The sequence below is a fragment of the Castor canadensis genome, chromosome 8 (assembly GCF_047511655.1).
Source record: "Castor canadensis chromosome 8, mCasCan1.hap1v2, whole genome shotgun sequence".
NCBI lineage: Eukaryota > Metazoa > Chordata > Mammalia > Rodentia > Castoridae > Castor > Castor canadensis.
Genome location: NC_133393.1, coordinates 7,774,502 through 7,918,680, shown reverse-complemented (window position 1 = coordinate 7,918,680; position 144,179 = coordinate 7,774,502). Strand labels below are relative to the sequence as shown.

The following is a 144,179-nucleotide window of genomic DNA, read 5'->3' as shown; positions in this document are numbered from 1 at the left end:
GATAGCCTGAAATAAGTTGTCTACATACAATGCAACAAATAAAACAATCACTCCTGATGTTACACAAAAGAATACTTAAAGCAGATGAGATAAATCCAAAAGGAATTCTGAAACCTGTTTTAGTAGCCTACAGGAAGACAAGGAAGAGAGCAAGTAAGAGTAAAGAAGTGAAAGAGAAAAACAGAAAAAGAAAATAAAATGTCAGACAAATCCAAAATTCAACAATGAAACTAAATATAAATAATCTAAATACATCAATTCAATGACAGGGTACATTAAAACAAATCCCAAATACAAACTGTCTACATGATGAAACACATTTCAATCACAGTGGTACAGGTAAGTTGAAAGTAAATAAATTGAAAAGATAAATCATGGAGACATTAAAGAAAACAGGAGTAGTAATGTTAATATCAGATTTTTTTAAAATCTGAAAGGGACAAAGACTGGGGCAAAGACTGAAAGGGACATTACATAATAATAAGAATTTGGTCTACCAAAAAGATATTACAATCCTTAATATATGTACATCAAACAACAAAGTAACAAAATATGTAAGGCAAAAATTGACAAAACTAAAAAGAGAGATTGAAAAATTCCAGTTATTCTTAGAGATGTCAATAGTTCTTTCTCAACAGTTGATAGAACTGAACAAAACATCAAAGAGTTCATTAACACAATACAGCAACATAATCTACTTCGCATTTATAAACTGTTCCTTCTACCAGGATAGAATGCTTATCCTTTTCAAAGGTAGACTACATCCTGGATCATCGAACAAAACCAACAATTTAGAAGAATTGAAACCACACAGTCTTTTCTTTAATGAAGATGGATCAAACTAGAAATCAACAGCAAAAAGATCTCTAAGTCAAAGAAAATCTCCAAACACATGGAACACATTCCTAAATAACCTAAGAGTAAAAGAGGACAACTCAAGGAAATTACTAAGTACATTGGATTAAGTTAAAATGCTGAAGCAGTGCTGAGAGGAAAACTACACCACTAAATGCAAGTATTAAGCAGTCTGAAATCCATCATCCAAGCTCTTATCTTGAGAGCCTGGAAAAAGAAGAGCAACTAACAGCAAGAAGGAAGAAGAAAACTAAAGATAAAGGCAGAATAAAAAAATTTGACATGATAAAAATAATAAAATCAATAAAACAAAAAGATAATCACTGAAAAGATCATTAAAATTTAACACACATCCAGCAAGACTGACAAACTGAGATGAAAATATCTAACATTGTACATTATTACAAACCCTGAACACAACAAAATAATAAAAGGAATTCCACAAAGAAATCTACATACATAAATCTTATATGATATGAGTAATAACTCAAAGACACAAACTACCTCAACTCACTACACAGGAAATAAGTACAATGAATAACTTCAAGGAAATTGAAGTCATGATTTTAAAATTCCAAAAAACAAAATCTCCAGGCCCAGATGGTTTCACTGAAAAGTCTGTCAAGTATTTAGAGAATTTGCATCAATTCTACACAATTTCTTCCCAAAAATAGAAGACAAAATAGTTCTCAATTTATTTTATGTAGTTAGTATTACACTTAAGTCCAAACCAGGATAGTTTCAAAAAAACATCCTTGTTGATTAAAGACACAAAACTTCTTTTTTCCTAACCATTTTTATTAGGTGTATTAGCTGTACAAAGTGGTTTCATTGTGATATTTCCATACATGCCTATAATGTACTTTGATCAAATTCACCCCTTCTATTTCTTTCCTACCCCCACAACCCTTTTTCTTAAACAATTTTAGTTGGTTTTATTATTCCATTTTCATACATGCGTCTGAAGTACTTTGATCTTATTCACTCCCCTTCATGGTCTCCTTTCAATGCCTCCCGACTGATTCCCACCTCCAAACAATTCCTGTTTTTCACTCAGGTCATTCATTTGTTTTTTTGATCTAGATTCTGCGTATGAGACAAAAGATGCAATATTTGTTTTTTTTCAGTATGCTGTATTTCACCTAACACGATGATTTCCAGTTTCATCCATTGTCCTGTGAATGACATAATTATATTTTTTTTTATCTCCATGGTGGATATACACCACATTTTCTTTAACCGTTCATCAGCTGATGGGCACCTAGGCTGCCTCCATCGTTCAGCTATGGTGAACCATGCTGCGATAAACATGCGTGTGCAGGTATCTTTACTGTCTGTTGACTTGCACACCTTAAATATATGCCCAGGAGTGGTATAAAAGGATCACATATGGTAGACAGAACATCTTAACAAAACATTAATAAATAGAATTCACAATATGTATAAAGAATTATACACCATGACCAGGTAGGCTTTATTACAGAGATGAAAAGCTCAATCAATATAATCCATCACATTAAAAGACTAAAGAAGCATCACATGAAAATGTACTGAGTGCAGAAAAAGAAAAGCATTTGATGAAATCAAGCATTTATTTACGACTTTTTAAAACCTAAGAAAAGCAGCTATTGCAGGAAATTTATGCAACTTGATAAAGAACATGTATGTATACACACACACGTGTAAAGCTACACCAAACATTAAACTTAGTGGTAAAATACTAGATATATTCTCCCTAAGACTGGGAACATGGTAAGAATGGCAACTCTTGGGACTCTGTGAACACATTGTTAAAAGTTCTACCTATTGCAATCATTCCAGAAAAGCACAAGATCTACTCACATCTCCGTCATAAGATGTCCAAGTTTCAGCTTTCAACTAAACTTTACAGTGAGAGAGAAGAGAGAGAGAGAGAGAAGGAGGAGGAGGAGGAGGAAGGTAAGGAGATGGGAGAGAGGGAGGAAACAAGAAAAGGAGGGAGGGAGGGAGGGAGGGAGGGTTATTCCTAAGAGACCAAGCAAACAACACAACTAGATATTAAACAGACTATCAAACTGAGATTTAAAATAAAAACTGTTATGAACTGTATGACTATGTTAAAAAATTTCTATTGGAAAAGATGGACACTGTGCAGGAACAAGTGGAGAATTTCAACACAGAATGGTAATTATAAGATGAAATAAAATAATAGAAATGGAATTAAATATTAAATGAAATAATAGAAATGGAATTAAAAAAAAAAAAGCAGAAGCCAGGTGACAGTGCAGGTGCCAGTGTCTTATGCCTAACAACTTGGGAGGCTGAGATTGGGAGGACTGTGTTTTGAAGCCAGCCCACACAAATAGTTTGTGAGACCACCATCTCCAAAATAACCAGACCAAAAAAATAAATCATGGACTGAAGGTTTGGCTCAAGCAGTAGAGCTTCTGCTTAGCAAGCATGAAGCCCTAAGTTCAAACTCCAGCCACACAAAAAAGAAAAGGAGGAGGAGAAAGAAGAGCAATTGGAGGAGGAAGATAAATGAAGACCACCTTGTTGTATAGACAATTAGCAGGTTCAACTCAACCAATAAAAGAACTAATGAAATCTAAGATAGGTTAATAAAATCTGTCCAGCCTTACACACACGCACACACACACTCACACAAAGAACTAGAGAACAGCATCCAAGGCTGGTAGAAAGAAGTTAACATTCTTCCACATATGTAATAATTAGAATTTCAGGACACAGAGAGAATGAGGCTGTAGAAATATTTGAAGAATAATGACTGATACGTTATTACATGCAGATTTGGGTCTTGTAACATCTTTTTTAAAAAACCACTGTCCCCTGACTCACCCATTAAAATTATTTTTTATAAAGAAAGAAGGAGTGGCTGAGGACTTTCCAAAGCAACAAACCACAGGCAAAACCTCAGAAAACAACAAACAACAAACATAATGTCCACACACAGACATACACATTTACCCCAGACACGTCATTTCCAAACTATTTAAAACCAAAGAATAGGAGATAATTTTGAACACAGTCAAAGAAAGATATGCATGTTTTATACAGGGAAACAAAGATAAAAGTAATACGTACATGAATGTAGCTTAGTGGTAGAGCACACACACAGCATATACAAGTCCCCGGGTTCAATCCACTGCACACACACACACAAACACAGAAAATATTCTGAGTTGTTAAAAACCTTCAATAAATTTAAATTTAGAGATATTGAAATCAAAGCATATTATCAAAAACAGAAATACAGCTAAACATCTCTATATGTTTAGAAAGTAAACCACATTTTCACATAAATCACAAATCAAAGAGAATATACAAGATAAGTAAGGCTGTATTTTGAATTAAATAAAATGAAAACATAGAATATAAAATTGTGTAGAATGAGTAGAAGTAATGCTCAGAGAGAAATTTGTAACATGCTTATATTAAAAATAAGGAAGGTCTCAAGTCACCTTTTACTTCTACTTTAATAAACTAGAAAAAAGAAGAGCAAGGTAAGCCCAGAGCAAGTAAAAAAGAATGAAATAACAAAATATAAAGAAATTACAATAGAGAGAAACTAAAGGCTAGATCTTAAAAAGATCTATAAAATAAATAAACTACCTCCCTGGTTATTAAGAACTAAATGGGGAAGATGCAAACTCCCCAAATCAGAGATCCTGGAGACTTTAAATGAACAATAAAGCTGCTTTGGCTTTTAATCCCTGGCATAACAAATCATCACAAATTTAACAACTAAACCAACACTTACTTATGCTTTCTTTGTTCTATAGGTCAGAAATGCATATGGTTTCAGTTAGGTTTTTCCTATCAGAGATTCATAGGCTGAGACCAAGACATTGACTATACTTAGCTCCTAAGTGGGTACTCTGGGGAAAAACCCACTTCCTCCTCATTCAGATTGTTGGCAGAAATCAGTCCCTTGATGTGTGGGACTGAGATTTCCTATTCTGTTCCTGGGGAGTTTCTCTCTGTTCCCCAGTTCACCTACATTTCTTCTCACAGAAGCTTCCTCCATCTTTAAGCCAGCATACTTAATGGAGAAAAACTGAAACCATTCCCTCGAAATCAGGAACCTGACAAGGATGCCCACTATCTCCACTTCTATTCAACATAGTACTGGAATTCCTAGCCAGAGCAATTAGGCAAGAAGAAGGAATAAAAGGAATACAAATAGGTAAAGAAACTGTCAAAATATCCCTATTTGCAGATGACATGATCCTATACCTTAAAGACCCAAAAAACTCTACTCAGAAGCTCCTATACACCATCAATAGCTATAGCAAGGTAGCAGGATATAAACCCAGCATAGAAAAATCATTAGCATTTCTACACACTAACAATGAGCAAACTGAAAAAGAATGTATGAAAACAATTCCATTTACAATAGCCTCAAAAAAAATCAAATACCTAGGTGTAAACCTAACAAAAGATGTGAAAGACCTCTACAAGGAAAACTATACACTTTTGAAGAAAGAGATTGAGGAAGACTATAGAAAGTGGAGCGATCTCCCATGCTCATGGATTGGTAGAATCAACATAGTAAAAATGTCGATACTCCCAAAAGTAATCCACATGTTTAATGCAATTCCCATCAAAATTCCAATGACATTCATTAAAGAGATTGAAAAATCTACTGTGAAATTTATATGGAAACACAAGAGGCCACGAATAGCCAAGGCAATACTCAGTCAAAAGAACAATGCAGGAGGTATCACAATACCTGACTTCAAACTATATTACAAAGCAACAACAATAAAAACAGCATGGTACTGGCACAAAAACAGACATGAAGACCAGTGGAACAGAATAGAGGACCCAGATATGAAGCCACACAACTGTAACCAACTTGTCTTTGACAAAGGAGCTAAAAATATATGATGGAGAAATAGCAGCCTCTTCAACAAAAACTTCTGGGAAAACTGGTTAGCAGTCTGCAAAAAATTGAAACTAGACCCATGTATATCACCCTATACCAAGATTAACTCAAAATGGATCAAGGATCTTAATATCAGACCCCAAACTCTAAAGTTGATACAGGAAAGAGTAGGAAATACTCTGGAGTTAATAGGTATAGGTAAGAACTTTCTCAATGAAACCCCAGCAGCACAGCAACTAAGAGACAGCATAGATAAATGGGACCTCATAAAGCTAAAAAGCTTCTGCTCATCAAAAGAAATGGTCTCTAAACTGAAGAGAACACCCACAGAGTGAGAGAAAATATTTGCCAGCTACACATCAGACAAAGGACTGATAACCAGAATATACAGGGAACTTAAAAAACTAAACTCTCCCAAAACTAATGAACCAGTAAAGAAATGGGCAAGTGAACTAAACAGAACTTTCTCAAAAGAAGAAATTCAAATGGCCAGAAAACACATGAAAAAATGCTTACCCATCTCTAGCAATAAAGGAAATGCAAATTAAAACCACGCTAAGATTCCACCTCACCCCTGTTAGAATAGCCATCATCAGCAACACCACCAACAACAGGTGTTGGCGAGGATGCGGGGAAAAAGGAACCTTCTTACACTGCTGGTGGGAATGTAAACTAGTACAACCACTCTGGAAAAAAATTTGGAGGCTACTTAAAAAGCTAGACATCGATCTACCATTTGATCCAGCAATACCACTCTTGGGGATATACCCAAAAGACTGTGACACAGGTTACTCCAGAGGCACCTGCACATCCATGTTTATTGCAGCACTATTCACAATAGCCAAGTTATGGAAACAGCCAAGATGCCCCAGCACTGACGAATGGATTAAGAAAATGTGGTATCTATACACAATGGAATTTTATGCAGCCATGAAGAAGAACGAAATGTTATCATTCGCTGGTAAATGGATGGAATTGGAGAACATCATTCTGAGTGAGGTTAGCCTGGCCCAAAACACCAAAAATCGTATGTTCTCCTCATATGTGGACATTAGATCAAGGGCAAACACAACAAGGGGATTGGACTTTGAGCACATGATAAAAGCGAGAGCACACAAGGGAGGGGTGAGGATAGGTAAGACACCTAAAAAATTAGCTAGCATTTGTTGCCCTTAACGCAGAGAAACTAAAGCAGATACCTTAAATGCAACTGAGGCCAATAGGAAAAGGGGAACAGGTACTAGAGAAAAGGTGAGATCAAAAAGAATTAACCTAGAAGGTAACACCCACACACAGGAAATCAATGTGAGTCAATGCCCTGTATAGCTATCCTTATCTCAACCAGCAAAAACCCTTGTCCCTTCCTGTTATTGCTTATACTCTGTCTACAACAAAATTAGAAATAAGGGCAAAATAGTTTCTGCTGGGTATTGAGGGGGTGGGGGGGAGAAGGAGGGGTCGGAGTGGGTGGTAAGGGAGGGGGTGGGGGCAGGGGGGAGAAATGAACCAAGCCTTGTATGCACATATGAATAATAAAAGAAAAAAAAAGGAAAAGAAAATGGCATATGAAATATTGTGTATGCAAAGTAGCTTGACTTAGTCATCCCACAATGTAGAGTAAGAACCCTCATTCCATATTCACTTTCTTTTCTTTTTTTTTTTTTTTTTTTTGTGGTACTGGGGTTTGTGAACTCAGGGCCTTCACCTTGAGCCATTCCACCAGCCCTTTTTATTTGAAGGGTTTTTTGAGATAGGGTCTCTCAAACTATTTTCCCAGCCTTGCTTCAAACACTGATCCTCCTGATCTCTGCCTTCTGAGTAGCTAAGATTACAGGCATGAGCCACCAGCACTCCACCAGCTTCACTTTTCATTGTTCCAGTTTCCTGTGATCAACTTTGGTCTGGCATCCAGCCATCTACATTGTCATAATCCAAAATCACTTGGCACAGAAGATCTTCCTTGTTATGTACATCAGAAAGTCAACACAAGCATAGCATTTAGTCACAATGCCTACCTTGTTTGGCTCAGTTGATCATCACATAGGTATTGTATCAACTTACATCATCACAAAAAGAAAGGTGAATGTAGTGCAATAAGATATTTTGAGAGAGAAAGATCACATGTACACTATATTTATTATAGCATAATTTTTATAATTTTTCTATTTTATCATTAGCTATTACACTTAATCTCTGTGACTGATAGATTAAACCTTATGACACTTACATATTTTTAGGAAAAACTGCAATGTATAAATATCCACAGCTTGAGGCATACACTGAGGCCTCCCTTACAAGTCAAGGAGGAACACTACAAACATATATCAACACCCATGTCATACCCCATCAATAAATGCAATTTGCATTTGTCAATCAAAATGAAGGAATAATCAACCATATTTTTATCCATTAGCAGTAAGAATATGGAAACTGGTTTTTAATTGTCTATTCCACTACAATAAAAAAAAGTAAAGTTTTATCCCAGGATCTAATACATAGTAAGCAAATAACAAGTGGTAACTACCCCTGCCATTGTTATGATTGGCATAACTACCCCAATTAAGTTCCAAACTAGTAACTACACATATGTGCAAACTTACAATCCTTTCTATGCAGACAGAACTACTCACCATGTAAGACCAATTTAAAGAGACACTTCTGGTATAAAAGAATTAATTTAAGAATTTATTTCTAACACATGTAAAACAGTAATACCAATTTCCTGAGGTGACTTACTTTGAAACACATCATTGTAACTGCAGCTTAAATGCCACACACAAATGCTGTCTCCTAGAATCAATATTTTAGTTAATATTATCCTTATATCTCAAACATTTTATGATATAAATCTCTTGATGCTCATAAAAACTTTGTTATCTTTAAGAAATGACAGCTGCAATGGTATATTTCGTTAATTTTCTGAGGAACTCAGCACTATGTTCTCAGTCCTATAACCACAGGCCACTGCTAAGAGTGACTATGCAACACATCGGTGCCCCCATCTCAACAACTTAACCGAAGGCATTGTGACAGGAGGGGTCCGGAGGCACGGTTGCCCAGACACTCGCGGAGATGGTCGCTTGGTAACCTGCTCTGCTGTGTGGGTAGCACAAGATAACTTGCACAACAAGGCCTGGCAGAGTTCGTCCTTACTTGAGAGAAGGTATGACGCAGCCCTACGTTTCCAAGAAGGAAAAGAGCTCAAACCCCATTATCTCCCAGGAGCTTACGTTATAATTTCTGCCACCACCACTTGTAAAACATACATCTGAACTTTTGCTACTGAAAGGAACATAGAATTAATTTCCACCGAGCAATTTTAACTTATTAATAGAAGTTTAATAGTTAATTAAATATTCCCTGCAAATTCTCCGGAAGCATATATATGATGCAATAATTCACTTAGCTACTTCTCATATCAGTTATTGGTTGACTCTCTAATGACTCTAACTTATTAAATTTTATTTGTAAAAGCACTGAGATGCCACCAACATGTGAACTTGAATAGCCTTAGATTAATGAGGGATGTAATCAGGATTGAATTCATTGCAATGCTTTTTCCTATTTAAATCTATCTGGTTTTCCTATATTGCAACATTAAAAAGCACCACTAAATATCAGTCCTGTAAAAACTATTTTTTGAAAAAGAGAAATTAAAAAATCTTTTCAAGAGTATTAAATTGGTTACCCCAAACAGACCAGTACCATACTCCAGACAATTCTTTGTAATTTATAATACCAGAATGACTTAAGCAAAGTTAATTAATGAGTTAATTAATTAATAAAAAGTCTATTTTATTTCTTGGAAATTTTTTGCCTTATTGATTCTTTCACCGCTAAACTTTACCCTAACTCAATAAAAATCATACCATGCATTATTTACATATGACTTCTGCCATGTCTACATTTTTTCAGGTTCAGAATGTCCCTGCTTTGGCTCATAAATTTTTGACAGTAGTTTAAAAAGAAACTAAGAGAAGGAACTTGGAAGAAAACAAAAGTACTATTTCTCTGTCTGTCACTTTGGAATCAGATTATTCTAAAATAGTTAGTGATGGAAGCAATGTCAGTGGTATTTCTAAAAGAAGAAATGAATAAATGAAGACTAAGACCACCATTGCCTAAATGGGGAAAAAAGATGAAACTTTTGTTACAATATAGTTTATAATATCTTGTTCACATGGAACTAAGTATAATGGGCATTTCAGAACTAAACTAACTTAACTAAGAAATGGAAAAATTTTTAACTATCCTTGAAGTTATTTGTGAAATATTTATTGAGCTACTTCTATGTGCCAGTCTATACATATGAATTCCACACTTTAAAAATAAAGTCTGTAGACTAATCACATTAGTTTAATATCCTGAAATAGTAGATTTACCTTGCAGAAAATAAATACATAGAAGAAAACCAATAGCATTTGTCTTTTAAAAATTCTAGACATTATATATGCTAATTTAATACCTAGTTTTCCTCAAACTACCTCTCACTTGTCTCTGATTTAGCTCTGTATCTCAGGGGCTCTGACTGAGAAGCAGACTGGGCTTTCAGGCAGTAGTGTCTGTATGACTATGGCAATGGAAAACAGTGCTGAAGAAAACTGAATGGCAAGAGGAAGGGAAAGACATACAAGTAAGTATTTGATGATGACTACTTACATTTAACTAGGAGAAATAAAATAACTGACCTCATGTACGTGCCCTATAAAACTGAGCTTCATTTTAGGCTAAATCCTGTCGACCCACCTAGACATACTGAATTGTATGATTTTCTCCTGTTCTGCCTAACTACTTCTTACTTAACTCCATCATTATACATGCATATGTCTTCTGCCTTAACTAAACTCAAGACCTTAGCCCCTTACTTTCAATTCACAACCCAAACCAGGTCAACCACCTATATGTTCACCAGGTCTAGAAGTGTGTAGGAAGTAATAGTCCTATGATTTGGATAATGGAGATTTCATAGATCACCAGAAAATCTAGAAGCAGGCTGAACATGATGACTCATGGCTATAACCCCAGCTACTTGAGAGGTGGATGTAGGAGTAACAAAGTCTGAGGCTTGCCTGGCAAAAGCACAAGACCTTATTCAAAACTAAATTGCAGAAAAAAAAGAGTGAGGATATGGCTTAAATGTAGAGCACTTGCCTAGGAAGTGTGAGACACTGAGTTCAATCCCCAGTAACACCAAAAACAAAAAATTTAGAAGCAACAATTAAACAGTAAGATCTTAAAGACATGGAAATAAGCAAGTAACAGTTATTGCTTCCTTAAAAATACTTGACTCTGTTATATTCTCATATAACTTTGATAAAAAATAAATACTGAATCCAGGCACCAGTGGCTCACACCTGTAAATCTAGGTGGTTGGGAGGCTGAGATTGGGAGGATCATAGTTCAAAGCCAGTTTGAGCAAATAGTTCTCAAGACCCCCTTCTCCAAAATAACAGATCAAAATAGACTGGAGGTGTGGCTCATGTGGTAGAGTGCCTGCCTTGCAAGTGCAGAGCCCTGAGTTCAAACCCCTGTCCCACCAAAGGAAAAAAAAAATCTGTGCAGTCTGATGAGACAGGCTGGCAAGCTGGAGACCCAGAAAAGTGAGACAGTTCCAGTCCAAAAGCAGTTGCTGGCAGAATTTCCAATTTTTCACTATGAAAGAAAAGGAGATAGAAAATGAGTCAAGTTCTCTATCTGCCCACACAATGAGATAAATTAGACCAAGCACTGGACATTGGACTGTCCACCACTCCCAGCTCTCACAATCACTTCAATTCTTAGCATTCTTTAAACATTCTTCTTTTAGTTTTCACTGTGGACTCATCCGTAGAGCTATTCAAATTTTTCCAGTTTATCATAGCCACTACTATGCATTAAATACACAGCAGAGGAAGTGATGAGAGGAAAATATCCTTCAAATTGAAAAGCAGGAAATATGCATTAAAATAATACTTTGAGATTTGAGTGTAGATTGCATTAATAAAGACAGTAATTCCATGTTACACATATATTATATTTTAAGATCCCTTACATTTACAGGTTTGTCTTTTTTAAGAATTAGTCAGAAGGTATTGCATTTGGTAGAATGTCCATGTGAGAAAACTGAGAAAGATTCCAAATAAGTGTGCTTATTAAACTCAGAAAAGAACTCAGCTCTGGTTACTCCTTGAAGGAGAAGTAAAATAATACAATTTAAAATTTAAAGTCATTTTTGTGAAATATTTTATTTCTTTGATGGATCTACCCATTATTCTAATGATAAAAACTTCAAATTATGATCTTCATTGGGAGTTTAGCATATAGCAGTAATAATGATATAGAATGATAAGATAGAATAGCAGGTGAACATAAAAAAAGCAAGTTCAAAGACCAATGTATTCAGTGGCCAGCAAACAGGGATTTGTAGTAATCTAGCCTAGAGGAAACAAAGGCAGAGAGGAGTTTCTGAGATTTGATGTAATGACATAGATGACCAAAGCTGAACTTTAACAGAAATAAATTATTTGCTTCTTCTCCCCAGTCAAACGCCAAGCCTACAAGTTTAACAGCCATGAGCTTATCAGCAGGCTTCAAAACATAAAAAAGCTTTCAGTGAAACATCAAAGAACACAGATCCTTAAATACTACCATACTCACTGGTCCAAGTAAAGTACAGGATACTTCATGAAGTACTAACTGCTAGTCCGTGTGACATTCAAACTTCAAGTCAGAGAGTTAATACTGTTATAGAAATACATTGAATGAAACTCAGATGTATGAGTGGATACAAACAGATTTCCATTTATTCAGCTACATCCATTTATATTCAAGTTTTCTGTGGTAAACCGACAGAAGAAATGACTATTAGTTGACCAAAATTTTCTGCATTCATTTCCATGGTATAAGAAAATTAGTTGCCCAGCAAGGGAGAATTGTTCTTGAATACTTTGCAGATAAAGGAGCCATGTGACTTTTTTTTTCCATTTTCTGACTAGTACTTGACAATGTAATATTAGCAGAAAGTGTGCATGCTTCTTCCAGATGGCCATTTATCCATTTGTCCATTGAATCATAGACCCCGAAGATACCATGATCACCACTTGAAGTAACTCTCTTTTCTCCACCAATCAGAAATTCCCATATGAGACTGTTACATTTCAAGAAAGTAAGCTTTTACTGGGAAAAGTCACTATAATCTTGAGGTGTGTTTATTATGGAGACTAGTTTATATTCATATATGAACCAGTAGGGCTTTCTAGTACCATCTTGGTTAAAGCAATTATGTTTTCTCAAAGACTATGATGTATCACTAATCCATTTGTGTCCAGAACCATGAAACAGAGCAGTCTTGAAAGAAAAGACCTCTCAGATGTATTAATCTTATAGAAGGATTGAAGTCAGAAGCATGGATGAAGTCCCTTTAATGAAGCACAAAGTGCTAGTGCTCTGAGCAACTCTAGGTTTGCATTAAAACATCAGGATGAGAAGGGGTAAAGCTCCAGCATTAGTCAACACAACGTAAGCTAGGCTGGTGTTAGATATTTGTCTGAAACTTCTCAGACACCGTAACACCTGAACTCCTAAAAATATAAAGACAGAGAATCTGTATTTTGGCTTATGCTGAGTTTCATTGTAGAATGACAATCTGGGACTGGGGCATGGCTCAAGTGATAGACAGTTTGCCTAACAAGTATAAGACCCTGAGCTCAATCCTCAATACCACTACAAAAAAAGAAACAAAACAAAAAAGGAATGACATTCTGTTCATATTTTTATGGTGTTCTACCAACAGTACCTCTAAGCAGACAAAATGAATTGTGGAAGATTGGGTGAGAAGCTATGTAGCCCTCTTTGCAGCTCTTTAGAGGCAGTCATCTAAAACCCACATGAAGGATTTCTCTCCCTGCAAAAAGTGAAGGAGTTTATTTTCTTTACACCTCATGAAAATCTCTTTTACCAAGGCAGCATGATATCTCAGTATCTATCATGCTGTTCAAGGGACCTAAAACACCATGTAACAAATGAAAAAAAAGGTGTGATGTATATGTAGATAGAGATTGAATTAACCATCAGAATAAACAGGGCTGACTGACTCAGTAAAAGAAAAATACAAATGTGGCAAATAATATGAAACTCAGAAGAAAATTACCATTGGACATTGTAGTTATACTATTGGCATAAAATAGTTTTAATGAAGAAACTTGAATTAAGTTTTACTCAAAAGGACTCTTTCTGAATTCTTTGTACTATCTTGATCTCATTCTCAAGTTACTTTTAGAGCAGTGTATAGTACATGGTAGCTATTAAATAAATGTTGGATGAATGAATTCACTAAAAAGTAGACAATGCCTTGTGAACTTCATGTTTGAAGAGAAAGAGTTATGTCTGTCACTAAAGGAAAGAAACAATTCAGTCACTTAGTTTTAGTGAGGAATAGGAGGATTTTAAAAAATGCAGCAGGAAGAATCCACTAGAAAGAGAGGGACTGAAATACAAGCAAGGAAAAAATGAGCATAATAGGAACAGAGGAAGAAAGAGGCTCAAAACCAATGACGGGTTAAAGAAAATGGAGTCCTTACCATATTAGGATGGACTAGTGGCAGATGCCAATGGGTTACAATGCTCCATGTGGGAAAATTAAGATATTTCCGATTTATGAAGGCTATCATAAATAGATAAGTGCGGTGGTCCAGGACCAGAGTCAGAAGCCTACAAAACCTAGAAAAAGGCTTGAAATAGGCATCCTAACAAGAGGGAGAGTGAGTCGCATGGTATTATTGATACTGACTATAAATTTGAGATTGATAATGAGCTTAAGTGAAACCAATTTACCCCTATTGAAGAGTTTTCTTCTTAGACTCTCAGAGTCTTGGTGTAGGCAAAAAAAATTTTCCAGAAATAATAGTGTGGAGATTTTTCAGAAGAATAGGAGAAAAGCAGAAAGAGGATCAGGTGGTTACATGGCATCAACCAGAGGAATTTTGAGATGGAAAACCACTAGAAATAGAAAATCAAACCTGGTAAGTGACAAAAGAAGGTGGCTAAAGGGATAGGGATAAAATAGAATGATCAGTAGTTTATAGGTCACTGAATTGCAGTTATTGAATAAGAACAATTAAACAACAAACAAGAAAGAGAAAAGATTATGGTGAGAGGGATGAAATAATACTTTTGGGTTTTTTTTTTATTCATATGTGTATACAATACTTGGGTCATTTCTCCCCCCTACCCCCACCCCCTCCCTTACCACCCACTCCGACCCCTCCTTCTCCCTCCCACCCCCTCCATACCCGGCAGAAACTATTTTGCCCTTATCTCTAATTTTGTTGAAGAGACAGTATAAGCAAAAATAGGAAGGAACAAGGGTTTTTGCTAGTTGAGATAAGGATAGCTATACAGGGTATTGACTCACATTGATTTCCTGTGCGTGGGTGTTACCTTCTAGGTTAATTCTTTTTGATCTCACCTTTTCTCTAGTACCTGTTCCCCTTTTCCTATTGGCCTCAGTTGCTTTTAAGGTATCTGCTTTAGTTTCTCTGCGTTAAGGGCAACAAATGCTAGCTAGTTTTTCAGGTGTCTTACCTATCCTCACCCCTCCCTTGTGTGCTCTCGCTTTTATCATGTGCTCAAAGTCCAGTCCCTTTGTTGTGTTTGCCCTTGATCTAATGTCCACATATGAGGAGAACATACGATTTTTGGTGTTTTGGGCCAGGCTAACCTCACTCAGAATGATGTTCTCCAATTCCATCCATTTACCAGCGAATGATAACATTTCATTCTTCTTCATGGCTGCATAAAATTCCATTGTGTATAGATACCACATTTTCTTAATCCATTCATCAGTGCTGGGGCATCTTGGCTGTTTCCATAACTTGGCTATTGTGAATAGTGCCGCAGTAAACATGGGTGTGCAGGTGCCTCTGGAGTAACCTGTGTCACAGTCTTTTGGGTATATCCCCAAGAGTGGTATTGCTGGATCAAATGGTAGATCGATGTCTAGCTTTTTAAGTAGCCTCCAAATTTTTTTCCAGAGTGGTTGTACTAGTTTACATTCCCACCAGCAGTGTAAGAGGGTTCCTTTTTCCCCGCATCCTCGCCAACACCTGTTGGTGGTGTTGCTGATGATGGCTATTCTAACAGGGGTGAGGTGGAATCTTAGCGTGGTTTTAATTTGCATTTCCTTTATTGCTAGAGATGGGTAAACATTTTTTCATGTGTTTTTTGGCCATTTGAATTTCTTCTTTTGAGAAAGTTCTGTTTCGTTCACTTGCCCATTTCTTTATTGGTTCATTAATTTTGGGAGAATTTAGTTTTTTAAGACCTATATATTCTGGTTATCAGTCCTTTGTCTGATGTCTAGCTGGCAAATATGTTCTCCCACTCTGTGGGTGATCTCTTCAGTTTAGAGACCATTTCTTTTGTTGAGCAGAAGCTTTTTAGTTTTATGAGGTCCCATTTATCTATGCTATCTCTTAGTTGCTGTGCTGCTGGGGTTTCGTTGAGAAAGTTCTTACCTATACCTATTAACTCCAGAGTATTTCCTACTCTTTCCTGTATCAACTTTAGAGTTTGGGGTCTGATATTAAGATCCTTGATCCATTTTGAGTTAATCTTGGTATAGGGTGATATACATGGGTCTAGTTTCAATTTTTTGCAGACTGCTAACCAGTTTTCCCAGAAGTTTTTGTTGAAGAGGCTGCTTTTTCTCCATCGTATATTTTTAGCACCTTTGTCAAAGACAAGTTGGTTATAGTTGTGTGGCTTCATATCTGGGTCCTCTATTCTGTTCCACTGGTTTTCATGCATGTTTTTGTGCCAGTACCATGATGTTTTTATTGTTGTTGCTTTGTAATATAGTTTGAAGTCAGGTATTGTGATACCTCCAGCATTGCTCTTTTGACTGAGTATTGCCTTGGCTATTCGTGGCTTCCTGTGTTTCCATATAAATTTCACAGTAGATTTTTCAATCTCTTTAATGAATGTCATTGGAATTTTGATGGGAATTGCATTAAACATGTGGATTACTTTTGGGAGTATCGACATTTTTACTATGTTGATTCTACCAATCCATGAGCATGGGAGGTCTCTCCACTTTCTATAGTCTTCTTCAATCTCTTTCTTCAGAAGTGTATAGTTTTCCTTGTAGAGGTCTTTCACATCCTTTGTTAGGTTTACACCTAGGTATTTGATTTCTTTTGAGACTATTGTAAATGGAATTGTTTTCATATATTCTTTTTCAGTTTGCTCATTATTAGTGTATAGAAATGCTAATGATTTTTCTATGTTGGTTTTATATCCTGCTACCTTGCTATAACTATTGATGATGTCTAGGAGCTTCTGAGTAGAGTTTTTTGGGTCTTTAAAGTATAAGATCATGTCGTCTGCAAATAGGGATATTTTGACAGTTTCTTTACCTATTTGTATTCCTTTTATTCCTTCTTCTTGCCTAATTGCTCTGGCTAGGAATTCCAGTACAATGTTGAATAGGAGTGGAGATAGTGGGCATCCTTGTCTGGTTCCTGATTTTAGAGGAAACGGTTTCAGTTTTTCTGAAATAATACTTTTGAAATAGGAGAATCTGTTAATAGGGTCCAAGTTGTGATCTAATGAAGATGTCAAGGTCCTAGAGATGGAGAAGCTGGGGATGTGAGAGGCCATGGTATTGGGTAAAACATCCACATAACACTGAGTTCCCTGAATGATAGCTGCATATTTTATCAGAGTTATCTGAAAGTTATAGAACTTGATTTAAGATTCTGTGGAATAGAGTAAAGAGTATAGTATAGGGAAATACACCTTCAAATTCCAGAATTGCATAAGATGGTCGAGAGGTGATGTCTGAAAGAGACAGCAGGGCTCAATGGACACATTGAGGGCCTATCAAAGAAAATTTCCCTGTTTGGAAGGACAAGAGGATATGGTGCCTCACTATTGAATCAAGAAAAGAGAAGCTCTGGGAATGTAAGGGAGTTGGCTGGGTATAGAGCAATAGATACAGAAGTTACAATAGTCGTATTCAAGGACTGGAAGGGAGACAGAAAGAATAAAGAAGTTCACAAAACTGTGGGAATAATAGAGTGGTAACATAAGAAATTCAGATCTTATACATTTGGGGTTGACTATTAAAAATGAAGATAAGATACTTGGCACAAATTTTGGCAACTCTTTCTGAGGACAGTGTGCACTAGCCCTACTGGTAATCCTGATGAGTTATTACTCCATACAGTTGCTTGCTTTTTCCCTTTTATTTAAACTAACCAGAGCAAGTTGAATAATCATCAGTATTGACATTCCTTTTGTGATTAGATACATATAGAATTTGACATTTTGATGTTACCAAAGAAGGTAAGTAGTTTATATTATTTTTGATTAATTAGTAAATATGACATTTTATCCTCATCAAATTGTGCAAATCAACCTGACTAGAACAGGTCAGTCTCCACATTGTTACTGTAGAATTTTCTTATTTTTTCCACTTTTGATTAAATTAATTTTACCTGTGTTTCTTTACCTGGAACAAAGGCATACATATATACATTTATTGTAAAGGAAAAGGCAAACATGGAAGTGTTAAAAGATCTTAGTAAATAAATTATTTATCATTTGGTTATTTAATTTCACTTAAAATAGAAGAAAATGTATTCTGTGTTTAAAGAGATCTATGAGTGCCTTTGAATGATCTAAAATTTAAAAAGGTAAATGTTAATTGCTTTTTGTTGACTCTGGCTATATTGTGGAAACAGAGAGGACAAAGTGCCTTCATGGAGTCTTTGGCTACACATGAGGATAGCTGCCAGTCAGAGGTATCGAACAGTTCCAGAGGCAGCTCTTCCTCAGTGAGCAAGGCCATCACAAGAAAGCAGCAGAGAATAGCATACTTTCTGAGGAGCTGGGAAAACAAAGGGTAGAGCATTAAACACAACAAACATTCAGAAGGACAGAAACTACAAAAAAGACCAATGAGTCTCTGTAAAAGTGTTGTATTTTAAGGTGAATTCTTCACTTATTTAAAGATCCAATTTACCAAATTATAACATCTGAAAATTACTGTGATCTGATATCAGAACAAGGCATTGATACGTGTGGGCACTGGTGCATTTTTCTGATGCTTCTGCTTTTGTGTATTGTTCTTCAAATGACTTGTTGATAATCCACACTCTCTATCCCCTCAAAGACCTCTAAGTTCTATAGAAATGAAATCTTTGGAGGTGGCATCGAGACACATAAGATATACAAGAGAGAATTTCTAAGGTAGAAGAGCTTAGCACAGGCATCTTTTTCACTTGGTTGAAAAGAAAAAGAGCATCCGTCCTTTTGTGGTCCACCTGGCAGAATTGGATCCTTAACTTCGATCTGACAGCATGTTCACAGCAAGGAAGGGTCTGGTCACTGGAAGGGGCACTTCCTAATTAATGCTGCCATGCCAAGCAACCTCTCAGCTATAGCATTGTAACAGGATGTGGTTTTGGCAATACATTTTCTCAAAACAAAAACGGGAGGAATACGGTGCCTGTCAACTCTCTAGGTGACACACTGAAAAGCAGTAAGTCCTGAGCCTCTGTCTTAGGCACCATCTGACATCCAAAAAAATCAAATCCTTCCATAGCCTGCAGTCAGATTATTTCCACTGTGTCCCCAGCAGAATTCAAAAATTAATCCTTTTTAGTTCTTTACTTGCCAATATTCTCTGAACAAAGTCTCCATGATAGTTTCTTGAATTATTGTAGACACTTCTCAGTTTTTTTCTCAAAGATGTTGTCAAGACTCAAAAGGTCATAGGAGGTCTCCTTAAAGTTGTCCATGTCTTGGAGAAGGGAGTTGGGTTTTTGGGGATTATCAGTGCCAAAATCATGCTAACACAGAAGACACTGAGGGTTATGGTTAAACAAAGAAGAAATTCCAAACAACAGGAGAATGTGTAGTTAATTGTATACAATGGACTGAATATCCAGGTGTTTACTGACCCATTCTTTTTTTCTTTCTCGTATTTCTCCCCTCAGCATACAAACTATTCTCCAATCTACAAACTCTGTTTTTCCAAAAATTAAGAGTCAGTAATGAAATATGTTAAGAAGGTATGGAGTCTGATTTAAAGTCCTGACTCGAGGTTATGTTAACATTGCTCTAATCTGTACCCTTGTTTTCCAGCTGTGACAACTTGCCAAGTATGATCACTGCCCACCAGTTGCCCCCACTAATACCATTTAAATGCTGTTTATTCACCCAGGTCATGAGCTATCATGTGTACAAAATCATTTACATGGCTGTCTGAGACCTAAAAAGTCAATGAGAAAGCTAAGGTAGATAACAAAAAAGAAAACTTGCAAACATTTGGTAAGCTTTGATTGACAAACTAAGTCCAGGAATTTAATAGAACTAAGATTACTATAACTGAGGAAGGTAAAGTAGTAACGCCAATTATGTTTTATTAGTATTGAAAATCATGTTTAAAAGATGATGACCAAACTGCTTTGGCATTTTTTACCACAAGCATATTAATACAAAAGAGAACTTGGCTACATTTAACAGTTATTTAAAATAATGAAAGTGCACCAGCCAAGATGTGAGGAGTCACACAAGCTCTGAAGCAATCCAAAGATAATGGCACACAGCAGAAGACTCACATACACAGTCTTCGATATTCCTGAATTTACTGTAATATGTTAGTGATCATCGATGAGCCCCTCATCCCAGAATATCTAACTGTAGATTGGATATTTTCAATTGATTCAAAGTTTTCATGTTCTATTTTATTTACTGACACACTGTCAGAACACTAAAGTAAAAAATTAGTCTGGTCATGTCACATAATACATTAAAGATAGCTATTACAATAGGAAAGCCTATAAACAGGTGAGAAAGTTAATTTTTATTCAGGTGAAATCCACTGTTGGTGTGGAATGGAGGTCAGGATGAACAGGGAGGGTTGATCACAGACACAGGCTCATGGGGTCTCTGCCATCTTCAACTTGTGACTATTCACATTTGCCTTGGGCATCAACAACCAGCCAATATTTGGAAGGAAGAGGGTGAGTGGAGCATTACATGCTGATGTTGACATTAGGAAGTTGGTGGAATTATAGTTGTTAACTGTCAAATAAATGTTGACAAATAAAACTTCCACCATTTTTGTGTTTAATCATATGTTAGCATTTGTAGGAGGAATACAGTTTAGATTTGTATTCAGTGATTTTTCTATTTAGAAAGGAAGCTGGTGGGTAAGACTTTTAAATAATGAATGATTCCTTCTTCCTTTGTGACCATGTACTTTCTCGTTCTATAAATAAATGTTCCCAGTTTGAAATTTCAGAACCTTCCCTCTCAACAGATGATGCAATGTTTGTACCCTGCCACCAGGTGGTGGTCTCCCCACAAGTGCTTTGAGATTCAAATTAAAACTAGACGGTTTTCCACTTCCCTCACTGGCCTCTAACTTTCTATGCTGCTATGTTTAGTAATCTTAAAACTCACAGCTAGCCTTGCATTCAAGGACCTCTATCATCACTCCCTAGTTTATATAAGAAGGCAAATCTGTAAATCTAGCACGCTCACTGTCTCTCACTTATTTTTACTCTTTACACCTTTGTACATATTCATTTTTTTTAAAAACCAGTATCTAATAAGTAGTGGGACTAAGTAAATTCTTATTTTAAGTTTTTGCTCATTCATTCCCTTTACCTAAATGCCTTAGCGTCATCTCTATCAACCAATGAAAATCCTTCAATTATGACTCAACTTGGATTCCACCTCCTCTATCATTATTCCAGCAGGAAATATCATTCATCCTCCCACACCTAACCAGGTAGCTATATTTATAATACAAAGTAGCTATTTCACACTGCCTCAAATTGTAAAATTGTATCTTCCGAATTGTTCTTGACCAGGGGAATGGCTCAAATGGTTAAACACTTGCCTAGCAAGTGCAACACCCTGAGTTTAAACGCCAGTTCTGCCAAAAAAAAAAAAACAATTTTTTTTGAAAACCCATTTTTCCCCTATTTAAATCTCCACAGACCTTAGCACAGTTTTTGGAAATTCACAGACTATAAATTGAGTGGATGTATTTCAATATGACGTTTTAGAGAAAAATTTTAAAAGAAATTCCTAAGATACAACGCTTACTTATTATTGACCCTTAACTTTTTCACTATTGTTTTATCCAGAATCTAATTTTAAGTCACATTCCCCACAGTGTAGTTTAAACTTTATTGGTGCTTCAAATCTTCAGGTTTGGGGGCTCTGGTTCAACATTCTCTGAGTTATCAATACTTTGTCTTAGGACAGTCTTTGTCTTCTTTTCAGGTTATTCAAAGGGTGGGTTTGCTTTTCTCCCACTTACCTGATGCAATTTAAAGACAATCTTCTTTCCCAATCCCAGCACCTTCTTTGCCCATAAGTACCTTTTCTTATTGTCTAAGCTTGCTTTTAACATCTAACACCAGAACCTTTAAGAAAAACATTACTCTTTTTCTCTCATTTAAAGGAAACTTTACAAGCACTTGCTATGTTCTTTTTTCTTTCATTGGAATTAGTAGTGAGGTGACCTTGAACTATGTGTCCAATAGATCTTCTTTCAGAAACACTCCAGTAATAAATTGAGTCCCAACCTGTCCTAATGCAGAGTTCCCAGAGCAGTTTCCTGAAAGAGTTTATGTTCTTCCTGAAGAAGAGAACATTTTAAAATAAAACTATTTCAAAATGAGGTTTGGGGAGGAAAATTTAAAGCAGTTTCACGACAGTAACATTTATCACTTTTGGCAGTTCTGATATTTATGTATTGAGCTTTCTCAAAGCTAGGTCACCTTTCTCTGCAATGATTTGGCCTGTTTCAAAAAGTGATTCCCTAAAACCCAGCTTCCCACTATTAGAATTAAAATTCCCCAGACTCCTCTGACAGACGTCCTTTATTTCAAAGTACAGCCAAATTTAATTGCCCAGGATCTGACCTCAACAAGATCTTAGCCTTCAGAAGGGTTAACGGTGCCACTTAAGACAGACTGCATAACTGCTCCACGCACCTGCTGAGGTTATAGGCTCATAGGCCTCTATCCCAGACTTGGTTTTTATTAGCACTGCAAATACTCTGTTGGATAAACATTTATTCAATACCTAAAATATGCAGCACAAAGTTTTAAGGGTGCAAAGTTAAATAAGATGTGATTCCTGCCCATGAGAGGGCGTACTGGTAGTTCCTTTACCAGATATTTTGCCTTCATTTCTGTGACTGCTATCCTAATGTCATTTAATTAATTGAATTCCCATACATCTTGCATCCTAGAATGTTCCAGTGTTTGCTATCATTATGATCTATGACCTAAGCATTTTCTTGTAGTCTTAAACCATTGATACCTGGCACCCACCAAACAGGAGTAAAAATGAGTAACAAATATTAGATAATAATATTTGAACTCATGCTAGGGTTTGCAGATTTTCTAGAATAAAAAGGGCTGTGAAGAATCGTCTAAGACAGTGCTTCTTGTACATTTTAATGTGCATAAGGATTACCTGGGGATCTCATTGAAATGCATATTCTGAGTACCAGGTGTGATGGCTCACACCTATAATCCCAGTTACTTTGGTGGCAGAGGTAGGAAGATCATGGTTCAAGGGTAACCTGGATTTTAAAATATTTGTGCAATCCTATAGCAAAGAACAAGCTGGGTATGGTGACAGGCATGATAACACACGGCTGTAATCCTAGCTATGTAAGTGGTATCAGTAGAAAGATCATGGTTGAGATTAGCTTGCCCGAAAAAAAGAGACCCTATCTGAAAAAAATAACTAAAGCAAGAAGGGTGAGAGGCATGAAGCAAGTGGTAGAACACTTGCCTAACAAACACAAGGCCCTGGGTTCAAACCTTAGTACTGCTAAAGCAATCATTAAGTAAGAATTAAAAATGCAGGTTTCAGGTTCAGTTTCTAACAATCTTCTTCTAATATCTGTGCTGCTGGTCCATGCTGTACACTTTAGGGAGCATGGTCCAAAGCTTTCTTCCCACTTCTGAATGAAGGCAAAGCCATGAGACAAGGGCAGGTCCATTTAGTATGGTCCTGTGCTCAGAAAATAATATGATGAATTTAATCATGCAGTATGAAAATTAGTTTATTTCATTTTTTTAAATTAATAGTAGCTTTGAGGCAGATGCTGTATGGCCATAGTCCTCTCTAAGCAATAAAGACATAAAATTACAGGAGATTAAAACAGTATGGAAATTCATTTGAAAGTTAAAATAGAATTACCATATCATTCAGCAACTCTACTACTTCTCAGTACATACTCAGAATAATTGAATGCAGTGACTTGAATAGATATTTATACATTCATGTTCATTCACAATAACCCAGAGTGGAAGCAGACCAAGTGTCTGTTGACAGATGAATGAATGAGAAAATGAGCCATATGTGGACAATGGAATATTAGCCTTAAATAAGAAGGAAAGCCTGCCTCATGCTAAAACGTGGATAAAACATAAGAACATTATGCTGACTGAAGGATATCAGCACAGAACAAATAACGTACCTATGATAGCTGGGTTTTAGGGAATCACTTTGTTATAATTCATTCTTTAAAGAAAAATTGAAAAGATTTATACGATGATATGAACTATATAGGTTCATATAAGGTGTCTTTGGAACCAGATTTGTTTTATGAGGATTCAAGTTCAAACCAGCAGTGGAAGAAATTACAGACCTTTCTGTTGACCAAATCAGGCTGAAAAAATGACTAATATTACTTGTTCCTGATATTATGGGCTGGGCTATATCACCAACCTCTTTGTAGCACCTAAGGACCTTGTTTTAGAGACCGTAAACAAAACTCAACACTAACACTTCTGATAGCATCATAGTAAGAGTTTCCTTGTATACCTGCAATCCTGTGTTTTTCATTCTTGCCAGCATTCACTGGTCTTACATTTCCTGAGATTGGAAACCATGTTTTTCTGAGAAAGATAAAGTAGTTCACCCATGGGATAAGTGTCTTTTAACTCTGAGAAATGTTTTTTAATAAGTAGATTTATTAAGGCAACCAAAACTATGTTAATAGTTTTGTGCAAAGCTTAATCTGCAGACTTTAACTATTTGTACAGTTAAGTAAATATCTTTAAAGATTCAGCCCTGTGATTGAATATGGAAGTGCAGATATTTAATTAGATATGCAAAATACATAACTCATAAGTGATTTCAGCTTTCCAATTTCAGGTTGAAAGATTTGCTAACATTCTTGAGATGATTAAGAAAATGCATCTCAATGCATCACATCTTTTAAGTGTGTGATATATCAGAGTTGAGCAGTTGGGAAGGTTTTAATTGTGGCATCAAATATACGAAGTCCTTAAAGGTGAATGTTGAATATATTGAATTTACAAATGAAATTTTAAATATTTTGGGAAATTAGCTAATGAAAACTGAATGTGGACTGATTATTAAAGGCAATTATTCTGCTCTAAGCTGACTGAACATTGATCAAAAGCCTCCTTAAAAATCATTGCAAAAATTTATTGCACAGGAAAATCTAAACACCAAACAAAAATAAAAATTTAAGTTTAATAGCATAATCCATTTAGTATTAATTTAAAAGACTAAGGAAATATCAAAGTCATTTTATACATAAGAGCTGGTTTAAAACTACCAAAAAATCTCCCATTGACATGCCTAAATCTTCTTACACAGTCAACTTATTTGAAAGGATCAGAGAATTACATTCCAAAAAGTTGTTTGATGATATCGTATTAATTTAAACATTTCATTGTTCAAGGAAAAGTTGGATAGACAAAGAAAGTTGGAAGCCTTGAAGCAAGACATGGACCCCAGTAGGTCTTCCTGATAGTAATTGGGTCTACAGAAATTATCAGTGCTAAGTTGGGTGTCAGCAATCAAGCACGAAAGTTAGAAATGAATTATGTAGTTCATAATTGAGGTATGGGTAAAAGCAGTGTTTTACAGTTTTAGAGTTTGTAGTGTGAAGATTGACAAGAACCCTAAAAGCAGAAAAGAACCTTTGTGAAAGCAAGGGAAATATGGCCTATGTTCAGTTCTATATCCACAGCTCTCAGGCAGGGACTATCTCTTATTTATCACTTGTATTGCCAGTGCCTCTCATGGTTCTAAGCATACAGCAGTTGTTCAAATGTCTATTGAATGAATGAAAGGCAAGATAAAAAGACTTCAAATATAATTGGAGACTGGGGTATCTCTCAGTGGTATATCACTTGCCTATCAGGGTGAGACCTTGGATGTGATCCCCAGCACCTCAAAAAGTAAATTAAAAGAAAATAAACAAAAGGAAGTTGTAGGCAAAAACCAAGGGATAGGAAAAAGTTAACAAAATGTCATATGATAAGGAATCAATATTCTTTCTGCTCATTGATTTGCCTTTCAGTACGATCAGCATTGGTTGAACCTATTAGTTGGAAATAACAGGACGATTAGGTCTGAGGGCAGAAGTTATTTCTAGAAGGCAGATAATATTTCTAAATCACAAGTAAGCTACCATTGAATGCCCCTATGGACCTTTAGCAGGCTAGATTTCTGAAACAGGGAGGGATTACTGTTTCCTTAGACTTCCATATCTCAGAGTATGCTCCATACATCATAAATCCATGCTATAAAATGGTACGAATACCTGGTGAAGACTTCCAAATAGGATTTCCTCTTAAGGAATTCCTGAGCCTAATGTATTTAATTCACTATTGGTTAACTATTCAAAACCCACTAGAAGAAACTATATCCAAGGTGTTTTTTTTAAACAGACATGCACAACTTTTGTCATCTGCCAAAAAAGGCCAGAAAGAAGTATTGTATCAAATAAGTTGAAAAAATTCTAGGCAAAACTAAAATTAAGTTAATGATGATTTCTTTTCATTTCTCTGGACTTCTCAGTATCAATAACAGATTAATATTCACTGTGAATTTAAAAGGGAGATATGCCTCTAAAGTATTGTCAGGTGATTCTAATGTGGACAAAGCAGAAGGGCTGCCAGGAGGGCAGCTCAGCTGGCTACTTGCTTGATAGTTTTTTTGCTTAAGGCAGCCAGGGCACAAGAAAGGATTTAATTAGGGGATCAAATGCTCTATCCCCCAACATCTTAGCTTATTCAGAAGAAAAAGTATTATACAGTCCCATTTTTCAATTCTTTCTCTTGATTGCTGAACTATTCTTAACTATTTGGAGTTCTATTCTTAAAATTCTTACCTATGCCTATATGATTCATTGTATTCCCTATTTTTTTCTGGAATAATTTTAGCAGTTTAGCTCTCATATTGAGGTCTTTGATCCACTTTGAATTGATACTAATGCAAGGTGAGAGACTGGGATCTAGTTTCAATTTTCTGCATGTGGATATCCATTTCTCCCAGCACCATTTGTTTAAGAGGCTATCTTTTCCCCAATACATATTTTGGGTTCCTTTGTTGAAAATCAAATGGCCATACATGTGTGGGTTCATGTCTGGGTGTTCTATTCTGCTCCGTTGGTCTTCATGTCTGTTTTTGTGCCAGCACTCTGTTTTTATTCCCGTGGCTCTGTAGTATAGTTTGATGTCAGGTGTTGTGATAACATCAGCATTGCTCCTTTTGATCAGGATTGTTTTGGTTAGCTGAGGTCTTTTGTGCTTCCATATGAACTTTAGGGTTGATTTTTCAATCTCTGTGATGAATGTCATTGGAATTTTGATGAGGATTACATTGAACATGGAGATTGCATTTGGTAATATAGCCATTTTCACAATATTGATCCTGCCATCTATGAGCATGGGAGGAAAAGCAAACATTATAAGGAATGCTTAGAATAAAGGCCTATCATTAACATTATCAGGGCTTTAACAGTACTTACTCCTTTTTGTGGTTGTTGTTCATTTATTCACATGTGCATACATTGTTTGGGTCATCTCTCCACCCTGCCCCCTCCCCCACACATTCCCCCATCTTCCCCTCACTTCCAGGCAGGTCCCCTTCTGCCCTTATCACTGATTTTGTTGAAGAGAAGACATGAGCATAATAAGGAAGACAAAGTGTTTTTGCTAGTTGAGTTAAGGATAGCTGTACAGAGATTCCTAGCATTGCTTTCGTGTGCCCATGTGTTACAACCCATGTTGATTCAACTCTCTTAACCAAACACCTTCAGGGACACTTGGATCATTTTACCTGTCTCCCGTGGAGTATCGAAAAGATGCAAAGGAAATGATAATACTGAGAGAGATTCCCTAGTATTAAAAACTGTTTTCTATAATTTAGGAGACTATCAATGTTTACTAAGTAAAAATCTTATTTTAGTCATCTCTTATTTTTCAAGTGTATGGCCCAAAATATGGACTCAAGAAAGGTTTCAGTATTCATATTAACTCCTCTGCTTGACAGAAATTTGTAAGTATCCTTTAGTGTTTAATCCAATTCCAGCATGAAGCTGAGGCCCTGGATATTCTGGCTCCATGATCCATAAAATACTCAGAATATCAGATGAGCTGACAACGTATGGGCCAGAGATAAGAGAACCCCCCCCCCATCAGAGTGGTAGTGTTTTGGTTTAATAAAAACCTTGACAAATTTTGTTTTGAAGCTGGTATTTTCAAAAAAGTTCTTTGAATTTTTCAGAACATTTCAATCACTGTTTTTCAAGGGAAATTTTAGTAATATTTTCCAACCGAATGGAAAGCTGTGCTATGCAAACAACAAAGATTTTTTTCTTTTGAAAGTTATTCACATCCTGCTTCGAGGATTGCCAGGGGAATAGAATTTTAAAAAATACTTAACTAAGCAGGCAATCAGAGTTATATTGTGCTAAAGACAACCCAAACCCTGATGTTCTCAAGTTTTATGTTTTCTCCTAATATCAGAGCCCAGGTTTTTCAGAAAAGTTCTTAAGTTAACCAAATAAGTTTGCATGACCTATATGTATCCAAATTTATTTTCTTTTAAAACATGCTTTTATTTACTCTTACCAATTTTTTGGGTTTTTTTTCTATTTATTTTTATGTAGGTAACAAAACCAGGGATTTGAATTTTCCTTTGTCCCTCAACCAGAGGACAAACCTGCATTTGGATGAAGGTACATTTACCATTTTTCAGAACTCATTGTTTCACTGAATTTCCTCTTTTACTTGAAGTTGTTCCTAGTTTGTGCTTTATTTTCTGTATTTTAAATGCACAAAAATTGAGGAAGTGTCACATAGCTCAGTAGAACAGTTGTGTTCAAATCTAGGACCTTCAAATTCCAAAGCCTGTTTGAGTTCTACTTTCTGATGGCTTTCAAACCTCAGAATTCACAAAAGCAAATGGGATTGTTTCTACTTTTGGGAATTATGTCTCAGTTAGATCTTTATGAGGGCTTGGAAATATGAGTATTTAACAAGCATCCTGAGTAATTCTGAAGCAAATAATCTATGTTGCAATTAATTGATCACTTTCCAGTTAAGACTTGACAACACCTGATTCCTTCCTTGTACCTCATCCCAGCAATCTTCTCTCCACTACTAATGCCACACGGTATGAACCAGAGCAACTCATTTTCTTGTAAAGTGGGAGGAATCATATTTCCTTACCTCAAAGGATTGATATAAAGATTAAATGACAAAGTAGTGTTACAATAGTTATATCAATGTAAATTTAAAAAAAAAAACCTACTTAAAGCTCTGATACAGCGTTATCTATGGTAAAGAACAGATGCTCAATTTATATCCCTAACTACTTTGACTTACTAAGTCTTCATCCCCAGCCACCACGCAGAGTAGAACATCCTCTGTTAATGTGCACACATACGCATATGCTCCAGCTACCCACACATGGTCACACTGTAAAGCAGTGATAGATTTCCCTCCAGCTGCACACCAGACATCATCAAAACAGCAATGACATCTCTTTTTAAGACAATGCAGACTGGTTAAGACCAAGTACCTTTGAGTGCCATGGCACTTCTACCAACCAAAGGTGAATTGCAAGTTCTCAGCTGGCTCCATTCTTAGGTTTATGAACTTCTACTGCCCTCTGCAGTAGTGGAAAGGTTTGGAAGCAACTGGCCTGATAAATGGGATTGACATCAATAGTCACAGCTTGATTGCATGGCACACCACATGGAATTGTTCTGAAAATGAAGAGACTTAACATTTCCTTCTTATTTGGGGCTGCAATGTCCTAACATTCCACCTATCCTGTGTTGACTTTGAAAAGAATAGACTAGTTGGAAAACAAAAGGAAATTTGCATGTGAAGATAAACAAACAAAAGTCTGCAGTATGCTACCTCAAAAAATAGTGTATACCTTTGTTTGGAAAAGGAGGAGCAAAAAAAAAATTAAGGGAGGAGATAGTAAGCTAGAAATACAACATCTTTTCCTTTCTGATCTCCTAACACATATTGTAAACATACTGATTTGACTGCAATGCATCATCAATCAGTACCCTTCATCCAGACATCATCGATTGAAGGCTTTGTTTCACCCTAATACATCAATGAACCCAGCATCAGGTTTTTATAAATAATGATCTTACCATCTCCCTCTGAGATCCAGTCCTGATATCACATTCTATTCTGTAGTCTCAAGAATATATTGGACACGGCTCACACATTAAGGGGAGACCGTGCATGAGAAAGATAGGGAAAGGAAAGGAAACCAAAAAACTTGAATGTGGTTGATGTACTCACTGTACAGGAGAAAATATAGTAATCTTAAACTGGCAGAGGCCACTATGGGAAGGTGACCAGGAAGTAGTGAAGAGGTCTGGTAGTGTTGCAACCAATGTGGGTTGCAATACACAAGTGCATGGAAGCAATGCTAGGAATCTCTTTGTATAGCTATCTTTATCTCACACTAGCAAAAAAACCATGTTTTTCTTATTGTCTTTTATGTTTTTCATCTACAAAATCAGAGAACAAGAGGGAAGAACAGGTTCTATCTGGAGGCAGGGTAAGGAGTGGCCCAAATAATGTATACACATGTAAGTAAATGCAATAACAATAAAATTAAATTTAAAATAATATAATCCTCTGGTTCATTAAAAAAAAAACTAAAAAGATCTACCTTATGACCATGATAGACCACTCTTGGGTATATATCCAATAAAATATAAGTCAGCATACAAGAGAACATGTTTGCACATCCATATTTGCAGCAGCATTGTTCACAACAGTCAAGTTGTGGAATTAGTCTAAATGCCTAACAACTGATGAATGAATAAAGAAAATGTGTCATATATACACAGTGGTGTGTTACTCAGCCATGAAGAAGAATAAAATTATGTCATTTGCAGGAAAATGGATGAAACTGGAAATGATTATGTTGAGCAATACAAGTCAAGTGCATAAACCCAAATATTGCATTTTCCACTCATATGTGGAATCTAGACTTAAAATAATGATGATTATAACAATAGTAATAACAGGACTTGAACATAAAATAAGACTGTCTGGCAAGGGAACCAGTGGGGAGGGGGAAGAAAGAGGGAAACGAGAGGATGCTGAAGTTGAACGGGGTTGAAACATCATATATATGAAGATAGCCTAGTGAAACTCAATAAAAACTGAAAAGGGGGGAAGGGGACTAAGAAAGTATAATAGAGGGGACAAATTTGCTCAAAGTACACTGTGTGCATATACAGAAATGAAACCTCTTTGTACAATTAATATATGCTAATAAAGAAAGAATATGCCAGACACCAGTGGCTCATGCATGTAATCCTAGCTACTCAGGATGCAGATATCAGGAGGATCACAGCTCGAAGCCAGTCCCAGCAAATAGTTCCCAAGATCCAATCTTGAAAAACTCTATCACAAAAAATTGGGCTGGTGGAGTGGCTCAAATTGAAGGCCCTGAGATCAAGTCCCAGTACCTCAAAATGTATATATATATATATATATATATATATATATATACCCCTAACTAGTGTTCGGTGCCTTCCACAAACTTTTCCTTTATTCTGTGATTCACCCTTCACTCTGGCCTCACCCCACCACCATCTTCCAATCCATGTACCTTTACACATTTGAGTAAGGTCAGTTATCTTCATCATCTCCCAATTCAAAAATATTCATCCAGGCAGACATGTTTTCACTAATATTCAAGTCAACCAAAAAATATTTACTGAGGCTCAGTGTGCTTATGTGAGCACGAGACTCTGTAGAAAAAGATTTCAACATAAGATTCAACAAGGAACTGATCTGTAAAAGGAGCGTCAGGATGGTTATTCACAAACAGATATACATATGTGCATGCCTGCACACACACACACAAATACACGCACAATATATACATCAAAAAGTACTGTCTATGTGATCACCTAAATTGATTTCCTATCACTCCTGGACACAAACTTATATTCATCTCCTAGTCCTTTTCAGAAAAGGGTGGCCACATGTCTGAGTTCTGGCCAATGGATGGTAGACAAATAACGAAAATTTCTCTCAGGTCTGTTCATAGAAAGCCCACACATATCTGCATTCTCTTTCTTCCTCTGTCTTCCACCAGCTCCAGATGACTTAAGAGAAATCTGAGACTCAAGAAAGTGCTAGCTAATAGGAATATCTATGTGAGATTCTGACTTTTTTAAGATCCATGTGAAAAAAATTAAAAACAGAAAGGTAAGATTAATTTTCATAATGTATTTCAATATGTATTTAACCTAACATATTTTAAAATGTCATTTCCGCAGGTAGTCAATTATGAAAATTATTAGCTCACTATGTTACTTAATTTTTTCACACTTCTAGTACATCTCATTTAGAACTAGCTACATTTAAAATACCTTACAGTCCCATGCAGGCTGGGTGACTTCCCTGCTGAATGGCATGGCTCTAAGGGATGGTGAAACTTCCATATAGAGGGTCCCTGGGTCTCTGGACCACCTTGTAGAATGTCATTCTCAAATGACCCTTTTTACCGATAATATGAATAAGTCCTAATCTATTCTGTAAATCAACTGAGATTTTAAAGTTGCTAACCACAATGGTTAATTTATCCTAACAGTCTTATTACATAAATACAGATGGATGACACTTTGGGACACTTCTGTAGTCAGAACACTTCTGTGATCCAGAGTTTCACAGAAGTAGCAGAGAAAGATAGGAATGAGTCAAGAAAAAAAGTCATGTACATATAGAATTTTAATTCACAATAAATTAATATAAAAAATAAATGTTCATTTTGAGACTCTATCTCAAAAACAAGCATGACATGGTGGCATACATCTATAATCCCAGATACTCAGGAAGTGAAGGTAGGAGGATAACTGTCTAAGATCAACCAGAGCAAAATCTTGACACCCTCTCTGAAAAACAAACTGAAATCAAAAATGGATGTGTGAGTCAGTGGTAGAGCATTTGCCAAGCAAGTGTGAGGCCTTGAGTTCAATCTCCAGTACTGCCAAAAACAGCTATTATGACATAATATCATTTTTACCAATAGAAAAGTAGACTTATAAAAGTGAACTGGTACACAAGACTTTCACACATATTAGGAGCTAGCTCTTAAATTTAAGCCTATTTTTATTACTCTTTCCTTTCTCACAAAGTGAGCCATTGTGCACTAACAATTTCACATTGTGGTGTGTCTGTGGCTGGGCTCAGCAGAGTACATAACGACCAGAAAACCTGACAAGAAAATGAACCGCTCCTGACTGCTACAGGAGAATGTAGCTTGGTTACTGGGACCAAGGGGTCAGTGAAATCCAGGAAACAGGTCTTCAACCAGTAGAGGTCAGAGGATCAAGAAAGTTTTTTGTTCCTTCCTATTATTGCTTATACTCTCTCTACAACAAAATTAGAGATAAGGGCAAAATAGTTTCTGCTGGGTATTGAGGGGGGGAGTGGGAGGGGGCGGAGTGGGTGGTAAGGGAGGGGGTGGGGGCAGGGGGGAGAAATGAACCAAGCCTTGTATGCACATATGAATAATAAAAGAAAAATGAAAAAAAAAAAAAAAAAGAAAGTTTTTTGGACTGGAGATCAAATGTATGTTTATTTCTAGACTATGAAAAATCAAGCAAGGATAAGAACTGACAGAGTTAGGAGAAGAGGAGAGCAAGCAGAACCTCACAGGCCTGATTTGCTTTTTGTTGTTCTTCTTCTCCTATAAACTCACCAAAAAGACATTGTCGTAGGTTATTCCACAGGCTTAATCAGTGGAAAGAGCAAAGAGGGGCATGTAACAATCATGCATGTAAGACTGGACCCACTGATAAATGGCCAGGTGAGTCTGTTGAGTTTCTAAACTATGATGCTGTAGAGCTTAGATATTCCAGCTTTCCTTTGGGGCACAAGGTATAACGTGTTGCCTTAATGCCTTTGAAGTTACACATGGACATGACCCACTTTGGCCAATGAATTATGAGAAAATATGAAGCATTAGAAGTGTGTGGAAGAGTCCCCACATTTCCTTCCCCTGATAGAGAAATCCTGGAAGTAGATTTTAGGATAAAGTTTCAGTTAACTTTGGTTCTTGGATGGCAATTTTGAAAAAAAAAATCCATCTTGCTCTCTACATTAAGCAACAAGCATGAGCAATAAAGATATCTTCATTGTGGTAAGCCACTGAGATCTGGGTCGTTTACATGATAGGATAACTGAACTTATATTGGTTAACATAATAAACATTCTGATAGTTTATTTCACCCATAACATGAGATGTTTGCATAAGTTAACTTTCGTTATTTTTATATACATATTTTTGAATAAGAATTAGCAGAATGAAAAAGTCTTGGAAATAAAACAATTTCCTGCCTTTCAACTGAGAGCTAGAAGTGAAGAGTTATGAGTGCTGTGCAGCACCCAAGAAAGGCAGTTTCCCCAAAATCCACCTCAGAAATAACCATGGAGGAGACTGGATGAGGAAACAAGTTCCAAGGGTGACACCAAGGACAGTGGAGAATAGAGAAAAGAATCCCTCCTGGAGAGCAGGATCAGTGTCTAATCAGGTAAGCATCCCCCTGTGCGGATGTGGAGTCTTCACAATGCCTGCATGACAGGATCTTGTCACCACCATGGACACTGGCTACTGCCTGTCTCCAATTATTCTTTTAAACATACAACTTTCTATTGCAGTTTTCCCACCCACATGCACCATTGTTTGCCTTGCAGTTCGTGGATCACTGCTTCACACACTTCTGGACATGGTGAGCTTGAGGACTATGCATCCATCCCTTAGAGTTCCTGGGTTTTTAATCCATAGGGTGACTATCTATGACTCTTCTCTCTCTTGGAGGTAGAGGGAGGAAATTATTTTGCAGGTAGGAGGCAAGTTGCACATGGCAAAAAGGGGGCTATGTTCCAAAATCATTTTAAGAATTCAAATGTAGTACTGACCTCCACTGCGTAATTATTAGTTTTACACATTTATTTAAATTAATTGGAAAACGCTCTAGATTTAAAAGAAAAACAATGCCAATATATCAAGTTGCCATGTAAAATATAAAGACAAGCAGGTCTTGTGCTACAGGCTAAACAAACAGAAGATATTTTTTAAATAAACAAAAATTGTAAAGGATATTTAACAGATTATACATATATACACGAAGGATAGTATTATAACTGCTTCCAAAAAAAGGGTATTTTCTCCAAAAAAAAGTCTTAAAAGCCTTCTTGGTTAATGTCACCCAGGACAATGTTGAATAAAAGAGACAGGAGTTGACATACATGTCTAATTCTTCATTTGAAGGCAAAAGTATTCAGTGTTCCACAAGTAAGTATAAAGTCAGCTGTACATTTTATACACGTGACCATATTGGGTTGAGAAAGCTCTCTTCTAAACCTACTATGCCAAGAGTTTTGACATATGTTGGATGTTACGATTGTTTTCAATCTACTAAGATAATTAAATGGGTTTTCTCATTGGTTGATTAAGAAGCTGTATTACATTGATTGATATTTTCAATGCCAACATTGCAATACTGGGGAGATATTCCCTTGCTCATGCTGTATTACCTCTTTCACTTATTGTTGAATTCAAGTTGCTAACATGTTGCTTAGAAGTTTTGTTCATGAGTAATATTGTTCTGTAATTTGCTTTACTTCTAATGTTTTTTTCTAGTTTGGTATCAAGATAATGATGGTTTCGTGGAATAAGTTTGAATGTATGCTCTCTTCAGCTTTATGGAAGAAAATTGTGTAGAATTGTTATGAAATGTTTAGTAATATTTATCAATAAATTCATTTAAGTCTGGAGTTTTTTCATGAGAAGATTTTTAGCTGCAAAATTCTCTCACTTTAATAGATAGAGATATAGACATATTTATCTTATCTGTTTCTTCTTGAGTAAGCTTTAGTAGTATGTGTATTGCAGAGCATTTGTTAATTTTACCCAAAATGTCAAATTAGGCTAGAGTTTAAATAATATTCCTACTTTGTTCTTTGAATATCTATACGCCTTAGTCATGTTCCTTTTTAAATTCATGACATCGGTAACTGTTTTTATGATCAATCTACCTAGGATTTTTGCAATTTTTTTAGCTCAAAACAAGTTTCTTTAGTGTTTAGTAATTGCACAAAGGGGTTTCATTTTGATATTTCCATGCATGCATGTAATGTACTTTGATCAAATTTACTCCCTCTGTTAGTCTTTCTTAACCCTCATCCTCCACCTTTAAACAATCTTAACAGGTTTTGTTATTCTGTTTTCATACATGTCTATAAAGTACTCATTCATATTCACTACCTCTTCACCCTCTCCTGTCTCTCTCCCTCCTCCTGTTCAGTTTCAATAGTTTCTTTGCTGTGTGTATTATGTTTCATTGATTTCTACTCTAGTCTTTCTTTTTAACATTCTTTGAATTTTCATTTAATCCTTTTTTCCCAGTTTCTTGGGTAAAAGCTGGGGTCATCAGTATAGGGTGCCTATCATTGTCTCTGCTTATATAACACCTTTCAGCAGATCTAAAGAACACTACTACCCAATTCCCGTCAATAGCAGTGGCCATTCCTTTAAGAAAAGCTATCCCACCTAAACTTGATAACATGGAAAACAGAATTGCTTGAAAAATACACATTGAAAATTCTCCATTTAAAAATGTGTGACTCTGTGTAGATTTTTTGAAAATATCTTGAAATCAGGCATACTGGCACATGCCTATAACCCAAGCTGGAAGGCAGACGAAGAATGTTTTTAGTTCAAGGCCAGTGTGGGCTACATGGGAAGATCCTGTCTCAAAAAATAAAAATATTAAATAATTCATTTCATAAAAGTTAGGTCTAAATAGATTTCAAAAACTGTTTTTAATACCTATAAAGTAAAACCTTGAAGAAAGCATTATGCTGTCCACAGTTGTCATCATTTTTATCTTTTTTGGTGATACATGAAATTAAAGGGAATCTTATTTTTTTAACATTTACATTAGTATATGATAGTTACACAAGGGGGTTCACTGTGACATCTCCATATATACATATATTCTACCCTGGTTTGGTTCATTCCCTCCATCATTCTCCCTCTTCCCCCACTCTGCTTCTTAAAATGGCTTCAGTGTTCCATATTAATTCATAGGTAGAAAGCACCTCAACCACGTTCACCTGCCTTTACCCTTCCTCTCCATCTATTACCCTCCCCTTAACAGGACCTGTTCTACCTTCCTGTCCTTCATGTTTAAATATCTGTTCACTGTTCAGTGGATTTTTGCCTTGACCTGTAAGTGCATTGTGCTTTAATTAGTCTATTACTCTCCTTATGAAGGGGAATCATAATCAGAGACATTTTTAGATACAGTGAAATGTGGAATGTTACCAGATCAGACATACCTTTTGAGTTCTTTTTCCAACATGTTGACAGAATCAGTAGTGTCTGTGAACACTACAATCCCTAAATATCTTACAAAAGCGGGTATGTCCTCTCAAGATAAAAAAAAATCAAAAAGGCTGGATTGTGTGCTGCGGCGATAAAGCAGAGTAAGGGAAATGGCTTAATTAGGGTCATCAAACTTGGCTTTATCATTATTATATTCATCAGAGATAAAAATAATTGTTTCACACATAAAAAAACTACTCTATCAAATTTGTTGTTTTTATTTTACTCTTTCTTGGTGACCCTTAAAGCAAGGAGAAGTGTATAGCCCAGGGTATTTAAATAATTGATAAATTGGCTACTTTGTCTTACTACCAAGTCCCTTAAGCATAAAACTTCCAAAACAAGAGGAAGGGAAAAAATGAGCCAGTGAGAAACAATCTAAATTCAGTTTCCTAAACAAAATGCCTAACATAAAGTGAGATTAAGACAGACCTTTGTCTTTTTCTATCAAAATAGTCATCCTTTCCTAACTGAATTAGTGCCCTAGTGATAAACCTCAGTATCTATAGAGACATTAATTCCAGCATTTCATCAGGGGCATGTCGGGTGGAGGCAAGAATGATGTGCTCTGGGTGCCAGGAACAAGAAATTAGGTCGTCAACAGAAAATCTTAAAACGATGATAAACCCAACTAAAACTTTGGCTGCTTTTATTTATCACTGTGTACCAGACATTCTGAACAATGTCTAGTAACGTACTCTTCCCCAACAATATGGGTTGCTTCTACATCTCACTTCCCTTTGGTTTCCAACTGGATTATCAAATGCACACACACACACACACACACATCAAAAGTTAGTGTGAGGAAGTATGGGATAATAAAAGATATTTGAAAAAGAACAGTTATTCCAGGTGCACCCTTCAGGATATTAACTGATTCCAAGTAAATAGAGATATAAATATTCACAGAGCTAAGGCTTCATACAGAAACTATCTTTAACAGTCTCCCTATCCAAATCTAACACAAGAATAAGAAAATTATGGAACAGGGAAAATGATTCGTGCCTGTAATCTTAGCTAATCAGGAGACAGAGATTGGGAGGATCGTGGTTCCATGCCAGCCTGTGTAAAAAGTCCCTGAAACCCCCATCTTAACAAATAAAAATGGTGGAGGTGCCTGCCTCTTATCCCAGCTATATACCAAGTGTAAATAAGACAGTGGTGACCTGGGCCAGCCTATGCATAAACTGAGACTCCCCCTCCAGAAAAAAACTAAACTAAAAGGGCTGGGGCATGGCTCAAATGGTAAAGCCCCTGCTTAACAACCACAGTTGCCCTGAGTTAAAACCTCCACACTGCCCAAAAGAAAAAAAGAATAATAACATCACAATATCAAGCATTTGTGTAGTTAATGAATCAAATTTAAATTGGCAATAATGCATTTCTGCCTTGTTCTTTTCTGTCACAAACCACACCCTAAGGCAAAAGCATATCTCACAGATTGGCTTTCTCTGCAGCCTAGAGGATTCCTTGACACCTGGATGATGAGGCACAAAAACAAAAACAAGGTTTTTGAAATGATACAAATTAATGAATAACAAAATCATTGGTCATCAACTAAGAAAAGTGGAAAGGGAGTCATCTTCATACATTTGATTTATGTTCTTTGGGTCATTGTGGTTACGTATATGATTAGCAAAGAGTGTTGACAAACTACATTTTATAGGTATTGTGTGCTAGCAGCACAGGGTAATGTATGGGCTTTATTGTTTCTCAATATATTTTTTAATGCACCTCCATGGAACCATGTGGGTAGACAGGTGTTAGGGTTAAAAATTCATATGGTATGTGATAGGATTTTGGTGAGGAAATGGAGCAGAAGGGATGGACATTTTAACAGCTTGTGAGGTTTTAGAAGTGGAAAAGGAAGGGGGAGAATTATTTTCCCTATTGAAAAATATAATTGTGCATACTGAGGAATCATAAAAGTCTAGCTCTCAAGTTACAGAAGAAATAAGAAGTCAAAAATATTTTGTAGGGCTCAGAGATTATGCAAAATGGGGTTTGTTTTCCAGAGAATTTTCTAATTAGTACAGGGTCAGATTACTTCTGTTATTAATCAGTTAATCAATGTGGGACAGAAAGCGAAAGAAAGAAACAGACTTCTGACGTGATTCATTTTTAAAGAGCCTCTGCCTCAATTCATGTATTCAACAAGCATTTATGGTGCTTTTGATATGTGCAAAACATCCTGCTGGCACTGTGGAGGAGAAAACATTTTTTAAATCAGTTTTTCTCTCACCTCCAGTTGTAAGTGGGAAAAAAAATGCAACAATAAAAATAGTTGCAGTTTTTACCATCAAGCTACACATAATGCATTTTGGTCATCCTAAAACAATGACACAAGCAAAGCAGACACTTTAAATTCTCACTGTTCATGAAATTGAGGCTCAGGGAGTCTCAAATATGTCAGAGCTGTTATATAATGGGATTAAGATTTAAACTCCAATCTTTTTTTTTTTTTACTTTATGAATAACTGCAAAAACATATGTGGGATACAACAGTAATAAAACATGAAATAATTAGGGACTCAAGGAAAAGAAGTCCACTTACAACCCTCACTCTCTCTCTGTACCCTTTCACTCTTTTTAATATTAACTTCAGTTTTTATTTTGCTACTAAAGTCAACAAATACTGGGTAAATATGCTGTTACAATTTATCATACTATTGTATACTAAATATTCTACACTATACTTAATGTTATAAACATTACATATTTATCTACTAATTTTGGACAATACTGGAGTTTGAACTTGGTCTCAAGCTTGTTAGGCAGGCATTCTATCAATTGAGCCAGTCCACCTGCCTTATATACTATTTTATATAACTATTATATACTATATGAGTACACTACCTGCTGATGCTACTCTACGGTTGAGATGCAGAGATAAATAAAGCAAGGTTCCTGCCTTCATGGAGCTTGCATTCCAAACCAAGAGTCAGACAATAAAGAATTAATATCAGATTATGAAATATATGAAGAAAAAAGTGAAATAGGGACAGAAAGTTAGTAGCATTTTACACCATTTAGACAGAGGGAGGCCTCTCTGTGGAAATGACATCCAGGTGCTGTGGTACGTTGAGTCATGCAAATACCTGGAGAGTTAAGGGAAATGCTAGTTTAAAGGCCCTGAGGCTAGACATACTTGGAGAATTTATGGAACAGTAAGGGTGTGTGCGTGCGTGCATGTGTGTGTGCATGTGTGTGTGTGTGTGTGTGTGTGTATAGAAGAATGAGGGACAGAAAGAGTGGCAAAATATGAAATGAGGGATGGAGTCAGCTTATGTATAAACCAGATAATGTAGGTTCTGGTGCATCATAGGATTCTTTAATTTTATTGAGCAGAATGGGTAACTATTAGAGAGTTTTGAGCACGGAAGTGCTATCATGCAATGCATAATTTTTTTAATTACCATAGTTGCTGCATAGAGAACAGATTTTAGAGGAGGCTGAACTGGACTCCAGGAGACTGTTTCAAATCAGTGGGGAATGATGAACTTCATGACAATCTATATGAGAAAAAAAGTGAGTTTTTACTCCTAATGCACATGATACCCAAAATATATTTTAAGAAGGCTCATAAACCTAAATATAGAAGCCAAAAATATAATCTTTAGAAGAAAACCTAAGAGAACATATTCATAGCCTTGTGGTCATTAAGCATTTCTTAAAAAGAACAGAAAAGCACTATTATAAAAGATGGGCAACTGAACTTCATTATTTTAAAATATAGCTGTTATCAAACAGAAAATATTAATATAGTAAAAAGAAAAGCCTTATACTGGTAGAAAATGTGTGATATATATGATAGATGATAGATAGATGGATAGATAGATAGATAAAGTGAAAGATGGTAGAAATACAGACATTTAGTTAATTAGTTAGTTAGTTAGCCCTTGTTAGTGGGCAAGTGTGTTGTTTCCAGTCTTTGGTGACTATAATCAATGCTGCAATGACTGACCTCAAACATGCATAATGTCTTTCCATTCTGTTTGTTTTGTTGTTGTATCTGCGGTATAAGTTTTTAGAAGTAGTTTTTTCATTGCAAGGTTATTGGATGTGTCATTTCACATTCCCTCCAGTAGTACATGAGAGTGCCTACTGCCTTGCCAACAGAGTGTGTTCTCAAACTTTTAGGTATAATATTATGCCATTGTAATTTTAATTTGTATTTCCCTTATAAGCAGCATCAAATTTCCTTTCATATATGTCATACATTTTCCTTTCTGTTTGTAGCCTTGGTCTTTTTTTTCCTGCTGTCTTCTTGGTCTTCTCACTTTTTATAACTTATTTTTATTTTAAGATAACTGCCTTTTATTTACAGTATAAGATATAAATTTTTGTGTCTATTTGGGGGACTCAGCTGTTTCATTTTTTATGGTGCAAAGTAATTTGTATACATATGCACAAAGAATACCAGTATTTTCCTAATACTCCTAGCTTTCAGGTCATCTAGGAGACTTGTCTCTAATCTCCTCTTTAAAGCAATTAGTGAAGTTTTCCCCACAACTTATATAACATTTTACCTTTCCATCTATGACACATTTGAAATTAGTGTTGGTTTGCAATATGAATAACTGAAGGAGTTTCATCTTTTTCCATGATTCATTTGAGATGCCATGAATTATTGTTAAATTTCCCTGTGCATCTGTGTTGTATTTTTGTAGTGTTTTTTACTGGATAAGAAACATTGGTTTCATCAAACACCAATGACAAGGCAAAAATCTCTTGTTCTTCCTGACCAAGAGGATCCTGCAGACAGCTCAGTTTGGAATTACACATCTTTAATTGTTAAGATTTTTAAGAATATTTGATGTCTGACAAACTTTGTGTTCTTCCTCATATTTACCTTCTCTTTTTTGATTTTATGAATTATTCTCACCTATCTGCTCTGACAAGTAAAGTTGATAATTGATTTGTCTACTAAAATAAAAAAGGGACAACAATAAAACTGATGCTATTTCAAAGAAAGTACAGCTGCATATTTGTAAAGTGAGGAGAATGATCTTCTTAAGATGCTGAGTCTTCTTATCCAGAAGGAAGGAGTAGCTTTTACTCCTTCAAGTGTACTTTTTAATTTCATTAGCATCTTTTACCTATTTCAAGTGAATGCACAGACAGTTTCCTTTTTTTTTTTTTGCATATGGAGTCTGTTTTTCCACTATTATTCTGACCAGTTAAATATATAGTGATTTCTAAATAATATGTTAGACTATTTTATTGAATTTTCTTATTGTTTATAGTAGTGATTCTGTTCTTTTTGTTCTTCCAGGTAAATGATATTGATCTGCAAAAATCATTTGCATCTTTTACATATTTTATAGAATTTTACATCTTGCAACACACGCTCATACATAGACCTAAAATTTAAGAAATGTAAAGAAGCAAAACATGATTAGGTTAAATTTGCTGACTACTTCAGTAAGGTGTTGCAGAAAGGAAAGTCATCAGATTGATATATCTCTTGAAAAGCAAGAATCTTTATAACAAGAGATCTTTTTGTGATGAGAGCAAGAAATCCTAGACTGTTGATTAATCATGCATTTTTCACAATTTGCACAATTTCAAGTCAAATAAGACATAAACAAAAATTAAGTGTGGGTAGGGAGGACTTGAGAAAAATAAAGCTGTGATGGGAAAAGAGCCTGAGATAAAAGATGGAGGAACATCCTGCAAGGTCTCCACTTGGACAAAAGTAGTAATTATCTGTTTTGCAAACACCAGTCACTAAGAAAGGCCCTGGAGGAAGAATCATAGCCCTGTTCTTTCCAGTTGCTCTAAGAAACAGGCAAAGACTGAAGTCAATGTTAAGATGACTACAAAAATGAGCCCAGTTCTGAAGTCAGTTGATAAGGAACAGAAACCACAAATGGAGGTCAAGGTGAGGGTTTTTTGTTTGTTTTTGCAGTACTGGGGCTTGGACTCAGGGCCTTCACATAGAACCACTCCACTAGCCCTATTTTTGTAAAGGTTTTTTTTTCAAGATAGGGTCTTGAACTATTTGCCAGGGCTGGCTTCAAACCATGATCCTCCTGATCTCTGTCTCCTGAGTAGTTAGGATTAGAGTAGTGAGCCACTGGCACCAGCAAGGTGAAGGTTTTGATAGTAGTTTGTATTCAAGAACCATGACTGATAAAAATACCCACAGAGGTGGATAGTGGAAGAATGGAAAAGCAATTCAGTCATGTAAAAGTTGACTATTTTATGGGCTCTGTATGACTATAAAAGAAAGGAAAGTCCAAATCTGGCAAACAGAAACTTGTCAGTTCTCCTTCCTGAGTCCTCAGCAATTTATTCTGAATCTGTGAGGAGCCTCAAAGAAGTGGAAGGCTAATGCAGTGAAATATCTAAAAGAGAAATACTTCACCCTTTCTAGTTGTGGCTATGGAAAGCAGTGAACAAGCCAGAGGCTAATGCTGTCCTCGCCAAGAAAGCATCTCCCCTGCCAAGGCAAAGATTCCCCGTTCTTCCTGACCAAAAGGACAGAACAGGCAGCTCAACTTGTAATTAAATATTATTCAACTATGTACAATCATATCTAGACCCAACTTCAAGGAAAACTTGTCATCTGGAATTAGGGATAGATGCAATAGCCTTAAGTGACAATGAGTCTCCCATTGTGGAAGAGTAAACACATTGTTGTTCTTACAACTGGGATGGTTCTTAAAATCACGAGTTGGAAAAAGCACACATGCTTGTCACCACATGAAGGTATTTAGGAAACCCACACATCAAATATAATAAATAGACCATTATCTGTCCAGTAACTCTTATCTCCTCCACAAAGTTCCTTTTTCCAACGGAGAATCCATGATTTATTGCCTAAACAGGCCTGATTTCACCTTCCCTAGGCTTGTTTCTGGGTACTAGAGATACAACAGTAAACAAAACAGACCAAAACCCCTGTCCTCTTACAGCTCTCATTCCAGTCACTAGAAAAAAAGGACATGCCTGTAATCCCAGCTACTTAGATAGAGGAGGTAGGAGGATCATGAGTTTAAAGCTAGACCAGGGAAATTAGTGAGAGAGACCATACCTCACAAACAAAATAAGAGAGAGAGAGAGAGCTGAGCGCATGACTTAATGTGGTAGAGTACCTTCCTAGCAAGCATGAAGCCCTGAGTTCAAACCCAGTAATGCTCAAAATAAAGTATAAATAGAGAAATTAATACATATAAAATATATCTGAAAATGAAAAATAAAGAAATACATGAGGGATGACTGAATCAAAAATTGTTTTCAAAAGAATAGTTACTGGATTTTTATGCATAATAAGCTCAAAACTTGAAATACAGAGATAACCACAATTACTCCAGAGTAAGTTTTGAAAACTTATTCCCTTTCTCTTTATCAAAATAGTTATTAAAGTCTTCTCCTACATCTGAAGCTCTATCAAGACAATATGGAAAATATTTTGAAGCTGATTGAATATAAGCACCAAAATATGCCTTTTAGTTCTCTTATGAGAAATCGAAGAGTTCTGCAAATATTCCAAAACCCGCTTTTCTTTGCATGGAGCTGTCAAAGTGGAATCAGTGACTTTTAAGTATCTTCAATCTATTTCTTCAGACTATTTCTACTTTTTCAGAAATATACAAATCATTCATAATAATTTAGCTTTAAACCATGTGCAGTGAAAAGAATAGAAGGAAAGGCTTGCCGTGTAACCATTTTTAAAGAACATATTTTAAGCCATATTCACAGAAACTTGTGAAGCTTTAAGAAGAAAGAAAGATTGTATGTCATCAGCTTAGCCATACCAAATAAGAAAACTCATGCATTAAACATTGCAAAAGGAAGTAATACAGCTTTAGTTCAATCTGTAATTTGTGAGCTATCTATCACAGAGATTCTGGCTCTGCACCACTGAGAAATGCTCACTGAATGTCATTGCAAAGGTTTGAGAGGACTCTCCAAGGACCAATTAAGCAAGAGGCAAACTAGGGGAGATTGTTCACCACTATGAAAAAGCAAGAAGAATAGCACAAGATGGATGTGGTTTTCCAGTGTTTTTTGTGTTGTCTGTGAATAGGAAACACAAACTCAAAATAAATAATAATAATAACATACTCCTCATCCAGTTATTTGTTTATAATCATTAAGAACGGGTTTTGTACACTTCATTTTGGCCTTGTTCTCTCTAAATCCTGGTCACCTTCCAACCCCAAATATCAAACAAAATCATTGACAAATTGCCCCTGCCCTCTGCCCTGTTTTAGTATGTGTGCATGCTTGTGTGTGTGTGTGTAAATGTACATTTGCAACTTGTGGTCATTTCAGTTCACTAACAAGTAGAATGTGACTCAAAGAATAGAAAGAACTAGGGGTGTGGCTCAGTGGTAAGCACCTGCCTAGCAAACAGAGGTCCTGAGTTCAAACCCCAGTACCATGAAAAACATTTTAAAATCAAAAGATTTTATACTCAAGTATGCAAACAGAAATTTATTTATTTTTATTATAAAAAATTTATTAGGCTATATTTATTTTATGGGAGAGGATTCATAGTGACAATTCCGATTAGACTTACATTGTACATTGATTAGAGCACACCATACTCTCTTCCCCTCAACTTAGAGCAATTGCAAGAGGTTTCTTTGTTCTATTTCACATAAGGATATGAAATCCATTAACCATATACCCTCACCTTTACCTCCTTCATTCACCCTTCCCCCTCCCAAAAGTACCCCCCACACACTGTACCTATTTTACAGTCCTTTCATTATTAATATTTAAGTTAATGTTCAAAGGGGGTTTCTCTATGTATCTCCACTGTAGGTATACTTTATTTTGGTCCATTCAACCCCTTCCATTATTCTCCCTTGCCCCTTTACCTCCCAACCACCCCCATTTTCAACAGCTTTCAATATATATCCTACATCTCTACATTCACAAATGTGTTTTACAATGTTACTGATGCTCTATCATTCTCAATTCCTTCCCCTCTTCCCCTGAGTTCCGTGGAGTAGTTCCACTGCTACTAACGTGTTGTACATATGAATGTGTGTATGATCATGCTTATTTTTGAGTATATGTTTATCTTTTGGATCTATCTTCCACATATGAGAGAAAACATGTAACCTTTGTCTTTCTGAGCCTGGCTAACTTCACTTAACATGATGTCCTCCAATTGCATCCATTTACCTTCAAACCACATGTCATTATTCTTTAGGGCTGAGTAAAACTCCACTGTGTGTATACCACAATTTCTTGATCCATTCATCAGTTCTGAGGCATCTGTGGTATTTCCATAGTTTAGCTAATTTGAACAGTGCTGCAATGAACATCGCTGTACAGGTGTCTCTATTGTATCTTGACTTAGGTTCCTTTGGGTAGATGCCCAGGAGCAGTATCACTGGATCATATGGCAGTTCTATCTTTAGTTTTTTTGAGGAATTTCCATATTGCTTTCCATAGTGGTGGTACTAATTTGCATTCCCTCCAGCAGTGTATAAGGATTCCTGTTTCACCACTTCTTTGCCAGCATCTGTTGTTATTACCCTTGATTATGGCCATTCTAACTGGGGTGAGATGAAACCTGAGTGTAGTTTTGACATACATTTCTTTTATAACTAGGAAAGTTGAGCAATTCTTCATCTAATTACTGGCCATTTGTAACTCTTCCTTTGTGAAGTCCCTGTTTAATTCATGTGCCCATTTCCTCATTGGATGTTGATTCTCTGGGAGTTGAGTTTTTTGAGTTTTGTAGATTCTGGATATTAGGCCCTTATCATATGAAAAGTTGGCAAAGATTTTCTCCCATTCTGTGGGAGTGTGCCAGCACTGGTGGTATAGTGGTGGGCATAGCTGCCTTCCATTCGGTGAGCTGTCTCTTGCATGTGATAACTGTTTCCTTTGCTATACAGAAGCTCTTTAGTTTGATGCAGCCCCATTTGTTCATTCTTTTACATGCTGAGCCTTTTGAGTTCTACTTAAGAAGTTGTTCCCTATACCTATAGGTTCCAGTATATTTCCTATTGTTTCCTGGAGTTGTTTAAAAGATTCAGGCCTTATGTTAAGGTCTTGGTCCACTTTGAGTTGATTTTTGTACAGGGTGAAAGGGCACCTACCTTGAGCTGAAACCCCAAGACCTCAAAAAAAATAAATTGAAGATTCATATTCAAGTACACAAACAGAAAAACATTTATTGTTGTGGTTGTATGGTGATACATTGTGGCATTTACAAAAGTTCTTACACTATATCAAATATATCATACTTGAATTCACAACCCTCTACCATTCTCCTTTATTCCTCCTTCCCCCCCCATTCCAGGAATAATTTCCACGAGTCTCATCTTTCCATTTGCATACATGTGTGCACAGTATTTACACTATATTCACTCTCCCATGCCCTTTTCCTACCTCCTCCTCCTCCCATTGGTACCAACAGCCCCCCTCACCCCAGCCAAGACCTGTTCAGCTCTCTTGTTCCCTGATTTTGAATGATAAATTTAAAAACTATTCTTTTTTTCTTTCTTTCTCAAAAAGCATAGAATAATTTTTTCTCCTTTTACTTTATCACTTTTGCATTTACTTATATGTGTATACATATATACCCCCACATCCTCCATACACTCCCTACCCCTAAACCCCCTCCCCTCTACTCCACTTCCAGGCAGCACCTATTTCTCCCTCTTCTTCTCCAATTTTGTTGGAGAGAAAACTTAAAAGATAATAAGAAAGACGTAGCATTTTTGCTAATTTGGGATAAAGATAGCTATACAAAGTGATTCCTAGTGTTGCTTCCATGCACTTGAGTATTGCAATCCACATTGGTTCATTTCTACCAGACCACTTCGCTACTTCTTGGTCCCCTTCCCATACCGGCCTCTGCTCATTTAAGATTACTTTATTCACTCCTCTACAGTGAGTACATCAACCACATTCAAGTTTTAGGTTTCCTTCCCTTTCTCTATTCCCCCCATGTGACTTCTCCCCTCAGTGTGTAACCCATGTCCAATAAAATTACTGCATTTGTTTTAGGTCTATAATCTGCATATGAGGGAGAACATGTGATTTTTGGCCCTTTGAGCCTGGCTAACTTCACTTAAGATGATGTTCTCCAGTTCCATCCATTTACTTACAAATGATAACATTTCATTCTTCTTTGTGGCTAAGTAAAATTCCATTGTGTATAAATACCATATTTTCATGATCCATTTGTCAGCTGTGGGGCATTTTGGCTGTTTCCATAGCTTGGTTATTGCGAATAGTGCTGCCATAAACATAGGTGTGTGCAGGTGCTTTTGATATAATTTGAGTCACATTCTTTAGGAATATCCCTAGGAGTGGGATTGCTGGATCATATGGCAGATCTATGTTTAGTTTTTTAAGGAGTCTCCATACTGTTTTCCATAGTGGTTTTACTAGCTTACATTCCCACCAGAAGTGCATCAGGGTTCCTTTTTCCCCACATTTTTTGTTGGTGGTGTTCTTGATGATAGTCATTCTAACAGGGGTGAGGTATAATCTTAGTGTGGTTTTGATTTGATTTGAATTTCCTTTATGGCCAGAGATGATGAGCATTTTTCTATGTGTTTTTTAGCTGTTTGGATTTCTTCCTTAGAAAAAGTTCTGTTTAGTTCAGTTGCCCATTTCTTTATTGGTTCATTGATTTGGGGAGTTTAGGTTTTTGAGCTCCTTGTATATTCTGGTTATCAGTCCTTTGTCTGATATATAGTTAGCAAATATTTTCTCCCACTCTGTGGATGGTCTCTTCAATTTAGAGACCATTACTTTTGTTGTGCAGAAACTTTTAAAATTTTGTTCATCCTTTCTCTTAGTTGCTGGGTTGCTGGAGTTCTGCTGAGGAAGTCCTTGCCTATTCCTACTGTTTCCAGGGTATTCCCTGCTCTTTTGTGTACTAACTTCAGAGTTTCTGGTCTGATATTAAGGTCCTTAATACACTTTGAGCTGATACTAGTACAGGGTGACAGGCATGGATCTAGTTTCAGTTTTCTGCAGGCAGATAACCACTTTTCCCCGCACTATTTGTTGAAAAGGCTGTCTTTTTTCTATCATATGCTTATGGCACCTTTGTCAAAAATAAGGTGGGCATAGCTGTGTGGATTCATATCTGGGTCCTCTAATTCTTTTCCACTGGTCTTCATATCTGTTTTTATGCCAGTACCATGCTGTTTTTATTGCTATGACGCTATAGTATAGTTTGAGGTCGGTATTATGACACCTCCAGCATTGCTCTTTTTGCTGACTATTGCCTTGGTTATTCATGGTCTTTTGTGTTTCCAAATGAACTTTAGGGTAGATTTTTCAATCTCTGTGATGAATGTCATTGGATTTTGATGAGAACTGCATTAAACGTAGATTGTTCTTGGTAGTATAGCCGTTTTTACTATGTTGGTTATGCCAGTTCATGAGCATGGGAGATCTTTCTATCTTCTGTAGTCTTCCTTGATCTCGTTCTTAAGTGGTTTATAGTTCTCCTTGAAGAAGTTATTTCTGTCCTTTGTTAAGTTTACCCCTAGGCATTTAATTTTTTTGAGTCTATTGTAAATGCAATTGTTTTCCTGTATTCCTTCTCAATATGTTGATTGTTGGTGTATACAAAGGCTACTAACTTTTGTAAGTTGATTGTGTATCCTGCTACATTGCTAAAGCTGCTTATGGTATCTAGAAGTTTTTGTGTGGAATTTTTTGGGTCTTTGAGATATGGAATCATGTCATCTGCAAATAGGGATATTTTGACTGTTTCTTTATCTGTTTGTATTCCTTTTATTTCTTCTTCTTGCCTTATTGCTCTGGCTAGGAATTCCAGGACTATGTTGAAAAGGAGTGGAAAGAGTGGGCACTCTTGTCTTTCTCATTCCTGAGTTTAAGGGAAATGGTTTCAATTTTTCCCTATTAGGTATGATTTTGGCTATAGGTATGTCATATGTAGCCTTTATAATGTTGAGGTATATTCCTTCTATTCTTAGTTTTCTTAGAGTTTTTATCATGAAGTGGTGTTGGATCTTGTCAAAGGTTTTTTCTGCATCTATTGAGATGATTAAGTGGTTTTTGTCTTTGCTTCTATTAATGTGCTCTATTACATTTACAGATTTGCATATGTTGAACAACCCCTGCATCCCTGGAAGGAAGCTGACTTGGTCATGGTGAATGACCCTTCTGATATGCTGTTGGATTCAGTTTGCCATTATTTTATTGAGGATTTTTGGATCAATGTTAAGAACTATTCTTTATCAACTTAAACTTGTTTACAACCTTCAGTTTTCTTGATGTACTATATTTTATACATATAGTTCAGCTTCTAAAACAATTCAAGGCGTATACTCTCAAAAGTCAATTCACTAATTAATTTGCTAATAGGATTAGTTGGATTATGTTTTTATTATGGCTTTTAGATAAAAGTCTTTCCTCTTTTCCTTATGTATTGTTTACCCAAATCTAATTAATATTTGAGATTTCAGACATTTAAGAAGAAAGCTACTGACTAGGTTCTTTATCCACAGTGCTTATTTTCACTGCTTAAGCCCTGTAAGTCTAGACAATGAACAGAGGAGGAGACTGCAAAGAGGGTGACAGCATGGGTGATGAGCACCCTTAGCCCACAGATTTTAATTTTCTCAGAGATGAGGGCCTTCCTATGTCTATATTATTCTATGTTTTACATCATGCTTGATGATAAATAACAAATCTTCACTAATCCCAATCTAGAGAAAATTAAAACCCTCTGTACTGATTATATACTAAGAGTTTCCCTATTTTTTCTTTTGTCTTTTTCTCAGTCCTGGGTTGTTTTCTTTCTTTACAGGCTTATTCTTTGAAATAAGCCAGAGTATTTCTATACTCACATTCAGGAAGGATAGGAAGTCTTACAAAATTGAAAAGTCCAATGGCAGGTACAATAGAGCAACAAGTAAGAATTACTGCACAGCTTCAGGTTGAGTGAAGTCTGATCTGGAGGCCATAAAGTAACCAAGCAAAAAGAACCCTGGACTGTGAATAATCAGGCATGTCTCTTGAAATAATTCACCTTCCATTTCAGACTCCCAGTTTTCCATTTGTAAAATGAAGGGTTTGATTTATGTGTTCTATTCCAGATCTGATTATCCATGATTTTAACAACTTTCCTGAAGCAAATATTTCAGGATCATTTATAAAACACCACGGTTATATTTCACACTGGCATGCTAAATATCAAAGTGAACAAACCATTCCTTGATTTTTTTTTACTTATTTTACTTTGCTGTGGCCAAATTGTATAGAAAAGACTAAGTTCCACTCAGTGGAGAGTAAGCCATAAACAAACTTTGCACTGCTACTATAAAAATTAACTGAATTTTGTTATTGGTTTACAGGTCCTTCAAACAATCAACTATGAGCTCCTCCAGAGCAAATACCATGCCTTAGTCATTTTCATATCCACAGTAGATGGAATTTAGAAATGAAACATTACATAATTTCAATAATTTAATAATTAGCCTGAATAGTTCACTCAAGCTGGAGAAAAAGTTGAGGAAGAAACACACACATTTCCACACATTTCCAATGGATGGGCATGAGGGGGTCCTCAGCACAGCCTGGCTATCAAATTTTATGTCCCTGTTTTATTCAGTGCCCACTCACAGATGTATGTTGCAGACTTGATTTTCTATTGTCAATCCTCCAGCACCTCTTCCTGCATACATTCTTTGCCAGCTCTCATGTGTGCTTCTAGCAGGATACAATATGTCATCCTGCCTGTATTAAGAATGAGCTAGCTGAGCTTCTGGGCAAGTTAATGCATCCACTTATAAAGTAGATCACATCCTCTCACTCCAAAAAAACCTATTATTCCCTCAGTAATTTTTCTTTTTCTCTCCTGAATCATTATGTTCTCCTCCCAAACTCAGAACATCCCCAAGCCAGTCATAAACATCTTCTTCAATTGGTTCTTCCAAGCATTTCCATCATAAATAATAATTAACTCCCCATTTCCATGTACTCCAGCCCAAACTTAGCAGTAATTCTTGGTCTCTCTAACTCTTGATATCTCTCTCTCTCTCTCTTTCTCTCTCTCTCTCTCTCTCTCTCTCCCTCTCTCTCTCTCTCTCTCTCTCTCTCTCTCTCTCTCTCTCTCTCACACACACACACACACACACACACACACACACTTGCTCTTACTCTCCCTCTCACTGTCTTGCTCTAGTTCTCTTTCACATCCCAATCTGTAATTAAGTTCTATCCATTAGACCTTTAAATTCCAATCAGTTTTTGCCACTTTCTGCCTTACTCTTCTGTCCCAATTTATCATCATCTCTGACATAATTATTGCAATGACTTCCTAATTTCTTTTGCCCTTAGTTGCCCTTGTGCCTCTCAGCACAGCAAACAGAATGATCTTATTATGTCAAATTAGGTCCAAATCCTGCAATCTTTTCTCATCTTATTCAAATAAAAAGAATGCACCCAAAAAAGCTTCATTAAATATATTAGGTTCCATATTAAATCTCTGACCTTTCATTTTTCCTCCAATCACAATGGCACCTGGCTTCTCCCTGAAACTCCAAGCATGCTGGTGCCCAGTATTTCTCTCCAGCAGTATTCCTCTCCCACGTGTTTGCTCACTCACTTCCTTTAGGTGTACACTAAGGTGCTAACTCAATGAGGTCTTCCATGTTCTCCCTCTATAATGTTTCAACTCCTTCCCATTAACCTTTAGCAGTCCCCTTTTCCACTGTATTCTGGAACATAGTAAGTTTTTTTGTGTGTTTGTGGTGCTGGAGCTTGAACTCAAGGCCTACACCTTGAGCCACTACAACAGCCCTTTTTTGTGGTGGGTGTTTTTGACATAGAGTCTCACAAGCTATTTGCCCAGGCTAGCTTCAAACCATGATCCTCCTGATCTTTGCCTCCTGTGTAGATAGGATTACAGGTATGAGCCACAGGCTCCCAGCCTGGAACATAGTAAGATTTTAACTAATAATTTATTTAAAGAGTGAACTACTGATAAAATGAATAAAATAACACAAACTCTATACTAAAGATAATTTATTAGAAAAGAAAATTTGTTTTTATCCAAAAATACACAAAAAAATTATTCTGAAGTCTCCCAAATTCAAGAAAGTTTGTCTAAGAAACTCTGCCACATATTTTCTTTACTTAGTAGCATGAAGCTTTTAATTGGCATACAATCATTTCAGAAATAAGTGGATATTGTTAACATACTTAAAATAGCTTGAAAATATTCTCCTTGAGAACAATAAATATTAGCAGAAGAAAGTTCCACAAAATCAGTGACTTACAGTGCAATTCACTTTTTCCTCTGTCTAAGACCGAGGAAAACAGGAAGCAGGTTTAGTTTAATTTGAGCTTAATCTTAACCAATGACAGTACAAAAAACTGATAACACACCAAAACATGGCACCCTCTTAGTCAATGGAAGTCTCCTTATTCTGGCTGATAATTATTTTGTAAAGTATTTTATGATTTGTCATCTAAACCATTTGTCATCTCATAATCACAATATTATTCTAAGCAATTTAAAATGTATTCTAATGATATAGCCTGTGCCAGAGAAGGATTTGATCATGGAGTAAAATAAAACTCTCAACTTTTAAAATTACATTACTGTTCCTTAAGGAAGAATATTTGCTACTTAGACACTGCGTTGATGATTTATCTTATGTAATTACTATTACCCAGACTTAGTATTTTAACTATGAGGAGTCTGAAAAATAACAAAATTAAGGAATGGTTGAATTTACTTTTAAAACTGCACCATGGATGTTAGAGAATGAGAGACATTAGTAACATGGTAAGTAGCTTCTTATCACATAATGTAAGAAAACACTAAATGAAAGGAAATACAATCATTATTTTTGAGGGAAGAAGATGTTTGGCCATCTTCTAATGATTTCTTAGCCTGGAGGAAGGCTTCTGAATATAAGCTGCTGGGATGACAGTGGAGAACTGAAGTTCAGCCAAGGCTGGAGAGATTTAGGAAAACAAAGAAAAAGGGTTTTAAAAAAAAAGGACTATGAAATTAGTTCCTAATCCAGAAGGCCAAATTCCCTTGGTTTCAAATGAGCTCTTGAACTGCAGGTAAGTTGCTCAAGATGCAGGTTGCTGATTGAAATTTTGGGGAAACCGAGAGTAATTTGCTACTTGTGTTTGTTTTAGTGATTTGCCCTTTCTCCAGAGGTTATTTTACTTTCTTTCAAAGATGCTGTGAATCTATTCTTTAGTGAACTGTTTTTCATTTACCCATCAAAGCATCCTCCCTCCATCGTTTCAGAGTATTACCCAGGGGTACATACACGTAGATAAAAAGAAAGAAATAAGGTCGATGGTCACAGGCAGAAATTAGCTACAGTTTGAAAACTAAGTAGTAGCTACCTGTGGTTTTGACTTTCTACTCTTTAAAAGATTCTCCAAAGAGAAAGGAAGGGGAGAAGTATGTCCCTCTAGTTCCTACAGCATTTTCCTTGCTAGTTTGTTATAAACCTGAATGACACAGAAATGACCCACGGCTCCTAGAAAAATAAATCGGTATAAATCTGCTTTGACATAACCTTGCACAGATACATCATATACGTGTATAATTGGTTCTTCCCAAAGCAACCTCTCTAGCATTGCTTTTTCCATACAGAAGGAGGGTAAGTCCCCCTTCTTTCTTTTGGTCATACCTTTGTGCATTTGCACTTGTGGCATGGTAAAGCCTTGAACTAGTGCACTCACCTCCATCCCATAACAAATTGAACAAGTGCACTCACCTCCATCTGATAACTAATCGCCAGATAATGGCTGCCACCTGCACTGTATTTTTATGAAGGCTAAGATTCTTTCTTTAAAGTAAAGTATTAAGTCATGTACAGTAGTGTGTGTCTGTATTGCCAGCACCTAGGAGGCTGAGGCAGGAGGATCACTTGAACCCATGAAACAGAGGCCAGCCTGGGACACATAGGGAGACACCATTTTAAAAAACCCATAACAACAAAAAGAAATTTATATGTGTATATATGTATATATATATGTACATATGTATATGTGTGTGTATATTGTATGTATGCATATATACACTTATATCTACATATGTACATATATACTTATATACACATGTATGTGTATATAAGTATATAATAATATATGTATATATAAGTGTATGTATGCATGTGTATATATGTATACATATATATGTATAGAGAGAATATATATACATATGTAATGTGTATGTAAGATATTAAATGTAAGAAGGATGAAAATTGATTTTTCTTACTAAATAAGTCTGCTTACACTTGTGATAAGCCAAGAAAAAAAACAAAAATCTATCTAAAGTGATGACATTATCAAAAGATAGATCTTAAGACTTGGGACCCCAAATCACAATATGTAAAAACTTGGCCCAAAGGAATAAGCATCTGTAGTGGTAGTTAGGCTGACAGGGAACAGGGATTAAGTGTGAATATGTGTATGTGTGCTTATCCATAAATTTTAAAATGTAATATATTTGTATTTTTTTTTTGAGACAGGGTCTCACTATATCCCAAGCCTGCCTGGAACTTGGGATCTTCCTGCCTCAGCCTCCTTTGGGCTGGGATTGCAGGCATGCACCACCACACCTGGTGTTATCTTACTTCTTTCTATTTATAGACTTTGGAAGGTCTACTTCATCACTATGCACAGTATTGAAGACATTTCCACCAAAGTAGCAACAAGTTATACAAATCATAATTAATTTGTCCTGTCCCGAATCAAATCCTAGCTTCAACATGTTAGGTTTTGCTCAGTTTTAGATGTTTATAGGTGCTTTTATGGCCTAAGTGAATGTGAATCCCACCTCATTTCTATCACAAAATTCACATGTCCGCTCTTGTTTATACATGGCTGAATTGTCATAGCCAAGCAGAAACATAACACACTTTTCATTTTCATTCTGCTATCACCAACATTTTCATCACCACCAAGTAAACACCCTGGCAAGGATATACCTGCAATCCTCTTGAATGATATGTGTAGCCGTATTTCCAAAGTAGCTATCATATACACAAAGGCACCCTCAACCTCTGCATCATCAAGCCAGCAAAACCTCGCTGCAATCTGGGCATCTTTCTCAAGAAAGAATCTCAAAATTAACCCAACATGATTTCAAGGGAGCTAATTTTAAGAAAAGTAAAGTATCATGGTTAAAATAGTGATGTAAGTGCTGTTATTTCAAAAGGGCAGCTGTCCCTAGGGAGAGGGTAGGTCTGTAAATTCAGTACAGTTCCAGAGATCTTCCAGAAAGATAGTTTGAAATAAAACTGAGAGTCATATCTAACAATAGTGCAAGATAAGAACTATTGGTGATGAGTTTGCAGGAAATCCAACAGAGGCTAACTAAAGTAATTAAAAAGAAGGAGGAATTTCAGGAGAGTAAAATTTAAGAAGATGTCAAAGTTTATAATTTATGTGAAATCCATAGATAAGGTCAATTATACTTTTCTACCAACCTAAAATTTCCCAACGAGGACCTAAACCATGAAATTTGAAAGAGTTATAATTTTAGAATAAATAGGTTACTTTCATGAGTAGGAAATTTATGATAGAGATTACATAAATATAGACAGATTAAAAAGGGATCAAAATGATAATTATCTGTAGCTAGATAATTAAAACTTGGTTATAAGTTTTTATGGATACAAATAAATAAAAACAATGTTTTCTTTAAAAATACTGCTGCCCACCTGTCAGTCTTAACATTGTGCAAAGTGGGTGCTTTGTCTCACCCAGAGGGGTATTTCCTCATTGTCATTACTGTCAAGAGCATGGGTTCCTGAGACCACTGACCTATATGTGAATCCTGGAATTTCCAGCTAAGTGACTGGTCAACTTACTCACCTGTTTAGGCCTTTGTTTCTTTATCTCTAAAGTGGCAATAACTCAGCCTATCTTTCAGGGTAATTGCAAAGATTACGTGATATAATACAATGAGACACTTAGCACAGTGCAGGACATGTAGTAATTGCTCAAATGATTTTAAAATTCATCTAAAACAATGTGAAATAAGCAAGTTATCTTCAAATTAAATAGTGACAGACCCAACATCTTCTTAAGGGACCATGGAAATGCTTTTTTTGTTGTCATTATCCACTTGTATAATCAATTATTGTCATAATAAGACTAGATAAAATAAATTCTTCATACAGGTTACCAAGATTAAACCACCAAGATTATGAAGTAATTTTGATTATACACCTCAAAATCTTGTCATGGTAATGAAAGATGTGCAAGAGAAAAGCAAAACTGTAATAGCTAGTTTTAGTCCTTTACAACATTCCATTGTCCAAAGCAAGCCTCAAGGACATTGAATATAGCAATACAATACGCTCCACTCTCAGTGGAGGCATAGGGGGGTGACTGTGTTAACTATAATCCTGGCTCTTACAACAATTGACACCAAAGGTGAGCAGAATGTGAAAAGAAAGAAGGGTGTAGAGAATGGTTTTCATTTAAAGGAGATAGCCAAAAGTTACACTCGAGATTCATTTGTCAGTTTAAAATAAACAGAATCATATTTGACAAATATGAAGGGAAAATAAGATAGCACTATCAGGCTATTTCCAAGAACAGCCAGTATAATATGGAGCTTCCAAAAGGATAACCATGATCTCAAAGTACACACTGCATGGATGACACAAAAGCGTTCACACTCTCGCTCATACAAGCAACATGTACCATTCAATAGCAGGCTTATGTTAAAGCGAGGGTCTATGTGGTCCTAATAAATGCAGTAGAGCCCTAGAACCATTCAGGGCCCGATAGGTGTTGACTGTAAAACACCATTCTAGAGTTTGTGTCTCAACAACAACACAAGTTAGTCATTAAAAAATACTGTAAAAAATGAAGCAAAATCCTGAAAGATAAAAATACACAGGGATCATATATCTAGCATCAAATGCATTGTGAGGACCTTGACCAATGACACTGGCTGTTCTGTAAGTGAATCTGAAGTCCTAATTCTGCTTTAGCTTAAAAGCTAGTTATCCTACAGCTTGTAAGAAATCAGCTTTAATCCTCTTTCAAATGTCATTTAGCAGGTTCTCTGCTGTACATGGGATGCAAATGAATTTTTCTTATCAATTCCTTTTCTAATTCACTTTCCTTCCACAGGACATCCTCAGAAATAATTGAAGACTGGACTATGAAAATTATTCCAATCTTTCATAACATATGTTTGCAGCACATTGACTTTCTAACCAGCAAATCACTTCTGAAATACTATTCAAAAGCAGAGATCTTGTTACACGCCATAAAAATTAAACATGAAAAATTTCTGACACATTATGTCCACAACTAAACTGTTCTCTGTCTACTTTGTGGTGCTGGGGTTTGAACTCAGAGACTCACACTCAGCACTGGGCTGTTGCTAAACCTCTTGAGCCATGGCACTAGGCTGTTCTCTTTGTATTTTGGTGTTGGCCTGAAATGAAACTTTAAAATTTAATATTGTCTAAGAAAAAACATATTTTCTTATTGTACAATCATAGACAAGTTTTCAAGGAGTTGGAGAATATAATGCAAGTTTTAGCTTCTTCATGTAGGAAAATAGAGTATTAGTATTTACTCCTCAAATAGACCAAAAGGAAAGTAAATGTGAGTGAGTTCCAGTCCTGGTTTAGTCACAAATTTGGAGGATAAAACTGGAAAAGCTACATCTTCATAAATTACTTTCAGTTAGAAAACAAAAGTTGTTCCATATTGATAATTAGGCCCTCTGAAAAGACACATACACAAAGTAATAGTTCTTTAAATATGTCTTTATGTATGTATGCATTATATCCCAAATTGGTTCATCACCTCCATTTTTCTCCTTCCTGTTTTACTCGCTTCTTATGGTGATTTCAACATGTTTAAATAGTCTATATTCATTCTTGTATAGAAAGTACATCAATCACGTTCACCTTCTTTACTTCCTTCTTTTACTCTCCCTCTTCCATTAGTGATCTCTCCTTAGCATGACCTCTTTTTCATTCTTTTCTTTCATTGTTTCAGTGTCTGTTCATTGTTCAGTGGGATTTTTTTTGCCTTGGTATTATACCTGTATGTCATATTTGCTTCTTAATCTCTGTTCTGTAAATCAGATTCTTCTCTGTGTTAGTCTGGACTTGCGTACAATTGAAATGAATAAATAACAAAAATAGTGAATACTTAATATAAAAAATAAATAGACATCTTTAAGTAGTGCAAAATAAATAATGCGTGTGATCTAAAACTTAATATAGACAGCTGATCAAATCTATGATGTGGAGATTTAAAATGACATTTAAAAGTTATTTTAACCCTGCATGACCTTTTAAACAAAGTCTTGGGATGAATTACCTCTATTTCTTTCTTTGCTATATGTAGACATTCATATAAATGGTAAATTATTCCACTTATCTTATACTGGTCTTACCTCTTTGGTTTTTTGAGAAGTTATTTTACCATTAACAGATAATGCATTTAGAGTTGGAAGAACATGAGTCAGCAGCTGACACTGACTTTTATCTCTAATTACCTTCTATCATTTGGACACATTGTAAATACAAATATATCTAATATGTTACTGTAAAATGAATACTCAGGTGAAATCAATGTGTGACTTCCAGGATTTTAGCCACACTCCTGTATTTCAGAGACTCCTCACTCCATTGGTCTTAGTAGGAAGAAGAAGAACCTGTCTCATGTGTTGCAGGAGCTAAAAAGCTAGACATGATCTGTTTGGGCCTCTTTTCAATCAAGCATGATGCATGAACTAAGTTTGGCAAATCAGAAATAAGTGCCACAGTTTATTTCTGGGGGCCACTAGGAAAAAAAAAAAGCATAGGTGTTGGAAGATCCATGCTGACACCAACAGAATGGATCAGGATAGGTGCCAGTGATCAACAAGCAAAAATGAGCTTGTTCTCACCAGAAATTTTCTAGGGCTTGTTTTTAGGCTGAGATTCATACTTCTTGGCCCCTTGAGCCTTCTTATTCTCAAAGGAAGTTTCTCCAGTCTTCCTAAAAATGACCTGTGCTCCGATTCTTTGTGCCTCCTTCTCTCAGAACCCCTAGCAACCACTGATCTTTTCACGTCCCTCAAATTTTGACCTTATTACATCAAAGGTATCAATCTCTATAGTTTTGTTTTTTCAGGAATGTCATCATTGGAATCCTGCAGTATACAGCCTTTGAACGTTCTCTTTATTCATTGATCTGTCTGAGTGAATGTCTAAGCTATCATGAGTAATGCTGCAATGAAAATGAAACAAAAATACAGATTTCATGTTATTTTATACAGACACAATAGTGGGATTGCTGAATCATATGGCATTTATGTTTTAAGTTTTTTGTGGAACTTCTACACTGTTTTCCATAATGTCCCCCCATTGGTGCAATATACGAGTTCTCCCCTTCTCCACACCTTCATAAATACTTGTTATCTATCATTTGTCTTTCAATAGCAGCCATTCTAACAGGAGATGTCTGTTATGATTCATAATAATGTTATCCTGATAATCACTGACAATGAGCATCTTGTCGTTGTTTCAGTATTTGTGTATTTTCTTTGGAGAAACGTTTATCCAAGTCCTTGACCCATTTTTTAAATCGAGTCATTTCAGGGTTTTTTTGGGAGGGTTGTTTGTTTCTTTGCTATTGAGTGCTATGAGTTCCATATATATGCCTGTATACATGTATATGTGTGTGTGTATATATATATATATATATATATATATATACAGCGCATGTTATCCTATTATCAAGTGAGTGGAAGAACAAATTCTGAAGTGCTTTGACACATCACTCTATTTCTTGATTATCACTGTGAAAATTATCAGTATTATGTTGATGGATAGCATAATGGTTATGATTTGATTCTGTAACCAGACTGTCAAGATTTGAATGTTAGCTTCCCAACTGAAAATGTAGAATCAGTCCTTATAAAACTTACTTAACCACTTTAATGCATCAACTTCTCATATTTTACTTTATTGATAATTGTATACTTTCTGAAATGTATGTTAGAAAATATAACATAACTGACATTTCAAAACCATGATTTCCTGCTCAGTAAGATACTAACCTGAAAAACTTTGTGAATGTTAATTTCTTAAAAAGCAGTAAGAAGGCAAAGGTAGTATATGCATGTCAAGGTTCTCAATTAGCAGAAGTTAAATTTAAGTAATAATCAACCCTTTACTTGCTTGTTGTGATAATGTAAACAAGAAACAAAACTAGGCATGAATTTTGCAATATTCCATCCTTCCTCATAGAATGGCACCAGGTGAGGGTCCGACAACATGCTAACACATGGAAGGAATTCTCTCATTTCCAAGGACCCCACACTCAGAAGAGGGACTTGATTCCTTCAGAAAATTGCAATGCACTGGTCATGGACCAAATCTGATGTGGGGAGGGCATATTTTCTCCAAAAAGCCTGCCAGGAAAAAAACCTTTGTAATTGCCTGTGGCAGTGCTTACAGTATCACACACAGCATTTGGCCTAGAAGTGGACCCTTTAACAAGTATAGCAATATTTGGGAAGACAGTACTCCAAAATCTGAAATTTCAGAAAAACAGATGTACTAATATTGAATTACATTGGACAACAAGTCTGATATACCAGTCCTCTCTTGAAACATTGATGAATTTCAGTGTCAGCAAGACTCACTCTAAACTTACTGACTTAACATATTCTCAGTCTGGCTCCAGTCTATTTAGGTACACAGACAGTTACTTCTACTTCACTTGTGCAGAAACATTCTCCATGATAACTCAGTTAAAAAACTTACTTTTGCAAGCACTCTGTATACTCATCTATTCTGCAACTTTTCCCGTGTGCTTTTTCCTGGAGTGTAATTCCTCCCTTTTTCTAATTCATATTCTCCTTCTAATCCTTAAATATCTAACATAAATGTCACATCCTCTAGGAACGTTCCGCTGGAACCCAACAGACCCATATTCCGATACTTTAATTTCAAAGAAGTCCTCAAATTTTTGCTTTACTATAGTTTTCACCTAGCATTTTGGAACTTACCAGGGAAAGTCAGTCAACCTATAGCCAAGTGTCTGTGCTGGTTTCCCTTCAATATCCATTCCCCTCTTCCTTGTATCAATAGACTAAGTTTAGCTGACCCTAATTAAGAGTTCATTTCCCAACCTCCCTCACATTCACTGTTTCAGTCAATGAGATGCAAGCATAACACTGTTTGCAGTTTCCTCATAGGGCCTGTAAAAGTGGAAAATGCGCATCTCTTTCTCTTCTTTAGCTTTCTGTGAGCTCAAATGCAAATATATTAGACCAGTATCATCCAATTATGACCAGATACATTTTGAAGATGGAAGAACATGACTTCATAATACTTTGTAAAGGATTTTTAAAAAAAGACAGTGATAGAAAAATACAAAAATAGGAAGAAATAAAGGAAAATAACACCATGGGAAACGTCAAAATTTTGCTTAGGCATGGACACTGTCTTCCTATATAGAACTCAAATGGCTCAACAACTAAGAGAAAGGATTGACAAATGGGGCTACATGAAATTAAAAATCTTCTACAAAACAAAAGAAATGGTCTCTAAGTTGAAGGGAACACCCACAGAATGGTAGAAAATCTTTTCCAGCTATACATCTGACAAGGGATTAGTTACCAGAATATACAGGGAGCTCAAAAAACTAAACTCCAAAAAAATCAATGACCCAATGAAGAAATGGGCAAATGAGCTGAACAGAGTTTTTTCAAAGGAAAAAGTTCAAACAGCTAAAAAAAACAAAACAACAACAACAACAACAAAATCACATGAAGAAATGTTCACCATCCCTGACCATAAAGAAAATGCAAATCAAAACCATATTAAGATTCCACCTCACTCCTGTTAGAATAGCTATCATTAAGATCACCACTAACAACAAATGTTAGCAAGGATGTAGGGAAAAAGGAAGCCCCATACACTGGCGGTGGGGATGTCAATTAGTACAACCACTATGGAAAACAGTGTGGAGGCACCTCAAAAAAGTAAAATAGAACTGTCATATGATCCAGCAATACCACTCCTCGGGGTATACCTGAAGGAATACAAGTCAGGTTACAATAAAGGCACCTGCACTCACATGTTTATTGCAGTATTATTCACAATAGCTAAACTATAGAAACATCAAAGATGCCCCACTACTGATGAATGGATTAAGGAAATGTGGTATTTATATACAATGGAATTTTATTCAACCACAAAGAAGATGAAATTTTGTCACTTGCAGGTAAGTGGATGGAACTGGAGATCATCATCTTAAATGAAGTTAGCCAGGTTCAGAAGGCCAAAAGCGACATGTTTTCTTTCATGTGTGAAATATAGAACTAATACAAATACAGCATATTATGAAAAACAGATCACGCTAAGGGGAAGGCACCTACAAGAAGGAGATGGCGAAAGAAGGAAGTTATGAAGTTGAACAGGGTTGATGTAATCTCTATACAAGAATGAGTACAGAATTTTTAAACCTGTTGAAACTATCATAAGAAGGGCACTAAGGCAGAATGAAGAAAAATAGAAGAGATGAGCCAAACTGGGTTATAGTACACATATATATGGAAATGTCACAAGGAACCTCCCTATGTAGTTGTCTTTAACAACCAAAAATGTGAATTTTTTCTTCTTTCTTTTACAGAATGAAGAACAGGATGGCTGAACAGGTCCTGCCTTGGCGGGGGCGGGGGGTGGGGCGGGGAGAAGGAAGTGAAGAAAGAGTGTGGGAGTGTGAATGTGATATAAATACTGCATACACATGCATGTAAATGGAAAAATGAGAGCTGTTGAAAATATTCCAGGAATGGGGGAGGGGAGATGAAGGAAAATGATGGAAGGAGTGAATTCAAGTATGATTTATTTGATGTATTTTAAGAATTTTCATGAATGCCACAATGTACCCCCACCCAGCACAACAATAAGAATAAATAAATAAATAAATTTTGTTGGGAGAATATTATAAAACTCTGACAATCAATCACTGCTTTTTCCAACTTTAAAAAATCATAGAACACTACAGGATTTCTTGCTCTAAAAATTGTGCTAGAAAGAAAGAGGGTTTTTTTGCAGAGGTGATGAATAGTTTTCAAGTTTTTAGAAGTCATCAGTATCATTTCTACTGCATGCTGCAGTTAAATAGTCATTAAAGTCAGCCTTGATTCAAGGATATGGGACATACTTACACACTTCTTGATAGAACAAGCACAAAAGATTCTGCAGACAAGTTCTAAAATCTTCACATGATGTGTCAATGTATTTTGAGACCTAGATGCTAAGTTTTTATATATGTACTTTTAGTTTGGGACACTGAACACACCAGGTGTTTTGGTATCTAAGAGAATAACTCAAATACTATTTAAGCTAAGCTATTACACAACATATAGTCTATATTTTAAAAATTATAATGCATCCTTTAAATTCTCTTTTAAAAGTTTGAAAGTAGGTTTTGAATGTAACAGAATATATTAGCAAAAATTTTTCTCATAGCAGCAAGTTTCTCAGAATAATTGTTAAAAATACAAATTAGATGTAAATGCTATGCATTTTGGTAGACAACAGATGATATTAAATAGCCTTGTAAAAAAGTTTTCCCTAAAATTACCAGTGCATTAAAAATGATGTACTTGTTAAAAAATCCAAATGCTCATATAGCCTGTTCTATGCCTCACATATCTTAATTATAATTTCAATTAGGGGTCATTCATTCCAATTTATTCCTGATCAAGTCTAATTTCTGAGCATTCTGCTACCTTATTGCTTTAGAATAAACTCAATTTGTTGTTCAGTGGCAAAAGCATTATTAGTGAGGGAAGCCTTGAAATTGTAGAGCTGGCCTTAAAATGATCAGATACAAGCAAAACCCACCAAATTTGACTCTAGCCTCATGCCTTTGGTGTGATATGCTTTGACCCACACTTCCACCCTAATGTAACTCTCTTATCCACTTATCACCCAAGCCATCCGTGGGAAGTTCGCGTTTATTCTTTGAATATGTCATGTCCTTCTGTAGAGCAAAGAAAACATGAGAATTTCCTGGGAAGAAAATGGCTCTTCATAAAGGACAAAATGTTAGGCTTGTCCTAATATAAAAGTGGGATAAAAATTATTTATGGAAGAAGAGTTAGATGTTGAAAATGTGAATAAATTATTTTGATTCTGTATCTTTGATTTCTTTTTCAGTACTGGGGATTGAACGCAAGGCCTCGGGCCCTGTGCTTGCTAGACAGGCATTCTACCATTTCAGCTATGCCCCTAACCCCAGGACTATGTTGTCCTAGGCTGTCCTTCTTCACCATGCCCCATAAAACTCTAACTTACACTACTGTCTGTTCCACTTGATGAAGTCATATTTTATTACCTCATTAGAATCTGTTTTGTATTCTCAATATTTTTCTTTTATGTGAACTCTGTTTCCCTAACTACAATGTTATGCTCTCCAATTACTGAAAATAGCATGTTATACAGTTTGCAATGCTTCATTCACTCTCGAAAAAACTATTTGGTATAAATGTAATAAATGCTTAATGATTACTTAGTTTTTAAAACCTAATTCTAATTAAATGTTACACTTACTTCTAAAGGAAAGTAAAAAGCTAGCATTGAGTATTAGAATAAGTTCAATTTTGTATAACTAGTTTCTTCAAGCTAAAACAACAAATCTTTTATGATAATAAATCAATTCATGAGCTGAATGAATATTAAGAAAACAGTAACATCTATGTTTTGACAAATAATTATTCCACAATAATACAAGATGAAAGAGATTTAGTAGGAGTAAAGATGATACATAAACTACATATTTTTTAGAAAAACTGAATAAAAGCTTAAGTAATTTTGATAATTTCAGCTTCATTGACTAAAATTTCTACATTATTTATCTCTGCCTAGAAACAAGCTAAAACCGATTAAAGTAGACAATGTTTACTTTAGCTAAAAATGATATGATGGGACTCAGAAACAAAACTTCAGAAGCTGAAAATCTGCAGTTAAAATTATTGATGGTCAGAGCATCTACCTAACATAAGACATCAGGTGTCTGAGACCAGGAGATCTTCTGAAATTCACCGTGGGTATGGAAGGTAATGACTAAGCCAGGAATACAAAAAAAAAACCACCTAAAAGGCATCCTCCAGGGCCCTTTTCAACACAGTATACAGACATCCACTCACCTGTATGTAACATCGTGCTTTGACTCATTTGTAAATGTTGTTACTTGGAATTTCCTCAAAACCTTTTGCTCATCCAAGGAGTATTCAAGTTGTCCATTTATTATCTTTCTCCCACCAGCTGCACAATACATCAGTGTAGAAGTATTAGTTGATAACTTGCCTGGCGGTAGAGGAAACCTAACAGTGCATGAAAAACCTGGATTGGTCTGAACTCGTTACATAGAGTGCTTTTCAACAAGAGATAAAATTTGAGCTAAGCACCCCTACGTGAGAGGCTGAGATCAGAAGGACTGTGGTTTGAGGTGAGTCTAGGCAAATAACTCACCAAGTCCCATCACCAGAGTAACCAGAGCAAAATGGACTGAAGTTGTGGCTCAAGCAGTAGGGTGCCTGCTTTGCAAGTGAAAAGGCCTGAGTTCAAAGCCCATTCCAACTACAAAAAGAAAAAAGAGAGAGATAAAATTTGGGCAATCAAGTTTTAGTATGATGATCAAATATCCCCTCTTTTCTAAAATCATAAAACTAATCTACTTAAATTTATGGAAACTTTAACTTTAAGAAAAAAAATTCATTAATGAATTCATTGGTTTATACTCCATGTTGTTCTGGAAAAAGAAGGCAAAAAAATTTATGTCTTTCATAAATTTAAGATGCATCCAAAGTACCTAATCCACATATTATTTCAGAAAATATGTTATGAGAAAACCCAGCAGACTGCTTGCACAAGGTAGGTGATCAATAAACATATTTAATTAATAGCCCCATTTTTCTAGAAAATGTGAAGGTTTTGATCCCTTTTTGCTTGGGGACTGGCTGCCCACTAATTTGCATAAACCATATACAAAGTAGGTAGGTGGATCAAAAAATAAATTATCTGGGTCAGATGCAGATGAATAATACAGATAATATACTCTTAAGGTGGGGATGGGGCCCATAGGGTATGGCTCATGACTGGACTGGATGCCACCCCTACAAAGGAGCTTCCTCAGAAGAAAAATAAGCATGATTCTGCAATTAAAGCATTTGAAGGACTGTTTCACTGTTTCCATATAGACAGCTTTTGAATGTACTATGTAGGACAGCATATCCAACTGAAGTGCAAAAATCTTTTTCAAAAAAAGCATTTTCCTTATTACCTTAGGATCAAATAATAAATAATAATAATAGATGCAGCTTGAGAAGGAAAAAGCCACACTCCCATTTATTCTCTTTTTGTGTTTCACCTTAAAAGAAGCTTTGATAGTTTTATACATCAGTCAGCATCCAGCTTATTTCCGTGCTGGTGTGTTAACCTTCTCCCTCTGGAGACTTGGGATATTAATATTATCCTCTGTAACAATCAGCAAATGAAATAAAGAATTTGCACAAATACTGCAAATTAGATTAAACTGCAGTTCTGATGTAACCCTGTGACATACAGTTTCTTAAGCATTAAGCCAAATGTACAAGCATTTAATGACTAATCCTTTTAGGTATTTTAATGCCCACACGAAGATTTATTGAGGAGAAAGGGAAAGCATATGTGGTTTTCCGTTAGAGCCTGCCTGCGGGCGGAGGATTGAGCAGATTGGCTTTTTTTAATTAATATTTCAGTTCTTTGTGTTTTGGCGGGCAGGTTGCACGTGGCCCTAGTACTGAACGGACAGCTCCTTTCTCTTAGGCTGTGAGCTGGGGGCTAGCAGTCTAGGAGGGCAGTATCAGACCCTGGAGACAGGGAAGGCCAGGAGGAGGGAGTGGGAAAGTGAGATCGAGAGCTGAATCCTCCACTCTTTCTTCTACCCCGCACAGTCATAAGCTTACCTCCTCCAGAAATTAACCTACTGATCTATATTAGTAGAATTAGTCATACTAGCAGCCTTCTGAGTTCAGCCACAAAAGGGGAGGAGAAGGCTTGTCAGACCCTCCTCCCTCCCCTGGGCTTACTACAAACAACTTTTCTGATGCTAGGAAGAGAGCTTTGAAGATGAGACAGGCAAGTTTGCCTATGTTTTAGGAATCTTTCTGCAGATGGGGGAGTTTAACAAATGAAATCTCCAGGATCACACTTTGTTTTAAATATTATAAAGCTTTGCTGAATAAAGTAATAAGTGTGTGTGTATGTCAGAGAAAGAGAGGTATATATTTATATATATAAATGGGTAGATAGATAGATACCTGATCAAGCAACTTAAAGATATTAATAATCCTTAAAAGTTTCTTCTTTTGTATTTAATCCAATTAACATATTGCTTTTAAAAAGAGCTTGAACTTTGTTTTGAAGTTCATCTGGATGTGAGAAAAGGATGTAAGGAACTGTGAGTTATTGGGAACCATTCATTTCCTCTAAGTAGCTGGAAACTTAAAATGTTATCATAGAAATACTAACTACAAAACACAAGGATCTTTTGACTGTGCTTGCAGCACTTGTGCTGTTGTGTTTAGAGTTAGGTCACATAAACAAAGTGCCTTAGGGATCCATCAAATATGTCACACATTTGTGTGAAACTAGTAACCAAGACATGCATCCTATCTTCACGGTAGTTATCACTATTGTTACTCACTTTTCAGCTCTACCTTCTGGGCATGGGGAAGATTACATGCTCCTGTTAAGCATAGACTTGTGGTTAGATCTGGCTAAGGTATTTCTGTAAGACCCTCCTCTGCCATCCACCTTGAGATTATGCAGAAATAAAGCCCCCACAGAGCTCTGCTAAACTAAAGAGAGCTGCCTAGTGAGGTCCAAATCCACAATGGATTGTGCGGTAGAGATAAATTTTTGTTGCATGAATCCACAGAGATTTAGGAGTTGCTTGTTTCCCACTGTGTGGTGTTCCCTAATAAACTCTTTTAAAAGGAGTTTGTAAGGTCAAAATTGTCAATGATTGATTATTTGAGGGGCACTGTAAACCAATGTTGTTAAGTAAAAAAATGCAAGCCACATACATAATTTAAATTCTCTAGCATACATGTTTTTAAAATGGGAAAAGAAAAAGGTAAATTGACTTCTCACAATGCACTTTATTTATTAGTATATCCAAAGTATTATCATTATAATCAATATAAAGATTATGAAATATTTACATTCTCTTTTTCATAATAAGGTATTTGAAATGTAAGTATTTATTTTATGCTTACAGTACATGCCAGTTTGAGCTATCTTCATTTCAAATTACCAATGCATTTTGGACAAAAACCCCTGAACAGACACCTATAAATTAGAAACTTGGTTTGCAACTTGTTGCAGCAAAAGGGGACACACGTCATCAGAAACCATCAGCCATCTCAGTAAGAGAGTTTTAGAAAGGACTTAAACTAGGATCTGGACTGTTGTTGAGTGATTTCAGGAATGGTAGAGGTCCACACTGTATTGGTGCTCTCAGAAAGCAAGAGAACTCTATGACGGGGTACCCCAATAAACATTTTATAGGGAACAAAGGCTACAGTGGGGATAAAGCTGTAATAGAGAAAGAAACATTAATCATTCATATAGCCAGAAGAACATGGTTGGCATTTTGAGGCTTTGGCAATGCTCATATTTTGTTTTTGTTCAGATGTAATTAGAGTGGTCTCATTTTCATCTTGATCCTTTATGCACAGACTGGGTTTGCCTGCTGCTGAAATGATACAATATTGCATTCAAGTAATCATGGAAAACATCACAATTTAACTGAGTGCCAGATCAGCTTGTAGTAATACTAAGCCCTTGTTGATGATAGTGAATAATTCCTTGATGTCAGGGATATTTTTTTCCTCAAAGTGCTTGTGTTAGCCTGCTATGTCTGGCTGCCATAACAAAATATCTCAGACCAGGGAAGTTGCAAAAATTTGTTTCTCATAGCTTGGAAGACTGGAAATCTAAGATAAAGATGTCAGCAGGTCTGCTTTCTTCAGAGGCTTCACTCTTTAATTTGCAGATATCCTACTTCTTGTGATCTCACATCAGTTTTTCTCTTATGTCTCTTCCTCTTCTTATAAAGATATGAGCCCTGTTGGATTAGAGTCCACCAGTTACTCTTAATTACTTGTTTCAAGGCCCTCTTTCCAAGCAGGGAATTGGAACTTTAACATATGAAGTTTGGTGGATACAATTCAGTCTATAGTAGTGCTCAATGACCACCCATGGCTAGTCATCACTGCACAAGACGTCACAGTTATACACAATCTGGTATTGAGCTTGTATATTTGGTAGACAAATTGCTCGTTACAATCAAGAAGATTTTGCAAGTTTCACTACTGGTAAACAAACTCTGAAATTTCTTTGGTTTCTCTTTTCATTATCTCCTTTCCCTATAACATACTGACATCATGAAAGGATTGTGAGATTCGGTGTTAAATGATTCTATATTCTGCATTAGGGTGGGTTTGACTGAAAAGTTAAATAAAGTGGATGAAACACAGATCTCTCCTTTTACATTTGTAAATGTCCAGTCAATGGATCACTTCTTAAGAAAAGATTTTTATGGTGTTTTAAGATATCTAACTCTGTCATTCAAAGCCACTCAAAGGGCATTCTTCCCAACCTAGTTAGAGTCATAATAGTCCCTGAATTCAGGTTAGATATACCATAGTGGAAGAAATAGGATGAAATTTCTATACTCATAGGATAGTAACTTTAATTATCTGTGGAACTATAAGTAAGCTTAATGTTCTTTGTAAAAATACAATCTTTGAAGTGATCTTTGGTTTGCTGATTGTGAAAAGGAGAAAAAATTCTTAAAGTGTACTATTCAAAATGCCCCCAGTACTTGGGTAATTTTGGCCAACATAATCAATATAAAGATGGCAAACCAGAATGTAGTGTCAGATATAGTTTCTACATTTCATGGATTTTGATTTTTGCTGTTAACTGTATCTGAGTTGCACTTGACCTTGTCATTTAAAAGCCCATTAAAATGATGCTTCTCTAAGATTCTGCATAACCTCCCTTCCTTCACCACCACAGTCTAGGTAAATAATGTAAGAGCTTTCTCCTCCAGGTCATATCTGAATGTGCCAAGGCAGAGCACCTGTGTGTACTTAGTTTTGTCACCACCTAAATCTTAGCATTCATGTTGGAACATATCCTAAGAGACTAATGCTGTTTCAATGTAGTTAGTTAAGAGAAAGAAACCTGTTCTCTTTAAGTGCTAGCATATGAATATATGAAAAGTAGATGTGTTCAATCACACAAAGAACCTTACACTGTATTATTTATCAGAATGTCAGTATTCATTCCAGATATTTCTAATATATGGTACATATTTAATTCATCATAGTCTATACATGTGTGCAGTGTCTCCTACCAGAGAAAAGTTCCAATGTCAGATTTAATTTCTAATTTCTCAAAAAAGGAGGGCTCAAGAGGTGACATTCTTCATATCTGAAGGTAAGAAAGCACAAACCTGTACCTTCTACCTCACTGAGCTTCATCAACTGGACATCAACTAAGGCAGACTGTAAGGGTGCTCCTAAGTTAGAGAGATTCCAATAACACTAGAGTCTTCTTTTCTTCAGTAATTTCTTTAGGAAAGGCTTTCTATTTGAAGACAAAAAGAAGACAATGGGTGAGAGTTAAGAGTGGAAGAGGAAATTGATCAAGAGAAGACTGTCAAATGGTAGAAGAGGAAGTAGGCTGTTTCTGGGATTCCAACTCCATCATGCAGGGAACATTGACAGAGAGGGGATTTGGAAGCATGACTCTTGTCCCTCAAGGCTTTCCATGACACCAGAATCTCAAGCTAAACTTGCAAAACACAGTCCTCTAATAAGGAAGTCAGTAGAAATATCTATGAGAAAGACTACAATCCAGTGTTGGAAAGAGTGAGTCATGACAGAAAAGCAATACTCTTTACTATCAGGGTTGATATCAATCTAGTGCAGATATTTTACCTGCCAGAAGGAAATAAGTTACAAAAATGAATCATACTAAATAGCTTTTATGTGTCTGTGGTGCTGGAAATCAAACCCAAGGCCTCAAACATGCTAAGCAACCACTGTACCAGTGCTACAACTCCAACCATGCCACCCTCCAAATAATTTTGGATTACAATATGAATTGCCAAGTAGTTTCAGATATAATACCCCCTACACACTTGATACAGCTTGACTGTAAGAGAGAGCAGAGTGATCAAATAATATGTCTAAAGTCACAAGCTGATCAGTGGGAGAGTCAGTTACTACTTCAACATTTCCCACTTGTTCAAAGGGAAATCAAAGGAGAGAAATTCATCCCATCAAATGTCTAATTACCATGTGGTCTATAAACAAAACTAGCTGAAGAGGAAGGGACATTATCAGATACAGACCACCAAAAGTAACAGAGCCAATGCTCTGTACAAATTTCTGGACATTGTCCATGGTATTACAGGCAGCAAACAGACATAGGAAACAAAGAAATAAGGTAACAATGGATGATGGGCCAGGAGTTTGAAAACAAAAGTATTCAAGGGTAAGTAAAAGGCAAACGTGAGGTCTAAACAGCATGCACGGGAGTGTGGAGATTCGGCAAGATTACATAATGAAGTCAAGAAAGTGTAAAGGCAAACACTAGCACAGTCAAGTTGAAGAATAAAGGGCGATTGCACCAGAGATTAAGATAAATAAAATAATAAAGCATTGTTCTGGTATATAAGGAAGGAAAGGTCAATGGAAAAATAAATGGGGCCTCTGAGAGGCTACTGGGGTAATTGACAGAAGAAGCAGACAAAGCTCTTTAAGAAAAAAAAAATGTAACTGGAAGACTTGGTTGCCTTAAAGCTCCCCAAGGCTACTAGGAGGGAGAAGAGGTTGGGCTTGCAGTCATTAAGACAGATGCATGGGTTTGTTAGGTAGTAGAAGAGGAGCTGTGTACTAGGGTGACCAGAATGAGAAATACTGTAGATGGAAAAGCACTTCTCATGCACACACAAACACACACATGCACACACCCCTCACTGGGTTGATGCCCAGTGTATTGTGGCAAACGTGAAAAAGAAATTGTTGGGGATTATGAGAAAGGATATTAAGTCAGAGCAAGATCAAGGAAAGTAGAAGGGTATCCTGTAATACACTAATAGAGAATAGAGGTAAAAGAGAGGAGGGAGGCATGTGTGGAGAGATAGAATGAGGCTAAACAGAGAGATACACAGAAAAGAGATAATTAATAAACTTAAAATTTTTAAAGACCAAAATGTTAATAAAACCAGGAGAAAATGTAAATGAACCATGGAGGAAAAGAAGTGGGATGGGGGTGGGGGAGCATGTCCATTCTGCAGATCCTGAATTAGCTACTTTGTCCTGAGTACTAGCTCCAGCCCTGTGCCAGGGGCTTCACTACCTATGTGACTTTAAACATCTACAAGCCAGGGGATCTAGTGGCCTCTAAGCTCTCCTCCAGCCAGGTTTTCTTTGGTGCCATTAGATCAAAATTCAGAAAAGTAGACCCTAAGGAAACAATAGCCCTACTAATAGATGTCTCTTCCATGGCCCACTTAACAACTTCCCTCCTTCCAAATAATAACCGACGTGGGATCCAAGGCCTTGCACATGCTCAGCCCTCTCTACCACCGAGCTATGACCTTGACTTAAGGCTCTCAACTAACACCGAAGCTTATTATTTTACCATTTTACAGGTAAGAGTCAGAATTCTCGTAGTATGAGGATTGACAACCAAGATCTGTCGTTCCAGAGCCGGCACTTCTCCTTTGTTGGGGTCCAACTCCTCCTAAACCTCATTGCTAGTCGATCTGGGAGGCCTGGGGATTCACGAAGCTGAAGCAGCAGCGCTGCCAGAGTGAGAAGCCGGTGCAGGAGTGACCTGGTCAGCCCAGAGGCCTGCCTGGCCCTCTACCCCAGTGCAGCCTCAGAAGATTCAGAGGGACTGGAGGGAGCCTCCAACTCCAGATGAACTAGTGGCTCCCAGACAAGGGAGGGGATTACCCTGCACCTGTGTGTCACCAGAATGCTAAGAGTAATGTGGAACATTCCACCTCAATAGTCACTGCAGCGGGAATGTGTCAAGACTACCTGTCACTTGCTATAAAAGAAACTTGGGAAGGAAGGGAGGAGAATAAAAAAGAGGAGATTTTTGAAATGTGGAAAACTTTAGATGCAGCACCAAAGGCCAAAAGACGTCGTCAATGGGGGCAACAAAACCTCCTCTGGATTTGAGGCCAAAAATCACTGAGTCCCGTGTAACCTTGGCGATCATGCATCTCTCTCTCTCTCTCTCTCTCTCTCTCTCTCTCTCTCTCTCTCTCCATGCTTTGCAATACTTGCCTATCTGATGGAGTGGAGTGGAATGCAAGATAGAGGTTTGGAGTCTGGAGCAACACCAGGTGTTTTGGTTTCTGAACTTTGCAAAGGGAGCATGTATTTCCTACATTTTTATAAGGATGATAAAATACAATGCTTGCAAAGGCTGGCATCTGGGTCTGTCACATATAATAAGTACTCAACAAATACTAGCTGTTACTGTTACTTTGTTGTTATTCTACATCAAGATGACAAAAATAACACGAGTCCTTCCTATTTGAAAGGCTAAAAGGCGGTGTTTTCAGGGTCATGGTGAACTGAGGCTCTAGATACAGTAGAAAGGCCAGGCAAACAGACTTTCAAAACACCTCCTAGAACACTGGAGGATAGAGTAACCTCTTTCCAAACTCAAGCATTTCTTGGCCAAAAGGGACAGAACCAGGCTTTAGCGGATAGAGCTGGTTTCCTGCCTTAATGAGCACCGCCAGCCAACCGGGAGGCCTCCGGGATCTCGCACCCCGGGGGTCTTCGCCCTGCAGCCTGGGGACCTGCGGGTGCCCCAGGCGCGGTGGGGCTGGAGAGGCCGCTCCCCGCCGCGGGCGCGCAGGCTGCGCTCAGAGCGTTGGCGAGTCGGCGCCCTGCTGGAGCCTAGCCTGGCAGCGGATGGAGAAGGGCGAGACTCGAAGAGGGCCTCAGCTCCAAGTTTCCCTGTTATCAAAGAGAAGACTTCAGACGAGGGAGTTCCCCTATTTAATTTTCGACTAATACGTTCGCAAGGCTTTTTAATTGCTTGCAAATGTATTTTCTCTGTACGATTATGGAATCCCTGTTGCCTGTGGGCTGCAAGGCTAAGGCGGAATACAGATTCGTGTTAGGCTTTTGACAATTAGCCCAGGGGGCGAGGAAGGGTCGTCAAGGAGGAGTTATTTTTCGAGTTTTTTGTTTGTTTGTTTGTTTGTTTTATTTAGAAAAGGGAAAGCAGGAAAAAGGAGTTTTAAAAAATCAACAACAACGCTTAAACTAAAAGGACTGGAGAGATTGTCAGAAATGTTCATTTCTCCCAAACATCTTTTTAAAATGTGGTCTGCCTTTTGTCCTTTGCAATTAGGTAACTTTTTTAAGCAAAGTGACCCTTCTGTTGCAGAAGGTAGCTTAAAAGGAAGAGGGAGGGACCTGAAAAAGACCCAGAGTCAGCAACAACACAGGCCAGAAAGAAAAGCAATTTATTGGAAAGGAATGGGGTGGGGGTACCTCATCTCATAAGCTTGTCTGTGAGTACCCACGTTACCATGCCTCCTCTCTCCAAATATTCTGGTCCACCTAACTCGGTCAAGATTTAGAATACTTGCTCCCACATAGATCTGTTTGAAGCACTTTTCTGCATCTTTCCTGGCGAAGGGCAATGAATGTGAACCAGGGGTCCAGACACTGAGTGGGGAGCCCAACGGATTTCTCTTTTCACTACCTGAAGAAATGCCTTCATCCACTTGTCCACCCACTTCAGGTGTGACTGGAAGAGATTAGGAAGTTAGAAGAATCATACAACTTTAGGTCCATGGACTACAAGTTCTGGATCATTAAAACCCCTAGTGACTGATGCTCAAAGAAATTCCTTCGTGAGTATCTCTTGAAGACTGGAAGCTGAGCACCTCTTGGAAGTCTATCCAGATAGAGGCTCTCAGAGGTTTGGGATTCTCAGAGGGGTAGAAGAGTGCCCAAGCACAGATAAAGCAAGAGCAGCCCTAGATAGGACACAGATGTCCTTTGGCTGCTCTGGGTTCTCTAAAGGCATTCTCTTTATGACCACCAAAAATAAAGCGTCAAAGCAACAAGAGGGGTACATGTATTCAGACCCAGGCTTCTTGTTTTTCATTCTGTAATGAACTGCTTGCTATATTGGGTCCTCAGTGTTCCACTCTTTCTCCAAATGAGTACTCTTTCAAAGTCAAGGTCATCATGACCATGGAAATTGAATCTCATTGTCAAATTCATGTCTGGGTTTATGGAGCTACATGCCCCATTGGAGTACAACACACAAAATTTTGTTCTTAGACAATATGCACCTATCCTTACTTAAGGCATAAATTTTACAGATTCAGTCTCACCTCTATCTTCCTCTAAAAAGGAAGGAAGGAAGAAAAGGGAGGGAGGAAGGGAGAGAGGAAGGAAGAAAGGGAGAGAGGGAAGGAAAGAAAAAGAGATTCTAGTTAATTCATGTGAGAAAATAAATCCAAGGAAATATTTTTGGTAGAAGATGCCCAAATAGGGCCTGAGACTTTAGTTTTGTAGTTAAATGCTTGGCTAGTACATGTGAAACCCTGAGTTTGATCCAGATCCAAGCACCACAAAAAAACAGACAGACAGGAAAGGAAGAAAGGAAGAAAAGAAGGGAGGGAGGGAGAGAAGGAGAGAGGAAGGAAGGAGGGAAGGAAGGGAGGGAGAGAAGGAGGAAGGAGGGAGGAAGGAAGGAAGGAGGGAAGGAGAGAGGGAAGGGGAAGGGAGGATGAAAGAACCTAAATAATCACAATCATTACTTTACACAAGCCATTTTGTTAGAGAAAAGAAAAAAACACTGAAGAAATACATGTTTATTGAAGTTGGGGATAGGCGCTCTGTGGCTGGTTATTGTTTACCTCACACACAACTAGTTGGCAGATCTTTTCAGGGAAGACATTAGCAATTGGATCAAAACTGGGGTATTTGGTACAAACTTGAAGGCCAGCTTCCTAAAACTCTCTTTAGGCTGTGGATCCCAACCAAGGCAATAATGATATGTGTAAGGATTTCTTAGCAGATTCCTTAAGTGAAGTCAGCAGGAGTGTCCCTTCTGGAGTGTAGAGCTTGGAACCAGAAGGAAGAATGAGCAAGCACACAGTTGCTAATGGGGACCTCTGTAGATTCTAAGGTGCCAGGCTGTTGGGGCTTCTCTTTGCTCTTGTGGGCTATTTTGAGTGGCTAGGCACTGGCTTCTGGCTGAAACTGGAATGCACAGCACCAATTTCCCTGATGGAGGGAGCCCCAGGTGGTCTTTCACCATCAGGGAGTCTTCAATACACTGTGGTTAGTTAATTCAATTAGGCCACTTACAGGAGAATGGGTGGCCAATTGCTCTCCAGGAAACAGCCAGAACAGAGAAAGAGGAATTAACTTTGCTGAAAAGCTCAGTCTTTGGGTCAAACAAGATGACACTTATTAATTGCTCATGACTATTAATTGGATGGGAGGGAGTGGAGGGGAGATGTATGACAGAAAGAAATAAATCCAGCACATGTACATCACACACACAAGGCACCAAACACACCACACACCTGCCTCAATGAATTTCTTTTACAAAAGGGATGCACTGAGCAACCCCAGAGCAGATGGAAAGGAACACTGACCAGTGTGTGCATATGGCAAGGATGATTTCCCCAACTTTTCTTTCAGGGAGAAACAGCTTTTTTATTTTTTTGTTTTTTTTAAGTTGAGATGAGGTGGGAGGGAGCAGTTGGCCAAATGAGGTTCCCCACAATAAAGATGCCGGGGTGGGGAACAGAGACATGGGGATAAGATGCACATTTTCTAAAGGAGCCAAGGTCCCTGGAAAAATAGATCCTGAACTAAAAGGGGTGTACTTTGTCCTTCCTGCTTTCTCTCTCTTATGAACATATTTTTTAAAAAGAAAAGGTTTTTCTCATTCACTGTGATCTTTAGTTTTCTCCAAGCCCAAGGGGGTTCATCAAACCCTGAATACCCTTTATCCAAGTACCTAAAAGTCATTCAGGAAAGTGGGGTGGGAATGGAAGATGAAATGAAGAGGTACAATTGTCAGTAATCCAGCCATGTCCTGCAGTATTCTGACAAGGGAGGCAACTGGAAGTCATACCATGGGATGTACACAACCCCAGGGCAGAGCTCTTCTGAGTGCAGGGATTGCGTGTGGCTCTTCTTCAGATCAGGGAAAAACACGTGGGTCAAACATGCCCAGACAGCAGGCAACCATCCCTTCCTGAGCCTCCTGGTTGATCCCAAGGGAGAGGGGTTTGCATCTGCTGCTTGAACCTGAGCTGGGAGGGAAAAGTCCCCTAGCCTTCAATGAAGATGTGTCTGACAGTTAGAGGGCTGGGGAGGAGGTTGCAGCTTGTCTGAGAAAGTTCCATCCTTTTCCATTCTATTTGAGCTTGGACTACCTGGAAAGCCAACATCGCCCACCAGGAAAATGTATCTTGTCACTCACAAGATAACCTGCAGGCCCTCCCTGTTCCTGGTGGAAGGGTGAGGGAGGGGTGAACTTTTCCTGGCCCTTAGATGATTAGATTATTTATGGGCAAGCTATGAAGGTCCAGCATAGACCTGGCAAACAAAGACTTCAAGACAATCATTTTGGGATTTAGCCCCTCATTGCCAATAGCACTCTTCTTCTCCTTTCTATTTAAAGACCCCATTGGACAGTCTTCCACTTATCTTCATTGGCCTTTCTGTCTCCTGGCTTCATTAGACCAAAATATAGAATTTCAAGAAGGCGAGGATGGTGCACCTTGAAATAGGGAGCAAGTGTTGGCTGCTGACCCCTGTGTGGGACTGAAGCATCTTGGATCTCCATTTCAGACAATGCATTTCAATTCTTGTCGTGTGCCTTTGTCCATTTGTATAAAGCAAAGAGAGCTGAGTGACAGCCCCAGTTAGCCTGCATGAGCAGATCCTAATAAACCCTCCCAAACCCCAACCTGAAAAAAAAGAAAAAAAGGCACATGCCTGTTTGCCTGCGGCTCGTTATTAAGACACCTTCTCAGCTTAAACACTTAAAAGCTAACCAAATGAAATGGCAATTAAGACTGAATTACCCCTTCCTTCTATCTCTGAGACGAGTCTGTGGGGCCAGCCAGTTCTTTCCTATGAGATAGTCAGGACTAGAGATCAACCTTGCAAAGCCTCAGTATTTCGAGCCTGTAGCCACCAACACCCCCTCTAGGCACTAGATAACCGTGGTGGGGAAAGCTAAATTTTGAATGAAGTAAAGCTCAAAAACTGTTTGAAAGTCAAGAAATCCACCAAAGAAATGGGGATAGATGTAGGCTGACTCCTTCCTGTCCTCTCTTTGTAAAATATAAGTTCCAAGTATTTAAGAGTTATTTCGGGGTAATAGTGTTCATATACCTGGTTCCACTGCTAAATAGTCTACACACACACACACACACACACACACACACACACACACCCCAACCAGTACTGTTTACAAAAGGGAAGAAGGAAAGCACAAAAGAGAAGGAAAATGGGTTGGGTTCCAAGTGAAAGGCAACATTTACCTAAATGTAGAATCTTGCCACACATCTTTATTCTCTTTCATTTTCCCTAAATTCATTGCCAGTTACACCACTTCTCTATGATGGAGACTTGGGACTGTCCATCATGGTTGTTTATTTTAAAAGCTGCTGAAAAGTGTAAGGCACCGCCTGGTGCTGCCTTTCAAAAAGGGGTAAGAACCCAAACTCGATGTAAATATGGAAAGAGCAGTATTGTTTCCATTTGGGCGAAGGCAGACTCCCCAATCTAACCAAAATTGATTGGGATGCTTGCTGGAAAAAAAGGCAGCTTTAAGCATTCAGGCAGTGAAACCAATGGGAATGAACACTTACTCATGCAAAAAGGAAGCTTTAATTAATATATATTTCTGTCTTTATTATATACATATTGGTGATAGATCTCTATCTTCCCAATAAAATGTGTGCAAATGCTCTCCGCAGAGATGAGTCCCCACCTCAGCCGGTATAGAAAAGCATGATAAAGGTTGGAAAAAATGGATAAAAATGTTGAAAGAACCTCCAGTTCCTTATTAGGCGAAGATACAATATTTATTCCTTGTCTCCTGGGATAAATCTCTTCTGCCTATTGTCCTCCCAGTTCTCAGTGCTGATGCTTAATTTTCAAAACTTCTATATTACCAAGGGACCTACGACATCAGCCAAAGAAATACTCAGCAAGTACAAAATCTGTTCCAGGGAGCTGCTTTTGTGCAGAGGGAAAATTTTGTTCCTACAGGTTTTTAAGTGGGTACGAGGCAAGGAGCTATCTGATCTGGGCAAAACCATTACAATTTAGATCTCTATCTATAGAACATTTTTTTTCCTTAAAAAAAATTGGAAAATACAAGAAGTTTGGATTTTTTTCCCGATTCTTTTTTTGGAGGGGAAAATTGCATCGTAAGCTTTTGGAGAAACCCAACATGTCAACTACCTTTCCGGGACTAGTCCACGATGCTGAGGTATTATTACTTTTTTTTTTTTTTGAGCGCGCGCGCGTTTGTGTGTGTGTGTGTGTGTGTGTGTGTGTGTGTGTGTGTGTGTGTGGCGGCGGCGGTGGCGGCGGCTGCGGTGGCAGCTTCCCCTGTCTCTAATCTATATTGGACCGTTACGTTTAATTATAATCTGGCTTTCCGGGGAAGTTAAGGAAGAGAAAGGGAGAAAGTTCGTTATGACATCTGTCGCCAGGAAGGGCAGCTCTCTGCGACGTTAAGAAACACTTGCCATAATGAGGGAGAAAACATAATCCTAATAATAAAGGCGGGGGGGGCGTAGAGGAGAAAGAAATAGAGACAGAAAAGGATTCTCAGAAAGGCAAAGAAAAGGGACTGATGGGGGGGCGGTAGGTGGACAAGGGGGGATGGGGAAAACGCACCCTTTTGGAATGGGCTTATTCAAGGAAAGGGAAGAGAGAAGGGGACGTCGGATATCTTCCCCAAGATGACTAAGGAAGTGAACACGTTGAACAATTTGCACGGACTGGGTTGTTCTTTTTTAAATACATAAATATATGTATATATATATATATATATATATATATATATATATATATATATATGAATGATGGTTTTGAGCAGCCTTGGCCGAACATCTCGGCGTGGACAGTCGCGGAGTCTTGTTGCTGGCATCTAGCTAGGATGGCGAGGCGCGGGCCAGCGCGCTCTGAGTGTGGACTCTCTCCTGCTCCTGAGGCCCCGGAGTCAGTTGCAAACCTGGCCCCCAACGCCCAGCTCCCTGCACAAGTTGGGCAGGGGCTGTGTGTGTGTGTGTGTGTGTGTGTGCGCGTTAATGTGTGTGTGTGTCTGTCTGCGTGTGCGTGCGTGTGTGATGTCGCCCGCACCTATATAGGGTGGGGGATTTTTTTTCCCGCTCTCTAGACTGTGAGGACCAGGCCGCCCACCCCCAGTTCGCCTGTTCGCAAAGGCTCTCTGGCATAGGCTCAGAGACCCGGCTGCGGCTCTGCCCGAGCCCTGCGCGCTGGCTGTCCTTGGAGAGCCAGAGAAAAGCTCCTAGCTCAGGGAGAGTGGCGTCTTGGTTGCAAAATGACAAACCTCAAGTTTTTCTGCTCTCCCTTTTCCCCCTCTTCTTTCCAGATACGTCACGACGGATCAAACAGCTACCGTTTGATGCAGCTTGGCTGTCTGGAGTCCGTAGCCAATTCCACTGTCGCCTATTCCTCCTCCTCTCCTTTAACTTACTCCACCACCGGCACCGAGTTTGCGTCCCCTTACTTCTCCACTAACCACCAGTACACCCCGCTCCACCACCAGTCCTTCCATTACGAGTTTCAGCACAGCCACCCGGCGGTCACCCCCGACGCCTACTCTCTGAACTCGCTCCACCACTCGCAACAGTACTACCAGCAGATCCACCACGGGGAGCCCACCGACTTTATTAACCTGCACAATGCGCGGGCGCTCAAGTCCTCCTGCCTGGATGAGCAGAGGCGGGAGCTGGGCTGTCTCGATGCCTACCGCCGCCACGACCTGTCCCTCATGAGCCATGGCTCTCAGTATGGAATGCACCCAGATCAAAGACTCCTGCCAGGGCCCAGCCTGGGGCTGGCCGCCGCGGGAGCAGACGACTTGCAGGTAAATAAGCATGCAGCAAATTTGTCTGCGCCCTCCCCTCTTCGCCCTGCCCCCCCTCCCGGCTCCATTAATACACTGACTGGAAGTCTTCTCTTCTCTTCTCTTCTCTTCTCTTCTCTTCTCCTTCTCTTCTCTCTCTCTCTCTCTCTCTCTCTCTCTCTCTCTCTCTCTCTCTCTCTCTCCACACACACACACACACACACACACACACACACACACACACACACTTAGAGAAAGTTATCAGAACAATTAGAGGAGGAGTGTGTGCCCATTCTGTCCCTTTCATTGGATCGAAGCATTTCACCCAAAAGCGCGGATCCTATGGTTAGCCGCGGGCCCCTACCTGCGGGCAGTCATCACAGAAGTCTTTTTTGAATCCAAGGTTCTGACAGACAGGATGGGTGAGGGAGGTCATGGTCTACAGGGCTGAGTCAAGACCCAATAAGTTGATGGCCAATCACAAGCTCAGTTATCATATTTTATAGGGTCTACATTCAAATTTCAGGCATCTGTCCCAGACTAAGCTTGTGGTGATCTTATTATGGATGAGGGAGAGGGTTTGGTTGTTCACAGGAAATTATTAGAACACTGAGCATAAGGAAAAGTTTCAGCAAACATGGGATTGCTGTGTAAAGTAAGGAACAGCAAACGAGAACCTCAAAACTCAAACCCAATGAAAGAATCTACACAGTGTATTTTGCCACTGTGTACCACCGAGTCTAGTTTTTCTCTGCCTTATATGTGCCCAAATGCGTGGCCCACTTCAAAGATTTTTGCTTTTATTTTTCTCTGCAGACCGTTACATTTTATATAAGATGCAACTCCTTATAAGAACAGAAATGAAGAAATAAAGGAAGGGAGACAAGAAGGGAAAAGAAAGGAAGGGAGGAAGGAGCAAAGGAAAGAAGGGAAGGAGGATGAGAACAGGAAAGAAGGAAGGAAAGGAAGGAAGGAAGGGAGGGAGAGAGGGGAGTTAAATCAGAAGGGATTCAGACTATGGAAGCCATCACTCAATCAGATGATGGCTTTCCTACTTTCTTAACACATTTTTGCACATTCTTTGCCAACAACAGAATTTATAACTAGGCATTCATGTTGTCTTAGGCACATTACAAGCAAAATAATCCATGACTGTCTAGAATAATAATCTAGAAGATCCAAATTGGTAGCTTGTTTTCACAGAAAGTGCAATTCTACCTGCGAGTCCCTATTTTTTCGGTCTGCACAAAGCTGGCCACTTTCTCTACGCTATCTGAATGAATGGGGAGATATTCCAAGAACATAACTTGGAGACGTAAGAGATCCCTTGTTGCGCACAGAAAATCTTTTCCCCTCAGTTACTTCTGAGCAGGGGATTATTTTAAAATTAAAGTGAAAGCCCTTACAGTTCCAACAAAGGGCCTTGGCCACAAGATCAGTGCACAGGAAAAAAGATTTGGCTACATAAACTTTGACTTTCTACACTTATATTCAAGAAATAATTTTATACGCTTAGGTCATTTTTACATTTTTCACAAGGATCCCCTTATGTCTCAAGGGGAAAGAAATCTGCCATTCAATGCTTAGCTCAACTAAAACCTATTTACCCCTTTTAATAGCCACGTCTGCTGCTGATCTTTTTGTATCTGTACAAATTTTTTTTCTGTGCAAGGCACAAAGCCGGGCATTTTTCAAAAGAGGGGATTAAAACATTTGCAAGCACCAGACAAAGAGAGAGTCCCGTGCAAGAGGACACCATAGTTTATCCAATTTTCGACTTAGTGCCATTCAACTGGTCATTTATGCAATGTCATCCAACCAAACAACATGTTTTACTTATGAAGGGGGAAAGTTTAAGTGAAGACAGCAAGATTCGTTTCATCTAAGAAAATAAACATCTTAACAGTGCACCGGAGAGGGAAAGTGATTCACTCCCTTGGAGAGCCTGGAAGTCCTTTGCCTTCTAATTTTCAGATATTTTGAAATCTTTTCTCCAATGTATCTCTTTCTTCTATACTTGTTCTCTCTTTTCCTTTTTATCACTTATATTAAGGTCACATTACTCATACTGAGGAGGGAAACACTCCAAGGTACTCAGTGAAATAGAGTATGGTGTATGATGTACATACAAATGTTTACATAGATATGTACTTGTCTGTAGATGCATACGTGCATGCTTATACATATGTAAGTATATATATATATATATATATATATATATATGTATATATGAATACTATGAAGCAAGTTTGTAAATCTGGCAAGTTATTTTCTTCCACTCTTTCTTGACCTAGTTGACAGAATGAAAAAGAACGAGTCAGTCATAGCTACATTTGAAACAAGAAATGAGGAGGGAGTGTGTGGGAGCAACCCGTCTCTCTCCTTTTATTTCTTCCTTTTTAAAACATTCATCAGCATATGCCTCATTTCAAATGCAACAAATGTAAATATACTTTTCCCTGCACAGAATTTTAAATGAAAGTCCAATGGTTTGGAGGGCAGTCTAAGTCTGCCTAACAGATGCAAACAGTCTTGTGGCTTCAGTTCCATCTTTGAGTCCCCTAAAAAGATTTGCTATGGCCAACAAAGAAAACTGTCACACCTTTTCCCATCACCGCTTTAATTTATGCTCAGTCTCCAAGTTTTTTTTTTTTTCATATTGATTTGATAATCACTTTAAGGCAGAACATTTAAAATAAGAAAGAACTGGTGAGTAGGTTGAAAAGGGGGGTCTTACAGGCCTGCCTCAATATGGTGAAAATGGGGAGGCAAAAGGGAGCCAGGGCTGTAAAGGTTGTTTTGTAAAGTGGGTTTTTATTATGCACCGACTCTCTCCGCATTTACTTAACTCTTCACGGGCTGTTGGGTAGGTTAACACCCTTCAAGGCCTCTTTCATGTCCAATACCTCGTCTGTTTGTAAAGGAAAATGAGCTTTTAACACATTTTGATTTAGGAGAAAGAAAAAAAGAAGAGAGAAATTTTTATTTTTCTTAATAAAAATAAAATCAACAAACCCTTTCCAGTTTTCCAGCTCAAATGACTACTCAACCCATTAGGAGCCCGACGGTCTACAGTGAGTGAACCTGAAGGTATTTCCTCCATTAGGCCCATTTTGGGTGGCATTATAAGTGTTTCTACATTTGGAGTAAAACAGAACCCTCATAAGGTGTTTCTAATCCCCCATGTGAAATGGTTCCTCTGAGCTCCAGACTTGACACTGGAAGTATAATTTTCCACACTCGAATGTACACCTTCTGTATATATGTGCTATGTGTCCTGATGGGGACTCAAAGGGTTTCTCATTCTCTTATGCCAGGATGAAAGGCTCTCAGGCACTTTGAAGTGTAATATGGGATGGTGATATAAAATGCATACCTTTAAGATTTATCCAACTTTCAGAGTGTGGTTTTTCTTGCAATTTTTTCTTAAAATTGAGTTTGCTGGCAAACTTGTCCCAGTTCAATGATTGTTTTTAACTGTCTCTTGAGATGGGAGTTCAGGGATGGACTAGCCTGGATACTTTACCCACATGGTCATACTCATCATATTTGAATGATTTATTTCTTTTTCTCTTATTCAGGGTTCTGTGGAAGCCCAGTGTGGACTGGTTCTCAATGGCCAAGGTGGAGTGATAAGAAGAGGTAAGTAGAACATTTTGACCTTAAACATTCTCTTATCTGTTAGTTTGTTTTGAAGATCTGGTGGTGTTTGTAAGGATCAGGTTCCTTGTCTGTTGAGTCACAAGACAGTTATTTTTGTCAATTATTCCAGGCAGATACAGGTATGTCCACATTAAAAAGCCTCCCTTCTTCAAGTGAGGTTTACACACAGGCTGAGCCCAAAAGACTTGTGCTAGGAGTTATCTGCTGCTCTTCACAGAACAGTGACAGGATCAAAGTTAAAGAGTGGGGGGAAAAAAAGCCCTGAAGAAAAACAACAACAACAAAAAACTATTCACACCCTTTCCCCCATCATCAATACCACATCCTCGAGCAGAATTTCTGGTCTTTTTAGCCTTAATGTGCCAGCCACAGCCTGGGTGTTTGAGGTGATGGTGTTAGCGTGAGACTTTGAGGGAGTCTGTGAAAGGCTAGATCATTGAGGCTTTAGGGGAGGATAATGAAACACCAAAACTGTAGCTGCCTTATTTTTCTAAGTGTCCAGAACATTTCTTTCTTTGAGGGAGGGTGGGAGGAGGAGGTAGTGTTAAGTGTACTGGATAAAGCTTTCTTGTTCCCATCTGTTGAGGAAAACATCTGAATCCAGAGCTACCCATGGAACTGGGAGGTGGGGGGAAGGCGAGAGGAGAAGACAGAGCTGTTGCTTTCAGCTCAAGCATTGACGGGGGCTGCATCTCAGATGTTCCATTTTTACAAAAGGTTTTGAACTATGACATTCACAGGGCCTCAAGGCAGTGCAGATTTTGTTGGCTTCTCTGCTTAACTGTACCCAGAGCCTCTGAAGTTTATTTTCCTAGCATGCTGAGTAACCAGAGGAGCACACAAGGCAAGAGGGACCAGCTGTTATCCCAACTTCATACGAATTAATAAGATGTGGTCTATTCACCAAGACTAATTCCTGCTCCAGGGCCACAGTTGTCTTTAGTATCCAAACCACTAAAACTGAGTCACTTCTGATGGTAACAAATAAATGTCCTTTAGTCTCTCCCCATTCCTTCTAAGCAACTTGAATAATTTGTTCTGGAGAGAAAAGTATAGTCACAGAAATCAGTGGAGTCAGTCCTTTGTGTTTAAACTGCAGATTTCACAACCTAATATCCAATGGAACATTTAAATTCAAGAGGAAAGAAAACAAAGAGTGGTCTCCTTTTGGGACTTAGCTGTTATAGTGTATACTTGGAATTTAGGTTAGATTTAAAAGAGCCATTCAACTCTGTTGTTTCACCTTCAAAGATTTAAAAACTATTTTTAAAAAGACTGATATTGCTACACACAGACTTCTTTTTTAATGAGCAATATTAAACCTGCCAGGCAAGTCAGTACTCAGCCATATTGGAATGACATGAAATAGACCCAAGACTAGTGAATATTAAAATAAAATATACACACTGTTGGACAAGTGAAAAAAAAAACTACACAATGAAAAGGGGGCCCCTGAGACATGCTCATTGGAGTCTTTTGGTACCGACAAAACTAAAGGTGAGACCAGGCGCTCAGGGCGCAAAGAGGAGACGGTGGTGCTGAAGGACAGCGCCACTAATTAGGAACGGAAGCCCGCTGCTCGGAGAGCTAGCTAGCTCGAGCCACTGCGGTTTTACATTCAGTTTCGTACTTGCTAGAGGATTGTCTTCTTGAATGTTTGACAGTTACACACGACTGTGAGACAGTTGGCCGAGGGTGGGAATTAGAGGCACAGGACGGGAACCAGAGAGGACGCGGCTATGTAACCAGTTGAATTTCCAGGGAGAATTCCCAAGAAATGCTAAAGCTTTTAGGTGCAACCTTACATTATCACAGCCACAGAAAGTTTCCTTTAGCTGACGTTTATTGTTCTCATAGAATTCAGTACCTGTTGGTTTTATCTTTTAAAAATCGTCTTTTAATCTGCTAAATGAAACCACACATTGATTATATAGGAGAGCACTGTAACTCCAAAGAGAATGAAGATGCAACTTGGGCTCACGTCTATATTGTTTGACTAACCCATAGCTTCCTTCCCTCCCCCCCTCCCCCACACTTCCAAGTAATTCAGATTTTAGCTGGTGAGCTTATTCCATTTCCATGTGTCTTAGGCCAATTTGAGCCTTGTAAAAAGGGATGTGTGCCTCTATGTGTCTGTTTACTCTAAAACTATTCATGTTCATGACAAAGTACAAGTGGATAGCAAGGAAATATTGCCTGAAAGAGGTGCATATTTTGTCAGCACCAGCACTGTCCTTCATCTCAGAACTCCCCATTTTTGAAGAAATACTTAAGAAGCCCCTTTATTCTATTGTCAAAATTGTGCACAGGGCTTCCAATAACCAATACCTTAGATCACCTTTGCTCAGGGGAAAAAAAAAAAGCAGGTCATTGCCTCAAGTGCTCTGCTGTACCATGGTTTAACAGCTTAGGTGATGATATCTTTTTTTTTTCCATTCCATGCTTTACAAAACCCGATTTCTTGAAAAGCACAACGTTTTGCCATTTGTTCTCTTTGCTAAGTTCTTGGATAAAGTTAGATTTCTAATGATATACAGTATAGAAAAACATAGATTTCACTTCTGAAGACTCCCCATATATTTATCTTGAAGAAAGATACATGCCCATGTATCCGACGTGAGTTGGCAGAGATACCATCCTAGTTTGCAGCAGGTGGATGGAGGGATTGGGTGTTAGCCCTTATTCTTTAAATTTGGTCACTTACAAAGAAGGAAATGCCATCTCTCTGACTCATTTTAAATGTCAATTACATTGTTTTTGCCTGTAATGAAAGCCTGAGAGCCAAAAGATGCGTGGAAGAGAAGGCAGCGACGAGGTAATTACCACCTAGATAAAATATTTGTCACCGACTCGGAGTCGCAGCTCTCGGTGCGCTCACTCTTGGCTAATGGTGTGCGCGATTTTGCCCGCAGCTCCTCCACTCCAACCATCAGAACCAATAATCTTTACTTTACCCTGTGCTCGCGTATCGATAGCTTCTTTCGCCTCGGGCGTCAGCTTTGATATGTTAATATTTCTGAGTAGAAAACTCTGCAGAGATCATATTAATGTCGTTCGTACAGAGTGGAGCCTTGCCTTCGTTGAATATTCAGATACTGGGTTTCAAAAGGCATCTCTTGAAGAAACTAGGCTTCTATTTACAGGAGTCGTCTATGTTTTTAATCATTAAAAAAAAGAAAGAAAAGAAAACCCACTCTTCTTTTCCCCATGAACCTTCTGAGGTTCCCCCATGGCCCCCTCCCCTTTGTCAGACGCCGGTCCCTTTCATTTCTCACTCTAAGTATTTAATAATAAGAACAATGTTGATGACGACGAAATGATGAAGCTAATAATGAATGGATCCAGGTTAGAATCTAAGGGTGGGAGTCCAATGGGGTAAGAGGCTGTGGCCTTCAGATGGAGATGGTGGTGACATAAGAAGACCCAACCCCATATGTGGGTAGAAAGTGACATTTTGGCCCTGGTCTCTTTTCTGAAATCAGGATGGCAAACTAAGAAAGAAAGAAAGAAAGAAAAAAAGAACTGGGGGTGGGGGGGAAGAAAAAAGTGAAGAGGGGAAGCGCCCTCATTTCTCTTTGTGATCATCCTCCCTTGCTGCCCCAGGCTAATTTCGGAAGCTTAAATACCGCGGTAGCCTCTGGGCCATGCGGAGAGGGAGCGACCCGGCCACTGGCAGGCAAGAGTGCTTTCCCGATTGCCCGTGGCTACACAAAATACAAACTACTTTGAATCAAAACATTTTGGTGGGAATTAATATGATTTGAACTCTGCACGTTTTAAGCGAGTTGGAGGTTTTCAAATCGCTTATAGGTGACTGGCACGCCAAGGCAGAGGTATTTACTCCACGGTACAAACACTGTCAGATCTGATTTAATTTTTAAAAAATACTTCCTTGAAATGAAGCTTTATATTCTTTAATCGCCCTGTCTGCCAATAATGGGCTGTATGGAACTGACCTCTCTTCTTCTTTGCAGCCCTCGTGGCGGCTCCCGCGCTGCTTGGGCAGGTGGATGTACCTTCCTTTTCTTCTTAGGGTATTGCAAGGGCCTGAGCCTTGAAATTCCTGTCGGCGAGAACCCAGACTCTTTCAGCAACTTCTGAAAGGGGTAAAACTGGAGGAGGGTAGGAAGTCTCGTTTCCCTTCCTAAATTAGCACCTCCGGAGTAGATACTGCCCTGAATCCTCTATTCGAACTTGCCCAGACTCATCTCTTCAGCTCATCCTTTGTGGGCGAAAATACAGCTGGAGATAAACTTGCAACTTTACCTGCTTCCATAACCCTTAAACATAAATTCTGCGAGTTTGAAACTCAGTCTCTTATATGAAGTCTAAAACTTTGCAACAAAGGATCTAAAAGTTTGATTTATTGGACGTGTGTACGCTGGGGTGGTGGGGTGGGAGGTGTGCTTTTCTATAGCTTACTACCTTTTCTTTAAATTCTTTACTACTTTTAAAATCACCCAAATCCAAAGCAAAGCACTGTCTGCATTGGGGAGTAGGGCTTAATCCCTCCCCACACACCATTACACTTTGGCTTCCACGTTAAACCCGCCCTATCCCTGTGCGGATCCCGCCTTCTTTTGTTCTGCTTGGAGAGAAACTCTTTCCGTCGTGGTAATCCGGTTATACCTGTAATCGGGTATTCCTCCTCGGAAGAGCACAATTTGCTACTGACACATCATCAAAGGCCTATGTTATAGCAATTAAGTCCCCACCCCTTTGCTGTTTGATTATAAATTAATATCTACTGCCAGAAGGGGAGGGGGTCAAATAGGGCAGGAGGGTGGAAGCATCCCAGAAAGATCCAGAAAGATTTCTAGCAGAAAATGCACCCGCAGAACACACAGGGACAGGAAACTCTTGTAATCGCTTACACATTTTTAATGTGTCAGAAAAGAGCCATCACTGGAGATGAAGAAGGGGAGAGAAAATCCCTGCCGTTTGTATTTCTTTCATTTGAATTGTAAACATCTGTTTGGCTGTAAGGCGAACAGAACATTTATTTTGCTCCCAAGATTTGGTCTAATTATGTCAACACCGACGTGGGGACAAGTGGGGCGGTGCTGCGGCTTTGGAGAGGCTGAGCGCAAGGGCCCAGCGCCCGGAAGCAGGCCAGGAAGTATTGATCGCACCTGGAGAGCGCTGGGGGCCTCTTGCCACAGCTGGGTTCATAGAGGGGGAGGCGCGGAGACCCAGCATGTGGTTCAGAAGCAGCTGTAGGGGGTTCAGGGGAGTCACAGCTCTTTGGAGACAACCGCTGCTGTTTCCTCTGCCCTAATTGCCTGCGATGAGAAGAGGAAACGCGGCTCCTTCCATTAGCACTTGTCTTTCCCATTCCGTTGCTGCGCAGACTGTGGGTAGATTCTCGTCCAGCTCCACAGCTGGCACGCTCAGCCTGATGGCAGATTGGGTGATCTTTGCTTGTTACCCCCTCCTCCCCCTCTCCCCCCCACCGGCTGGGGAGATAAGTAGAGAAGGTGTGAACATCATTTTTCAGATGGACAAACTGAGACCAAAAGGATTACGTTCCAAGAAAGCATGGGATGTTAGTTGGCCAAGTTCTCACTTGCAGCCCAGGACTTTTTCTACAATCCCTAACTGCGCACAGACGTAGGGACAGATATCTCCAGCTAGTCAAAAACAAAAAAGCAGACTGTGCAGTATCTAACAAGGTACAATTTCATTTGTGTATTCTGTGCCTGGTTTGGTCACACAGTAAGTGTTTGAACTTTGGCAAAATCACTCTTTTTATAAAACCCATGTCCTAGACAAATGACCTTGAATAGGTAATTCTTGATTTCTTACACAGTTACTGTAGCTATTCATTAGAGTTTGCAGTATCACTGGAAATAAAAAGTCTTGTCTCAGATTTTCAAATTTTAAAACAGAGACCTCCATGGAAAAACTACTCTTGTGCAGTATAAATAGGGAAAAGATGAACTCCAGAGAAGTTCAGCATGAGCACTGTGGGTCTGGCACCAGAGATATCCCTAACTGGGGTGCTGAATGGGTATCACAGAACTTCATGGCACCATGAGGAATTTGAGCTTAGTCAACACTGGAGATAAGGGCCGTAAATGGCTTGGTGAGGTCCACTCATGACTTTCCTTCTTTGAGATCTCATCGTCATCTATTGTCTGGGTCCTAACTTTAGAAGCATTCTACCATTTTGCTACCTGGATTATGCATTCAAAACTTTATTACTTTTCTCTATATCCCTAAAAATTAACCACTGAGAAGAGAGATATCAGGTTCCCCAAGTTGCTGTAAACCCTACAAGTTGCCAAATCTTTAGCCAGAATGAGAGAGCTCCCCAAGGCTGCAGCAATGCCAAGTATCAAAGCAAAAGAAATTCCCTTTAAAGATGCTATGACATGAAAAATGAAAGACTATAGAGTTGATGGCTAATCCTGAATACAAAATAAATCCTTCAGGCAATTTGTGTGTGCATAAAGCATGCTCTTAATATGCAGCCAGTGTAACTTACCTAATACATGCTTATTTGAGCATAAGCCAGAGACCTGACTGGGTGTAGGAGCAGACAGTCGTGGCACAGGAACTTTGTGGAGGGCTATGTAGCTGACTCAGTCGGGTTTCCTGGGAGCAGCTGACTTGGGGTTCACTTTGCTAAAAGGAGGGTAGTTTTTTAGTAGAAGGGAATCTGATTTAATTCCTTTTACAGAAATAATGGTCATCTGCCTCTTCCTCAGTTAGCCCCCTAACCTACGTAAGATTAATAAAGATATGAAAGGCCTAAAATTGTGTCTTTTCCCTGCCTTAGCAAGCAGGGAATCCATAGCAATATATACTCAAAACGCTTTCTTCTCTCACTGATAATAAACTTGGGACCTATTAGATAAGATTCTATTTTTCTTCAATTATGTGTTCGCTAATGTGCAAGACATGTAAAAGTATAAATTTGCTTATAATTTGTTGTGGCTGTGGATAGAGGCCCCTTTTCAGGACTGGGCTATGTGAATTTTGGCATTGACATTTGTTCTTGTTTAGATCTTGTTCTTCAGATTACCCTAAATCCTAAAGAAATCATGCTCATGATTTTCACAGTATGATCCTAAAACCTAGACTTATTGATACCTACCTTGCTTACCAGTTCATATCAACTTCTGAGAAGTCACTTTAGTTTCTTTTTAAAATGCATTTTGCATCTACAAATACAAAGTAAGAGTGTTAATAAGTGAGTGGTAGCCAAGAGGGCCCAGGAATCTGGGAAAATCCTCCTCTTCCTCCTCCTCCTCCCTCCTCTTCCTTCTCCTCCTCCTTATCATCATCATAAGTCATCATCATCATTATTGGTTTAAAACTCTCTAAGAATGCAAAGTGGGGGAATACAAGAGAATCTGTGTTTCCAGCTACTGAAGAAGGTAGTTTGCAGTTTTCTAAGGGTTGGTTACAAGTCTGACTCCAAGAAAAAGATTTTATTTGGTATTTGAGATTATGACCTCTTCAACTGCAAATTTAGGGCAGGTTCCCTGGACTTTCTTGGGGATTGGATGCAAGTATACAAGGCCTGACTTCCAGCCTGGAGAGTCTGCCCTGACATTCTGACATCTCTTGTTTGGGGAGGCATTGAGGGATATCAACAGGCTCAGATGCTTCAAGAGAAAGACCTTGTTCTTTAGTACTTTTAGGAGAAACACGAATGACTAAAACTAACAAAAGTAATTCCAAAAATTACATGGGTAGCAATATTTTAAAAGTGAGACAATGCTAACTTCTCTTCCTCCCACCTCAGGAATACATTTGCAGTTTATTTTATTTGGCAGTAGAGAGATTGAGTTCAGGGCCTGTGCTTGCTAGGTAGCCACTGTACCACTTGAGCTACTTTGCCAGCATTTTTGTGGGGTTATTTTTGAGATAGGGTCTCTCTTCATGCTTGTGTTGGTCTGGACTGTGATTCTCCTATTTAGCTTCACAATGTAACTGGGATGACAGGTGCATGGGACCACATTCAACAGTTGGTTGAGATGGGGTCTTAGGAACTTTTTTGCCTGGGTTGGCCTTAGGCCTCTATCTTCCTGATCTCTCTCCCTAGTAGGTAGAATTTCAGGCTTGAGCCACCACACCATTTACCTTTTTAAATGTCCTCCCAGGTCTAGGTGACATGCCTAGGGTACACACCTGAAACTGGCTGCCCGAGACTCCAGTGATGTAGCAATTCATCTGGGCTGTTTAGTAAAAGATGGCAGGAACTCGCTGGGAGGCTAGTGGTGAGTCCACTGGTCCAGTGCTCCTTAAGTTTTAATGGCCATTGTACCACCTGGGTGTCTTGGTAAAATGCAGATTCTGACTCAGAAGTTTTGGGATTGGATCTGAGAGTCCACACTTTTCACAAGCTCCTTCCTAGAATGCCATTGCTGCCCACTGAGGCCATGCATTTGTCAAAGGATTTTGGTCAACACTCTTTGGCCCATTTTTCTTACTTTCTCTCTCCCATCCCTTTTCCCTCATTGAACTTCACCTTTTACTGGAGAAGAGTCTTAACATTGCTCATAATTAAAGAATGAAGATATGTGCTCAGAAAAGATAGCTTTGACTTTTAATTTGCCACTGGACCTTAAAAAACTAATATTTGAAGAGGCATTCTTGCATTCCATGTTCAAATTATCCTGGAGCACATAAGCATATTGACTCAGGAACTTCAGTGAATAAGAGTTTGGGCAGCTGGGAGACTTTCTTCACACCACTAGGTCAAGTCTACTTTAGTTAGTGGTGGCTGTCTGTGTTTTTTCTGAAGGAGAGTTAATCTTCAGGGGATTTCTAGAGGTTGGAGACAGAAAGCTTCTATTCCAGGAAACCAGCATGGCAAACCTACTTTGGAAAATTTCATATTAATAGTTATCATTGCTTTGCACTTAATAGTAATAATGACAATAACCACAACAATGAGATCATTGCCAACTAACATTTAATCTTGTGCTGTGTTTACCTTCGTGTGCTGACTGAAAGTTGACATATGGTAAAAACACTTGACCTGCTGTCACCTGCATAGGTTGGACTTCTGGCAATGGGCAGATGACTTTTTAATGGTACCTAGGATTGAGTGACTGTGGTGCCTATAGTTGGTTGAGAAAGGAGATAACAAATTTCAAACATCTTTGAAAAGACAAGTCATGCAAAAATTTCCATTCATCCTCTGTGTGTGTGTGTGTGTGTGTGTGTGTGTGTGCACAGACAGATACAACTGTGAATAAATATCACGCACCTTTTGTGGGTTAACTCTTGGAAGTTAGAGTTTTTAGTAAATTAAAGTGTTTGCTGATGTGATGATATAAACTTTAACACTGGTGAACCAGGTTATGTTCTGTAAGATTCCAATTTTTTTAAATCACATTTGTACTCTCACAACCATCTTCTGTATGATACTGTAAAGACATAATCCTGATGAGTAGTTGGAAGTACATCTTCAAAGTGGCTAATGAGATGATGTGTAAGTGCAATTCTTGTCATGTGTCCCAAATCTCTGGTGATCCCTTGACATTATCTTCTTATCATAGGTTACCTCTCTCACTTTCACTAACACGTTACATACTTTTTCTTCCTAAGGTGGCACCTGTGTGGTCAACCCCACAGACTTGTTTTGCTCTGTTCCTGGCCGTTTGTCCCTCCTTAGCTCCACTTCCAAATACAAGGTGACCATTGCTGAGGTAAAGAGGCGCCTCTCACCACCTGAGTGCCTCAATGCTTCACTTCTGGGAGGCATTTTGAGAAGGTAAGGTGAAGCTGTTTTCTGGAACTCTATGTGTATGAGCTGAATGGACATCACACCCTCAATCGTCAGTTTTCACGAATTCCATCCAATGTGGTATTCCCCATGTGGTAAAGTGTTCTGATAATTTACTTCAGAATGTGAACTTTCAAAACCTAGTTTCTATTTGTTTTTGGACAGAGCAAAATCCAAGAATGGGGGCCGCTGCCTGAGAGAGAAACTGGATAGACTTGGCTTAAATTTGCCAGCAGGAAGACGGAAAGCAGCTAACGTTACGCTCCTCACTTCTTTAGTTGAAGGTAGGACCTTTCAACTCTGCAAAGTCATGATGAAGGTTCATAATTCTTTGACACACTTGATAGATTGTTGTTTCACTTTGTTTATAGTATAAGTAGCAATCAGTTTTCTAATTAATCTTGATAATAATGATGATTAAATTTGGCTTCACATAAGACTTAACTAATTCATGAAATATCAATTACTTTACTAATCTTGGCGATAACAGGGAAGAAGACAATAAAAGACATAGCTACTTCTCCAAATAGCTAAATAATAGCAGTAAAAAATTAGCTGTGCTGTTGTCATTTTTATTATTATTTTAGAGTTTAAGACAAATCTGGCTTAATGCATTATAATTCAGTGCAATATGATTCATAGGAAAAATTCATAGGAAAAATAATTCTTTATGAGGAGTTCACAGGCGTCTATGCATGATACTGATCCCGAAAGCACATTTTTTTTAAATACAAGTATACATTCTTAAAGCATGGTAAAAGTCATGACTTTGTGAGGGGGATAAGCTGAGTCAGAGAGAGACTAAACTTAGCAAGCAATATATATAGAGAGAGATGGAAATATATTTGCAGAAGTTCTTTTTCCCAATTTATATATTTTCTTTTGTTCTGTAAAAGCTAAACTTTACACATTCTCATACACTCTTTTTCTGAAGAGAGGCATTACTGGATACTTAAAAAAAACTTTTTGGGTGAGTTTTTCAATGTTAAAGGAAAGTTCTTCTATAATCCAGAATGCTATTGTTTTACATATGAATGACAGAGACTTTTTTGCTAAGCCTAACCTAAACACACCTGTGATACTTTTCTTATGTCAGTTACTTGTTTTTACGGCCCTATAGGGAGTGGTGTGTAAGTGAAACACAAATGCAACATCTTATATTGCTTATATTATCAATGCGTAGCATTTACCAGGTAACATGAAGAATTACTTGTTCATAGCCAGGAAAGACAGCACGCTCCTCTATTTCCAGCACTTGAGAGGCTCAGGCAAAAGGATTGCAAATCAGAGGCCAGTGTAGACTAAATAGTGAGATCCAGGCCAGCCTGGGCTACATTGTGAGATCCTGTTTCAAAGAAAGAAAAATAAAGTGTTGTTCCAAAATGTTAAGCTTTTTGAGTTTCAACACGGCACTCAAAATTTTGAATTTTGGATTTTCATGGTAAGGATGCTCAACTGGTAAGGATCTGTGTAAATATACCCAAATCTGAAAAACTCCAAAATAGGAAATACTGTGACCCCCAAGCATTATGGACACAAGGTACTTACCCTGCACTTTGTCCTGGATCTTGAGTTCTGTTTGCCTGTGCTTGTTGATGATGGAGGCTGACAAAGGGATTTGACTTTTTATTCACCCATACAGGATGGGAGGATGGCAAAGTAAGAAAAAAACAAAAGACTAAAAAGACTAATGGTTGATTCTGAACTAAAAATGTTAAAATAATAGTTGTTGTTTTTTTTAAAAGAACAAGGCCAGGGCAGAGGCTCATCCCTGTAATCCCAGCTACTTAGGATGTAGAGATCGGGGTCAGGGGAGTCAGGCGAGAAGTTGGTGAGGACTCCACCTCAACAAATCAGCAAGGTGTAGCGGCACACAATTCTGACTCTAGCTATTTGGGTGGCCACAGGTAGGAGCATCATGACCTGAGGCCAGACCCACAGCCAAAACAGGAGACCCTATTTTAAAAACAACTTAAAGCAAAAAGGGCTGGGGACATGGTTCAAGTGGCAGAGCATCCACCTAGTAAGTGTGAGGCCCTGAGTTCAAACCCCAGTACTACCAAAAAATAAAATAAAAAATAGAGCAAAACACTTGATCAAGACATAATAGAGGACATTCAAGAATCATGTAGATCGTAGGACTTGAGTGATTCTCAAACCCAGTGCATAGGAGAATCAGCTGAGAAGGTCTATTAAAAAGTGCCTGAACTCCATCCCTAAACAACTGAAATTCAGTCTAGGGATTGGGCCCAAGCACGTAATTTTCAGATTCTCCAGATGGCTCTGATGTATAAAGATGTTTAAGTGTCATGGATGTTCCTTGGATTCCTTTTCACTACCCACGATAGATTTATTATAAATTCTCATGAAGCCCAAGAAAGACCTGTCTCTCCAATTGTCTGTGAAATTACTGACTAGTGCAAATGAAGGACTGTTAAGTGTATGTTCACAATTCTTATTAATTTTTATGGTAGGCAAGAGTTAGCTGGTGTGGGAATTTCCCATCTGTAGTTTCAGGAAGAAGGATGCAGATCAAACATGGGAGAGTCTAGGATGACCTCTATCTAGAGTCTTGCCATCTAACTCTTTTAGCATACCTCTTGTATAACAAAAGTGCCTAACTTGTGTTATTCTCTGTCTTCTGCTCACATAGTACCATTAGCCTTAGCTAACAAAATATAAGGTTTTTGTTTCCTCCCAGGTGCATCTTACCTTAATGGAGTGTGCTTGAAATCCCCCAAATTTTCATCAAGAAGAGAGAAAAATCTTTCATTGTTGAATTCCAGGCACTTTGATAGAATTTCAGAAAAAGAGGTTTTGAGACAAGGGGATACTTTGCATATCCCCCATAGCTGACCCTTAAATCCACTCTCAATACACATTTTTTAAAAAGTTTCATTAGTATGTGTAGTGTTCTCTGATATCCTATTCCATACTTTTTGTGTGCCTTTCAAACATTATAAACTCACTAAATTTATATCACAACTCACTATTAAATCAGGACATCACAACCCACAGTTTTTAAAATCACAAGTTATCTTAGGATGTGAGAAGAAACTACCATTTGACATTCTGAAAAAGACATTCTATGTAAGTTGGAAAAGGCTTCATTATGACCCTGGGCTGACAAGAAGAGCAGCCTGTTGTTGAGGACTCTCTCTTACATCTTTATCCTGACATTTCAGCTGGGTTACTGGTGAGAGCCAGCAGCGCCATGCTCTACACTAGGCTGTGACTCTTGAAGTCTTGCAGGTGATGCTGTCTGCATACAGGAGAAAAGGAACCCAGTGCTAACTTAGCATGCTCCTCAGAGAACTGATGTTTCTATTCAACATTTTTGGGACCTAGATTTTTTTTGAGTCAATATAATTCTAAAATTTGTTCTGTTTATGCTGTATGAACTTCACCAAATTAACCATTTAGTAAACAGGCCCTTGAAAGGAATATGCCTATGGGTAATATTTTTTTCTTCTTAAACATTTTTGCAAGAGCTGGCAATATTTTTGATTTTCCAGAAATTCTGTAACTAGATTGCTAGTCATCTAAAATGGTCCATTTACTTTCTTTTAAGCCTATAGTCTTGTGGAAACCAACATTTTTTTTCACCATGATTTATTGGTATTTCCCCTATCTCCTCAATTTTCTACATTAATTTATATGTGCATTTTAATTACCAAGAGCTAATACTTTAGATTCTTTTAAATGCCTCTTAAAACTGTTGCCCCAAACTCTCACAGAGTAGCCTAGTCATGATGAGAGTAGTACTTTCTCCGACATCAATGTGGTCCAGTACCTTATGGTGTGTAGTCATTCCCCACAGTTTGGTACAGTACTGAACCACAAGAAAGAAAATACCCAATTGATTTTATTCCTCACAGGTTAACACCTGAAAAAAAAAAATCCCACCAAGGTCAAAATTCTTTACAGTCCTAACAGGCTCTTAATGCAGAGATGATGTAATCTTTATAAAAAAATTCAATCATTGAAAAGTAAGATGCTCACCCTGTACAACCATTCTATGCTAATAAAATCATGTAAAAAGAAAAGTAAGATGCTTTATGATGGGAATTCAAATTACCAAGGAAAATTTCATTTATAAAAACATACCCTATAACTGATGTAACAGGTTTCATGATGACGTTCGTAGGTTTCCATAATGCCTGGAATTTCCAATTTTGTTTTAAATTATGTAAAAATTATTTTTCCTGTATTCCTTTTCAAGGAGTCACTCTACTAATATGTTCTACTGTACATAGCAATAGTCATTATCACATACCAAAATCATTATTTTTGGAGACTGTTTTAGGGATTTCTAAAACAGAGTGATTTAATTCTAATTTATAATGTATTTTAATAATTCACAGGATCTTTGTTGCAAATATCATTTCACCTAGTAACCAGCGGAATGTGAATGAGAGGCCGGCAGACCTTTTTACCTTATAAAATTGCTTGAAAAGTAGACATTTTAGTAAGGCAGATATTTTGAATGGGTAATTTTTTTCTTGTTTTAATCTGCTTATTTTTTTCCTTTATTGTTGTGCTGGATGGGGTTACATTGTGCCATTTACAAAGGTTCTTACAATGTATCAACTATATTATACTTGAATTCACCCCCTCCACCACTCTCCTTTATTTCCTGTCCCCCATTCATGAAACAGTTTCAGTAGGTATTATTTTTGCATTTACATACACATGTAGTACACATTTGTTCTACCTTATTGACTCTCCTACCACCTTTCCCCACCTCGTCCTCCCTGGGCAGGACCGGTTTGGCCATCCTGTTTCTTGAATGGGTATTTTTTTGGATTCACATAACATGGACATATTTAGGCTAGCATAAGAAATACTTGAATTCAGATCATGAGTACAATACCAGATCTTATTCCTTTTCTACCTGTATGTCTTCATCTAAGGAGGTTTAAACAGATAACTAATGATTAGGCACAACTTCTTGTATCACTATTTTCTCTTTGTTAAATTGCATTGCTCTGACTTCTGCTTTTTCCATTCTAACATCTATAGTATCAGGTATTAGTCTTTTAGAGCTGCTTAGTCCAATGTACTGGTCTTCCTGAAAAGATACTGGGTTAATTCCAGATTCTTCTACAGTGGAAATATTCTCTCTCTAGGAAATACTCAAAGAATTTGGCCAATGATATTGGTCTAGTCTTACCACTCTTGCTATGTGTTTATGAGTTACGGGCTAGTAACTCCTGCAGCTTCCTTCCTGAACAACTTTGTGGAGCTGGTGGTTATTCAAACACATGCAAGGAGGCAGTGGTCTAATCACTGCTGCCCATCACTCTCTGTTGTTTTCCACAATGGCCAACATTGTAGTGTTGCCAGAAGAAGCTGTGTTCGAGCGAATGCTTTCTTGGAAAAGTGTCGCTGCTTTTGCAAAAGCTCACGTAACATTCTTAGGCAACATTCAGGGTTCTGCGAGCACCATTTATTTAAGTCGTTTAATATAAATACCTCAGGTGGCAGTTTGTTGTGACAGGAGGCCAAATTCTGTGTGGTTTACACATGCATGTGTGTATCTGTTTAAACAGTGTGGGGCATCAGCAAAAGAAATGGCATTATTTCCAAGTGCGGTGTATGCTCCCCATTCATTCATCTTTAGTTTAAACCCCTTTTTAAAAATTGCTCTCTTTTTCAACTTCAAAAAAACATAAATTTCCAAAAGTGTGTATGCTCTAATTACTTTTTGGGGGATATATATTTCATTCTACTTAATTTTTTCATGTGGGGCTACGCCATTTCTTTGAGATGTCTGCTAACTGAAGTCCTTTAGAGGTACACCATCTATAGTTTTCAGTTTTGTTTATAAAGTGTTATCATTAATAATAAAGCAACCTAAATAATTTCTTTAAATTAAAAAAAATATATGTATATATATAAATTTTCAGACCCTGCCCTATTCTTACCTCATGTGAGCTAACTAGTTTACTTGCAAAACCTATTAACCCTCATTCTAGTCCTTTCTTCCCATCAACCCCAGAATAATATCACTTTTAAAATAGTGTCAATTTGGGTCTGCTTACTTAACCTGACTGAGCTTCATTATTCCTGATTTATAAATAAAGATTGTATATCTATAGATGACTGTATATCTATAAATAAAGTCTGTGTATATAATGAGGGCAATGCTAGTAGTTACAGTAATTAATCCCCAAATTTTCATTGTCTTAACACAATGGAAGCTTCATTCCATTCATCATCTGATGGTGATATTTCTCATTTAAGGATCTTCCACTTTGTCACGTTCTCATTCAGGGCCAGAGGACTCAATTCTCTTCCATTTGCACCTGTGCACTCCTTGATGGTTCCAAGAGTCCTGTTCATTCAGCTGTCAGAGACAAAAGGCATGACGCTGGAAGTACACAACATCTTTTCCACTCTGCCAGTTATGACTGTTTACATTTTGTGAGAATTCATCACTTGTCCATACTTAATTGCAGGGGTGAACTTGGGATATGCTAGAAAATGTAGTCTCTACCTAGGCAATGTTTATTCAGCAACAACTCAATAGTATATAAAGAAGACTAAAATTTAATGGTCTAGTGTTCATATCTACCATAACATCTGCCCTAGTTAATCCTACAAAGGATTAACTACATTCATATCATTTAAACATTTGGCACTAGTGTGGCACAGAGGCACCTAATAAAGATTAATACCTGTGCCCTAACTTCCTTCCCCCAAACAATTGCGCTGCTTACTAGGGAACTTTTCTCAAAATTCTGAAACTTCAGCTCTGAAACAAGAAAAGATTGAATAGTCTAAAGTGTTAGAGCACAGTAATTAAAAGTGTGGTTTCTGGTCAATAAGCTTGTTTGACCTCACTCCTATCACTTGCTATAGGGAAAGACACACCACCTTCTGAGCATCGGTGTCCTTATCTGAAAGAAGTGTTAGTAATGATGCTTTCCTCATAAGATTGCTGTGAGGACTAAATCAGAATGTTTGGTAAACCCTTACCATGATGTACAGTACAAAGTCATTGCTCAATTAATTTTTGTACCACTATTCTCAAATGAGAAAACTAAAGCTCAGAGAGAGACTAATTATTCTGCATAAGATCATATACTTGGATACTTCAAGGAGAATTCACTTCTGGTGCAGTCCCACAGTGTATCTTCCATTTGAATTTCAGTTTGTTTTTGTGGCATGGATCATGAAGACTACATTGCTGAGCTGCTTCTGAACTTACCTAAAATAGGACTAAGAGACAGAAAGAAAACTATCGATCCTTGCGCCTGTTTTCACCAACTCCATTCCTAGGCATCCTTGTCAAGTTTCTCCACCTTTCTTGGATCTGTTAGTACAAAGTCCTAAAATCCTGATAAACCTGTCACTTAATCCCACAAAATAGAGTGATATTAAATGTTGTTTTGTTCTTCCTCTCTGAAACAATTACCAATAGTATTCCTTGTTTTCTAAAAGGGTGACAAATTAATTAAAGATTCTCCTAAAAATCTGTTCTTGTTCTTTCTATTTCAATCAAGACAACCAAACATAGTAGAAAGGAATCTTCCCACTTGCTGTGTTGTCCCTTTGTCTCTAAACCTAAGCCTATACAACTGTATTTCCAAAAAATAAGGAAAAAATAATTCAGTTCACAATGAACAGTTTCCTATAGGTGAGTCATATGGACCAAGTTTTCTTTTTTAATCTAATTCTAATTAGCATAAGTTATTATGCAATGGGTTGGTTGTGATATTTACAGCATGCATATAAAAATGCATGATTGATCAAATTCTCTTTCTTAGCCATCTTCCTTCTTCTTCCCTCGTTTTTAGCAATTTTTGGTGGGCATCACTATACTATTTATATACATGTATAATGTACTTCTATAAGATTCACCTCCCATCAGCCTCTATTTTCTCCATCCCCCCCACCTGTTAGATCCCCACCACCACCACCACTAAACAATCCCCTTCTCACCATCATGTCATAGTATTATTTTTTAAAATACAAGTCCATGGCTTTTTACATTAGGAAGAGGTATTTTCCTCTTGAGACCACTAGGAACAAAATACTAGAATCCTTTCTGTGCTGGATTAGTGGTAATTTCTCTCCTCTCTAGGGCATATACCTCATTAGTCACATTCTCATGGGCTTTACTCTCTTTACAAAGCTGATACTCTCATTACCCTCACACAGGTACCAGCAATGGAATTTTTTGGACATTCAAAGATAAAACTCACAGCATTTTTTAAAACTTGACACAGCACTGTTGTATGTCTAAAAGGATCATCATCTCCAAAATAGTTGCATCCCTGGCCTTCCTCAGGCGTTGCACCTCTACATTAGTTTCACCTTAGAGACAAAGGTTTTCAGCTTTTCTCTACACCCATGTGTGATATGAAAAGTGTATGAACTGACCCTTTGTCATAACCATTCTAATTGGTGCTTATTTTAGACAGGCAATAACTTAGAAGATATTACCTAGGGGACCCTGGGGTCCCTTGTTGCACATTCACATCTGGCCTTGGCTATGACTTCCTGGACATAGTTTTACATTTCAGAGCTGCCAGTGGACCTGGCCTTAAAGGACTTAATTCTACCAGAACTTATGTTAGTCACTTATTTTAAGGCCTCCCTTGGAAGTATTTTTAAAGATCAGAGGACATTGTGTTATTATTTACAGATTTCTTCTTTGTGGCACAGAATAATTTCTATCAAGGAGATTGTGCTTTGGTAACTGGTAATTAGCTACTGTTATCTAACTTCTAAGAACTTACATTTATCAAGATTCAATAATTGTTTTCAATGAATCTGAGACTGTATCACATGGTATTATAGACAAAAACACTATCTTAAGAGTATCTTCTTAAATTACTTATTTACTTCCTACTCCCCTGATCTGCAGTTTATGTTTCATTCATTTTTAGGGAGAAAAGGTGTTTGTTTACAGAGACAGAGGAAACAGGGTACTCCCAATAGTCTTTGTCTCTGATCACAGGCTGAAACTCTTGTTTCTGTTTATGGTGGCTACAGAAAATGTATGCAAGCCTGTTTGCCTCGGTCTTACCTTTGCCCCCTGTGGTCCAGCTCATTACTCTTACTGACAAACAGTGATGCTCACTAAAAACAATAACAACAAAACATACACAGCTTGTATGACTTTCCAAGGGACTTTCTTTTCTTTTGTCTCTGATTCTACCTTTCTGAATTTATGATTCATCTGTCCTTTTCAAACACTCAGGTTCTGATTTTTCCCATTCTTTACATTTATTGAAATCCATAGACATTCTAACCATATCACAGACTATGATTATTTCTCTTGAGGTATAGTTATTTTGAATAACAATTGAAGTATTGGAATTGCCCTTGTCTAATGTACAGAAAACATCTGAGTTCAGGGTTGAAACTTTCTCCAACCAGCACACAGAGTAATTTAACTCCTTAATTAATGTAATCTGAAATAGATAATACATGAAAATGGTACAAAACTGAAGAAATACAGAAGGATATTCAGAGAAATATTTTCTTTTTTACTTCATTTTTCAAGTTATTCAGTTCCTGTCCTACAAAAAAAAAGAATGTTATTAGTTTCTATGTTTCCTTCCAAAGACATATGTGTATATATATTTTTCATTTAAAAAAATTGTAGCATTCTACATGATTTTCCACTTTAGTTTTTTACATTTTATCCTAATGTTCATTGTTATTCTAGTGCTTATGAGTTGTTCCTCTTTTAAACACTGATGGCATTACACTGAGTTAGTGTATCATAATTTATTTAATGAGTCCTCTACTGAATATCTAAGTTGGTTTCAGTTTCAGACTATTATAAATTGTGCTGCAATGAATAACCTCACGCTTACATATCTATGCAGACAAGCAACTAAACTGTTGAATAAATTTTTAAGGATGGTGTTGCATGATTAAAAGATATTTGCATCTGTAAATTTTGATATACTATCAGCGATTATTCTCAACAGTTGCTATAAATTTATAATTTCATCAGCAATGGGAGTAAGAAGAATTGATAAGCCAATACTTCCCTGCACTCTAGCGTGAATAGGATGCAATATATATATATATATATATATTTTTTTTTTCTAATTTAATGGGTTGCAAAAATTTCCCTCTTGCCAGGTGCTAGTGGCTCACACCTGTAATACTAACTACTCAGGAGACAGAGATCAGGAGAATTGCAGTTTAAAACCAGCCTGGGGATAAGAGTTTGCAAGAACCTATCTCAAAAAAAAACCTTCACAAGAAAGGGCTGATGGAGTGGCTAAAGGTGTAGGTCCTGAGTTCAAACCCCAGTACCAAAAAAAAAAAATCCATTTTATGAAGAAGATTGAATATGCACTTGCTTTGTGTTTACGGGTGACTTTTAGTATTTTCCTCATTGATTTATATAAGTACTAATTCTATATTAAGAAAATTGATGACCCCTCTCCCCCTTCCTTTCAACTGTCATTTGTTTGCTGCTATGGGGTTTTGTTTGTTTGGCCAGGTCTTTGTCATCCTGAACCTTTTAATGTTGATGTAATCCTATTTCTCATACATTTTCGCTGCTTTCAGTTTTTATTATAACACTTTAAAAGACTTCTATTTCAAGATTATCAAACGCTATCCCATGTTATTTTCAATTACTTTGTGGTTTTGTTTTTTATGTTTAAATCGTTGATCCATCTGGAATTTGTTTTGTTGTTGAATGTATGGTATAGATCCAAATTTGCCTTCATCCAGATGGCCACCCAGTTGGCCCAACACCTTTTATCAGTAAGGCATCAGCTCCCTTTTAACTTGAAAAGCAAGCTTCACCTTATACGAAAATACCCTGATAGAAACATACTTTTTCAATGACTAATGCCTTTGTTTCTCTAACAATGCTACCCATACTCCTACTGGCAATTTCCCTTATTTACTTCTTGAGTTTATACCATGTCAGCTAAATAAGGCATAACTTATCATGCAAGAATTCAGCTAGACAGAACTCTTATGGTTTCATATTAACTTGATAGTGACTGCTCTTCCTTTGTGTAAGTCACAGAATCCTTATATATGGGAAAGCTGTACAAGCCATCCCTACATAAGGCTTATCTTCTCCATGGTTTTCAACCATGAAAACCATGATTAATTGACATGGGTGGAACTCAGGCTAATGTTTTAAGTGAACTCCTAAGTTATGAGAAAGCAAGCGTTGAGAAACTTTACTGTTATGAACATGTTGTCCTTTTAATTCAAAGACTACATAGATATAGCGATAGAATCCTGTTTTCATAGGCTTCTGATATATAATTAATTTTCCTAGCAGGCTGCTTTTGCTTTAGTTTTGTACTATATTCTCACAAGACTATCATAATTAACCAATAACATATTTTAAATTATTTTCATTTAACAAATGCAAGAAGTTTCTGATTACCTATTACAAATCAGGTGCCATGTTAGTTACAGAATATTAGATGGGGGACCAAACTCTTGCTTTGAAAAATAAAGTGTTGGCATTTGAACAAAATCATTAAGCTAAGAAAACAGCCAGGTTTCAAGACACCGTCTGTGTCATAGGTCATATGGAAGGCAGTGTTGTAGGCTACATTCCTCTCAGAAAAGAGTAAGAAACTTATAACAGGCATATATATTATCTTTGCCCTTTAGGTCTAAGATTAACTGTTATTTGATATCATAAGAGAGTGCATCTAATATAGCATCCAGGTTTGAATCTATATTCAAATTGCCAATAGGTACTTCTTCAAATAACCCCATAGGTTCAAATCTGCTCTTTCCTGCTACATGAAAATTAGATTGAAATCATAGACAGATGACTGAAATTTAAAATGTATGAATCCTTGCTTTTATTTAATGACATTGGATATTGCAATCCTAAATGAAACCAAATTGTAATGTTTGTATACTAATAGTTGCTCAAAATTGTCTAATAAATTACCATGCAGAAGTACCACTTTGTACACATCAGTGTTGAATACTGACTTTTAGTTATATAAAGTACATTTTTTCCTAAAATAGAATAATTCTAAAGGAAGGAAAAGTGCTTAGTGACTGTATGAAATTTTTATTTTCTTGGTTTTAAAGTACATTTAGATCTGTCCTTTGCAAAACCAGAATCTCAATACAATGTGCAATCAACTTTTCCTCAGAAAGTATCTCATCATTAGTTTTCTTTTTCAGAGTAGCATCAGTAATGGTCCCTTAAATTTTTCCTGATGCTTTTCCCTAGATATTTACTTTTTGCTTTGGAGTGTGGAAAATGAATTTCCAGAAACAAGGAAGCAAATTCTCTTTTTTGTATTCTTCTCATGTTCTTATGCCTGGTTTTAAGAGAGTTATTTAATATATCACCACTCACTGCTGTTACTATTGAAATTGAATATCCTTCACCAATTTCCACTGTTTTGGAGGTGGAGAGGGTAATTACTTGCCATGCAGAGACAAAATAAAGCCTTGCACTTACCGTATTCCTTACCAGATATTAACCCAGCTCCCCAAGACATTAATGAATCCTGCTTCTAAAATGTGTAGTTCTTGAAATGACATGAGTTTAAATGGAGGCACTTGTTAACGTTAGTGTGTTCCTTTGCTTGTTTTTTTGTTTTGTTTTGTTTTTTTGTGATGGCCTTGTTTCACAATAAAATAAAGTGAAATAAAGTGAAAAGAATTCCTAGAAATGAGGAACAGAGGGGAAATGTCTTGTCCTTCCTGGGAAGCTTTTTCTACCACCGGTTAATGCAGCTATGACCAAAAAGAGCTTTTTTGTCCCCACCACGTAGACAGGAAAGATTTTTATTTTCACAAGTCAAGCAAATCTCAGTCTTTTCATATACTTTTCTGATCCTAAAATTTTTACTTTTCTTAAACTTGTTGACTCTAATGCTACTTGCTATATATAAAGGATTTAACCTTATATATTTTTGAATATCATGTGTATTTTAATTCATGGGTCTATTTATTTGTTCATTCTTAGTTTTTCACACACAAAACTCCTGTGGCATGATAGACACATTGTAACTACACACCAGAATGTCTTCACTTGCCACTTCTTTTGATGTAGCATTACTATACTTTCTATAACAATGTTACATGGCAAGCAGGGAAAGCAGTAAACAGAACTGAGGGAAGGAAGGGTCTGCTATCAGTGTAAATAGCAGCTGTCCACTCAAACTGTTTTTGAAACTACCACGCGGTGAGAGCTTTTCATAAAATGGGACAGATCCTCAAGAATCAGGTTTTGGCATAAAATTCAAGAGGCATGCTGCTATCTCCCAGTTTGTGTTGTTTATATAAGAGTCTCTGTTAAAAATATTGTTTAGATATCTATTTCTGTGTGAACAATGCATGTGCAGCTCTTCCAGTATACATAATTTGATTTGCCATTCAAAGATGACTGTGGTTACATTATTGTGTTAGTTGTAAGACATGGTGGAGTCTGAATACCCACTCACAAGTTTGTCCTTTGATAAGAGGATGGATACAGTCATGCTTTCATAATTTTATCTCCAAATTTGAAATTTCTTAAATAATTTCTCTTTGTTTTTTTTCTAGTAAAAGTGAGCATCCTATATGACATTGCAAGGTCATTTAAAAAAATCTTCATACCATTTCTTCTGCCAAATATCCATATTTTTTTTGTCTGACTGATGAGGGTGATAAAACTGCTGATTATAAAGCACTTTTACAATGAGAGCACTTTTATTCATAAGAGCTTTACCTACCATATGATTACAAAAATCTTAAGAAAATACCTTGGATTCCTCATTTAAAAGATGCATGGAGGGGTATCATTTATTTAGAAAACATTATCTACACTAACATGTTTACTTTGTTGCAATATTTTGTATTAAATTAGACTCTTGCAAAGTCTAGAACAGGACCTCTGGTGGAATGAAGAAAATAGTTACAACTTTAATGAATGGATCAAAAACTCAAGGGCAATATTAGTGTCTGTTGTAGCAAATAAAAATGAAACCCATTACGCATAAATTCAAGAGCTGCATTTTGATGTTCAGTTAATATCTGTACACAATGAAAATTCAATCAGTGTGTTAACTAAAACTTTCCCTATTAGGTACAGCAGGTCGTCTCATTGTCTCAATGTGCTTTTTGGTTAAATAAATAAAAGCAAAGACTCTACCGGTTCAGGGCTAGGGTGTGGGTCAGTAGCACAGAGCTTGCCGAAGCAAGCATGAGATCTTGGGTTTCATCCTCAACACCACATACAGTAATCAGGCAAGCAAACCACCATTAAAGAGTTCTTAGTCTTGTTCCTTCTTTTACTTAGTAGATATCAGGAAAAACTGAGACATGAGCTGTTAGGGAGAGAAGACTAATTACTGACCACAGTTATTAATAAGCATGCTGATAAATACTGAAATTTACAGTTTTCTCTGAAATGCATGAAAAACGGAATGTGCACTGATGATGGAAAGAGGTCGGGTATGGGGTACATTCCTGCAATCCTAGCTGAGAGGGAGCAAGGCACAGGTAGGAGGCTAGCATGGGCTAAAAGCACAACACCCTATGTGAAAAAGTAACCAAAGCCAAAGGGCTGGGATATGGCTCAAGTGGTATAGTACTTGCTTAGCAAGCAGGAGGTCCTGAGTTCAAACTAGAGTTAAAAATGAAAAGATGAATGGATATGTGATAAAGCAGTTTAACACAATGTTAAGAAGAGCATATGGGTGCTCACTGTAAAATTCTTTCTACTATGCTATGCTTGGATGTTTTTATAATAACATGTTTGGAAAAAACTTTACGAATTGATTTACTTTTTTTCTTAGATATTTTAGTTGTAAGAAAGACAATAGTAATTTAAGGGAAAAATTACTCTTTGGATTATGTACTCAGCCTTGTACTATCCTAAAATACAACTTTCTTTTTTGGTTTTTGTGGTACTGTAGTCTGAACTCAGGACCTTGTGCTTTCTAGGCAATCATTCTACTACTTAAGAATGCCCAGTCCTTTTTTGCTTTAATTATTCTTCAGATAAAGTCTTGTGCTCTTGCCCAAGCCAGCTTTGCCCATAAGCAAAACACATACCTCTACCTCCCACATAGTTATGATTACAGTTTGAACCACCATGCCTAACTTTTTCTTTGAGACACAGTCTCACTAACTTTTTGCTCAGGCTGGCCTAGAACTGTGATCCTCCTAATTCTGCCTCCCAAGTAACTGGGATTTCAGGCAAGAGCCATCACACCCAGTCATAATTATTAATTTTCTTTGTAAATACGAATCAATCAATGTGAAAGACTTATTTATTTGCTCTAGAAGAACAACATCTTTACTAGCAATATTTAGTGACATCAACTAGCCTGTTTTTATATATACTTTATACATATATATTTATGTATATACACTTTTCTTCCTCTATGCTATTTTTTAATTCATGCATAGTTTTTTTACATAAATGCAACAAAAATTATAAAATATTACAAGGATACATCATTTCTTATTGTTGTCATTGCTACTGCTATTATTAGACTATTGTCTTTCTAGAGATAGAAGTTTTTGTGCCCCACTTTGTCCTCCCCATTACACCTACCTAGCATTGTGCCTCGAACAAAGTTGATACTAAATGTATACATGGTAAGAGTTTGTGTGCATGTGTGCATGTGTGTGTGTGTGTGCGCATGTGTGTCTGGCATGTGTATATGTGTTCAGGCTGCTGGAAGTCAAACTGGAAGCCTTGCACATGCTAGGCAAGCACTCTAACCACTGAGTGATGCCCTCAATCCAAAAGCTTGAGTTTTATGCAAGCTAAATTGCCAGGTAAGATGAGATTTGACTGAGCTTTCAAAAAACTAACCATTGCTTTCCAGATTGATATCTTTCACTAAATCTTATTTTCCTGACAGGATATTTTTATCCCATTTCTTAAAATTCTTCTTGAGTTTAATATTTTGTGAGAAGTAAGAGTTATTTATGATTTTATTATAATTAAGCATTGCACATAGTGCTATAAAATATTGAAACTTTCAGGAAGCTTGAAAGTATTAGTACTTATAATAATACAATGTGCTGTCTTTAGTAATGTAATGTTATGAAATTGGTGTGATTGATTTATTTTGCTTTCCAAAGTGCTAACTACCTTGAAAAGTTATGTGAACCCGCTGCCAGATATTTTGAGGAAGGAAGTCAACAGAATAGCTCAGGTGTATTGACAATAGGTTGTTGGTTGAACAGCAAAAGATATGTCCATAGAGCTTTTGCCTGTGGGAATTCATGTGTAGAGTCTTGGAAGTTAAGCTGGTCTACTAAGAACCATCAAAACTCCTGGATGTGTTTCTGTTTTTTCTTCTCAATGTTCCACATAGCACTGAGTAGGCAGTTCCTTCTCTGTTCCTTAGTTTCTCTTCATCCTTCCTCACTGTCTATCCTCCATCCCCCTAAAAAGGGGTTTTTTCTCTTGGATTATTTAGAAGGCATAGAAAAAGTGATCCATGTGACCATGTCTGGGAGTGAGACACAGGAACTGTCAGGTATTACTACTGCAAGGTTGAATATTGATAAGAAACTGACTTGTGTTGTCTGTCAACAGGGGAGGCTTTGCACTTGGCTCGGGATTTTGGCTACACATGTGAAACAGAGTTTCCAGCCAAAGCAGTAGGAGAACATCTTGCCAGACAACATATGGAACAAAAAGAACAGACAGCAAGAAAAAAGATGATCTTAGCGACCAAGTAAGCAGCACGGGGAGGGGCAGTATCTATAGACAGTCATCCTCTGTTTTTCCATTTTCTTAAAAATGAGCAAATTAGTCTTGAAAACACTGGTTCACTAAAACTCTCCTGCAGCTAAATATATACAACTAAGAAACTCTAGCCTTGTTACCAAGGCAAGGTTTACAAACCACCTCAGCTAAAGTAATGGGACTGCCAGTCAAACTGATGAAAGTTCTTAGAAAACTTCTCCAGAATGTGCATAGATTCTAAGGTGGGGAGGGAAACACGTGTTTAAGTAACGAAGAATGTGCAGGGGCCATGGCTCAGGTGGTAGAGCATCTGCCTTATAATGGCAAAACTCCGAGTTCAAACCTTAGCACTGGCCCTACCCCCGAAAAAGAAGGTTCCAGGCAAGTATGCCCTCAGTTGCTATGTAATTTGATTTAAGGAACTTAGACTGTGCCTTAATAAATGAGGATAGGGCTGAGGATATATCTCAGTGGTTTAAGTGTTTGCCTCGCATTTATGAGGCCCTGAGTTCAATTCCCAGTACTATAAATAAATAAATAAATAAATAAAATGAGGATAGTATCTTAAAACACAATGAGTGTTTGAGGAATGACACAGATGCAGGAGGGGTAAAAGAAAGAGTCTCTTGAACTATTTCCCCAGGCTGGCTTCAAACCACCATCCTCCTGATCTCTGTCTCATGACTTGCTAAGATTACAGGCATGAGCCACCAGTGTCCAGCTTGGGGAAAATTTATTAATAGAAAGTACAAGTTGATAGTATTAGAAACATTATTTCTTAGAAACTGATGGAAAAATAATTATCTTGCTACTCTGCAACATGCTAGCTAAAATTTATGTTGGTTAAAATGCATAAATCCAACAGTAAATATTCCCTCTCTGCTAGTTCCTAATGTAACTAAGAATGTTTTACAAATTTAAGGGGTCACATGGGGTGTCTGCCATCTGACAGTCTAACTCAAGACACTTGAGTCTTACTAGGGGCATATGCATGACTTGTGGCTTCTACTGTTTGGGTGTAGGATTATATTTATGCATTACTCTCCTGAGAGCACTAGATAGTTGTCTCATCCTGCTTAAAAGAGAAGAACAGCAAAATGTGGTGGTAAAAAGCAAAGAAAAGGCAAAACCAGATAACAGAGAATGGAACAGTAGATAGAGAGAATAAAAACCAAGAGATAGACAAAGAAAATTATAAGGCAGTTATAAATCTTGGACTTAAAATTTGGGAACAAATATTGTGCTATTCAAGCAGAGTAAAACTTTGCAAGAAGAAAGACCTAAACCTGGAGCTTTGTATAGTTTTATCTTTTGAGGGTTCTTACTTCTAGTTTGATTAGAAGCAGAGTTGATTAGTTTGATTCATTAATATAATCTCACAAGAAAGATACAAACTTATTGCAGATCAAAAGAATTTGAGAGTACTAAAAGTTATGTAGCATCCCCAAGTGTTCCCATAGCATAGTATCCTTTCTGGTGGCAGCTAGAATGGCAGAGATGTCAATATGCACACACTAGTGATACCTCAGAGTGGTTTTGTATGTCCAAATATGAATTACCCATGAGGAAACACATTCATATTTTCTATCTTGAAATGACCTGGTTGTGGTTTCATCATGCATACTCTTAACACTTCCATTCACTAATCCAAAAAAAGAAACTTCTCTTCATGTCCTCCCTCTCCCAGGAATAGTCTGTACCTGTTCTCTTCTACGCTCAGAACACCCCAAGGTCCCATATCCCTGGAGATTCCCATCACTCTGTTGAAGAGTTTGGGAGTCTCTGTATGCATTCAAACTGATAATGAGATTGATTTTCACAGAATAAGAGAAATACTTCCAGATTTATCTAAATTATGTTGAGACATCTATTTTAGAGTAGTGGATTCAGCCAAGTAGTAGTAGTAGCTTCCTTTCATCTGGAATCTAAGCAATGTATATTACTTGAGGTGATATTTTGAACTTGGATTTCATAAAACATTGGGAGACATATAATTTTCTTTGATACCTCTGTGCATAGCTGGACATTTGCAGACCGTTGAATGTCAAGGCAGAATTGAGATACTGTTCCAATTAACTTGTTTTGCAGTGAGTAAATAGTCCATAATCATCTAGAAATTGAGATAAAATGTTCATTATTTTGTCATTTTAGTATTCATGTGTATAACTGAATATGAAAGACAAATAAAAGAGACCATGTATTCATAGCTGATGCACACAATATAGCCAGTAATCACTAGAAGTAGAAAAATTAAGAGATTGTGGGGTAACCATGCCATTTGGCAACATGAAGAGACCTAACATGTATTTTGAACAATTTCTAATTTTCCACCAATGGTAAAACATTTGATATTTTCATCTATTAAAATGTTTAGTTTATTGCAACACTATTCACAATAGCCAAGTTATGGAAACAGCCAAGATGCCCCACTACTGACAAATGGATTAAGAAAATGTGGTATTTATACGCAATGGAATTTTATGCAGTCATGAAGAAGAATGAAATGTTATCATTTGCTGGTAAATGGATGGAATTGAAGAACATCATTCTGAGTGAGGTTAGCCTGGCCCAAAAGACCAAAAATCATATTTTCTCCCTCATATGCAGACATTAGATCAAGGGCAAACACAACAAGGGGATTGGACTTTGATCATTTGATAAAGTGAGAGCACACAGGGAGGAAAGAGGATAGGTAAGACACCTAAAAAACTAGATAGAATTTGTTGTCCTCAACACAGAGAAAGTAAAGCAGATACTTTAAAGCAACTGAGGCCAATAGGAGAAGGGAACCAGGATCTAGAGAATAGGTTAGTTCAAGAAGAATTAACCTAGAAGGTAACACACATGCACAGGAAGTTATTGCGAGTCAACTCCCTGTATAGCTATCTTTACCCCAACTAGTAAAAACCCTTGGTCCTTCCTATTATTGCTTATACTCTCTTTTCAACAAAATTACAGATAAGGGCAAAATAGTTTCTGCTGGGTAGCGAGGGGTAATGGGAAGTAAGGGAGGGAGCAGGGAGGGGGGAGCGGGGCAAGGGAGAGGGTGGGGGAAGAAATGACCCAAACATTGTATGCACATACAAATAAAATAAAATAAAATGCTTAAAATTAGTATGAACTAGCCCACGTGGATATTCATTAAATTCTAGTCAATTCACCATTTTCATAAGACTTAAACAACTTTATTAAAAAATATGTATGAGGACTAGAGTTGTGGCTCAAGTGGTAGAGTGCCTGCCTCTCATGTGCAAGGCTCTGAGTTCAAACCCCCATATACCTAAGCAGCAACAAAACATATGAGACCCAAAATTTGTTGGATAAGAGATCCAACTGTTGGTTGGCATTACCAGAATGGCCAAATTTTTCCTTCTTATCTCAACAAGTAACAGATTTAGTTGTATTTCAGTGTATTGTATAAAGTATATAATTGTATAAAGGGCTAAGTGTTTAGGTGTCTTTAGTCTCCAAATTACACTTTATTTCATATATATATATACACATATATATACAAATGTATATATAAATTACACCAAGATAGAAACTAATATACCTTTTGAACTCTAAATATATCAGATAAAATATTTGTTTGTTTGGTTAATAGAAATACAAGAAAACTTCTTCATTGAATTTAGGAATAAGTATGGCTTACGTTTGATCTTCATTAAGGTAAAACTAAACAGTTAACAATTTTAAATTGAATTTTATCACAAGAGCAAATGCCAGTAAGAGAAACACAGAACTTCACATCCAGAAATCAGCTAAAAAAATATCTTACATCCTAAGGGTAATGACATAAGTGATAAAATTAGAATTTATGATTCACTGAAGATCATCTTCTGTTGCATAATTCATGATATGATACTTTGTTTTGAGATGTAAGAGTATTTCATACTGTACCTTCAGAAACAAAACTTTAAATTATAAGTAATAATTCTGAAGCTGTCATAATGAAAGGATGGTAATAATCACCTATGGAGCGTCTACAGGATTGTCATCTGTATTTGAGTCTAGAAACCATCCTAAGTCAGTAAGTTAAATAGCAGAATAAAATATCAAAAGTTGAGAATTCCAGTTATACTCCTGTTAGACTTTTATGTGTGATATAGTTGAATTATTTAGCATGAGTTAAAATTTTTCAACCTTTGCCTTTTCCTGAGTCTATTGTTTATGCAGGAAAAAGGATGATATGTCAGCCTATAAATTAGTTCATCCAGTTGTCTAAATAATTCTGATATCATATATCATGTATCAATACTTCACTCTTTTGTGGGGAGGGGGGAAGTACTGGGGTTTGAACTCAGGACCTCATGCTTTTTAGGCAGGCACTCCACTACTGCTTCACTCTTTAATTGCTTAAAATGTATTAAAATATATTTCAATCTCAAGGGAAATTTTAAAAACTGGTCATAAAACAAACCCAGACATCCTTTGTCAGAATGTATTAGAGAGAAGGGCTACCACACAGGAGTTCACATTGCTAATCAGAAAAATGATGGCATGAGGTGATATTTAAAATTTTAGTTAGAAGTTGGGTGTGGTGGCCTATGCCTGTAATCACAATAATAGGGATGTTTGTCTTTCTGAGTGTGGCTTATTTTGTTTAACACCATGATCTCCAGTTCCACTCAATTTCCTCAGATGACAAGATTTTGTCTTTCTTTATAGTTAAATAATTAAATATTCATGGTGTGCATATGTACCACATTTTCTTCCTCTAGTCATCTGTTGATGGGCACCAAAGCTAATGCCAGTTTGGCTATTGTGAATAGTGCCACAATAAGCATAGGTGTATAGATATTTCTATTGTATGCTAACTTTTATTCCTTCAGGTAGGTACCCAGGAGTGGTATATCAGGATCATATGGTTGTTCTATTCTTAGTTTTTTAAGGACCCTCTATACTGAGTTCCATAGTGGCTGCACTAATTTACATTCCCACCAACAGCGTATAAGGTTCTTTCCTCCACCACCACATCCTCACCATCATTTGTTGCTGTTGGTTTCTTGATGACAGCCATTCTGACAGGGTTGAGATGGAATCTCAGTGTCACTTTGATTTGCATTTCCTTTACAGCTAAGGATGTTGAATGTTTCTTCATGTATTTATTGGCCATTTGTACTTTTGTGAACTGTTTGTTCTATTCATTGTCAATTTATTCATTGGATTATTTTTCTTTTGATTAAGTTTTGGAGTTCTTTATACATTCTGGATATTAATCCCTTGTCAACTGAAGAGCTGGCAAAGATTTTCTACCATTATTTCCATTGTTTCTTCAGTTGGATAATTGTTTCCTTTGCTTTTTAGTCCGGTATCACCATCCCATTTGTCAATTCTTGCTCTTATTTTGCAGACTACTGGAGTCCTATTCAGAAAATCCTTTCCTATGCCTGTTTCTTGAAGTGTTTTCACTGTTTTTCTGTAGCAGTTTCCAAACTTTGACCTGTCATGAATTGATTCTTCTGCAAAGTGACAAGCATCTAGTTTCAGTCTTCCATATGTGGATATAATGGATGCTTTTGAGCATTTCTGTGACAGTTGTGGAGTTGACTTAGTGTATTTTTTAAAAACTGTTTTCTATATATCCTATGCCTTTAAAATTATGTTATTTGGATATGCATCACAAGGGCTTTACTGTTTTCCAGCATATATGGAAATGTTCTTGACTAAACTGATACCAATAACCAAAATTCATAACCATATAAAGCAAGAAAAAGCATCAAAAAAAAGTCCTTCTTTGGACTTTTGCATGATATTAGCTTACACAGAACATAATATAAGAATTTTTGTGAGGTAAGTGAATTAAACTTTGGGTGACAGATTATCTATTTCAAATATGAAAACACAAAATTAGTCCACAAGAGTCTGAATTACACTGCAATGTTAGGAAAAAGGATTTTCTATAGTCTACTTAAACTGTGACTTAAATGAAGCAAGCCTATCACTTTAGCTAAACTTATTTACAGGTCTGATGTCCTAGAAGTTACATTTTAATATTAAGGAGCGATTATTTTTTTCATTTTTCTTTTATTATTCATATGTGCATACAAGGCTTGGTTCATTTCTCCCCCCTGCCCCCACCGCCTCCCTTACCACCCACTCCGCCCCCTCGCTCTCCCCCCCCCAATACCCAGCAGAAACTATTTTGCCCTTATTTCTAATTTTGTTGTAGAGAGAGTATAAGCAATAATAGGAAGGAACAATGGTTTTTGCTGGTTGAGATAAGGATAGCTATAGAGGACATTGACTCACATTGATTTCCTGTGCGTGGGTGTTACCTTCTAGGTTAATTCTTTTTGATCTAACCTTTTCTCCAGTACCTGTTCCCCTTTTCCTATTGGCCTCAGTTGCTTTAAGGTATCTGCTTTAGTTTCTCTGCGTTAAGGGCAACAAATGCTAGCTAGTTTTTTAGGTGTCTTACCTATCCTCACCCCTCCCTTGTGTGCTCTCGCTTTTATCATGTGCTCATAGTCCAGTCCCATTGTTGTGTTTGCCCTTGATCTAATGTCCACATATGAGGGAGAACATACGATTTTTGGTGTTTTGAGCCAGGCTAACCTCACTCAGAATGATGTTCTCCAATTCCATCCATTTACCAGCGAATGATAACATTTCGTTCTTCTTCATGGCTGCATAAAATTCCATTGTGTATAGATACCACATTTTCTTAATCCATTCGTCAGTGCTGGGGTATCTTGGCTGTTTCCATAACTTGGCTATTGTGAATAGTGCTGCAATAAACATGGATGTGCAGGTGCCTCTGGAGTAACAGTCTTTTGGGTATATCCCCAAGAGTGGTATTGCTGGATCAAATGGTAGATCGATGTCCAGCTTTTTAAGTAGCCTCCAAATTTTTTTCCAGAGTGGTTGTACTAGTCTACATTCCCACCAGCAGTGTAAGAGGGTTCCTTTTTCCCCGCATCCTCGCCAACACCTGTTGTTGGTGGTGTTGCTGATGATGGCTATTCTAACAGGGGTGAGGTGGAATCTTAGCATGGTTTTAATTTGCATTTCCTTTATTGCTAGAGATGGTGAGCATTTTTTCATGTGTTTTCTGGCCATTTGAATTTCTTCTTTTGAGAAAGTTCTGTTTAGTTCACGTGCCCATTTCTTTATTGGTTCATTAGTTTTGGGAGAATTTAGTTTTTTAAGTTCCCTGTATATTCTGGTTATCAGTCCTTTGTTTGATGTATAGTTGGCAAATATTTTCTCCCACTCTGTGGGTGTTCTCTTCAGTTTAGAGACCATTTCTTTTGATGAACAGAAGCTTTTTAGTTTTATGAGGTCCCACTTATCTATGCTATCTCTTAGTTGCTGTGCTGCTGGGGTTTCATTGAGAAAGTTCTTACCTATACCTACTAACTCCAGAGTATTTCCTACTCTTTCTTATATCAACTTAAGAGTTTGGGGTCTGATATTAAGATCCTTGATCCATTTTGAGTTAATCTTGGTATAGGGTGATATACATGGATCTAGTTTAAGGAGCGATTTTTAAATATAATCCTTTCTTGGGATTTTCTTTTATCCTAAGATTAATCTATGAATTTTCACTTTGTAAATGAACACTGGCTTTATCAGTACCCAAGAACTGTTACTTGTTTGAAATGTTTTATGATAACTTTGTGGTTCCTTAAGGGCAAAGTCACCAATATGAACCTCACTGCATGCTGTGGGTGGAAATTCAGAGATTACCGTACAAAATGTTTACATGTCCCTGTTTAAAAGAGGGAACAGACTTTGGTAAAATACCATGACATGAAATTAAAGTCCCATTTCAAGAGTTCAATTTCGATTTCATCTCTTTTATTTTAGACAAATTTGTAAAGAATTCCAAGACCTCCTGAGCCAAGACCGATCACCACTGGGATCCTCCAGACCCACTCCAATTCTAGACCTTGACATCCAGAGACACTTAACACATTTCAGGTAAGACTGACTTTATCATTTACTCAGATTCTCTTTTAAGTTGTTAAACCATCTTTACTCATCTGGTCCTTTGTATTCCTATCACAGTTCCATTTAGAGACACTCTTATATATCAAAATGGTGACTATTCTAGTCTTTAGTGCTGCTATCACAAAATGCCTTAGAATGGAAAATTTACAAGTGACAGAAATGCATTGTTTGGTTCTGAAGCTGGAGAAGCCCAGGATCAAGGTGGCAATGTTTCAGTGTTGAGTGAGGGCTCATCTTCTGCTGAGGTTGCACTTCTATTTCAACACCATGTGGTGAAAGAGACAAGCAACCTCCCCTAGGGCTCTTTTGTAAGAGCACTAATCCCATCCCTCAAGACCTCCTCATCTCCTGAGGCCCCATCTCTTAGAACTATTGGAGTGGGGTTAGGTTTTAGCATGTGAATTTGGGGGAGATAGAAACATGCAGACCATAACAAGGACTGAATGGATTTTCTAAAAGATCAAATTGAGAAATACCCAGAGCATGGAGTATTTTAGATCAGAATATTTGATATATTTTTGTACTTATCAGGAAGTTGTGACTTTGTAAAAGTGAACACTATTATTTCAAATAGTACTTACCAGGATTCTGAAATCCTTTAAGCACTTCCTTCTCATGGTGAGGCAAATTTTGAATGGACAGAAGATCTATCAGAAGTTAATAGAGTATCACTGAGTGCTTTGCCAGGAATATGTTGATAATTTCTATCCAATTAGAAACTGCAGATGGTCCTTAAGTGACAACACAGAAGCCAGTGAAAGCATAAATTTCATTTTCTTGGATATTTTGGAATTACATAGAATATTTTCATGGTTAGTTTATTTTCTAGGTCAATTAAAAGAAAATAGTAATTATTCAGGTGCCTTCCTGTTTTAAGACTCTAGAATTATAATGCCTACAAATATTTCTCATTAGTATAAAATACTTTCTTTTAGTTATTTGGTTAAAACAAACAATGCTAAGGAAAGACTAGGATGTGAGGGAAAACTGGCTGCAACATCTGTTACCCTATTCATCACCAGGGTTGATTCCTCTGATCTGGCTGGCTAGGCGGGTGTCCCCTTCCTCCCTCACTGCTCCATGTGCGTCCCTCCCGAAGCTGCGTGGTTGGTCCCCGATAAAGGAGGACTGTTCCTCTGTCAATGGAATATAAGTAGCTGTGCTCCCCTGCTAGAACCTCCAAACAAGCTCTCAAGGAAAGACTAATGTGCATTACATTTAAAACCACTTTCAACACTGCTCAAGATTGCAAGGCTATTCAGGATGTCACTCTAACAATGGATATTCAAATGATTTGGACTTCAGTCCACAAAAGCAGAGAATTTTAAATATAATATTTTATCTTCCAGTACATCACAAGTCTCCTCAAGATGCAATGAACAGGGCTGGAGGTGTGGCTCAAGAGGTAGAATTTCTACCTAGAGAAAAAAAGCCCTGAGTACAAATCCCAGTATCGAAAAAAACAAAACAAACAAACAAAAATGCAATAAACCTATCTCTGGAGACTCAACTTAGGATTTATCTTCCAAACACACACCAAACTTAGGATTTGTTTCACAGGACTTTTCTGCTACTCAATTGAGGTAGGAAACACAAATGTAAGGAAATTGGGAGAAAATATAATGCCTAGAAAAGTTAAGAGCAAAAAGTTTTGAAGTCAAGGGAGCCATCTTCAAACCTAGGCACTTAAAATGAAATAGGCCTTTTGGAGGTCTGTTTCCAAATAGACCCTCTCTATCATACAGATGTAGTGAGCCAAAATGAGATCAAGAATGTAAAGGGAGCTTTCAGTAAATGATACACGCTTTGCCTCCCTCACCAATCCAAGTTTAAAAGATACGAATGGCGCCACTGTTACATCTGTGCAAATGTTTCCCAGGTTTTTGTTTGTGTAAACACTAAAGGGATTTGGTAATTTTCAGTAGAAGCTAAATTCATAACAATAATTTTTATTCAAACCCAATTCAGGTTTTTAAGGAGTCGGTAAGGCTACAAATTTACTCTAAGGAGTTTACTATTAAAATTCAAGGAAAAGAGTCTTTGCTTCCATTTCCTGCATGGGGAACAGGAAATATTTCCTCTTTTCTCCACCCCCCCACACCTTATCTGTATTTTATCTTGTTATGCTAAAATAAATCCTTGCTAAAGCCTCATAAAATAAAATAAAATACAGGGAGGACTGGTTGGTGTGGCTCAGGTAGTAAGAGCGCCTGTCTAGCAAGCAGTTCAAACCCCAGTGCTGCCCAAAATAAATTAATTAAAATAAAATAAAATAAGATACAGGGAATCCAGACTCTATGTTTGTCATGTGTGCTAGGTTATTTCCAATTACAGATGCTGAAGCCTTCGCTAGACTGTGAGCTGTCCTTTTCTGGCCCAAAACAAAATAGAACCTTGACATGTAAATTGAATATCAGCTACTGTGTGAAGTAAACAGGCAAAATATTTGCTTGCTCAGCACAGGCATGGCCTGATTATTTGTTGATATTTTAGTCAGTTACTAACTTTATGCCACTTTTTTTTTTGTGGTGCTGGAATTTGAACTCAGGGCCTCACGCTTGCTAGACAGGTACTCTACCACTTAAGCCACTCCACCAGCCTTTTTTTAGAGAAAAATTTCACTCCTAAACATGAAGTGGGCATTTACTACATAGATTTTATAATGCTCTTATTTACATCCCCTTACAGAATATGATAACAAGCTAGGTAGGATAAATAACTGTCCCCTCATCCACAGTAAAAATGTGTGAAAGTTTGTATTTGAGGTATAAAACTCTCAAAATAAAACATAACTATAGATTCTCAATCACAATTTGAAACATAAAACCATGTTTAAATGTCCTAATGCTATATTGTATATTTACTTAAAAATAAATGATAATGATAATTTTGATAGTAATTAACACAAATAGCAATTAATAGAGACTTTATAAAAGCAGCAGCTATGAAAATTTGGTGTTCCTTTGTTGATTATTTTGAATATAAGAAAATTATGCTTTCCATTTATTGTGCTTTTTAAATATTTATCAGAATTTTTTATTTTTCTTTATATTCCAGATTATTTATTTAGATGAAATTTTCTGATTTCATAATAAAATTAGTAGGATTATTATCATAGAAATTACTTAGCCAAAATTTATTTTATAGCAAACTTATTAAACTATATTTCTTTCTAAATTGTGATTTAAAGATTAAGTAACTGCATATTAACCTTTCCTAAGTGTATAATTCAATACAATTCACGTTGTTGTACACCGAGGTCCAGGACTTCATTTTGCAAAATTGAAACTTTCTACCCATTAAACAGTACCTCCCCATTTTCCTCTCTCCCCAGCCCCTGGCAAACACCATTCTACTTTCCATTTCTGTAAGTTTGACTACCCTAGATATCTCATATAAGGGATCATATAAAATTTATCTTTTATGACTTGTTTATTTATTTAAGCCAGGATTTCCTTCCTTCTAAGCTGCATGATATTCCACTGTATGTATACACACCACGTATTGCTTATTCACTCATCTGCTGGTAGAAACTTTGGTTGCTTCCATCTCTTGCTTGTGGTGACTAATGCTATGAACACAGTTATGCAAATATCTCTCCAAGATCTTGCTTTCAATTCTTTTGGATACCCAGAAGTGGAATTTTTGGATCATACGGTAATTCTAGTTTTTCATTTTTTGAGGAACTGCCTCACTGTTTTTGAAGTAGCTGCACTGGTTCACATTATCCAACAAACAGCATGAAGGTTTCCATTTCTCTATCTTCTCCAACACTTGCTATTTCCTTTTTTTTTTTTAAAGTATCCATGATAACAAGTGATATTTCATTGTCATTTTTACTTGCATCTCCCTAATGATCAGGGGTCTTGAAAACCTTTTCATAAGCTTGTTAGCCATTTCTATATTATCTTTGGTGTCTATTGAATGTCTGTCCAAGTACTTTGCCTATTTTTTATTTGGATTATTGGTTTTATGTTGTTGAGCTGTAGGAGTTCTTTATATATTCTGCATACTAACACTGTGTCAGACTTACAATTTGTAAATATTTTCTTTTATTCCGTAGGTTTCCTTTTCATTCTATTGAATGTGTCTTTAATGCACAATTTTAAATTTTGATGCAGGCTAACTTATACATTTTTACTTTTATTCTCTGTGTTTTTTGTGCATTTCCAGGAAATACTTGTTAGATCCAATGTCTTGTAGCATTCCCCTGTGTCTTCTTCTTAGAGTTTTATAATTTAAGATTTTACACTTAGGCCTTTTATTCATTTTGAGTTAATTTTTATAAATAATGTAAACTAAGAACCCAACTTTATTCTTTCTCATGTCTTAAATCATATTAAAGATGTATTATATAAATAGTTGAAATTTCTAATCAAAATCCAGATTGAAGACTCTTGATGTAGCATCAATTGAATTTAAATGTATGCATTTTTACTATGCATACATTGACTTCACAGCAAATAAGACTTGGAGCTCTTTAAAAATCTCAAGGACTAGAATACATATTTAAAGTTCTAAATCAGTATGTCTAAGATGGGACTTGGTCATATATGTTAATTTAAAAATATTGAAGTTGATTCTGATAGTTAGCCATGTTTAAGAGCAGTGGTTCTAAGATATTTATAAACTGCTAGCTTTTTTCCCCTTTGAAATACAGTTCTTCCCTTCCTTCCTTCCTTCCTTCCTTCCTTCTTACCTTCCTTCCTTCCTTGTTTCCTTCCTAGATTCTCCTTTCTTTTTTATGTGGTGCTGGGGATCAAATCCTGGGCTCTGTACATGCTGTGCAAGAGCTCTACCTCTAAACTACATTCCCCAGCTTAAATCATTTTTGTAAGAGTCACTAAAAATTGTGTAAAGTTCTTACCAACACTAATGTATTAAAAAGATTAACCATATATGATCCCACTAATGATCTGGGTAAAACTGTACTAATATGTAGTGTGTCTTTCCTAGATTTCGGCTGACAGTGGTAACTATAATTTTGATAGAACCAAAAACTCAAGAGAAAGATGGTTTAGAAAGGAGGCATAGCCCATTTGACTTTGAAAGCAGTCTAAGGGCAGAGTCTGATTTCCACTGCTTTTGCTAAATGCTGGCTGGAAAAGGTGAAGAGGCAATGCAATTGGATAGGCACAGAGTATTCTCTAATTAGTCAACTGCTGTTACTGTTTTATTTAATAAAATCTCCTTCCCAATGTAGGGCAGTTGAAATAATAGCTTACAGTATTGCTGATTCGGTGCCTTGAGACCTGTGACTTACTTTTGGCAGATTCCATGTGTCTGGGTAAAGGGAGAAATGATCTGCTTTGTACAGCACAGATAACCACTTCCAGTTTTTGTGGCAGATGACATATCAGTATTCTGGGAAGTCAGATGGCTGCGGCCATTCTCACTGTTCACACACCGAAAGCTGATTGTTTCTATTACACTGACAGGAGGCAGGGTTTCTCGTTATTTATAATTTACTGAGTATATCAACAGTGTGAATTGTCATAGTGAACACAGCAGACGTAACAATACCTACAGAAGGAGGAAGAGATCTGGCTGAAATACGAAGGCTACCCCATACACTCAGATTCCCCAGGATCAGTGATGACAATTAAACTGAGGTAGCATAGGATTCATAGACAGAGCAGTCTCAGCTCAGATACAAGAACCACAGCCCTAATTTTCTGAAATGTTAGCAATCTCCGTCTTTGTGATTTCAGCAAATCTTAAGAATTGTTTTCTCTTCTGCTCTCAAAACCTCTTTGAATCTAAAGCCAATCAAAAGCACATTTGACAATGTCAATTAGTAGAAGTTAGTGCTTCCTTAGTGCTGAGTTCAGAGAAGGCAGCCCATCAGAAAAATGAGAAAGTGTTCTTTTTCAACACCTGTCTTGGGAGATTGAAATGTTATTATTTCTTCCATTTTACTGCAGCAATGGTTAGTAGTGAAAAGGTGACTGAGGGATCATCCCATTCTTTATGAACTTCTAAAATGGAAAATAATTACATACATGAAAGGAAATAGCGGGTTAAGTGTGGCGGTATACAACTCTAATCACAGCAATTTGGGGGCAGAGGTAGGATGGTTCCAAATTACACATTTGAGGCAATTTAATTCAAAAAACAAACAAAACAAAAAAACTCGAAAGAACTGGGGCACAGTTCAAGTGGTAGAACATTTTTCTAGCAAACATGAAGCCCTGGGTTCAGTTCTCAGTACCACAAAACATAAGAGAGACAGACAGACAGTCAGAACAGATGAGTATGATTCTACAAAAGCGGATTAAGGTAGTATCAGTAACTACCTGGGCAAACAGGAAAGATTTTCATTTTTCTATAGCCCCTTGCATGTAGTAAGTGCCCAATAAATACATGTTAATAAATGTAGATTATGATAATATATCAGTTGGGTCGTTGGTATATTTCCCACTGGTTCATTCTTAGGGCATGGTGCTATTTTAAGTGGGCCATGGACAAGGGAAACAAATTATCAATGTGCTTAATTCTGGCATCTCACTTTCTTAGAACCATCCACTCCCACTACCCCCATAACTTCTTCAAAATAAGAAATGTATAGGCAGTGTTGGCCATGAGTAAATTTTTCTCATTGATTCTTCTTGCATGGAGGCCCTTACAGTTCTTACTTTCCTTCAACAGTTAGATCTTCTAACATTCCCATCTCAGGCTTGAAAACTTCCAGTGACAGAACTTCTGTCTCTGACAACTCTATTGGACATGTCTTCCTCCCATTGAGACAATGCTGTCTCTCTAACATCCCACTCTTCGGGAGACTCAGAGTCAGTTTAATCCTGTTTCCTTCCCAGTTTCCAAAGGCAGCTCACAAGTCTCTATCTCATGTTTTCTCTTTTTGGGTTATTCATCAGCATTTCCTTTAGTGTTCCATATGAGACACACATTTCAATCTGTCTGAGTGCTATGTTCTCGACAGCATACTGAAGGGAGGATGTTTGTCTCCACTTACACTTGAGTGCATCTAGTCTCCTCCGAGGAGCCTTAAGTACGTGTAGTTCATTGTTACTGTTTTTTTTTTTATTCATATGTGCATACATTGTTTGGGCCATTTCTCCCCCTTGTCCCTTACCCCCTCCCCCGACCCCTCCCTCTCCCTCCCACCCTCCTTGCTTCCAGGCAGATCTTGTTCTGCCCTTTTCTCCAATTTTGTTGAAGAGAAGACATAAGCATAATAAGAAAGACATGGAGTTTTTGCTAGTTTGAGATAAGGATAGCGAAACAGAGATTCCTAACATTGCTTCCATGCACAAGTATATTGTTTGTTTTTGCTTTTTTCACTTTCTGAGCTAGGAAATCAGGTAGGTATATAATCTGCAAGTGTTTATTTTATTCATCTTATAAAACTGTTCTTTAGTGTCAGAAGAGAAATGAAGAAATTTTACTTACATCTCTGATCTGATAAGAAAACAACATAAAATATATTACACAACTAGTCTTAACATGAAAAAAATAAAATTATCACACTTCCTTCAGTGTGTTCTTCCAGTTCAAGCAGACTTCTAATTCCACTTTGTTTAAGGATACTGGAAAGAGTATGCCAGAATTGTGAAGAAAAAAAAAATCCTACCTTTCTCAAATAAACCTCAGGTCAAAATTTAATTTTAAAACTTTAATTTATACTACAAAGTAAGTGCTACAATTGAGTACAAAGAAAAACAGACCTCTATGTAGTCAGGTCTTCTTCACTAGTTCAACGAGATAAAAAAAAACAAAAAACCCTCTGTATTCCTGTTAAGAATAAAAATCAGCATCCCTTGAAATAAAACTTTCATGAGCAAAAATGTAGACTAAAAATAACATAAGTGACAGTTTTCATTTCCTTAGCAGAAAAGAGGAACCATAATGGCTGTTCTTTAGTTAATTTACATTAAAATACTGATGTTTAACATTGAGCAGGAAATTAAAGATTAAATCAGTTACCAGTATTTACTGTTTTTTGCAAGTGCATGGCACCCAACTGAGTACTGTAAGAGTGTTAAAGAAAAAATTATTCAATGACTCTTGTTAAAAGCATAGTAAGGATGCTTTCTTCAGGAACAGAGATCAGTACACAGACCATTGCAGTGGGGTTTCAGTGAGGGGAAAGATGACACAAGTTGAAGTATGGTACGAGCAAATGGCAATTTACAGCCAAGTAAGAGTGTGGGGGTTATCATACAGAAAGTTAGTAGAGGGAACACTAGGGGTTAAGGGAACTCTAGTGAAATCTACCTAACTGGATTCTTGTTGAAGAGAGGAAAGAGTCACCAGACATCACCTGGAAGATGGTGTAGGATGGAGAACCTGGTCAGGTATCAAGGATGATTAGGTAACAAGGGTGGCAGTTTTTGCTAAATTGACTTGATTTTACAAGGAAGTGAATGAATGGACCTACTAGAAGATTGAGGAGCTCAACTAAAGTTTGGTCAAGCAAAGAATCTTTATCAAGAGATGCAAACATTAAGAAATTCGTTACAAGTTATGTGGTAAGATTTTGGGGATTTTAGGTTCATCTTTTAGGAAAGTAATTAAAAACTAGAGTCAATTGTTTCTAACAAATAGAAACACAGCCATATGTGTAAATAATTGACTTTGGGGAAAGCATATGGTGGGGAAGAAATTTAGTAGATTTTTCTTTAAATTTGTCAAACTGTGTATTGAAAGGAAGTCTCTGACAGCGATGGCTGGTGTTGATAGGTAGCACTCAATGTGGGTTGTCAGGGGCCTAGCTCATTCTTCTCTTGATCCTACCTAGATGTGTGGCTTTGTAACAGACTCTTCACATGTCTGGCCACTGTATGTTCTTCTCTAAGTCAAAGCAGTTAAGCTGGATGATCTCTAAGTTCTTGTCAAGCCAATGAAATGTTACCTCATTCTCAAATTACTGTCCCATCTTAAATAGTCACTTATACTATATTTCTATAAGACTTCATGTCTTCTATTTATATGTTATCAACCTGTTCATTTTTAAAAGTCAACCGTTCAATAATGTCCATTTTAAAAACCATGCCTCCTAAGTTTAATATTTCCATACCTGTATTCAAAATAGCAAATATGACATGTCTGAAATGGAAAAATATAAGGAGGCAGTTATTTTAGCTTTAAAAACTCTACCTTCATGTGTAAAAAATATAGTACAAATGTTGAAACATTCTGTCACTTTCTGGCTTTAGTCTTTCCTTGTGTATGCTGTGATTCCATCCTTAGTCTTCTTTGCTAAGAGGTAGACTGAAGTAAAATGGAATCACAAGGGCAATTTCCTTTCAGGAACTGAGAATAAGCTGAAAGGATCAGGAGGAATGTGACCTTAGAGTGTTGGGTAGACATCAATCTCCCATGCTGACAGAGGCCCAGGATAGTCAAGCACACTTCCTGAAACAGTTTTGTAGAGTGTTCACCCCTTGAAACTGTTTCATGAGCAAGTGTTTTCTTCAAGAAATCTTGAGTATTGTACCCAACTTGAAGTATTTCATGATACATTAGTACATTAAAGGCTCCCAGAACCTTTTTTGAATGGGAGGGATGCTTAGCCCTATGTTTCCAAAACTTTGTCACTGAAACTCTTTTTATACCTCAGAATCCCTGTTAGTATTCTGTGGAACTAAAATTCTGCAGCTATTCTTGAGGAAATTCCTAAGAAGTTCAAGCAGAAATAACAAGCACTATTTCTTGGTCCTCAGTGAACATGACCAATTCCCTGGCTGCATTAAAAATAAATGGGAATAGACTTTAAAGTACTGCTCCTAAAAATCAGCATGGTGGTGCCTGCCTGCAGTCCCAGCTATGCAGGAGGTGGAGGCAGGAAGATTGCAAATTTGAGGTCAGCCAAGGCAAAGTTAAACGAGTCCTTAATCTCAAAAATAAAACACAAACAAGAGGGTTGGAGGCATAGCTTAAGTGATAGAGCATTTGCCAAGCAAGTTTGAGACCCTGTGTTCCATCACCTAGTACCACAAACACACACACACACACACACACACACACATATACATACACGTGTGTGTGTGTGTGTGTGTGTGTGTGTGTGTGCCTCATCTAAAGCAATTAAATCAGGATCTCTAGGGTGAGACCCACACATTAAGAAATAAGGTCACTGGCCTGGAGGTAGTGGGCTAGGAGGGAGGAGGTGATCCAAATAATGTATAGACACATAAGTAGATGTAAAAACAATGAAATAAAATTTTTGAAAGAGGAAAAAAAAAAGCTCACTGGTTAACTCGTTGTATGTGTCTCGTTCTGAGAACCAGCTGCTAAAGAAATCATGAAACATTTGTGAGGGCTTCCAAGGCCCTGCCATGAGTGGATGTCCATGGTTCCACCAGCCTCCAAGAAAACAGATACCTTAGTTACATACCCTGATTAAACTCCATTCAAAGCAGTTGGGCCATAAGATAAGATAATGCAAGTAGAAATAAGGACCATCAACTAGTTTCCCTTTTCTTCTGTTTCCTCAGACTATGAAGATTAGATACCACCAAGTTGTGGGAACATCAGCATCCTTTCCACCTGACAAACACACACACTACTTTCCCCAGGGTGAGAAAGCGGTGGTCTATGTTTAGGAACAGTACTACTTCTGAGAGGTGGAGTGCCTCATCCCCAGTGTTCTAAAGGGAGGGGAGCTTGTCAGAGAAGACACAGAGTCCTTTGCTGGTGTTCTCCCAGCTGTTTCCCAGACTGCTTCCATCATGGCTGTTCTATGAGAGGAAGAATCCATTTTTCTGGGGCCTACCTAATACTGTAGTGGGAAGGTCACACCAAGCCTTAGGCTACATTTGGACCAAGCCCCATAGTAGCAGAGTATTCTGGAAAGGAAGGAAAGAAGCTGGTTTTCCCTTTAAATCTGGCTGTTTGCATGCTTCCCAGAAGCAAAACAGAACTGAGGTTAGTGCAAAAGGCATCTATATACAGTTCTAAAAATCAAAAGGTTCATGATAACAAATGAATGATTCAAAGTAACAGCCCACATTCTACCTCAACCTTTGCATAAACAAAAGAATGATGGAGAAAAGAGTGTGGTGGCTAAACATTTTCCAGGTAAAAAGTTTAAATTTGGAACTGGTGTTGTAGCTCAGTGGTAGAATACTTGTCTGGCAATCTCAAGGCTTGGGTTTGATCCTCTGCACAGTAGAAAAAAAAAAACTAAAAACAAATAATAAAAAGTTGAAATTTTACAAAATGAAATTATATTTTAGTCTAATTATCTAAATGATGATGGCAGGTTATTTTCTCTAATTTTCAGACTTCCTAGTATATTCCATAATAATATTGATTACTTCCTATCCTGTGTCTAAAAGAAATCTAGGAAAATCCATCCATTGTTGTCAAAACATAACTGAGGGGCCCAGTCTTCAGTAGAAAATAATGAAGAGATTTTCACGTTATTTTCAGTGTTTGCTTGGTGGGAGGGAAGTGTTGACTCCCATGCCCAACACTTGCCAAGATAGGAAGAATTCAGGGATGGTACCACTGCAGTTTGATTTAGGCTATGTTTTAGGAGAATGTTTTGGTTTTTAATTTAAATTAGTTCAGTTGAAGTAAAGATAAAGCATTTTGGAAGGACAATTAGATGGAAACAGCTTGCTAACATTTCTCTAGCATACATCAAAGTTAGTGAGATATAAACCTATTTACTTAGATTAAGAAAAAAATTTCCTCTTTTTCCTCTGATAGATGTCCATTCAGAATCCTAGATTAGCGGACACTGCTTAAGCACTGAAAGTTTGGAGATTTCAAAGATAAACATGAGTAAGGCCTTCACCACAGGTAAAATAACAACAGCAATAATAATACACTTAACTAAGGATTTCAAGGTCAAAAGAGTATTTGTGAAGTCTTTAGTACATGGAAGTTTTCTGGTAGGTTCTCGTCTTTAGTCAATTACTTTATTAGCATAGATTCTGTCTGAGTTAATGGTGGGCTGTAACTGCCATTTTATTAGCAAAACCACAATTTATTCTTTCAAACAGCAATCTCTACTCTTCTACCCTCTATTCTGCATTTCTTCTGTATCGCAGTCTCAACTTCTCCAGTTAACATCCTCTGACAGTGATTATATCTAAAATTATTGCAAGAGTCCCCCACCCAAGTTAAACACTGTATCAGTAGAACATATTCATGTCAAGTCCATTCATCAAGAAGAGGATGCCACTTTAGCTATGACTGATTGACTTGTTGAATGCAGTGCCAGGAATACAACCCAGGGACTCACACGTGCTTACCACTGAGCTACATCCCCAGCTACAGGTGCCACTTGTAAAAAGAGAAAAACATTGTGTGCATATGCAGACACACACACACACACACACACACACACACACACACACACACACACTCAATCTCCCTAGAAAATACTGCTTTACCCAGTACCATTATTCCAATCACTGAAATGTGAACACTTGAAATATAACTTAATACTTATTGGGAAAGTAGAGCTTTACTTCTGAATGCATAGCAGTCACTGACTTCCTGCACTGAGCCAATCTGAAGTGATAGTTTATACTGCTGCAGAAAGACACTTTAGAGAATGTTAATTGGAACAGCAAAATAGGAGTTTTTAAAACCATGAATATAATTAAGAAGATAACTGTTAAATATAAGTTACATTTTCCCTCACGCCAGGTGCCATAAACTTCAGCAGTCTGGATTTTTCTCAGCAGGTGATTGTATTGCTCACAGTCAGTTGTCACAGCCTTTCTGCTCTTCAGTGTGAAATTAGTAATAGGAAAATGAAGGCAATGAGCTGGAATCTAGCTTGAGACAGAGAGAAAATGATGAGAACATAGTCCAAGAGAGGCATAGCTTCCAAACCTGTCTATCTGTGATGCAATCCTCACATGTTGACCCTTGAATTTTTAGATAACTTACTGATTTCACCTTTTCCCCTGTGAATTGCTCTTGAGTTAGAGCCCTCCCTTGGTATACCATAACACTAATTTGCTTTTTGCACAAGTGGACATGTTTTCCTTAATCTCCTTTAAATTTCATCTAATTGATTTTGCCCCACCAATTAATCTGTCTACTACATTAAGGTATTTTAGAACTTTGCTTCTATTAGCCAATGCAGGAATTTTTCTCTCTATTTTAACACCAACCATTTAGTTAAAAAGCCATGATGGCTTCAATCTCATTGTTAATTAACACGTCAAGCAGAATGGATTTAATGAGAGCCTTGCAGCACTGCACTAGAGACATCCTTCAAGATTGACAACTGCCCTCAAATCCACACTTTGGCTACCCTGCTCTCACTCTACCCAATTTATCACACGGCATTTTAGTGGATTTTCAAATGCATTGCTAAAATCCTACACTACTACTCTAATAACTATTTTATAAAAGAAAATACTTTATTGCCCTCCCTACTGAACTCAGGCAATGTTTCAGTAATCACTTCTGTGTTTTAGGTAGGCACTCTATTACTGGAGTCACACCCTCCCCCCTGCATTTCTAGCTCTTAAATATGAACACTTCGTGTTTTTAATAGCACATGTCATGAATACATTATGATAAATATATTCAATGCAATGTTTACCAGCAACAAAAGGAAATAATCAATTGATAAATATAGCAAAATGGATAATTTCAATATTATTATACTAAGTGAAAGAACCCCATCGTACAGGTGTGCAGACTTTATGATTTAGTTTTTGTGACATCAGGGATAAAGTGAAGACTACAGTGACAGAAATTAGAGCACTGATTATCAGGAACTGAGGATGGGTAGTGTGAACTGAAAGTGATGAGAAAACTTCTTGTGTAACAGTACTAGCTACACAACTGTGTGGGTTTGTCATAATTCAACCAACTAGGAAGAACAAATAATACTAAATGTAAATTCAAACTTGATGAGCTACATTATTTTTTTCTTGGCAGTACCAGGAATTGAACTCAGGGCCTCATGCTTGACAGACAGGTGTTCTACCAAGTAAGCCACTCTGCCAGCCCTTTATTGTGTTGGATTTTTGAAATAGGGTCTCTCAAATTTTTTGCTCAGGCTGGCTTTGAACCGTGATCCTCCTGATCTCTGCCTCCTGAGTAACAAGGATTACAGGCATGCTCTACAGGTATCCAGCCAAAAAATATTTTTTTAAATATTCCAATACAGGAATTTATTAAGGGATGAATTAAGGCATGATTCTTTGTTCAGTTTCACTACTGTGTTTTCCACTGTGATTCCTTAAAGATTACTTAGCATCTTAGTGTTTTGAAAAAACATATGCCTGTAAGTCTTTACCACAAATAAGAATCCCTCAGATCAAATAGTAATAAATCTCAACTTCATTAATTCATTAAATATACCATTGTTGTTTTAAACATTAAACTCCTCAAAAAGAAAGCAAAGTTTCAAACCAGGAGTCAGTGGCTCACACCTGCAATCCTAGCTACTTGAGAGGCTGAGATCAGAGAATGGCAGTTCCAGGCCAGCTGGGGAAAAATCATTTTAAAGTATATTTTAAATATAAATATATAAAGTATATTTAAATCTGAATTATTTTTTAAAGTAAACAATATCTTAATTACTATTCAATCTTTTGTATGCTAACATAACACTATTCCCACACACATACCACAAAGCATTGGGCCAATTTTCTGTATGATTCTTCTTAATCATTCTTGGAACATAGCTTTAAAATAAAATCCTACTACGCTAGAGATCAGAGACTCCCAAATGAAACCAAGAAGCATTCACCCCCAGACCTGTTTATTCAGTTTTTTAGCTTTATGGAAATATAACTGACAAATTAAGATGCAATATTTAAAGTACACAATGTTGTGGGTTGACATGCATTATACATGGTGAAATGGTTATCACTCATGTAGTGTGTATGATATGTGTGCTTATGTGGGAACAGAGATCTACTCTCTACACATTTCAAGTATTTAATAGAGTATTATTAATAATAATCACCATTCTAAACATTATATCCACAAAATTTTTTCATGTAAAGAAAATGTGTACCTTTTCATCAACAGCTCTCATTTCCCTCACCTGTCCTCTGGCAACTGTCCTTGTACCCTGTGCTTGTATGGTTTGATTTTTTTTTTAGATTTCACAAATGAGTGAAATCATACAATATTTGTCTTCTGTGTGTGACTTATGTTATTTAATATAATATCTCCCAGACTCATTCTTGTTGTTATAAATGTCAGTTTCCTTATTTTTATTGATGGGGAATATTCCCATTATGCACAGACCCATAACCTTACTATTTCATTACGCATTCATCAGTTGACAGACACTTATGTTTTTCCCACATCTTGGCTCCTGTGAGCAGTGCTGCAGTGAGCACAGGGGTGAGCTGTCTCTTCTGACTCCATATCCTTTGCATATACACCCAGCATGATCACAGGCTCACACTGTAGTTCTAGTGGTAAAATTTTGAGAAACCTTCACATTGTGGAGTACCAGTATACATTCTCACCAACAATGCAAGATGGTTTCCTTTTCTCACCAGCACTTTATCTCTTATTTTTTCAAAACAGCCACCTCAATAGTGTCACGTCTTATTTCATTGTGGTTTTAGTTTTCATCTTCCTGATGATTCCTGATGATGAATGAAAATGGGGCCTATTTTTATGTTTTTTTGGGAAAATTTCTGTTCAAATACTTGTCCAGTTTTTAATCAGATTGTTTGTTACTATTGAGGTTGTGAGCTTTTGTATATTTTGGATATTAATCACATATTGGATATATAATTTGATAATTTTTTCTGCCATTATTTGGATTTCCTTCTTATTTTATTGAATATTTCCTTATAGCCCTACACACTTATTTTTTATTTTGTTGCCTGTGTTCTTGGTGTCACAAACAAAGAATTCATCACAGATGACCTTAGTCTGTCTTATGTCCAGGACTGAAAATCAGCACTCACATATCTATTTTTCCTTTATTTTTCTGTATAGTTTACATTCTTCCTCCTCTCTTGTTTTGTATGTCACCAGAATGAGATGTGCACATATTTTTTCTGAAATGATTGATGTCCCTCCTTCCTCCCTCCCTCCCTTCTTTCCTTCCCTCCTTCTTTCCTTCCTTTATTCCTTCCTTCCTTCCATAGAGTGCTAGTACATGCCAGGCAAATGCTCTTACAACTTGAGTCACAACTCCCAACCACTTTGTTTGTGTTTTGATTGTGAGATGGGGCCACAGCTGACTTTATGGGGCTGGCATCCAACTGGAGATCCTTCGCCTTTGCCTCCTGGAGTAGCTGGTATTGCAAGCATGCAATACGTTTTTGCTTATTATTACAAAATATAAATTATGGGAAGCAAACTGACAATATCACTTCACAACCATCTGGGTAGTTTCTGTTCACAAGAAGGTTGAAACCTACAGTTATGACTTTGTTCAGCAAGAGACATTTGTCATGGTTGGAAGGGCAACCTGTGCCTAAGTTATCACAACACTCCCCACATTTGCTACTAATTTTGATTATTAGCTAATTAGTTTGTTTCAAAAACCCAAGTAGTGGCTTACATAAGATAGAATTTTTTTCATTCTCAGGAGTCTGGAGGTGAATATGTTCCTTCCACTTTGTTTTATCCCTGCCACCAAGGCGACCACCCCCAACTGTAATGCACAGATACTTTGAGAGGAAATTGAGAACATCAATTCCCTTTTAAGCAAGTGGCAACTGCATATATCACTCCACCTTATGTTCCTTTGTGGATAGGTTAGTCCGGAGTCCAAATCACATTGGAACACAGGCTTGGCAATATAGTCTCTAGTTAGAGGCCCAGATTCCCATATAACTTCTATTACTATGTAAGAATAAAAGAATGCAGTCATAGGAATGGATAGCTATCACACACACTCAGCAAATTATGAGTTTTAAATTAGCACACATTAATTATACAGGGTGATGAGTTTCATTGTGAGCATTTCATACCTCGTATAATATTTAGATTATGCCCACTGCCCTATTACCCTCTACTGCCTTTGCCTCCCCCAATCCCTTCTCTCTTCAATAACAGTCCTCTTTTTACTTTTGTGAGTTATGACTTCTTCATATGTAATATATGCCTCTACAAGCATTCTTAAAAGCAGGATGATCCCACACATAGAAAGTCGCATTTTTTATCTTAACCCTAATGAGATGGAGAATCAAATCATCTGTTAAATACTCAGACTTGCTAATAATTAGTATATATCAAAGGTACCAATGACAAATCTTTTTCCAAATAGGTCCTAAACTTCTTACAGTCAAGGTAAATACTTGCATTATGTTACATCTTCCACAATACTGAGAAACATTTAGGAGCACAGTAACTGTTCAACTGAGTGCTCTGGATTAAGTGGGATTTTTCCATTCCAAATCATACTGCAAATTACTCACCTATTTCTCCCTCCTATTTCTCATTTTCAGTTTGATCACTCATGGCTTTGGGACTCCAGCAATATGTGCAGCTTTAAGCACTTTCCAGACAGTCCTCAGTGAAATGCTGAACTATTTGGAAAAACATACTACTCACAAAAACGGTGGAGCGGCGGATTCTGGCCAAGGACATGCCAACTCGGAGAAAGCCCCCCTGCGGAAAACTTCAGAGGCTGCTGTGAAAGAGGGCAAAACAGAAAAGACAGACTAGCTACATCAAACAGAATCTATTTCCAGAGAGTCATGCTGCTGATATTTTTTCTAATATATATATCACTGAGGGTGACTAATCTTCAGTGGACCAAATCTCTACCCTCACCCACCCCTCCATAAAAAGGTGGAAATGAAAATGAAACAAAAAAAGGACAAATCCAAAAAAAAAAAAAAAAAGGAAAACAACAGCAGTGTAACTGTGTGATGAAATTGTCACTGTTTAATTTTATGTTATGATAAACTCCTTTTGTGCACGTAGTTTATTGTTCTGAGTTATGTACATCACAGTTTTTAAGCACTTCTGAACTTTGGAGAGGCAGCACATTCTTTTTCACATCTATCTGATGCACTTTCTTATTCAGTTAGGTAGTTAGGGATCAGAAAGCATGGCCAAACTGGAATCCACCACCAATGCTTACAGCGCCAGACTCTTACCTCCCTGAAAATGATGAGTGCCTCATTCCATCAAACAGACCAATCTGGAAACTAATCCATTAATCAAGGTTTGGGGAAGTGGAAAGAGTAGTCATAGAATTTTTGTTCTGTGAACCGACAGCAGTTCACAACTCTTAACAAACTTAGCTACCAGTGCCTTGGTGGTATTTAAAAATTCCAGAAAGCTCTCTGCCTTCTATTTATTATGTTCCCAACCCCTCCCAGATCCATTTATGCCCCCTGATAGCTAAGAAGATATTCAGAAGGCGTAAAACTGAACAAATAAGAGGCGAAATTCTCTGTTCTTTCTCCTCACATCAACCAACCTTGTCGCATTTAGTGGGTTGGGGTAGGTGGATGCAGAAGATGGCTTTGCCATCGTTGGGATCCTGATGGAAAGCTGTGGCATTGTTTTGCATGAAAAATTATGAGAAATAGAACAGTGATCCTTCTGGGAAGCTCTGTCTCTAAGAAAGGAGGGAGCTAGTGGAGGCCCCTTGGAAACACTGGTGGCCAATGATTGTGTGGCTAAAATGAGAGCCCTTCCTTTTCTATTTTTGCACTTCTTCCACCTGTCCTATAGTTGTGTTCTAACCTTTAGAGGCACAAAAGCATTCAGGGTGTTTTCAATAAAGAAAACAAAACAAATTGATCAGAGAAGACTTTTGCTTTTAAGATGCTTTTTTTTCATAGCTTGTTCTTAGAGCTTCATTGATCTTTATTTAAGACACTGAAGCAAGAGGTCCTGGCTGCAAAGGACAAGGGGCTAAGTGAATGAAAGTTTGGTTCATATGATTCTGTATATGTCAAGAAACCTGATTGATACCACATTGTACTGACCTTTCTACTGTTAACAATTTTCAAGCTTCTTTGTAGGCAAATAAAAACATAGGTCATCATTTATGTAAAAAATCATTTTAATAATGTGTGGATTCCCAACACTTAGTTTAGTATGAAAATATTTTCCTCTCCTTAACATATTTTAATTACTTAAAAACATCTCTGCCATATTATAATCTTATGGGGACTATTATCATTATATCTAATTGAGAGGAAATAGCTCAAGAGTATTCACATAGAGATCACAAAATAATTTTTAGCGACAACAGTTCTTAAACTCATTTGATCTTTACCTTCAATCTTGTACAAAAAAGAAACATAACCAATAGAAACCTAAATTTTCTAGATTAACTTCTACCAGTAGAAGACATGACTGAAGAATTCCATAACAAAGGAATTTTATAGTTACACAGTAGAAGAGCTTAAAATAAATGTAAAAGTAATGAATCATGATTTCGTGTGTTTAGTTCTATTTTTAAGATTTTACCATTATTCATGGCTTTAATTTTTCAAAATAAAATAGAATAAAGCCAAAATTTTGCTGTAATCATAGATTTAATCACAAAACAAACAACTCCATCTTATATCAAATTTCTCATAATGTAAAATATATACATGAAATGAAAGCGTAAATATTTCAGTTTAGTAAGTAGTAGGAAAGCTATATACAGACTACTATGTCCTTAATGAAGTTTCCACATTAATTTTCTTTTATTCCATTTATTATTAACAGTACATATGTATTTAATATGATATTTTGAGATGCATATCTGCTAGGTACCTAATGTAGTTATATACCATGTCAAATGTTCACCAATAATCAGATCAAAAATTAGATCTGGCTTACATTCTTTCTTCTTCACCCTTAGTTGTGACTAGTTTGGGTTCCAAACACCTCAATGGGGTGTAATTTATTAGCCGTGAAACAAAAGTATAACTGTAACTACAGTGCATAAGATTTACCAGGACTGTGGGTGTTTTAAGAGCCTTAAGTGGACAGCACCCGTCATTTAACTTAACCAGCCATTAGAACATAAATGAAATCATGGACTGGTCCTGTTTAGAATTACTATTTATTATCATATTCTAATAGACAATGTTAATACCAACTTTTGCCTTGTAAATAATAGGTACTTAACACTTTTTAAATAAATAAGTGAATGAATGTGCGCTTGTTCTTTGTCCAAAATGGGCCAAAGGACCTTCTAATTTTCATGCTTTCTTTCAGTACTCAGTGTTTCAATTTAGTTTGCGTCCTCCATAGTTAACTGCAGATAATTATTTTTTATTTGAATAAGGAAATATTTCTATGATAGCCCACTAGTTCCAAGTAGATATATTTAATATAGGACAATAAATAAAACTAATTAGGATTCAGAATTTCAACAAAAATGAAATTATAACCATTGTTATTATCATAGTTTATAGTGAAGGAAGATAGCTAACCAAAAAAACTGCCTGATTTTCAGCGAGTACAATAAGTAATAAAGGAATGAAAAAGCCTTTTCAGATTAATTAGTACTTGCACAGAAAAGTTGTTCAAACTTCCTAAATCTATCCAAAACAAATACTGACAGCATAAAGTGTAAACTTAATGAGGAATAAGCCAAATTTCTGTACAAAGACAAATGTTTTAAGAATGTTTACACATCAATCTAGGTGCCACTACCATGGCTGTTTCATTAGAGTTACCACTTGACTTAAATTTGGTGACTCTAGATTAATAAATGAAAACTCTGTGTTACTTGGTATTTGTAGCACTGGAAAGCTGTCTAGTCTATCCGCCTCCTGCATTCTTTGTAGATACATAATAACAGGGAATTCTTCCAGGTTTTGCTGTTCCTTTTCTCATTCTCTTTCTTGGGGTCTGTTTTCTTCAGTGAGTTGGACAGAACCCTTTAGTACCTATGAGCATCTTATTCTGAGTGTGACAGTGATAAGAGTGTGACTTTTTGTCACCTAGGATTTTTAAGATAAATAGGTCAATAAATTGCCATTAGTAATAATGAGTAAAATAATATAATCTACCTCATATATTTTTTCCTTTTGTACCTCTTGGAAGCATTTTTAACTAATGGAGATTTTCTACATATTTCAAAATCCTTTGCACATGAATATGCTACCTTCTAAAAACAGCCTCATTAACACGTGAGAGGTGCCATGGCCTAGTGACTGAGAGGGTAGACTCTCAGGCCAAACCACCTTGGTTCAGTTGTAGTTCTTTTACTTGCTGCTGTGTGACCTTGGGCAAGTTGCTGAACTTCTGTATGTCTCCAGATGTAAAATGAGAAATATAATTGTTACCTACTCACAGAATTACTGTCAGAGTCAGAGCAAGTGTAGGTAAACTGCTTAGATCGTAGCAGGGGAATGTTAGTGCTATGCAAAGTATTGTCTTTAATTCTGAGATCTGTTTGTCCTGGGTTTTCTGAACCCTTTCTATGCCAGGTTTTGTCCTAGAGACTAAGGATACAAAGTAGAATAGAGCATTTTTCTTTCTCTCAGCTTTTCAAAGTTTTCTATGAAGATAACAGCCTTTACAGAACACGGTAAGGCCATGGTACACACACACAAGGGGGCCCCAATACAAACCAAACTAGGGTCTAGGAAACAGAGCCTGGGAGAATGGTGGAAAGTCAAGGGTTGTGATCAGGGAAGGGGAAAGGTAGCAAAAAACACTTGATGCAAGTTGCTAGTTTGAAAACCAACAGAAGCACCATGCATTCCTGGTTATCCCAACCGTCCTCATTCTTCTCCCAATCCCAATGTTGCAGTGCCTAACATTTTGCCCATAGTGCCTCAGGGAAGGAATGGGACTCAAAGGAATGCATGCAGCAAGAGTCAAAGTTTTCTACAAATTCAGAGTTTCAAAATCTTAGGAAGATGTGGATGTAGCTTAGTGGTTGGAGCCTCCTTGTCTAGCATTCACAAGGCCCTGGGTTTGATCCCCAGCACCACAAACAACAATAACAATGAAATGAGGTCCTCAAGGTGACTTTTTACTTTTTAGGCAAGTGTTCCTCAACTTGAGCCAACTCTCCAGCCTGGACTTTCTTACTTTCTAAGCTTGTTCAGGACCTTTTGCTTTCTATACCTATCCATGAACATGCACACACACAAACACACACATCCTGGAGACCAGAAAATAGTCTACAGGCTACCATAGGTTAGGTAAAGAGAGAAAAGGAGAATTTTAAACAGTTTAGCTACCATTGCATCTCTGATATGGGGTCATGTCCCAAGGATGAGGTTGGGGTATGAATCCCATGACAGAAGAGAACTATATCCTCATCTCAGAGAGAATGTAAGGAAGAAAACCCAGTTTAGTCCAGAAGCAAAAGAGTGGCCAGTGTGGTAGGTGTCAAGGCAGGTGGTTCTTAGACAGTTTCACTGTTTACCCCCCAAAAGCCCTGTCAACATAGCACAGGCAGACCAGGATAATATGGATGCAAAGAGCAACAAATAAGCTGCAATTACTCTGTCAATCTCACTCAGGAGCAAGCTGGTGAGCATGCAGAGTCCTCACAGGTTGAAAACAGGAGAAACCTGAGGCATGCATCAAGCAAACGCCATATAAGAATTCAGAAATGCTCTAGGATTTCAAAGAGAGACTCAGTAAAGAGAGCAAAACAAATCATTGTTAAAAATCTGAAAGATAAAAAGTGAGACACTGTACATCATCCAGATATCAGTAATTGAGAAATCAGCTAGTATTCCCAAAGACAGGGAAACAGAGAGGAAGTGAAATTATTCGAATCTGGAAATGTGTAAGACAGCACTCTACTACCCATGGCTTTGCACGATCTACTAGCTACCTCAGACTGATGCTATTGATGCTTTGGAAGGAGTAGAGTATCTACCACTTGAATTACACATCCAGTATATTTCTCTCCGATTATTTTTGGAGATGGGGTTTTTGCCTGGGCTGGCCTCAAACTGTGATCCTTCCAAGTAGCTAGGATCACAGGTGAAAGCCACCAGCATACAGTGGAAATTTTGATCATTTAATATCATTAGGATTTGAGGAGGAAATTCATCTATGCTTCCTATCACTGCATTTTCAACAACTAGCCCAGTGTCTTCCTGGTGTAATTCAAGGGCTAGTCCAAGGTGTATAGGGAAAATCTGTAAGATTTTTCTGGAGGAAATAGGAACGATCATAAGGTTTTGGTAGTCCTAGAAGTGCTTTCAGATTCATAGTGCCAGAATGCAAAGTGATAGGTATGCAGTATCTCAGACACTAATGCAGAAAACCAGTCTCCAATGTATAAGTCTGCAAGCAACTTTTAAAACCAAGATTTAAATAACTACCAAAGGAAAATAAAACTGCCAGCTAATTGTCTCATTTACAGCAAAACATTCTTTGCACAAATTATTATATCCACAAGCAACACGGAAATGGGTATAAATATGCTTTTTTTTCCTATTGTCTATTTACTCGCACAGTCAAGATGTTTTGGGGCAAGGTAGAGCAGGTGATCTAGAAAGGCTGTATTTCCTTTCTGGCTTCAAAAATGCTTTTTCATAATTAGTTTAACTTCCCTTTTATAGTATCTAGGTTTTTGTTTTCTTAATGAATGACCAAATTCCACTGGAAAGTATTGTCTTTTATCCCAGAGGATATACAGCTATTGTAATG

At 37.3% G+C, this 144,179-nt stretch overlaps 1 protein-coding gene across 2 annotated transcripts; it reads left to right on the top strand.

Annotated features, from left to right (window-relative positions):
- Nucleotides 1–80,802: 80,802 nt before the first annotated feature.
- On the top strand, nucleotides 80,803–139,994 carry Tfap2d (transcription factor AP-2 delta). Of its 2 annotated transcripts, XM_020153896.2 has the most exons (8): nucleotides 80,803–81,039; nucleotides 82,171–82,668; nucleotides 86,229–86,289; nucleotides 95,875–96,040; nucleotides 96,218–96,336; nucleotides 112,569–112,710; nucleotides 120,534–120,647; nucleotides 138,044–139,994. In XM_020153896.2, exons 1-8 carry the CDS (start codon nucleotides 81,001–81,003, stop codon nucleotides 138,261–138,263), a joined length of 1,359 nt encoding a protein of 452 aa, XP_020009485.1. In that variant the 5' UTR covers nucleotides 80,803–81,000; the 3' UTR covers nucleotides 138,264–139,994. The 2 variants fall into 2 exon arrangements, with proteins under 2 accessions (XP_020009485.1, XP_073937788.1); XM_074081687.1 differs by lacking the exon at nucleotides 80,803–81,039 and having other exon boundaries at nucleotides 82,041–82,668.
- The last annotated feature ends 4,185 nt before the right edge of the window (nucleotides 139,995–144,179 follow it).

Excerpts from the sequence above, each read along its gene's own strand:
- Tfap2d (XM_074081687.1), top strand. The coding sequence starts at position 82,120 with ATGACAAACCTCAAGTTTTTCTGCTCTCCCTTTTCCCCCTCTTCTTTC. Across the intron at positions 112,711-120,533 it reads AAGATGATCTTAGCGACCAA|ACAAATTTGTAAAGAATTCC; the intron begins GTAAGCAGCACG and ends CTTTTATTTTAG. Across the intron at positions 120,648-138,043 it reads AGACACTTAACACATTTCAG|TTTGATCACTCATGGCTTTG; the intron begins GTAAGACTGACT and ends TCTCATTTTCAG.